The following is a 144,179-nucleotide window of genomic DNA, read 5'->3' on the forward strand; positions in this document are numbered from 1 at the left end:
ATTTTACACACACAGAAGCACTGGCCCTAAGACTTTGAAAGCAATTTTTTTTTTTTTTTTTTTAAATTTTTTTTAAGATGCATTTAATCACAAAATGCACCTCGTTTTAAAGGAAGTAAAGATGTTGTGGAAGTACTCATGCTGCAGTGGTAGCACGGTGCTCCTCCTCTGTATGCTCAGCCCACTATAGCCCAACTCATTTAATGCTCAGAGCTCCCTGCAGCATCCTGGGTTGCCTCTGGCATGTGGGGCATCACTAAGAGGGGAACCCATGTGGTGCACTGGGATGGGACAATGCAGGTTTGTTCCCAAAGGCGAGTGGCAAAGGGCTGGGCCACAGGATCTCTACTGGTGCTGGTGGTCAAATGCTGGATGGTGCACAGCTTTGCCCCTCTCTACCTGAAATGCTCATATTTCAAACAGAGGTAGTAGGTACTTCCCTACCATGCAGAAGCCTTGGAGGGGGTAAGTGAACAAATTTTTCAGAAGGAGCCATGAGGGTACTTAGGAAAACACTCTCAGTGTTATGAAATGCCCCGTGCCTTTCCAGCCAGTGCAGGAAGAAGGCGGGGGGCTGCAGCCCTCCTGCCAGCCACTGATCTGTCTGGTGCAAGTGCTACTGCTCACAGTCAGGCGGCACAGCCACCTCGTCCTCCCCTCTTTGCGTGGTGGCCGTGTCCCTTGTTTATGGTGCTGTATAAACAATGAATAATAGTATCAGTAGGTTGGTTATAAATTAAGCAAACTATATTAAAATTGATTTTGCATCGCAGGGAAAAAGTAAATTATGAGGTGTTACAGTTGCAAACATTTTGTTTTATATGCTACTTCCAAGAAGAAAAATATTATGCCAAATGAAAAAGAGGTGTCGACCAATCAGATCTTCTGATGCCTGTCCCTTCCTCCTGTAGTAATAGTCCCATCATGCTGTTTTACAAGGCAGTAAGCCAGTCACCAAGTGGAGAAACTACCAGACTAAAGTTCTCCTAGTTTATGCCAGGGAGGGAACCAAATTATGGCCTTGTAAAACAGTGTGATAGTGCTATTATTGTGCTTGTGCTATGAACTGCTCAAAATAGAGTTTTGAATAAGTTTTTCAAAATTTTCTCAGGAGCTGTTCAGGAGAGAGAGTCTGTGATGCCAAGTAGTGTAAAGGAGAGCAGGAGTCCTCAGAGTAATATATGTTTGCTCAGGGAATGTGTCTGTGAACCAGGACCTAGTGCAATGCTGCACTTCGTTCCTAGTGGCAGGCTGGACTACTATCAGGCTGGGGCTTGCCAACCTTTCTTGTGGGATTTTCAGCTCTTTCTCATCCTCTGGATCTGGAAACAGACATTTCGTGAGAAAAACTGTTATCTCAGTTTTACCAGGATGAACTAGGGTGTTGAGATCAAGGACAGTTTAACTAACTGTTTTTGAACACTGCTACAAAATGTCCCGCCTTGCCTTTTGTAGTCTGCCCAGGCCTCTCTACACCATTCATGCTGAAAGAAGATATTTTCCTGAAGCACACTGAGATGCTAGTAATCATAAAAGCTTAGATAGCCTTATATGACGTCCCTAGCCCAGCACAAGTGGTTTAGTACAAACCCCAAGAGTGTCTAAAACTAACCAGCAAAGTGGTGACAGCTCAGGGGACTTCTACTTGAAGTTTCTTGGAGTAAAAATGAAATTTCAACCAAAATATCTGCTTCCAGCAGAAAATGTTGGATTTCCATTAGAAAGAATAAAAATGTCTGCCTGACAAACCAAAACATCTGGGTTGACAGGAAATATTCCCATTTTGGAAATGTGGTTGATAGCGTGAGGGATGAAAAGGGGTTGTCTCATGGCCCACGGGATGGGACTCCCCAGCCATGTTTTGTCTCCCATGACACTCTACAGTCACGGATTTTTAGTGCACATATGCCTCAGCAAGAAAGAAGGCTGGGACTCAGGAGGGAGAACATGGCTCACAGATGGAGCCCATGCTCAGCTGAGAAATGCTAGCACTGGCAGGTCAGTGTGCTGCGCACAGCAGCTCACCAGTTACTCAGGGAGAGACCTGCAAATGACATCCAGGTACTGCCTGAAATGCATCAGGCACATGCACTTCTCCAAAGCCTGGAAGCAGGGGACAGGACAGACTGGAGCTGTTTAGGTTATAAGTTAGCACTAATTTATTTCCTTACACTGTGAAACACCTGGCTTGCAAAGGAACTAAAAAAATAAAAAAAAACAAACCACAAAAAAACCCTTGCAATCCTCATCTGTGGAATCTACACTTGCATCCACGACATGTGCTCCTGTAGGCAAGTAAAAACAGACTGGGAGCAGGCTGGCGCTGAAGCAGAGGGTAAGACAGATTTAACTTGTCTAATATTTGTAAATGCACCAGAGAGGAAATCGCATTGCATTTAATGCTAGGCTCTGCTTTTTTGTTGCCTCCAATAAATCAAATTTCCAGATAAAATTACCAATGGACATATGTGAGATTTTAAAAAATTACGTTATTACATAAGGAATCTGGCAGAGCTTCAAACAAAATAAACGATATGCAAGGAAAGCTATTCATTTTAATAGCTTGAATGCATCCATGGATGATGATGATGGGGAAAGCAAAGCTCTGATACTTAGAAGCTCAGTAATACTGTGCAAAAAGAAGGCATAAACAAGGCCTACTCACATTGTCCAAAAAAGGGTAAGAATGAACTAAGAAGCAGGATTTTGTTCAAGGCCTCAGTGTAATTATATATTCTACATCTCTTTCAACACAACACTTTGTTTAAGCATGGGAACGTTCTAGCAGGCTTATAACAATATTTCCATACTGTACATTTATTGTAGGTACTCATTAAGTCAAATTGCTAGCACATGAAGTCATGTGGAAAAAAGAGGGATTTAAGACATAACATTTGCAGGATGCAAACATGAGAAGTGATGACTTTTTCATCAAACTCTGGTTTGCAGTCAAAGCAAAATTCCAATGACTGTGCAGAGGCGAGCTAAAGGAAAGGGGATTACTATCAATTTGGAAATTATTTTACATTCAATTTCTTAGCAAATTACAACTCTTACCAGGCTGGCTGTGACATATTTATGTGTTGCTACTCATACAAAAACAAATAAAAAATATTAGGAAGCTAAGCTTTAAAAGTGTTAAAGAAAAAGAAAAAGAAGCATTACTGCAAACAGTGTTTTAATAATTACCCAAAGTGCTGTTAATCTCACTTTAACAGTGATCCACGTAGAGGCTCCATATAAAAGTTTTCTGCAAAAAAAGTCTAGACCACAATGTAATTAAGCAAAAAGAAATAGTTGAGGTGTGAAGGAAGCTTCAGTGATGTCTTTTTCTCTTGAAGCCACATGCGTGCATGCTACAAATAATACTTTCACCTTGATTCATTCTTTGGTTATGCTACATTCACCTTTCCATGTTAATTTTTGAATTGTTATGTTTCCTGAGTCAGTGTTCATTGCACACTACCACATTTCACAAGTTAACTAGACATAAAACTGCACGCTCTACTGCTCAGTATCTACCTTCTCCTTAGCTGTTTCCGTCCCTGCTTTGCAGATGAATCAGCACCCGAGTCCGGAGAGTGGGCACAGCAGGAAGGCTGGCTCCTGGCCCTGCAAGCAAGCCAGCAGTGCAGCCACTTTATTTGCCATGAGCCTGGCAGCTCCTCTGAGGGGGACTTATTCTGCAGGTCAGCCAGAAATCTGCCTTCTACAAATGCTATTGCTAAATCGGAGACCAACAAAATGAGCTTCAGGTGGGTGAAGAGGAAAGGAAGTGGGGGAAGTATCACTGGATTTGAGGCAGGGGAGGAGGAAAGGGTAACTATGGGGAACTATATATTTATGTGTGTATATACACATATGTACTTTCTGCGGAGGAAGTGAGACTTATGTAACTGATGGAGTTAAAATATTGGCAGCATATCACTCTTGGGGAACAACAGCTGTAGCAACACCAAAAAGAAACAACAGCAGCCACCCTCCTGCATAGCACCTGGGGTGGTCAGTAGTCAGACATTTCTCCTGTTCATCTCATTACAGCGTGACCAAAATATGCAGCTGTAAAAAGGCCCTTTCCACTCCCTGGTGCATATTATTTGTTATTTGGTACAGCAGAAGGGGGAGGCAGTAACAGCTGCAGGAGCAATAGCTAAGCGTGAGGGTGAATTAGAGTTTCTGAGAGGTGAGTCCCTATCTCTGGCAATACTATATTGCCCCAACATGGACAAATGTAGGAGTGAAAGAACTGTATGTTGCAGGGGCAAACGGGTTAAGTATAGAAAGGAAGCCATGCTACTTAGAAGAGAGCAGTTAAAAAGAAATTGGAGACTCCCCACCACTCCCACACTTCTGCTCTGGTAGAACAGGAGCTACTGAAGTCCCTGAGCCAGGGAACCAGCAGGAAACCTCCTACAAGGCACACAAAAAGAAACAAGATATAAAGGACCATGAAGGTCTAGCTGCCTTTCTCTGATCCAAGCAGCATCACAGAAACTGTCACCTGTCTACTCTGGGAAGCTCAGGGGAGAATAGGCAGGCTTGCCCCAGACCCATTGATGTTTTCAGGTCTTTAATGCAGGAAGGGTAACTTGGTGTCCTGCCTTCCTCTGTTTCAGTATGCCTTTTTCTCTTCTCTTCCTAGCCTGCCAAAATTTTTCTACTATTTTAGCAAGAATTTCACACTAAAAAGTTATGATGTATCCCAAAAGTTCAATCACATTTTCCTTGTAAAGTAAAAAATATGTGCTCTTTACCTACTACATTATCAGTGGATTTACTGACTGTGAATAGGGGCAGGGTAATATGCTGATGGATGTGACATGCTCAGGAGACTTGGATTTTATTCTTGTATTTTTTATTAGCCTAGCACCTTAGAAAGCCCAGTCAGATGTTCTGGTGTTGCTCCATGTTCATCCTACCTTCCTCTACTTGTGCAAGAAAGGAGACCTGCTTAGCTACACTGGCCTGGTAAGTGTGTGTATTACTGGGCACACTTCCTTGCTGTTCAGTTCTGAAATCAGCCCTGCTCCAGGTAACCTTCACAAGACGCTTTCCCAGACCATGCTGCAATTTCTCCACCTGTACAATGACTTCTTTGTGAACCACCTCAATGTCTACTGTATCGCAGCTAGGTATTTATAATATTACAGTTGATTTGTTTTCAGATGGAATGACTCCATTTTAGACAGCAGTTCTTCAAAGCATTGATGTATTTTTCCTTTTTATCCCTGGAACATATAAGCATAGTGGATTGCAAATTTAAAAAATCCCAAAGAGTAATTTTATTAGCTGCTGAAATACATTAGTGTTCCTGGACTTTGAACTAGGAATAACGATAATAGCCTGTCCTGAGAGTGGAATTTTTTCCTGACAGGCTTTTTCTGATGTTAGATTAAATTATCTTCATACTGCTTTAGCTTTAGTGGTACATAAATAGCTCTTTCTCAGTCTGCCTTTATGTGAGAGGACAGTAAATACGGCTCACTTTTTGATCTGAGTTACTTATTGCACGGTGACGGTTAGCCAGATGATGACTGTTGTTGGGCAAGCTCAATAAAGAATCCAAGCCTGTGATCTTTCCTGTCGCTTATGAGGCCTAATTTTTTATGGTGGCTGTTATACCTGAAAGGCCTGTTAAGGAATCATGGACTGAGGTTGGAGAAATCACTGATGTCTTTGCCTATGTTTCTTGGTTCTGCCAGTGCTGTGTGTAAAGCCTTTGCGGAGACCACTCACTGTCTGTGGTCACCCAACACTGTACTGGTACTTATGGAGAGCAAAGTGATGGCAACATAGGGCAGATCTTTGTTCACATGCTTCTCTATGCTTGATATCAACCTTTTACTTCTATTGACTTTGAAGCAAGCTCAGATGCTCTTGGTGCACTGAAGAGGCAGTACAAGTTCCTTGCCCCATCTGAGGTGATATACATCACCCTGGTTAAATGTCTGAGCAGTCTGGAAAGAGGCTGTCTGGGTCCATGGGTACTCTGTTGTCTGGGATTGCAACTCTTCTGTATGGCACTTTCACACAGGGGTTTACCCAAACCTCCATATTTAAAACCAAGATGTGATTTTTCTAGTAATGGTGAGAATGAGTTCTGAGTTGCACACTCCACAGCTAAGTGCAGAAAAGACTTTTTATTCCACAGTTATTCAAGTGCTAATTTAAACTTCTTTCCCTCCCTCTCGTGAGGGGTAAGAAGCTGTTCTTCTTAAGCTCAAACATTCAATATTTGCGGACAGAAAATATCAAATGTTCACAGACATTCAGAATTAAATTCAGTTGAAATCTGATCAAATGGCAACAAAGAAAAATACCTTGATCAGTTTTACGGATCTAATTCTTACAGAGATTATAATGACCCAAATACACAAATTCAGAATTAAGAAAAGTCTGTGCATCAACATGTATGAGAAGATTAAATAAGGTTTCTTTAGAAAAGCATTCATTACTCCTGAGGGTACAAATTCCTGTTTTCCTAGACACTTAAACAAAGCTGAACAATCAGGGACTAGAGAAAAAAGCAGAAATAAAAAAGAGAAGAGAAAGAATGACAGCCAGGGTTTTTAAAACCCAACATAATCGTTACTACTTTTAAATGGATTTGAAGGTGTATGTAATCACTGTTACCAGCACTGATCAAAATCAGGATTAACAAGAAGCTATGCTGAAAAATAAACTTTCTTGGAGTACCATATCTGGAAAGCTTAAGAACTTTCTGGTGGCCAGTAAACCATGATTAAGTAATCCTAGCTCTTATGGAAACATCGATAATGCCCATAGGATTTTATACAGGCTTCCTGTGATTTTCATTTCAGAAATTTAGAATTCTCAAGACCAGGGGCTGAGCACTGGTTTCGTGAGCCACCTCTCCACAGCAGCTGGTGGGAAGAAAACTGCCCACTGAGCCAAGACTGCAGTACACCTGCATAGCCCTGTACACCTGCATAGCCCTATCTGCAACAACCTGGACACTTTGGTCAATATTTGGCCTGTCAGCTAGTCAAATGAAAAAACTGTATAGAGACGTGAGGCAGAAATTTGTCATCTGCACATTAAACAGTGTTCAGATACATCAGTAGGTTCCTAGTCCATGTGTCAGTATTGGGGAGCAGCATGGCTGGGTGCAAACTCAAGGAAGTCTTTACACATATGAAGAAACTTTAACATCTGTTTAGTCCTAAGGAAGCTAAAGGAACTACTTGGGAGTGTAAAGTACGGATGAAAGTCCTCCATTATCTAGTGAGAGTGGAATTTCTTGGATGAAACACTGGCCACCGGCCCTTCATCATATTGAAGCAAATAGTGGAGGTTCATGTTCATGTTGATTTTCTTGGGTTTGGGGGTTTTTTAGAGTCATATACTGTTTCTGACTCTTCAGTGTCACATTTTAAATCCTGGTCATATTCATTTTCAGTCTTACAAGACATAGTTTTCCAGCTGGAGATGTTTTTACACGGCCTTATGTTGTACTTAGTGTTCGAAGGCAAGCTAATACTAAATCCTTTGAACATTTACTCTCCCTCTGAATAAAAGACAGTGAAAGTGCAAGTTCTAAATGGTCCCAAATTTGGAACAAGACCTCACTTCTGTAGCTGAGCACCATCTGTGCATCGGTTGCGTGGTGAACAGGAATGGGAAAAGCATACACAAAAATGTCCCTAAAAGCCCTGTATTTCCTCATGTTCTCCAGCTTAACTGGCTGTGGCTCCAGCCTTCCCATCTTCTTGATGGAAGACTTTATTCAAAGCCTGAGGCCGATGGAAATCATTCTGTTGTTCTATCAATGATTTCAGCAGGTGCTGAATCACACATAAAGACTGGGAAGAACAGAGACTTCACCCTTTTTTATATATATATGATTATGCAAAGACTGCATAATTGTTATCAAATTGGTTGGGTCACTGATGCATTTTAAGGTATTTTAAAACTCACTCTTACCTTTTTAGAGTTGCTGATGCATGAATTTATCCAGATCCTCAGAACATTTGGAACGTCTTTCTTAAAGTCTGAAGCAGCTAAATTGCCAAATCAAGTTTTTCTGTGACAATTGTCTGGATTCCCTAACTTAAGTTTGAAAACTGTGGTGCAGCCACGAGCCTTGAACAAAGAATGAAAAAGAAAAAATATGTGACTTTCATTATTATAATCCATTTTTTAACTGTTGATTTGAGGTATTTGAGGTAGTTTCACAAATTTTTGAGGCTTGATCCATTATCATTTAATTTTTGGAACTGGCAAACCCCATAATTTCTTCTCTAAATTTCTGTTGTCTAGTCCTCAAGAGTACTAGTAATGTGTTCCCTAACTACTCATTCTAAACATCATGCTTAGTGTCTTTTCTGCTAATATTAAGTATCCATACCTCTTCACATCTTCTCAAGATGGCTTTCAAACTGGGCACTGAATGCTGCCCTCCTAGCTCTGTCATGTAAGCAGTAGAATCTATAGGTATTTAGCATCTGTGAAAGGGTGTTAATATACATGCAATTCAGAGTACAGTGTTAACCAATGCAGGGAACACTTGCAAAAGAAGAAGGGAAAAAAAAAAAAGATTGAGGAAATATAATAGTTCACAGTAGCTGCCAGACCACAAGCCATTTTATATTGCAAGTCTGTAATGGAGAAATGCTATTACAAGACTCCGAGTGCCACCATCTTCCAGCGTCATACGTGGAATGCAAAGGTTAGGAGCAGCAGATAGTGGAGGGTTACAGATGTACTAAACTGGTTTATTAAACTGTCACAGACTATTTATGCTGGATGCTCAGGGGAAAAAAAATCTAGTATCTAATGTCACAGTGGATGCACTGCTTGCACAGCAGAAATTGGCCAGTTCAGATATTTTTATTTATCAGCCATATATCGTAGCCATTTCAGCACTTCCCAGTAACATAAAGGGCTCTGTTCTCATCTCCCTTATAAAAATTTGCCATAGAAGTAGATGCAGAAACAGCATGCATCTTTTCTGCTCAGTCAGTAATAGATTACATATGGCAAGACAAACAGCTTTTATTTTTGTGACTTTCATTAAAATAATGTGATGCTCAAAAAAAGGCATTCCTGAAGGCCATTAGATAAACAGCAAGTGTTCTAAGTTATTGCCTTGCCAGTGAAATTTAAAGTCTACCAATTTTCTTCGAGAGGCTCTGCAATTTTTGCTTCCATCTGCATGGCTACTGGAAGGGGCATCTGTTTAACATCTCATGCAGAACAGTACCTTTAAAAGAAAATGACCTGTCTACAGCTACGCTTCAGTGTCAGTACAGATATGAGCCCAGCACCTAACATACAATCTCAGCTACATTGCTAGGTGGCCCAGAGTACCCTGCATGAACACATTCCCATGTTTAAAGGGATGTTTCTTTTTCACAGTGATGTAAGTGTTACATTAGCACAGCATCTGCCCATGCTGAGGGCTGAGTTTAGGACAGTCTCGCAGAGACAAACAGAGAAGGAAACTCTTGCCAGTGAGTACATTAACATAGGAGGATTGGTTCAAGTTTATAATGAAGAGGCAGCACACCTGTTCTGTGAGATTTTACACAGTGTTGTAACAGGTAAGTTAAGGAGCAGAAACAAGGCAGCCTAACCTTTCCACGCTCTTGAACTGGTTAGGAAGATTTCAGAGCTGTGGGTATAAAATGCATATGGAACAGAGGAAGGGGGCAAGGGAACTCGGAACAAGAGATTAAGTAATTAGAAAACTATCCAAAAGAGACTCACATGTCTCACCATTATTTTTGGAAAAAAGATTTTGTTAAAGATTTTTTTTTTCATAAATCGAAAATGCTTCAAGTGCAAGCCATGCTTAAACACATAACCATATGGGACAAGAGAGCAACAGCTGCACTCAAGTATTTTCTTAAGAGATGAACATTCATACTCACTCTGTGCTATATCAAAATAACATTTCTGTGTATCAACTTAGTTCACAAGTGCTTTTGAAAGGGAGTCATTGTTTGTCCTTTCCAAAGCCAGTTTTAGCTGGAGCCATCATTGCTCACTCTTCCCTGGTGACGCACAGTGTGCCGGACCCTCATAAGCAGAATAAAATAACCCTTTTCTGGCAGTAAAGAGGGCATTGGCCCCTCAATATTGCCTGAAGAAGGAGAAAGTGAGGAATATGTTCTGCCCAAATTATTTCAATATTTATCCATCCTTGAAATAAACATTCAAGTATAACATGTTAAAAATAAAACATTCAAGATCTTGCTCATAAATACTTTATTTATGGCTTTGAAAATATAAGTTGGAATGTCAAACTGAAATATGTCCTGCACTTACAGTCATAAATTATACAGCACCATAAATTTACTGGACATTTTATAAATACAGATATTTCCCCTGTCCCAAAGAATTTAAATCTAAATCAGGCATGACAAACAGAAGGCATGGCAGAGGACAATAGTTCAAGACAGGAATGATGAGAAAAGAATAAATATTGTCTGAAGTGATGGGTTTAAAGGAGAGAGAGAGGACTAGGTAAAGGTTTCCTTTTAGGTGGAGCAGAGTTTTAATTTTAAAGGCACCTCCGTTCCCCAAAGAAGGGCAAAATACAGCTCTGGAGGTCTTCATTTACATGCTTACTGATTAGTTCGCTTGCTGAGTTTTGAAGGTTTGGTTGAAGCTTGTTTATGTTTTGATTGTTAATAGATTATTATTCTAAGTATGCTTACAGAAGGACACTGAATTTACAAATGACAGCTTTTGGCTTAGTAACAAAGTTAAAAAGCTCAGCCAGAGGTGGCAGAGGGCTTTGTTTTGCTCTGTGTTCCCAACAGGGAGAGCCTGTGCCAAGCGCAGAGAGGAGCCACGACCATGGTGCAGAGCTGACTTCACAGAAAGTACAGACAGAGTCAGCGGCATTTGTGCAAAGCTGGCTACGTGGGAACCTAGCTGGTGGCAGCCACCCAAAGCTAACTCACTGCAATTTCTGGCTAGCAGAAGGAGGTTTGGTATCACTGGACAGTATGTGTATCCCCTAGGAAAGGGGTGCTGGTAGACCTCAATGCGTCTGCAGAGGGCTGCAACTTCCATGGGCCCCTTTTCAACCAAGGAGGCAAGAATGGGATTTTAGCGAGGTGGTGGATGAAGTTTGTGGTGGGATTAAGTGATCCGGACCTCAGAAGTCTGGGCAACAAGTACCTGGCGTTCAAGGCTGAACAAACTCTCTGTGCAGTGCTTTGAAGCAGTCACTAAAAGCACAGAGAATTATCCAACTTTTAATCCCTTTGCAATAATACATTAATTTCTTCTTAACAAATGCTTGGGACTGGTAAAAAGCCAAAGCTACACCTCTGCACCATAGCAGAGGTGTTACAGCTAAGATACCTCATGGGAGACATAGTCTAACTGCAGCAATAAAGCCAACTGCAGTTGCTTTGATGCAGAAGCCTGCTGTGATTTGAGACACCCGCGGATACCTGAAACCCTTGTAAAGGACTTGTGTTTGCTCCGTAGCCATCTGTGACTACAGCCGGTGGTAAGGTGCGATACCCCATTGTACCTAAAATGGTGTTAGACATCTATATTTAAGCAACTGAATTTCTCCCATGCTGTCAAACAAAAGCAAAAGAGGGGTAAAACAAAATGTACTTTAATATATGGAATTGAAACGATACTTCACCTCAGCCATTGTTGCTTGACTACCATGAAGCAGTGACAAATCTAGAGAAATTCCTGAGCTACAAAATATCCTGTTTATCTACCAGCAGCTGAAGTTGCTGAACCTTTTGAAAGGGTCTTTTGTGTCATCATACCCACCTCAGCTTTAGATAAAACCAGCCTCACTTTGTTGTTCTTTTGGCAGTAAGTAGAGTAGTGAAGCGATGAAAGGGATATCAGGTTGCCAGAGGTGTACAGACCAGCCTGAGCCTTGGTGGTCTGACGTGTCTCAGAAAGGTGCTGGACAGACATGGAGCAGGACATGCAATACGACATTGTGTAAGGAGCTCTGGCAAATGATACCTTTTGGCAGCAGAGAAATTGCTCGCCTCTGCTGTCTGACTGCATTTCATAGGCTGCCAGTGAGGTCAAAGCTCTCCCACCACTACTTGTTCTTCCTCCCAGAAGGACAGCTGTACACTGCTGTTAGTGTGTAGCGTGGGTTGGGTGTGCTTGTAGTACAGGGAACACTTACCCCTCTTGATGGCAAGACACGGCCATTGCTGGCTGACTCAATTAGATGTCCTAGTCTGAAAACTGCATGTAACGGGCTCTGTTCACATTGGTGGATACATATGAATGAAAACAGTTTACTTCTACCAAGAAAGATGTGTTGGACAATTTTTTGAGATGTACAGAATTCAGTGATAACTTGTGACTTCCAGTGGGAGACCACAGCCATTTATAGCATATGTGCCTTTTAAAAATTACATTAAGTACATGATTACGAGCACAAACGTGAGCTTCAGTAGTAGATCCAGGCTACCTTCTCTTTCCTGAAGGGACAGAATGTATTTTCACCTGGCTGATGAAATTTCACTGTTGTCCTCAGATGTTAGCTTGTTTAGGTAAAGAGACTCTGCTGAAACCTGTTTTAATGGTTTATATGGGCCTCCATCCTTTCTGTTTAGTTCTAACCAAAGATTAGGATGGACACATTGATCTGTCATTACTGCCCGTTGAGAATGCATACTAGCCAATTTTCTAGAAGTCATGGAGCCAAAGCATCACTGCCTCACAAATACATCTTCGCACAAAACTATGATTTTAATTTTCCTAATTGCTGGATCCAGGTGCTAGTTTCCAAAGAGATGCACCAAGGTGTCCCTGAGCAAATCAAGGAAGAACTGTGCCTTACAGGAAATTCTCATCATGGATTGTACAACAAAATTTAAAAATGTATCAGGGACAGCTAAGTTGCTATTGCAGAGGTATTTCAAAAACTAAAAGTGATGATAAATTGGCTTTGCCTATGACAGTTGGTGTTACCTACAAGTCTAATACTGTTCATACTTTGGAACAAACAGATCAGAAAAGGGCACTGCTCTCTGCTGAAATGGAGTGATGAATCAGATGTCTGATCCGGCAGCAGTGCCATGGAAACTGCCTAGAACTCATCACTTTGGTTTCCCAAACTGAAGAGAAGAAGGAAATTCATATGAAAACTGCTAATATGCTAAATCCTGGTCTATAAACTTGAATATCTGGGTTTAGCACAACAGTGCTGGATGGTATTATCAGGACAGCTCTTGACCTTCTACAGATGGTAGCAAATGAGCTGCTTCCATTAGGCCACAACTGTAACATGATAGGTGCTCCCACTAAGACGAGTTAAAACATCCAGTTTGTCAGTATGAGAAAGCTTTGTAGGAATTGGTTGGCTTCCACAAATTTGTCAGGAAGTGGTTGTAGTATGTAACTTACATTTCTCCATTTTGATTAAACTTTAGTTGCTCAGACTGTAAAAACTATTAAGTTTATATAACACTGCAATTTATATACAGACAATGTTAAACAGTTATACAATATGGACATTATATATCACATAGGCTAATTTAATTTAATTTTAAAGTTCCGTAGAACGAAAACACTAATACTGAAACAAATTTTCTCTGAATACTACCACAGTAATCAAACCCTGTCAGACTTCTGTTTGATGCAACATGTTAGCATTTTGTTCTGTTTTGGAATAAACTTTGTTTCAAACCATTGGAATTTCCTTTAGAACAGAAATCCCAATTCCCAACCATTTTTGTTCCCATTGTTCCTGCACCCCAGATTGCAGGACCCAGAGGTTAAACTTCTTTTTCAGTGCATGTCCCCATTCCACCTCCCTATGCCTGCAAATCCTGCTGTGTAGAGTCTCACAGGCTCTCTTTTTGAGAAACAGCTTCTGCAGACAGCACAGGCACACATCCCACTCTTTGGAGAGCAATTGTATTGTGTTAGGTTCCTGTGCTTAGGGCTTTTTGCAACATAATCTCTTACAGCACTGACATTAACCATCTGATACTGTTTACCCCAAGGACCGGCCCTGTGAACTACATTACCCAGAATCCTTGACAGAGGAATTGATGAGTAGCTAATGAGTGAAGAATAAATCATGCTCAGTCACTGTGATCCTCAAAGTCATGCCCTTTTTCTTGCACAAAAGCTACTGGCCACATGTACACAATCAATGATGGTGACAGCAGGGAAATATGTAAGTCATAAATAGGTTGCACTTAGATTTATCTCAATAACAAGTGAAAAGCTCAGAACCAGTCTTTCTCTCCAGACCCATGGCCCCAGTCATAAGGTGAAAAACTTACTTTTGCTCTGTCCCCATAGAAATATCCAAAAAGTCACAATCATTGAAAAATTCTGGTAAAAAAAAGCCCAAATCCTATAAACAAAACACTCAATGAGATTAACCAAAGTTAATTCCACTAGGATAGTGGGAGGCAGTAGTTAAACACAGACAACTCTCCAGATGCTGAAGCAACACACCCATAATGATTTCATCACAGGCACAGCTGGAAAGATGCCAACTTCCTCACTGCAGCTGGAGCAGGTGACAGCAAATCTCTGGTTCTTCCCTAAGTAGCCACATCACATCACTAACAGCGTGGCATTTGCACCCTCTGCTTCCAGCGCTTTCAGATCAGAGAGCTGCTGCTTTCAATGCTGACAGCAGGCATCCAGTTTCAGAGATGGATCACTATACTTTAAAAAAGCTTTCTTAAAGTTTACGATGGTGGAGACGTCACATAACATTTGGCTTTTGATGTGATACAGTGTAAATGCTGTAATCATATTTATAAGACATGATTGATAACATGCTGTGCATGAACTCCTTCCTTTAAACTCTCCCGTAAAACATATTCTTCTGCTATTTCCAAATCTCAACTACCAAATGATCCAAGTGGAGGAAAAAAAAAAAAAAAAAGTCCAAGCAGGACAAACAGACCCTGAATGACTGTTCAGGAGCAGGAGATGGAAGTTCAGCTCCAAATTTAAGTCTGATGAATTATTATGCTCTTCCTTTAAAAGTCTGTGCAAATGTTTTGGCTTTTTTTTTTTTTAATCTCACTAAACAAACTAGACTCATACCCCATGTAAGATTTACATGAGATCCCAATGAACACTAAGTCCCACAGCAAAACTGTTCACTTGATTACCAGTTCAAGTAATCCTTTTTTTCAGCAGTGTGATGTCACTGATATAGAAAATTACTCCTGACCTCCACTGCTGTACAGGAATCTATGGGACATGCTGTGGAGGAGGCTATGAACTTCTCGAGCTGCTTTGTTGCCTGGTAATACTCTCCTCTTAGCTGCAAACCACAGTAAATCACCCTAAGTGACTGCTAGGTTAATGTAGCCAGCTCTGCTGGCAAGGAATCAGGGAGCACCCTGTTATCATTCTGTCTCCAGAGCTGGGAGGTGATAAACTCTGACATGAGGCAATCACAAACGGTGGCAGGGAGTAGCTCTGTTAGATACTAAAGACTTCCACTGCAGCCTTAGGCACCGCAGCCTTTGTCTGGGGAGGGAACATTTTACAACTGAGTCAATAAGTTGTGTTCACCTTCCTTGCTTGAAATTGCCCTTCAACATCCATACAGGCAAAGTTTGACTGCTGTAGAAGACGATGAATATGACCAGCTCGCACAATAGGAAAGGCTTTAAATTCTTGTAACTAGATTGTGATCAAACAATTAAACCAAGAGTAAAAATGAAAATTTGTCACAGTGAAGGAAGAACACAGTAAAATAAGCCCAAATGGAACAGAAGATCTTAATATGTGTTTGTGTTGCACTAGACTTTCACATGATTCTGATATTAAGGCTACCAAGTAGCATGTATTAAAAAACTCTGGTTGCAAAATAATCAAACTCAATTTCTGTGTCATACAGACATTTTTTGCCGTAGCATGTTTGAATCTACAGCAAGAAATGCCTAAAATATGCTGCAAATCTTTGGGTAAATAGGGCATGAGGTTAAAGCTGAAGCAAAATCATCCTCCCAGAAGTCTGGCATGTGGTAGTCATGCTGGAATCATTTAAGATTATCTTGTGTAGTAGTGGGAGGCACTTTGAATTGTACAAGGACATCCAATCCTGCAGATGTTCAGATAACAAATGTTTTCAAGGCACTTTGAAGATGAAGCACATAAATAGAAGGTTTCATTATTAGATATTAGGAAGAGTAATAAAAATAAATACAGTTCATACTAAAGAACATCTGAAGGCTCTTTTATGAGACACAACATAGGGGTCTTTTCAAAGTAGTGATTTATTTTTTCACATTACTCCTTTTCATTAGCAGAGTCCAGAAATTAATTTGAAAATTTCTGTTTCATTCAATCCAGCAGCATCAAACATTTTTGCCTAAGAAAGACACAACTACTCAGACAGCGTAAAGAAGCTTGTAAAAAGCTACTAGACAGAGAAGTTCACTCAACCTCTAGCAGCACTGATTGGAACCAGAGCCCCAATAAAAATGGATAGACCATATCTGCCCTTACCTTAAACCATCTCAAATACCACACAAAGGAAAGGGGGATAAAGGAGCAAAAGAGCACACTGTAGAAAACCAAAATGAAAGCCATACAGCCAACATCTCAATTTCGAACAGCTGTGCAAAAACATCTGGAAGTTGCAAATCCTGAAGAACCCAGCAGTCCCCTGGTCTCCTGTTTCACCCAAGGACACCATATTTAGTCTCTACGAACTATAGAACAGGAACAAAAAGAAGGCGCACACAGCAACTAGAGATTTGTTGGCTTCATTTACAAATCAATTCATTTTCTGTTTGATGAATGAGAAATGTCCTACAGACTTGGGCTGTGAGAGCAGCATACTGCAGAACTCCTGTTATATGGACAGGGGTTGGAAGGGGACCTTACACCCTGAGGCATACATCCATACGTGTGGTCTTTCAGCCATGTCCCTACAGTTATTGTTAGCCTATACTGCATCTAGACAAACTCTTGTTTTTCCAGTGATGATTATATGTCATGACAATTTTGATGGATGTATCTTCAGGAACGGAAATTCCAGTAAGATCATAGAAGTGCCTTTGATGTAAGGAATATACTGAGTGATAGCCATTAAACATTTATGAGGTTTCCTCTACTGGTAGAAGAGAAAGCTCTGTGGTATTTGATAGACTTAAAGTGAGACATACTGCAAATTTAAGTACTACTTACAAGAAAAGATGAGAAAGCAATTCATACTGTATTAGAAAAATAATGTACTACCTTGCGCATAGTGAGAGGCAATTTTTGTGAATGTTAGTATTATCAGAGAAATCCTTTCACTGAAATACCAGACAGGACATCCTCAGAAAGAAGGATAGGGCAGGGAGTAGTGAGTAGAAACAAAGCAGATGCCAAATAATTGTAAACTGGATCAATAAATGACCACTTACAGAACTGAGAACCAAAGCAGGTAAAAGACAGGACAATCCTACAGAATTCAAAGCCCTTTATTTCCCTTGTGATTCTGGAGGGAGGGTGGTGTGTTTGTCGACAAATAAATAATTTCTCTGATTTAGACATAAAGGATAACTTCATGTAGAAAACCCACAAGCAATTTTCTAGAGAAAAAGAAGCCCAGTAATATAAGGAATATTTTTGGTACCTCCAATTAGGGTCAGAGCTATAAGGATGCTGAGAAGCAAAGGTATTAGGGACAGCAGTATTTTGCATGTGTGGTGCACACATGTAGAACTAAAAATACACAATGAAGTTGCAGATTCAATGCTTTAAAATGAAGACCAGCAGAACTTCCCTCACCCATAAAATCTCCCCTGGGTTCACTTGTGTGTGTGCCTCAGGATATGGTGAGGGCTTACAGACCGAGCTCCCAGTCAGCAAGTCCCGTCTCCAACATTCTGCACATGTCTTCTGCCCAATGTAGAACTTTGAAGACAGAAGTGTTAAGTTGCTTGCAGGTCTCCCTGCTTTCCTTCTTATTATAATAGTTGAGTTCTTCACAAACTGCACTTATAACAAACCTACGAAATGAGGGACTACTATAAAGGATGGGAATTGAAGAACAAACGTCCAAGGGGCCCACCTCTTTTAGGTGCCTAAATTGAAGGTCCTAGGATTATTTTTTTTTTCAGACTTTTTGGCTCCAGCAGGCACCCTACATTTTCCAGACATCACTTCCATTAACTTCCACGACTCTTGTGAGTGTTCTGCAGTTCTGCAAGTGAGACCCCTGCACACAGCAAGCAATATTGCTAAATTTTTGGTGATACGCCGCATGTTAAATGTGTTAGAGAGAGAAAGAATTCAGTTGCCAGTGGCAGCATTTCACTACTCGAGCTCTGCTTGATTCAGTAAATACCTTCCAGTTTCTTCAACAATGAAGGCTGAAAAGATAGGTAACAAAAATATTTCATTAGAGTCCTGTCCCTTCTGCTACTGCATTCAGTGTGCTGAATAGGCCCAGTCAGATTGTTGCTAGAAAGAGTCTCTCATGTAAACTGGAAGTTGCAGTTTTCTCCTACTATTCCAATGACTTTCTTCTCTTTCTTGGAGAATTTCCAAAATCTCACTGAGGAAAAAAGAGTCCAGTCATGAAAGGTGAATTCCATTTTGGAGTTCCCATTGGAAAGGTGAACTCTGTACTGGAGTTCCTATGCAAACCTAAGCAAAGTAGTGGGATGGAGTCTAGAAAATATAAATCCTTGAATGGATCCTTGTATTCCTGTTTCCAGAAAAACAAACAAACAAACTGGTTTAATGGAAATCAGTTTTCTTGGTTTTGACACTGTGTGCAGATGAGTAAGAACAGATGATGGAATATCTTGTGTTCTTGATACAGCAAAATAATGTGGAAAATTTGGTTTGCTTTCAGATACTAAGATTTGCTAATTATAACAAACATCTGAAGGCTATGTATGAATACATTGCTCTGGCCAGTCTTGAAATTATAAAGCACAGTGAAAGCTGTTTAAGTTTCCTGTATTCTAAGTTCACTTAATGCCCTAACATAAAGCAAATGAACTTCAATGGTTGTGAAAGAAGCTAATGGTCCCTTCTGGCTTTAAATTCTATGAATCTATATTAAAAAAAAAATTAAACAGTTACAGAGCCATTACTATTAATAAAATAATTTTTTTCCCTTAGTTGTATAAGAATATCTGGTTACCTCTTTCAAAGACTTTTGATTCAGCATCTTCCCAAGACTATGATGTTGCTTTGAGCATAGAAGACCTGCTATTCATAGGAACAATCATCTGAAAAAACAAATTAGGTACTCTAACTTGTTTTCAACTAAAGAAGGCTTCAAACAGTTGTTTCTGTGTATGAGTCAGTCCTTTCTCCATAATACACTATGGTGTAACCTATGTGGCTATATATTAGACCTTGCCACATCATATCAGACTATGACATATAAAATTACTGTCTCCAGGTCCTTGTCTCTATCGCTACCTCCTGCTTTCACTGGCAAGCAATCAACACTTGCAACTTGACTGACAGCTTGAAATTAATATCGTAACAGCTGGTGCCATAAATGACCACACTTCTGTCATTCTCATAGGCCTTTACATGTACTCCTAGAGCAAGGCAGAATTTGGTTACCTGCAATAAGAGAAAATAATTTCCTACCTGGCAATCCTTATTAGCTGCTAAGTTCCTCTGTCAACACAAACACAGTGACATTCTGCTGATGTGGAAGGCTAAAATGCAAGGACAGGAAAGACCTTCCAGCACATAGTATGCCTCTACTCCATGTGGGAAAATCTACCATGGGCTTCTTGGACTTTCCAGAGGTTTTGATCCAACACCAACACACCTGAAACTGAAGCTCCATTCTTATTTAGACAGGATTTTTTTTTTTTCTTCTTCCTAAGGCCTCAAGCACTCAGGGCCATATTCACTGACAGTGCATGCCTGTTACAGCCTCCAAATTCAAGAGCATGAGTGAACCAAACCAGAGCTTGAGTAGAGAAAGGCAGTGAGATTCAGGACCTAATTCAGGCTCCATTGTAAGCCGCCTGGATATTCCGTACTTCAGCAGATCAGATGAATAACCTTTTGCCACTCTCCACCAAAGAACGTAGCACTCCTACTCTTCACAAGACAGAGTTTTAGCCTCAGCTTTTTACAACTATATGTGAACTTCACTGCAATAACACCCAAGAGATGGACTGGGTTTAAGTTGCTCATAGCATCAAGATTTTTTGCATATTCATCCTCCTAGGTTGTATGTGACAGTCTAGCTGCTCAGTTAGAGGAAGAACAGAGGTTATATCAAGTCCCATTTTAACTCTCATTTAATAAAACAGTGATTACCGTTGTCATGCAGCACCTGCAGAACTGCTACAACATTTTCATCCAGTTCTGTGCTGTCACCTGCAACCCGATGAATCCAAAATACCCTGGCATTGTCTTCCTGAAAGGCTCTCACTGACCTGCATATTTTTAAAATTTGTTCCAATTTTCAGTAGTTTCCTCAAGGTTTGTTCGAACAAACAAGCATTTGCATTTGAGGCTGTTTGCCACAACAAAAGGACACAGTCTCTGAATGTGGTCTTTGTGCTTTCTCTTTGACCTCACTTACTTATTGCACGGATGACATGTTGCTGTTGCAGTTCCCTGGCATCTGTAGTTATTGTCCCCACTAATCCAGTAACTTCTAGTGCACATTTTAGGGCCACGCCAGCCAATCGTTGCTTTTTGATTGCCTCCTTTTGCACACCACACACTAACCAAGCCCGCAAAACAACACTGAAACTCTGCAGCTCTACACAGCTCCATTAATTTTCTTTATTGGATCAGTCAGAATTTCCTTTGTTTCATTTGTTCTCCATTTGGAGACACATTTTTTACTAATAATACATATAAACTACATAGATTCACCATGATCTTTGATAACTGTGCTTATTAAATAATTTGTCTCATGAAGATTAGCTTTACACAGGCTATCTTGTCTGGCTTCTCAAGCAGGACACAGCAAACAGAAGCAGTCATTCAGATGATTTAAAAGTTCTCACCAAATATTTATATGTCACTACATTACGCTTCAGTCTTCTGACCTGATAGCTTTCTGTATGTGCTGAAAAGTTTATGCAAATTTTGATAAATAACTCGATTTGTGGTACTTTGATGACATATCTGCAGAACACAACAGAGAGAGAATGAGAGGAAATCTTTCCACTAGAGACAGGAATGCTCGAGTGGTGTGGGATCTTATGTTTTTCCACACAAGACTGGAAGCCTAGCCCTCCTGAAGTCAAAATGTGTTTTGCTGTAGATTACAGCCACAGATCTTGATTATTAGAGCATTTTGCTTCCTTCAGTGTTTTACTCTGAATTGTTCAACAGAAGCAAAACCCATGACAGATGTGTACATCTAAGGGCACATAGGCCTTACTTGACATTTTGCTGCACTCAGAAATACCTGCCATACATGTTTAAATGGTACAAAGAACTTTGTGAGAGAAACTGGTCAACAAGTATGCCCCCTTAAATGTTAAAATAGCATTTGACATCAGAATGGTCTCTAGATGAGGCTTCTACCTAGATTGAAATCTCCTGACAGTCACTTCAAAGAGAAAAAGAGAACCTAACACAAGGATATTCTACAATTATTGTATCATTAGGAACAGAAGAATTAAAAATTAGTTTGGGCTGGGGTGCAGCAAGCCAACTTCACTCCAAGTGGAAAACTGCCCACAGGGTGGTAATGAAGATATCCTGAGTAGACAAGAGACATTTCAACTGGGAGAGAACTGGCCATCGGGAAATGAAGGAAACAGCCAGGACAGAACTGAGGACCTCCTGGAAGATGTGCATGCTGTTACTGATGGATAAGGGGTACAAATAACTTTGGAACAATAACTCATGCCTTCACAGAGATCTAACAAGATGCCTGTCATGCTCTGACATTACTGAAAGGTACACTTTAAGCATTAAGAATATATGTATTTAATATTTAACAAAGCCACAATATTCCCTGAAGGCGTTTATTGCTTACAGATATTATCTACTCTCTGCAGAAAACTGTCTTCCTTTCTGTTCAGTGTTTTTCTCAGATTTAATATATAAATCCTGAAAAAACAAATAAAGGTGGGGTCTGGGAATTAAGCAGAGAATACAGCAAACCCATTCAGTGAGTAGAGAAGCAGAAAGCAGAAAAAGCCAAGGAAGATGTGCTGTCTTTCAGGAATTTCAAAGCCTTTTTTTTTTTTTTTTTTTTTTTTTCACAATGCACTTACACTTTTCAGTGAACATGACAGAATTCATGAGAAGAATTATCAGCATTTAGGAATTTTTAAATTATGGATAAATGTTATACACACAATGCTGTACTCTTTTTTGCATTTCTATCTCTCTTACCCCTCTGGCACATTTTCCTCAGAGCTTCTCATTTCAGCAGTTGAGAAGCGTTTATTGCCAGGATCTACTACCCTTATTTATTCAAGCAGAAGAAACATACCTTACATCTATTGCCCAGAGAGAAAGAAAATCATGGAAGTGAAAAAACATGTTTCCAAAGAGCTACAAAGCCTCACTACTTAAAGGCCTTGCAAAATAGAAAAGAACTACCTGGCAAGAAGATCGAAGAGCAGGCAGTAATGCTTAAAATCCCTAGGTTACTGCTTCAGCCTGTGTATAAATGATCCCTCTAGAGGCCAGCAGAGTATCAAAAAACACTTACCACCAACTAGACCATAATACCACTGTAGACTCAACACTTACCCAAATTATTAACATTTCAAACTTCATCCAGTTGTCCAAAGGCTGCCGTGTGCTTTGAGACTGAACTGTCCTGCAAATATATCAGGAATGTAAAAATCATGCCATAGTGTTACCTTTATCATGGATCTAAATTCCTTACATGGGCTCATGGATGTTGGAAGTAGAGAGTGCTCACCAAAACAGATATATTGCCTTCATTCACATAGGGAAGATCTGCTCATTTAAGCAGTGTGTTTGAGATCAGTACATACGTAGGAGAAACAGTGTTTATTTTGGTCAGAGACAGAAATAGCACTCTACCACAGTCCGGCACCGATTTGCTGTCTGAACTTTGTGTCTTGGTTTTACCATCTGTAAAATAGATACTGTAATACTTACAGTAATAATTACTGTAATCAATTACATGGAAAAGTCTCATTAAAAAGTGCAATGGGAATACAAAGCAATGAGAGATTTGGCAAATGAAACAGGTATATGCATGCCTTAGTATTTTTTTTATAATGAGTGCGCTGATCTAATGCTTTTGCTTTGAGTGGATCTCACTCTAAAGGCTTGTTCCTGCAGCCCTCACACAGCCAACTGCCACAGAAGTTCGCTTGAGGAAGGCCTCAAGATTCAGCTTTGTGTGTTTTGTCTTGGTGCCAGCAAACATTATCCTTTTAATTAGCAGGTCTATTTCTTTGATAAGTGTTTAAGTGGCTTCACTGCAATTTCATCTCTCCAGTTGTCATCCAGCACCTGGGAGGTAAGGAAAAATGAAGCAAGGACTGGATTTTTCCATAATTTCTACAGAGGGATATTTCTAAGACACTGTATTTGTGTGGGTGGGCAGATGGATGGATGGATAGACAGATGGAAAAGGGAGTTTCCTTTATGGGATTCCAATAATTGGTATGTGGTTTACATTCCATTCCTCTGAAGGACTCTTATTTTAATCGGAAACAGGCTTGGGCTACTAAGCTACCTCTAGTTTTCAAACCATGCCCCTGCTTTCAGCCAGTGACTTTTCTCACATGCATCTTTTCTCTGACACCCACAGGCCCCAAAGAGTAATGTGGTCATTTACCACCAAGAAATCAGCATCAGGCCCTATAATAGGAGTTGGTTCAGAGCTCTCTTCCAGGCAGAAGTTTTCTGATTGCTAGCTTCACAAGCAGAAGCACTTTACAGTGTGGTATTTGAAGCTGGCATTGATTTCTCCAAGAGGGTTTTGGGTTTGGTGGTTTTTTTCCTAGGCTCATCCAACTCTGGGAAAGCCTTGTCTGGACAGCATCGTGGAGGTCTGGCAGCACAGTTTGGTCTTAGTAGCCAGATGCTAATGGAGACAACTGCCAAGAAAAGACCCATATATTTTCAGCAGCTGGATTCGCTGCTGTGCATTAAGCACAAATGAATGAGGGGCTAACACCTTGTCCAGAACTAGTCAGACTAGTCAGAGAAACAACAACACAAGACAAATTTCAGCTTTGGAGCAGGTGAAAATGTGGAGAACGTCAACATCAGCTGCTGTCTTCCAAGGGCAGGGAAAACACATGACTTTCATAGTGCATTGGTATGCTGTTACTCAGCACTCTCTCTGGACCATTTGTGATAGGTCTGTAGTAAACCCTAAAAATTTCTTCAAATCCCACTTTTCCTCATCAGCTAAGTTGTTCCATTGTCCAGATTTGTTTAGTCTTAACTTTTCATTACACATGCCCCAACATATTCATCTTTTCTGGGTCTATGTTGACTAACCTGTCTAGACTGTAACTGCACACACTCTGGAGATTTCCATATCAACCATCCTTGACTGCACAAAGTGCTTCATGTCACAACCTCCTCCAGTGCTCACTCTTCAGGCAGGTCTGTCAAACAGCCCAGTGGAAAATCTGCTGCAGGATGTTACAACCTAAGAAAGGAAGAAAATTTTCGCAGCTCAGGTCTAGGGCAACTGGGTCCACAACAGACCTCTTGCATGTGCCATTTACCTGCCTTGTGCCCCAGTTTCCCCATAGGGAGAGGGTAACTAGGGACAGATGCAGATCCGATATCAAAAGAATGGCTAAGCCTGCCACCTCCTCCCCACATGGAAGGTGTGATGGGGGAGGTCTGTGGCACTGGGCTGTAGACACAGACAATAACTGCACAGTGTCATCAGATCTTTCGGCCTCCATGCATCCTGCAAAGACAACATGCAACATGGCTTTTGCAATTCATCAGTATTTGGCATGCACTAGGCGAGCAAGAATTGCATGAAGGAAGCAAAACCATCAAATGCTTCTTCCTTATTCCTTGTGATTTAACAGCCTCTTGGCAACATTAATTTCTCTGCTGTTCATTCAGAACACGAGACCCTTGGGACCTAATTTAACACTGACACTGGCATGTGAGAAGTATTCGAAGTTGTATTCTGGGTTGCAAAGGTCTCAGCAAAATCCTCCATCTACAACCTGACAATTTCCACAATGCCACAATGAAGAATGTTTAGTTATCTCCCTGCACAAAGGTCTTTAGCCCTGCACTCTGCTAGAACTTGGAGAGGTGTGGGTCCATTCTGTGCTACCCAAGGCAAGGAGATCATTGCTGCATACCTATCACAGGATGCCTTAACTAAATTATGTTACCACACTTCGCCCTGCATTGATTGTCACAGATGCTGATTTGAGGCTTCCAGACTTCTGAGTTTCTCTTTGAAAGAGATTCTTCCATCTTGATTTAGCTCAGAGCAATAATGAAATTAGTCCTGTAAATACATGGGTCAGGCAGTTGGGATATTTGCTACACTGCTAATTTGGAGTAAATCGATCAAGATTGGTGATATTCTGATCACTGAGTACTGGACTGAAAACAGAATTTGAGCACTCAACCAGGGTGAGTTTTTGGCCAAACAGCTTCCAACTAGATGAACAGTAACATTTTGTAAGGCTCCCTGGTGCTGCCCTGTCATTTGGATTTCCCCCAACGTTGCTGGTTTGGTCCATTAGCATCCTGACTGCATTCTGGGAATTTCTATTGTTGTTTTTGTTCTTTTGGTTTTTGCTTGCGTTTTTTTTCCACTATGAAACAAACCATAATTTATTTTGGATGCTGAGATTTAGCACAGAGCTAGCATTTGCTATAATAATGCTTTGCTGCAGGACACCCCTGGTTTTGCAGGGTAGAAACATTTACTTATGTTGGACACCAAAACAGCTTGATATAAGGAGTCTTTGGATTCATCTATTTGGGAGTGACTGTAATGAGTTTGCACCACATTTGATTAAAGGAAGGTGAAATGCTGGATAAACTATGGCAAGCAAACCACAGGGAACTCCTACCAGCACAGTCAGTTCATTTAATCATTTCCTAGTATTCTCCCTGGACTGGTTAGACAGCACCTTCACACACCAAGAGCTGTAATCCAGCCTTTAATGTTAATTAAGGTGTGACTGCTTAAACTTCTGCATTTTTTTCCCCTTCTCTTCTCTTGGCTGGCCACAATTGTTCAAGTGTTATTCTGTTTAAGTATTAAAAAATGCTTAGCTAAATAGGTTAGCTTATTTGCTTTTGCTGATAGTAGCAGTCCACCCACAGAGTCCTTTCAAATCTCTTCAGTGTTTTGGAAACTGGATAAGGGACTTATTCAGTGACGTGCAAGTTCTGCCTGAGCCAGGAATGAAGCGTGCATTTCATGAAATGAGAAGTAACCTCAGACCACACACAGAGTGTAATTTCTGAACTCTGCTTGGGCTCTCTTCCCCTCATCCCCACACACACATACTCCTGCTAAAAAACAAGATGATGACTGACATCCCTAAATCCTTTAAGCATTCTTCTACAGCTAAGAGCAGAGGGAGGTTTTCAGAGCTTAGGTGGCTCATTATTAGCAACAAGCTGATGAAAAAATGGATTACTACAGTATGTGCATACCATGCCAAAGAGAAATAGCAAAAAGCCTATGCCATCTAGACAGTTTTCAAGAGGAGAAACTTCTGATGCAAACATTATTAACGCTATTTTTGCTGCACAGGGAGATGAGGAAAAGCCCTACCCACAATTTTCCTAAAGAATAATGTTGGTTCTGTCACTCATTGTTTAGTTAAACTCACTGAGTGTTTCAAGTATTATTTTCTATTGTAATCCAGAGAAGTAAAACAGACAGATAAGTTTATTGCAGATAAGTTTATTGCATATAAAAAACTCACATCCTTTCCTCTCCCAAGCATACATTGCATGGCTGGTGAGAACACATGACACACAGAATAGGCAAAGGGCAAACTTTTCCACAGCTGTTACTCCATTGTTTCAATATCACCTCCAGAGCTTAATTCTCCACAGACTTACGGCAAGTGAGTGCACTTAAACACTGAGACACTGGCCAAACCCCTGCTCAGCTCTCGTTAAAATTATGCTGGTCTAAAAGAAGTAGTTTCATTGCATTCAGCAAGGTAAGGAGTTCTCCTGAGTTACAATTGTAGCACCTCTGAACTGCCCCTTTAGAGCTTAAAATGAACAATCAAAAGTGTTTACAGACTGACTTCTGTACCTCATTCATTGCTTTGTACCTGACCAGTAATACCATCACACAACTGAGCTATTGACATCTATTCTATCATCCTGGATACTCTCTATCTGCTTATGCATAAAAATGTACATCTATAGTTGTATTATACATGCTACTGTTGTTTCCACCAATAGTTAAGCTTGCTTGACACTTTCCATTGTAGGACCCTGCTTTCATTTGTTTATAACTTTGCCAAACTCTAAGTGCTCGAGCTGAAGTTTTCCATGCTCAGTGTCTGCATCAGGCTGAATTTTTCTGGTAAGTTTCAACTAAAATAGTACAGCTGTTCTGAATATGGGGTTAAAGGGGAGCAATCTCACTTTTCCCCCACATTTTTCTTACAGCCATTTCACTGAGAATCTGTTTTGGGAGAGATATTGGCAGTGGGGAAGGGGTTACCTTACTGGGATCAGACTCTCAGGGTCATGCTGAGTACTAGGCTTCTGAAGACCTGCCAAATTTTGGCCAAGTTATAAAGTCCTAAAAACTATGTTTTATCCATGCTCCATGTAAGTCTGCTGGAGAGCAGTACCATTATTTTCTAACATCCCGCTGAAACAGAGGATGACCTTGACCTCACACACCTTCTCCACGTCCATCACCAGACTGTGTGTGTATTGTTCCCACAGATGAACTGAGCATCCTCCCAATTACAGAAGGATCTATAGGGAAGTTTGGGACTTATAATGGTATTTCTGGTTCTGGTCCCCAGGAGCTGCTGTGACACCACAACTGACAGCGGAGAAATTCTGTCCATTATACCATAAATACCCACTGATGGTGCCCATGCAGTACACTTGAGGAAGCTTATTAGTTTGGAAACAAGCCAAAGAGCTTGGGGTAACAAGAAAGAAATGGAAGAGCAGAGCAGACTCCAAGAGGCAGATACAACATAGCTAGGGCATAAAGGTCCATTGTGTTAAATACACACACTGCCACCAGACTGCGGAATAGAACTAAGAATTCACAAATGCCAGCACTCTTGTTTTCAACCAGTTTCTGTGACATCTACTAGCAGCTACATCCTTTCTTCCTCTAAGTGGCTGGTCCACAGAAGAGATCATAACCTACTGCTTCCTGCTATTAGCCACTCCCATTGGTTAAGTAATGGAAATTATGATTCTAAATGTTGATGATGATCCATGTGGGAATCAATCACATCTGAGTAACAGAATTCCTTTTTCTTTTTGCTTTTACCTTAAAGTTTTCAAGAAGCATATTGTCAAAATTGTGCTAGAAATATTAAAGCTATAAAAACACTCAAAAGTTAGAAAATGCCAGCATTACAAATGATCATGCAAACTGGTGTAAATGCATTACAGTATAGTCTTTAACTATATGCTCACTAACTTTTTTCCAAGCACATCAACCTTCTTCTCTGCCGAGAACCACATTTCTGGAAATATGTCCTTACTTCTTTCAATTTCAGAATTGCAGTTTTTCTCTATGACTGTCCCAGCACAAAGTCAAGAATGAAGACATTTCAGGTGGCACCCCAGATCAGCTTCAGCCTCTGCAGCTGTGAAGAGGCCACAGCTGCACAGTAGCTACCATCTCAACTCATCCAAACCAAGCTATTGGGTAGTTATAATTTTTTCTAGTTAATTCCCACTTCCCTGACTGAACAAAAACAAAAGGTAAAGCCAGACACATATCACAGACTTCATGTCTGTTACCCTGTAATCCTGCAAGGCTAAAAATGGAAGTTCTCTGCTACTAGGAGGAACAGACTCACTGCAGCTTCCCAGCAGGTCTGAACACCCACTTCTCACCTCTGACGGAATGAAACAACAAAAGATAAAATACTGATGTGCTTAAACTACAGTAATTCAATTACAGGGGGTTTTATTGCTCACTCTGAGTTCTAAACATGAAGTCTTCTATTAAGAAGACTCTTGGGATTTCCATGGTGAGGAAAGTCAAATAAAAACGTCTCATTCTACTTTTTAAAATCCCTTTAACTTTCTAAAATTATTTTCTTACCATGATTTTTTTTTTTTTCTCAGACACATCATCCTCAAGACTACCAGGAGACAGCTGCCTCTTCTCATGGTAGAGGCTAAGACTTCATGTATGAGATGAAAAACTAACCACACTGAACCTACCACCATGATCTAAATACCTAGTCCTGCTGAGAAAACATTGCAGCATTGCCAAAAGGCCTAAACCTCTACCTTTCTTGGGGTAAAGGTTGTGGAATAGTTTGGCATGCTGGACATCAGGGTCTTCAGCTGAAAATAGGTTTCACATCTTTAGCTTTTTCAGTCACTAGCTGGATATTCCTCCTTTTACTGATATTCACGAATGTTAGTATGAAGAGTGCCTGAATCAAAGGGTAAATGAAAAGATTAAAAAAACAACTTTAAACACCTTTCCTCATTATTACTGAAGATTTTAACCTTTCCATTACATAAGCAATAGCAACTCCAACTTTCCACTTCGAGTGCCCTCCTACTACTTCTACTCCTTTCACCGAAGTGGAATTTATTAAGAGAATCCCTTCATAGATATCCAAAATTATTTCTAGATAAATACCACAGTCTAGACCAAGTGCATTTTCCTATTTAATTTCTTCTTCCTTGTTCATGCGTGCAGCTTACAAAGAATCAGAGAGATGAATGTCACTGAATTCAGGTATTTGCTATAGATGCAAGCTACGATTCTTCAGTGTTTCCTTAGCAGCCTAGGGTTTCTGAGTTTAAAACAAAGTGCCATCAGATGGCGAATTACCCAATTACAACTATTTGTTAGAACCACAAAATTCTAAACCACAAAATTATTCTACATTCTCAAGGTTCAAACAACAGTATGCCAAGTATGTAGGTAAAACACCTATTATTTGTTTTGCCACAGGCTAAAATATGTATTTCACACAACCATAATTTCTCTCCATGTATGTTAGAAGTCGATTATATTAAATAATCTACAATATAATTGTGATTTATAATTTCATGCATAATATGTGTATAGTAAAAAAATATATATATAGTATATATAAGTATATATATCAGTGTATACATATAATATATTGTCTACCTCTAAAAATTAGGGCATGTAGTAACATAGAGTAATAATGTCCATTACAAGGAACTGAGATTCTGGTTTCGTCAAATACTGCATAGAGTGACATGTCAGAAGCAGAACAGAACCTTAACACTTGATTAAAGGGAAGATATTCGTTGACATTCCCTCCAAGTATAAGACCCTTAAATTAGAAGTAGCATATTGTAATACAGCAATACATATAACCACAACTACAGAACAGTGGGGGGGCAGAAAGAGAAGCAAGAGGAGCCTGAATTACTCTAGCTGTGCTAGAACAGTATCTGCACATAGAAGGACCAAGCCAAGTTCGTATCTGAATCTGATGCAGAGGTGATGAGACCAAAGCAAAGAAGAGAAGTTTTAAGAAAACAAGCCTTTGCAGAGGTACTTGAATTACATTCCCAATTAGACCACAGTACGACTTTGTTTTCTTTGACACTGAATTATAAACCAGAATAACTAAGAACTGTGCTGGAACTTCCATCACAGCCAGAATCATAGAGAGGCCAGTGCTGCCGACAGTTGTGAGCATCCACCTCAAACAATATAAACAGACATCTGGTATTTGTTTTTAAAGTAATTGGCATAGAATGATTTTCAGGGTGATACAGGAGATGATGTTTACATGAGCGTTCACTTGATGGAAACAACTTAGTATCAAAACATAGGGGAAGAAAATCTCTTTAGTATAAACAGTTCTGCTGAAGTAAAACACAGATTCATTCTGAGTTGAGCTGATATTTGTTTAGCATCCGAGCTATCCCCACTGCTTTGCCATTGTCTTTAAAGAGTACAGCATTAGCGACAGTGAATGTTGCTATCAAATATACAACCAATGTTCAGCCACTGGAACATGCTACAATAGACCAGTGCAAATTCTAATGTTTTTACGCTGCGTGTGTACATTTTCAGAAAACAATGCTTTAGCACAGCAGGCCTGCTCATGCTCCAGCTTGTGTAAATTACGTGTGCAATCTCAATTCAGTCATACTGTGTGTAGACACACAGACACAAGGGCATGTTCTGACTACTTGATTCCATCTTCTCAGCTCAAGCAAACTCAAAGAACAATTGAAATAATCTGCCATCAGGTATCATGCATATACAACATACCTACATTCAATTACTTCTTTAATTTCAGAGCACAATATTCATTTGGTCTTTCAAAAAAGGAAATTCAACTTTTTGGATGCCAACTAAACAAAGATTAGGATGCCAAGCAAATCCAAGCAACTCCAATCATCTTGTCTAGATGTACTTTCCTACTCTTTCAGAATTAGCTAGCAGAATCACACACGAAATATAGACTCATTTGGCATCACAAGGACCCTCCTATGATCCACATGTAATCTATAGGAAAAGAGGCATATCTCTTAAATGCTCTGAATCACTGCCTACCTCTCTCATCTGCACATCTAGGCGTCCAGTTCACATAGCAGAAATGGAATTTTCTGTTACCTTAAGCCAATTATCTACTTTTCAGGTGTCTTGATCAGGAAGGTAGATTCTGGCACAAAGTCTACTTAGGCAGTCATTACTTTTTCTGTAGGATGCACCGAGTCAACTGAATTGTGCAATGCGCAAATGCTAGGAGAAAGAGCTTTCAGAAGAATATTACCTCATTTGTTGCATAAGCTGGAAGGTATGCAGTGGATAAAATATGCAGGGCACTGCAGGAACAGAAAAATATTTAGCAGCAAAGACAGTTAAATGCTTCCTTGGAAGAAGAGAATTCTCTCCTCCTTCTGCTGTTAAGATTCCTATAAGCAAGTAACTTAGACTTTATTTTTCATATGCAGTAACTGTATTGACACTTTGATTGTGCTATTACCAATTTCCCTTCCCTCCTATTAATGCTGCTTTAACTCACTGTGCTGAAGCCATGGCACTGCCTTTCAGTGCTCAAAGTCATGACCTGCTAAACCTGAGCAAATACACCCTTTCAAATTGCCTTTAATGTATTCATGAAATGTTTTTATGTATACCCTGACTTTCTCAAACACATTAATTCTCTGAAATTGTTCATTCTCCCTCCCCCAGACCAAATATGAAATCTGTGTACCACATGGCTACTGCCAAATGTAGTTTTAAGCATAGCTCCAGTTTGCAAAACATGCTTAAGACCCAAACTACACTGCAAATCAGACCCAGGACACACACAGTGTTTTTAACTAGGTCTGGTGACAGTTTTGTAAACAGGTTGCTGACAGAGCCGCATTTGTTAGCAGGGTCAGATTTCTTACTATTTCACTGGCAACCTATTTTTTTTTTCCAGTCAAAGAATTTCCATTTAAGGCAATGGGAACTGTTGGCACCCCCTGTTAGTTCAGGGACCCAGAGACAGACCCATAGGAGCCCCATTGATTAAAAGAACAAGGAAACTGCAATAAGGAAGGGTAAAAATGTAGCAAGCCATGTCCAGCTGAAAGTGATGACAAAAAAAGACAAACTTCTCCTGGCCGGTTTATATTGAGATCAGGTGATAACTACCATGAAGTTATTTCCTTACATTAGGAGGCTGTTACAGTTTCCCTGTAACCTGGGCCTCCCTGCAACCATGCAGGAACCAGCACGCAGAAGCTGTATGAACTCCACTCTACCATAATCCTAAACACAGCATTCCCCAAAGACTTCTTTGTTTTTAAAGTCAAACAAAATGATAATCACAATTTCCAAAAAGACAAAACTGATCTCTTTGGTTTTAATATTTGAAGGATATGCCTTCAAATATAGATCCATTTCTCCCTTTCTGAATTTGTTGAGATTGTTTTTTTTAAATCATGCAGACATTTTCTTTGTGACAAAAATATTTTACACACAGATCCCTACGGCACTAAATTGCAGTATTTATGGTTTAGGTGATATTCCCTAGTAAAATACATTAAATTTGCACAGGAAGTTATGAAGTTACATAAATCTTACTTGAAGACATCTTCCTGTAGCTCAGTTCAACTACAGGTAACAAATATATTTCCACAAATATATCATCAGTACTTGGCATACACGTGAATAAAACGTGCAGTTCTATGGAGGTTTTGATTTATTCATCACCTTACAGATGAGAAACAATTTCTTGATTACTTCAGGAAAATGATGACAGCTTCATACTTGGGAATGAAGAAGAATTTCTCTAGAGCCCTGATATCAGCTGAAATCAACAAGGTTATTTGGCCCTTTACAGCCCTCAGATTGAGAAGTTATCAGTCCCTCCTTCTGGCCTAAAGGTCAGTTTTTACCTATGCAACTTCTAACAGATCTTTGTCTCTCCTATTCTTGATGACATCCCACATCAGCACTACACCTATTACACAACATACACCCTTACAGAATTTCCCTATTATCTAACTTCAGTTACCTCTGGTATAGTTTAAGCCGCTTTTTGCTGTGGAAACGAAGGGACCCTTTCTTTATGCACCACTCTTCTTACGCATTTGTAAATGGTCATATTCTTTATTCCACCAAATCTCCTCTTTTTTAGCTATGTACCATTTTGCCTCTCAAAGCAGAATGCTAATCTGTAAAGAAAATAAATACTGATGCCACCAACAAAATGCCTTAATTATGCCCTATTAACATCAACGAGAAAGGTGCAGAGATTCCCTGCCTTAAATTGACTTACTTCAGCCATACATAATTCAAATGTACCAGTAACGCAGTTTATAGCTGCTTCTTTTATTTTCTTAGTTGCAATTTTTTTTTAAACCTGCTCTGACTATGTTAAATTTCAGTTCGTATTTTAAATATCACTGGGTATAATAAAGTGGTAACAGCATAGATTCAGGGTGAGAAAAACAGTTAGGGAACTCGTTTATCTTAAATATGTTAGCTGCTGTAAAGACCAAGGCTTTTACTACTTTATCATGTATGTTAAATACTGAGCTCCTTGTTCCAGCTATTTAAGTCAGATTTCCCAATTAGGTTTTTAGATGGCTTCCACTTACAATAAGCGCGTAATGGTTAACACAGAGACAGAGCAAACCCTACAACAGCTTCCCATGACCTAAACTAGAAGCTGATCCAGATCAAATTTAAGCTTATTTTCCAGTGGGCAGTCATCCAGACCACAAAAACTACCACCATTCACAGACTGCTGCTGTGCAGCTTCAGTGTCCAAGCTTTTAAAATTTCCTAACATTTACCCTTCACATAAAACAATTTATACAGTATACTCAATGTACAGCCTTACATTAATACAGCATTATATTTGAGATTTCAAAGCTTACAAAAATCAAAGATTAGGGTTAAGGTTTCCAGAGCAACATGAAGCCCTGGCCTCTTCTGGTTATGTGTTATGATAAGGTACTCCTTCACATGAGCATTGAGAAACGTGACAGATATTTGGGAAATGAGACACAACATTGCTTATCTTATAACAACTCCTCCAATCTGTGAAAAACAGTTTTAATTTTGAAATTTTATTATAGCCAGCATTTCAGGAGTAAGATGATAACTTGTCAGTATATAGAAACTCCTTACTGCGTACATACTCTATTGCATATTCTCAACAATTGACAAGGTGAATCCCTTTCTGAAATACTGGTAGTATGTTAAGTATTGGAATAAAAATGAGATCCAGCAGCTTTTCATTTTTCCCCCTCCAAATACATGTTATGTTCTCAGAGATTATATATATATATACATATATATATTTATTCATGCTTTGCATCCAAAATGCTAAACAGAACTCTTAGGTCACGTTTCTCCCCATCTTAGGAGGAAGAATTGAGTACGCTCTATTACAGAGTTGGTTGAATGGGGTGCAGGCTGTGTATATTCACAACTGGGTAAAACCCAACATTATTACCATTCTATTTGATAAGACATGAATTTGATATATGCATCAGAGAGAGGAGCTATGGTTGAACCTGATCCCAGTTTTACATATCTTCATCCTGAAAGCTTAGGACTGCAACCCTACATAGCATAGCGAACTGTTGAGTGAAATTAATGTTTAAAACACATAAAAAAAAAATAAAATTATTTGCCCTGAAAGCTGAGTGCAAAGTAATAGTATATAAGTTTGACATTGTGATAAGTGCTGTGATCATAACCAGGCCCATTCCAACTCCAGTGCTGAGGATAAAGTCCAATGTGAAAGACACATGTAAATACACTTGCTTTGGTTAAAACACAGCAGCCAGAATAGGCACACAGCAGCTGTCATGTCAAAGCCAGGGGAACACCCAATATCCAGCGCTACAGACAGAAATCTGTCTACACAGCAGATGTGGGATAAAGCAGGGACTTGGGTTATTTATTTCTTTAATTACTACTGGTCATCTGCATAGATGAAATAATGGAGTGGCTTGTGAGAATAGTCTGATTGGAAACTGAGTGATTGACCGAACCTTCATAATTAAGTGTGACTGATGACTACAGGAGTCTGCCAGGTGGCAATTTTGGATAGTAAATCTCACCCTCTACTCCACTCTCATGAGACCCCACCTGGAGTAATGCACCCAGATCTGGGGTTCCCAGTACAAGACAGACATGGACCTGTTAGAGCTGGCCAAGAGGCCACAAAAATCATCAGAGGGCTGGACTGAGTGAGGCTGTTCAGCCAGAAGGCTCTGGGGAGACCCTATTGCAGCCTTTCAATACCTGAAGGGGGTAGGAAGACTGAAAAAGACTTATCAGGGCTTGCAGTAACAGGACAAGGAGCAATGGTTTTAAAGTGAAAGGGGGTAGATTCAGATTGGACACGAGAAGACACTGGCACAGGTTGCCCAGAAGGGCAATTTCCCCTCCCTGGCAGTGTTCAAGGCCAGGCTGGACGGGGCTTTGAGCAACCTGGGCTAGTGGAAGGTGTCCCTGCCCATGGCAGGGGGGTGGAACTAGATGGTCTTTAAGGTCCCTTCCAACACAAACTATTCCATGATTCTATGGTTCTTGAAATGCGTTCAGGCTGCTAACTCTTGTATCTAGTCTAATTTGTGTAGTTCAGATGTGGTAAGTAAAATCCATTAACTGATTTAGCATAGAAAGAATTGCAATTATGTAAGCATAATATGACTGACAAACCTTCTGACTATAAGCAGAAGCTGAGTTCAAGCTGCAATACACTTAGCAGTAATATTAGCAGACTAACTCAGCAGATTACAGTTAATTTCTTCAAAAAGTTACTTCATTATGATTTTGAGTATGCATGCCTGAGTTTAAAAACATGTGCCCACACAAATGCCCCCTAAATTACTCATAATATTTGTGTTTTAAATAAACAAACAAAAAAAATCAATCAGCAATCTGCACATACATTGCATATCTTCTAAGTGCACATGCAATACAATGCACCGAAAATTTTCAGAATACAATGCTTACAAAATGAAACTTGTTTCATTACTTAAATTGAGTAAGAAATAAGTTTTCCCAGTATAAACTATTTGTTTGGGGTTTTTTTTTCCTATCAGATACACAAATGTATGAAATAAATGGATACAGAGTCTGATTTACTGGATGGCATTAGATTCTTCCTTAAATTCACTAGGGAACAGAGTATATATTCTTTATATTTTAAAAGACACAACCTTTTGTATTTTAAGACTATTCCCTCTTCTTTTCTTGCATAAAAAAGTAACATCAACATATTGTCCAGACCACATAATCTCAAAGACATAACAGAATTCTATAAAAATGGGAGATGAAAGTGTAATGAGATGGAATTTGGTACCTAGCGTCACTTAATATGTGGTAGGTCTGGCACCGAAAAAGAGCAAATGGACAAAAATAGATGATTCTTTACATCATCCAAGGTGAGAAACTCACTGCCAGAGGATACTGAATTAAAACTCCATGGCTTCAAAGAGAGACTGAGCAAAAACACAGGGTGGGGGAGTAATCCATCAAATGCTATTCAACACAAAGACATCACCTCTGTCTCATGAAGTCCCTCAGTTTCTAGTAGTTCAGAAAGCATGTTGGAATATCATTGATAAATCCTGTTAATATCATTAGATTCTGCCAAGATAACTGAGGGCGTCCAAATGTAAGGGAAAAAATTGCTCAGTATTGCTACTGAGTCTAGGAATACGGTAAGAATTCAAGAAAGCAAAGTGCCCTCAGAACGTTTAAAGAAGTTTAATTAAAAATGAATATATCATAGCTTACAATATATAGCACATATGTACTATATGTTACATATGTATATATTCACATCTGTAAAACGTAAATCTGTATCATCATAAACATGAATTCATCACTTTGCCTTTCATTTCATGGAGGTATATTTTGCTGCATACTGCTGAAGTTGCGTATATTTTAATGTTCAACTAAAGTATAGTGCAACTCACATAGAAAACTTTCATTTTGCTACATTACAAGATGTAGCAGTGGATGGTTCATCTGAATCATCCAGACTGTATTTTTTCCACAGAAAATTTTCATTTTTTTTCCAAAGAGAACTTTCAGACGCTTCTCTCTCTTCTGTAACTGCTGGATGAGGTGCTCTTTCACATAGCTTCTCTATGACTGCTATGTCTGTGAGCTTTCTGAGGCTCTCCTGATTCTGCTCATTGAGCATGTCCCAGAAATCTTTTGGTCTCTCCTTTGATTTTTCTACTTGCCCTGAAGGGAATCTCCTTGGTGATTCTATAAGCCCATTTCCATCGTTTCTGAAGAGGTCATTGAGAACAGAGGTATCTCCAAGCAAGTCCACAAAAGACTTTTTCTTACAAGTCTGAGCTTTTCTCTCCCCATTTGCTGACTGAAACAGGGATCTTTTTCTTGGCAGCTGTGTTCCTTCTGAGTCCTGCTGTCCTTCACAACTTTTTACAGGCAGCACCTCAATTATTTCTGATTTACTGCTTAATGAGCCAGATGCCATAAAATCCTTGAATGCCTGACTGTTTCTCTTTTCGATATGTTGAGTAGCAACAGTGGGCGATTGTTTATATTTTGCATCAACACACACATCTTGCAAGTAGGAGTCATTGTGAAGCTGCTCTACTTTATGGCTCTGCTGGCTCTGTGTTTCTGTAGTTCCGCTCAGTAGTAGTCCTTTAGCTGATGAAGATCCAGACTTAGATCTCCCACAATTAACAGTGGATTTTCTTTTTCTGGAGTGTCTTGTATCCACTTCTTTTTCCTCATAGTCATGTGAAGCTTGTGCTGGTATTTCAACTGGGAGGAAAGACTCCATCTCTGGATGCTTGGAAATGTAGAATTCCTTCAACATCTTCTGCCTTGTTTCTGATGTAGCTTTTGCAATATGTTCTGCAAGTTCTTCCACTGATCCCATATTAAAGTGGGATACCATCTCCTCAAATTGTTTCCTGCAATTATCAAGATGGAAGAATGTGTTATTCTGACAACTTTAACTAGAAACAAAAGCGGCTTTTAAGCAATTTGTTCAATTCACTTACTTCACATAGCCCAGAAAGTAATTGCTACAAGTAACTTCCTTATTAGGAGCATTGTTTGTTTTTATTAGCAAAGAGAAGAAAGAATAATGACCTTAGAAGAACTGAAGTGACTTCTGAATCCCAAATTTCAGTGTGATTTCCTCAGGTTATGATCCAGAGACTTACTGTCTAGGTAGCTAAGATATCATACCAAATGACCAGATATCAGAAGGTATTTAGCTACCAAAAGGATGCATATGAATAGACAGTAGAACATTTTTTTGGAAAAAAAAAAAAAAAAAAAAAAGTTGCTCAAACTAATTTTAAAACCCCTTGCTAAATAAGAGCTGGATAAACACATTCACAGGACACAGTGGCTGTCCCCTCCATCCTATCCTGTGAGCTATGGAGTATTTGTTTCTGCTAAGAGGCCAAGCTTTAACTAAAGGAGATCATTCTAATTGAGCTAGCCATAGTCTGGGGTCAGGTAACCTAACTGGAAGGCTGGAGAGGTGGGTTTATGCTCTCTTGTCAGAGGAAGATTATGAAATATGTTACTGTTCCTGCATGTGGGCTCCAACAGGCATGAGATTTAACCCTCTATGGCCTCAAATACTGCTTGACTGGCTAGCTCTGACTATACCCTTTGTGTGTGGTGACTGCGACAGCTTCCCACTCTACCTTACAACTACATCACAAACTGAGGCACCTAATCACCCTCGCTTACTGCACAGCATATCCAGATGTACTAAAGTCTAACTGCAAGCCAGGTGCTAACAAATGAATTCTTCAAGAGTAAATGTGCTTAAGCTTGTTGTTAGATATGGCTTTAGTATCTTGGAATAACATCCTCAGTTGATTAATTGCCTTTGAAAATTTTACTTCAGCAAGTTATTGGTAACTATGATTACAATTTTGAATATTTTGGCATGAAGGGTTCTCCTCTATGTGCCTCTTAAATATTTAGAATTTTCAGTATCTGTAATATTAAGCAAGTCTGGTACTTCAACGATAACCGTTTGGATAGCTGGGGCCAGCTGGCTAATATGACAGACTCTGAACACTGACAGGTATTACCTAGATACCAACTCCCATGTAGTAGTTTAACTGTCTGAAGGCCAAACGGAAAATATATACCAAATCCTAGTTCTACAGGTTTGTGTAGTTAGATACAGCTTTCCACTTTCTATTTCCAGATACCATCTGTCTGTCATTACTGACCTTCTATCTATATGCCAATGGAATTTACGTATTTATAATCGCAATAGCTTGGGGAAAAAGGGAAAAAAGGAAGAGAAAAAAATTGTCCTTCCGAGAATGAGGGAGGAAACAAAACATTAAAAGAAATATTAAAAGATATTGAGCCCCATGTTAAAAAACCTAAACACAAAATCTTTTTTAATAGTCTTTCATTGAAAGTGATGAGTTCTGAGCAAAACCAGTAGGCAGTCAGAAGCTCACCCTATAGAATTTGACTACAGACTTTAAACACTGGTTTGCATTACTGCATGATACACATACCATGAACACTCATGGTGATGACATCTGTACAGCTATGTAATATATGACACATTGAATCAACACAAAGTGATTTGTGGGTTTAATTTTTTCAATTCATATTATATTAATTTTATTATTCATTTCATATCAATTATGGTACTCTGTATAGTATGAGTGGAAGTTTCCCATTAGCTCTGCTCTTTCCATAGAAAATAACCAGTATCTCCTGAGTAGGGTTGAAAAAAAGACAAAAGCAACTGCCCAGAGAGATGTTCATTTCAACCATAAAATTTTACTTCCATCTCACCAAAACAGTCTCACCTGCGGATTCCTTTGGGTGTCTTTCCAACCAAGAAGGTGGTTGAACCTACTCTGTGTACTTGTTTGTTTTTCTGGGTAACAGGATGCATAACATACAGGTGATGTTGGTTACTGTTTGCCAACATTTCTTGCTGTCCCTTAATAAAGTCGTTCTTTGCTGTGTTGGCTTCTGGGTTTTCTTCGTTTTTCTAAAGTAAGACATGGAAATAGTCAAAATAGCTGTGTTTCTTACATAATGATGAGTTCTACTGCACCCAGATGTCACTCAGCACTCAATGGCTTGAATGCTAAGACTGGGATTAACAGCTGCAGTGTACACTACCTACTCAGTCACAAATTTCCAAGGACACTGAAGGCCAGTCTTCATTCTCTAAGAGTAAGGTGGGGTATTTTTCCAAACAGGTTAATTGTGATGTTAAATGAAAGCACTCAAAACACTCAAAGAAAAATTATTAAAAAATCACAACGGTATTCAAAGATACCAAAGTCAAGGTAAAAACATTTTTACCAGTAGTACAGTCTCTAACACACACATATACATGCAATTATTCAGAACTGTAAAGATACTTTTGGAAGAGTTATTTTGGAAGAGTACTCACATGTAAAGGAACAGAAAATAAAAAGTTAGACATTAAGCTTTCATCATAATACTGGTAAGATTAGAACACTGATGTTTCTTAAATGGAGAATGTCAATTTTAAAAGTAATAGAAAAAGCTAAAATTTTAATCAAATTCAAGAAGACTGTGCTACAGATCAAATCATAACGCACTGACAGTCAATGTCTTACACAAAAACATAATCCTATTTACACCTTAGTTATTTTTCAAAAAATTTCACAAATTCTTGTCAAAATTTCTTGTTCACCAAAAAGCAAGGTGAGGTAAATATGAAAATTAAAGAATGTGTTTGAAGAGCAGGGAAAAACAGAAAAAAAAAAGCGTCATTACTTTGGGGAGTGGTTTTGTTTGGGGTCTTTTTTTTGTTTGTTGGTTTGGGTTTTGTTTTTGGTTTTGTTTTTTTAAAATTTAGATTAGGGGAAAGAATAGCTGCTTGGTGATATTCTCAGTCCCCCTACTAACATTAATTCAGAGATGAAAACACAAATTGTGTTCACACCTTGTCATCTGCAGTTCAAAATTTGGTTTTAGATCTACAGTGTTTCTTCCCAATGTGTTTCTATTTGATCCATGTTCACTTCCTTTATTTCCATGGGCTGTTCACAATGTTCTTGAGTTTAGGGTCTCACATCTGTTCTCAATCCATTATTTTGGCAAGTAACCTCAAACTAGCATACAGAGAGAGATGTTAATATTAAAGGACCTAAAGGCATACATTTTCACTTTAAGATAAATGCACAACTCCAAAGATTAAAATTTCACAGACTATTAAAAGTTATACTACACAAAACTGAAACCAAGGCCTCAATTAAGTTAAAACCCTTATTCTCCCAATAATGTCATCTACAGCATAAATATTCTATCTTGTTAATTATGTAAACATTTAAGATGTTTACAAATATATATGCATGGATAATACAGAACTTTACTTGGAAAACGCATGCTAAAAGTAGAAAGCAATGCTACTTTTAAAAGGTATTTATTTTGATGGAATTTTTGCATACAAAATATACATAGTATCCAGTTCTCACTATGATAAGACCTCATGCATTTGTCACTCTGTCAGGAAATCAGGATTGTATAATTTAAGTCAACCCTAACCATGTCAATGCCCATCTTAAAAGTATTTTAAACCCCCATAAATGTGCATCCATCTACCTCTTATTAAGCAAGACCAAAGTATATGAGGCAGCAATACTTTGGTTTACACATTTGTTCGAACACAGAAGATTCAAAATCTATTTGGGAAAAAAGCCAAATGTTGTAAACACACTGAAAGTCATAAAATTGCTTGACTTTGCAGAGAACCAGAATTAATGTAAAAAGTACTGCTAATTGCAAATAAACTCACAAACGGTATATTCAGTTTTGGAAGTACAAAATTTAAGTAATTGACCCAGGTGGCCAAACCCAAAAGAAGAGCAGCAAGATACTACCATATACACACAAAATCTTCATTTCTTTCTACCCAAGTTAGCTGCTCAAACTTTTTTCCTTAAGGTAGAAAAAGTAACTATAAACAAGTTACCCCAAGAGCTGCAGGAGCTAATGCCAGTGAAAGCCCATGGCCACTGTGAGTCACTCCTCAAAAACTTCTCAGCTCTCTGGAGCAAAGCCAGTTGGTTAAACGGCACGCAGTTAGGCTGAAACACAACTGGCTCTGTTGAACTTGTGAACATTTTTGAATGTTTGCCAACTTAAATCCAGTCCCCAACTCCCAAATCCAATAATTTATTTTTAAAAAGTGATAAACATTTTGTCAGTAGAACTAAAACACTTTTTTTCAGTTTTTCTTAAGATGTGTCCATGTTCACTAAAGGTCAAATCTGAAGTTTGTTACTCTGAACAATACATGGATGAGGCTCTAGGTAGAGGTAGATGAAAATATTCCCTGTATCTTTCTATTAGCATTACCATTAAATGAAGCGAAAACTTCAGTCAACATTCCACACTATTCTGCTTTCTTTTGAATATGGCTTCATGTATTACTCTCCTTAATTCTCCCCTCTCATGGCCAACTTCTTTCTGATTCTCTTTCAATGTTTGCCTTCTACTCACCAACTGAAATATATTTCATGATGAAAATTTCCTTTCAACAGCTTTCTATTTTCTGTTCTTCAAGCACTTTCTCTACCAAACTACTGTGTGTGTGTGTGTGTGTGCCCTTTATTTGCTCCTACATGAAATCCCATGTTGACTTTACAGTTACTAGTCTTGTTCACCTGAATTATCACATGCATCATATGTGTAAGACAATCTCACAAAGCAAGACTGAAATTAATACAATTTGATTAAGCTAGGAACCTCTTATGTTCTCTTATAAGATTCTTGTTCTTATACTACTGATACTAGCATATTTTATCTATTTATATCACTGAATGTCAGACCCTTTATGAATTAATAAATGTTATGGCCAAAGGAATGGAATAATAGAGGAAACAAAAATCCTTCAACACAAGAAGTATTCTGTGCATTTGGAAGTGCACATTATCTTTGTTTAGCTTAAAGTACTGTATATCCATTAATATAACTGGGTAAGTATAAGTGTTGCTGAACTTCTTGAAAGAACATTTGAATGATATAAGATCTGACTACAGCATTTCCAAATCATTATTGAAAAACTCAAAGATGTTAGTGATCACCCCATAAACATCTCAGGACTATAAAGAAACAGTGATTCAACATAACAAAATAAAGGAGAATTAAGAAGTCTTTTTTTTTTTTTTTTTGTCAAAAAAACCACCAACTGTTTCGCCAAATAGCAAGTCTGGCTTTGCTTTATCGTTCAGCCACATAACTACTGAAAAATGTTAACCAATTTAACACAGGGAGGAAAAAAGTATGAATTTTAAAAGAATTTTTAGAAGTAGATTGACAGCAATCATGAAAGCAGTTAGTCTTTACTAAATGTTTAACTATATTAAAGACAATATGCATTCACAGTGCATGTTAAGAAATTTCCACTGTACAAAGTGGAAAAGTTTCACTTAAATTGGCCTAGATACTTACTGATCATCTGATAAAATAAGTGTGCCTATACTGAATTATCTGTAACACCATTATACATTTCTGCATTCTTCACATTTTCTCCTTTCTCAAACCAGCACCTTGGCAGTGGGAAAAAAATGCAGCAAAATAATTCCTTTACAGCAAAGATAGAAAAATTTTGATTGAATTACTGAATGTAACATTTTTACTACTTTATTCAACTTTGTGTACTTCCATTTTCTCAATAAAATCTTCACACAAAGTTCAAAGAAATAATTTTTTTACAAAGACATTTCAAAGGTTTAGTTGAAGGCAACGTTTTTTTGGATTCCAAAAATTACATGAGACGTTACACTACAGAAAAAATCCCAGTAAATGGTAAGAAATAAAGTTAATGAAAGTACAGTAAGAAGTAATTGTGAAGTGCTATTGCAAGCAAGGGAAAATAACATATAGAAGTTTTCTTATTCTATCTCCTCTTCATTTACCACACTTACTCTGAAGAGGTTTTCCATATATTCCAATGCGAAAGAGGGATTATTACATAGCTGTGCAGAAAATAGTTTTTCACCTTTCATGTTCCATTTAGTCTATGGCTTTTTCAACATAAACCTGTGATAGGAAGATGTAAGTTATTTTCCTCCATTCCTCCTTCTTTTCTTATATACGTCCCATTCTTGAAAGTATCTATCAAGTTTTGGAGACCAATGATGAGTTTCCATTTCTTGGAGTTATGTATTACATACAGGCTCTAATCATGAGTGCAGCAAAAATGGCAGCATCTGCACATTTAGAGTCCCACACCAGTTCACAGTTAAGGGTAATGTTTTTCAAGAAGAATGAAGGCATGAAGCTCAGCATCAAGGAAAAATTTAAGTGCCATCATGCAGCAGTCACTTCTACTTAGAGATCCCATCTTGAACCTGCAACAGATCTTGGATCTGTTAGCTCTGTGTGACAATCCAACTGTCTCCTGCTACATAATTAGAGAAGTTTTAAAAATAGTACACACCTACCAAAGCAAATTTTTGTCTTTCTTTGACAGTACAAAACTTCAGTATCTATTATTTTTACAACAGGCATAAAGAGGTGGCTCTACACTCTGGGGCAATGAATGCTAATCCATGTATAAGCATCATCAGACATGACTGAGGTGACTGGCCACCTCAAGCCTGTGACTTCCCTCTTCCTCTCTTTAACCCCTTCAAGCAAGGCAAAAGAGAACAATGTTCATCTTTTTAAGTATAGCAAGATGAAAAAGTATGGGAGAGTAAATGAGCAGAGGCTAGGACTAAGATGAGAAGAGAAAAAAGAGAAACATCCAGAAATACTTGCTTTTTAAACTGGCTCACATTTGTGGCAATTCCTCAGCTCACCAGATTTAGAGGAAACTGAACTTCCTTCAAAAGCCTACATCTGAAGTTGAAAACATGTTTGCATAACTATCCCTCAGCCACAGTTGTACAGCTGAGAGAGCATATTTCTCTCTTTTACTGCCTGACTACCCAAAGTATCACTACGGAAAGTATCTTGGCCAGATACTGACTTCCACTCAGCAATAAACCTTTCTGTCTTCCCCACTCACAGCTGAAAACAGTGTTAACAGGCTTTTCTCTTCAGGTATGCATGAAACCACTCCTGCCAGATATCCAGGATACTTTCCACTGCACACTTTCACTGTTTGTTTTTATTTCTAAAACAAACAAGAAAGGCTTTCTCAGATCTCTAGCTGACTTGCAGCCACCTAAATCATACAAAAGCCTGAAACAGTGAATTCAGTAGGACTGTCCTCTTAAAATACATCTTACAAGCTAATAACAAACCCTTATACCATATTCTACTTCATATTTTCCCATTCCCTCAAAACCTGAGAAAGCACATGACTTTCTAGATATTGTGAACTGCAGTGGGTTTCAGATTACTATTATTTTGATCAGGTAATACTTACTACCTTCCAGTGAATTTATCTACCGAGATTACAATTCTGAATTATTTCAGCTAATCTTTTGTCCCTTTGTAATTTTCCTTGTTTTTTTCCCTGAGAGCTTTTCTCATAATATGTATGAATTACTATGACCTGCTTGGTGGTTTAGGCCCTGACAGGACTGGAGACCCCGTTGTCCCTCCCCCACCCTCAGCCGGTCAGGCTGGCAGTGAGGCACAAACCCCGGGTTAAAATAAGGAGAAATTTAATACGTGTGATAATCTGAACAACAACAGTAGCAATGATAGCGACAACAAACAGCAATAACAGTAAGCAAGACAAAAGATACACAGAGAAATACCACAATGGTTATGGAACAAACCCGCCATGAGCTCCCCGCCACCAAAGCCACACAGGAAAAAGCTTCGCACGCTGCGCAGGACCTGACAGGACCTGAGGGACCTGACATCAGCATGGTATGAATAACCCGGCTGGAGATCCCTTCCCCCTCTCTGCTGGGGAAACTTAACCTTATCCTAGCTGAACCAGGACACCTTTCTATATGCTTTTCTTGAACATATGCTATTCCTAGGTATTGTTTTTATTTTATCTATGTTTTCTCTACTTGTCAGCACATATATAAACACCCTGAAATGTTTGATACATGATTGTTCATTTTTGGTCTTGTTTCCTTCTCTCTTCTACACATACACATCCGACAAGAATTTCTTCCTAAATGATTCTGCATGCCAAGGAAGATAAAGTATAATAGCATCCACATAAAACTTCATGAAGTTTCTCTAAAAATGAGGTCCACATGGTTAAGAAGATAAAAGAAATTATCAAATAATGAGAATGTTTCTATTTTCACCTGATTCTTAAATAAACCAAAATCATTTTTCTATTTACAAAGGACACACTGCTGAACAAACTATGTACTTCGGATGGTTGTGGTGAGTTACACATTCTACAGTTTGAAATAAGCCTGAATCTTAGAATATTTTAGAATGACTTCTCATGTGGACATTCATTTACCCATTGAATTTAACTTTCTTAATTGAAAAGCAGTCTCACTTAGACTGAATTTATCTACTGTTCTAACAAAACAGGATTGTAGAACAAGAATTAGAGGTAATTGTATAGCTAATTGTCAGTACCACAGTTGTCAGAAAATGAAGCTAACCTACCTTAAAATTTTAGAATACTCTAGGACAATTGCATTATTCTCAAAATTCGTGAATTAAACAAAGCTACTCAGGATGCTGGCTATGACTGTAAAGGTATCTATTATTCAATAGTATCACAGCAGACCAATAGCTGAAATACTACTCTTCAAGCTAAGAAAACTTTTAGGCTTACTCTGGGTTCAAATTACTATTCAAAAATATTATGCAAATACCAAAAGACCAGTATTTAACTATTCCTGTTGATATAAGTGAAGAAATTTTATCAGACTAATACACAGTTATTTTCCTCTGGTTGTCATATCTAGATTTTCTGCTTGTATAAATTGAGACCAAAGGCATTCCATAAACTAATCTTTTGCTTGGTAGCAGAGAATTGACAATTAGGTCAACTGAGGACAGACTGTTCTCTCAATTTCACATTCACTTCTGTTTCTCTCCAATCAGGTAACAGAGTAAGTATTTCTCACTGGGAGCAGTTTAATTAATTTGTTGACAACTTAAGAAAACTAATTCCTATTAGCTGTATCACTTACTACTTTTTTTTTTTTTTCACCAAAAACTGGATCATAGATCAACATAGTTATTACTACTGTTGAGAATGAGAGGAGATAATCAGCCTGTCTCAGAATTCAAAGCTAAGAGAATTGTTTGTTCCAACAGAAGTCTATGGACTTGCACCTATCATCTTTCACTCTCTCACCCCTTCAGCAAACAGCAGCAAAACCAAAAGCCATGCACATACACCATAATGCAAATACAACTACATGCTTTACAGAATGCAACATATGAACTCACCACACTTAAAAAAAAACAACCAAAAGCCATACCGAAATGGTTAATTTCATTGTAAACTGAAACAGTAAACTCAAAGCAGCATTACAGGCCAATCATTTGGGAACAATTACTTTAAAGGGAATATCATTCCCCGTCTTAGAAGAGCAAGGATAATGGAATGTTATCTCCCAAAAGCCTACTCTTTGTAAACAACTATCTAAACTTGTTTAATCTGAAAGCTGTGCGAACACTGCGATCAGAGTTACTATAACTGATAGAAAAGTCTTTGTTCAAATAATCTACAAAATGTCAATGTAATACAAATAAGATAAAGAGAAGTTCTTAATGACACAACTTTTGTATTTACAGTATTTTCAACAGCACTTAAATCTGCATTGGAGATACAAAGGGCACGTTTCTTCCCAGGCTGACAGCATGCTTAGTTCTCTCATTTACACCACACTGCAATAACATAAAGAGGGGTTTACCATTAATCCAGGTTTTACTACAAAGAATCCCGTTATTTCTCTGTCAAACACTGGCAACAGTGCCAAATGTCTGTCATCCAATTCAGAGGATTAAGTCTTCTTTTATAGTGTAATTCTTGTACGAATTTATAAAAATACAGATATAGTTTCTTACGAGCTGGTCACAGTCTACATTTTGGCCTGAGTTCATGCCACAGAGGTTGAATATGACAGCTGGCAGGAAGCTGAGGGGAGAATACATCCTCCCCCTTTTCAGTCACCACATTTCTGTTGCCATAGTGATTAATCCTCAATTGAATGGCTGTCTTTGTACATTTCTTTTCAGCAAGACTTTAAGTAAACTTAAGTTGAAAACATGCAGTTGACTAAAAAAAGACAGACTACACATATTCAACAGGTACAGTAAAAGGTCTTGTGAGAAACACTTTTCCACATATTAAAAAGTGCAAATTAACTCTAATGTGAGACATCGACATCATCAGTTTTTCAAACTATTTACTTTGTCCTGTTCCTATTGTTGTCTTTTTTTTTGTGAAATTCTAAACCTTCTCCAAAGTCTTCCCCATGCTCCATCCCCCCTCACCAAGATTCCTATTGAAGAAATATGACACAAATTCAGCTTTAGAGGAACTAGAGAAAGCCTATTCCTGACTTCTGATTTGTGTAAAACATTTCACATAGGTTGGTTTTGACAGAGAAATTAATTAGGAAATTAAGGAATTGAGTCATTTAATTCAGTATAGTCTAGAAACATTAGAAAAAGATATTTAATCTTGCCTCTTGGAGGCTTCTACTTCTTATGGTAGCAAAGAAAAAGTTTCACAAATAACAGTCCAAGCTATCCAAAAACCAAAGGGAGTAAAAAGTTCACGCACTGAAAATCAGCCAGGCTGCTTTGGAACCTGGAACCCACCAGGAAAAAAAGGATCAGAAAAGTCAAAACCTCTAAAAATACCAAGCAGATTATTAAAGTCTTAGAGAAGTTGTTAACACTTTTATTTTATCCCCTAATTAATTATGTCAGAATAATTTTAAAGAAAATATCACATGAGTAAGACTTCCGCCCCCCCCGACTGAAATAACTGTAGGTCTGATCTGAAAATTATAGTTTGGCTTTATAAATCCACCATGTCTAGTCTACAGGTTCAATTCTTTTTTTTTTTTTTTTAAGAAGATTTTGTCTGCAATATCCTTCTTTCTGTAGTTACACAAGATTGTTCTTCATTTTGGTTTTCAGCTATCTTCTAACACATAGTGATGGGGTAATAGAGAAACTTCCTCTTGTTTCATGAAAAAAATTAGTTTTTAACCAAGTCTAGTTGCATACATGTGTAAACAGAAGACTTGAATTTAAACTAAAATGCAGAACACATATTGTTCAATGTCATTAAATTGGGCTAAACCCAACAAAATAATGCAGGAAAAATCAAGTTATTTATTCCAGTACATTAATTTTTAATATAATCTTCTTCCCTCACATGTCTACATAAAGACCACAAACCCTTCTCACAAATAATCTTTTGTGAAGTAGCATATCAAGTGTATTTAGTGGTCATACACATATAGAAACAACAAAGAACAGCTCTCAGGAATTTTTACTGGAGTGGATATCTGACACACTAAATAACATGTATTTTCTACCCTCAGATGTTTAGAATACTGAAGCCTGGTATGATCCTCCCTGCAACATGGCATCACAGATCTGACGATAATTTCTGTCTTAACATTTATGTACTGCTTTTGGCTGGAACAGACTTAACTTTCTTCACAGTTACTAGTATGGAGCTATGTTTGGGTTTGTGCTGCAAACAGTGGTCATAACACAGGGATGTTTAAATTACTGCTGAGCAGTGCTTGCACAGAGTCAAGGCCTGTTCTGCTCCTCACACCACCCCACCAGTGAGTAGGCTGGGGGTGCACAAGAAGCTGGGAGGGGACACAGCCAGGACAGCTGACCCCAACTGACCCAAGGGATATCCCAGACCACATGATGTCATGCTCGGCATATAAAGCTGCGGGAAGAAGCAGGAAGTGGCGGGACATTTGGAGTGATGGTGTCTGTCTTCTCAAGTAACCATTGCATGTGATGGAGCCCTGCTTTCTGGGAGATGGCTGAACACCTGCCTGCCAATGGGAAGCAGTCTATGAATTCCTTGTTTTGCTTTGCTTGAATGTGCAGCTTTTGCTTTACCTCTTAAACTGTCCTTATCTCAACGCATACTCTTCTGAATCTATACCCCATCTCAGCAGGGAAAGGGAGTAAATGAGCAGATGTGTGATGCTTAGTTGCCGACTGGGGTTAAATCACAACATCTTATGACTTGCTACAAAAAAATAACTAGAGATAATAGATTGCACACAGAGACACTTGACTGATTTAAGAGACACTTAGGTTCTGGGATGTACAATGAATTTTTAGAAGTACAGAGGAAGTTGAGATGTATTATTAACCTATAATACAGTATAATCTGTATCTCCAAAATCTCAAGAACAGCTGCCTGCCACACTTCTGCATGGAACAAAAATTCCTGGCTTCACTGATTACTGAGGCTCCTGAACACCTCTAATTATTGACACTTCAGTGCCTTCCACAGAAGTAGCACCATCAGAAACATCAACTGTTTGAGGGAAGATTATCATACTGTTCTTATGTCCTTTATTCTCAAAATCTACACTGATCTGATACTGCCAGTTGTGGTCAATGGTAAGAATATGGACAATCTTCAGACACAGGACAATATGCATAGTTCAGGAATTGTTGGTAGTAAGTTAAAATATTTTTATTGTAATTCTAAGTATTCTACATTTAAGGGCTATCAAGTATATAAATGCCATGTCTATCTAAACAAAAATTTGTTAGTCTTTTAAGCAGCTCCCTGATCATACTTGCAAAATAAAGTATAAGCAGATCTCCACTGCTGTAGATGACTATTTATGAAAGGCCCCTCTATAACAAGACAACAGTATGTCTCTTAATTGAAAATGGTACTCCTAACTAACAGGTATAGAATCTTATTCTATTTCTGTGCAATCCCATAGGCTTCTGTGATAAAGGAAACAGATTCCACAAAACACAATTTATTTTTCTTTCTTCAGGATCATGCAACAAAAAAAACCTTTCACATTAGTTTGTATATGACAACAATAGAAGCAAACTATCTTCAAATAGTTATCCATCTTTAATTCATATGCTGGACAGGATTTATTTTGACTAATGATATTCAACCATAATATAGTTTATTCTCTTGCTCATACAATTAATGCATATTTTATACTGTTAATACTACTACTTTTAGATTTTATCTAAAACCTGGAGAACCTGGAGCACAAAGCAAGCAAGAACAAAAGAAATAGTAGCGAGACCTACTTCTCATAAAAAGAAACAGGATTTTGTTCCCTTAAGCATTTCAAGGTACAGAACACCACTAGGTTAAAATAATATGTTTCTGAGAGAAAAGGTAGCTGGAGTGTATGAATACTATCACTGGATAGAAAATACACTTGATTGAAACCTACAGTTAGGTAGGTTAAGAGAGATTTAACTGTGAATTACAATAGTGCTAGCTGTCCAGATCTAATGCAGACCTTCTGAAGTAAAATTAAGGGAAGAAGCTATCACCAGACAAACACCTTTTCTTATCCCAAAGTTCAAATCTTTCACTTTCTATAATCAATTTAAATCCAAGCTTATTTATTCGTTACTCATGTTTTTAAACAAGACGTTACATACCTTCAAAATTCTTCTGAGTAACAAAATTCCCTGCCCTCTGTCCTTTCTACCTTGGCTTTCAAGGATCTTCTTCCCAGGCAACCTCTCTCACTTTGAATGAAGTCTTCACAGGTTTTGCAGTCTGCTCCAGTTTTAAGCAGTTTCTACAGCTCAAGTGACTACATTAGTCTCCATACTTCAGCAATAAAGGAAGGACTAATAAACCTAATTTACACTCCTTTTAGCTACTGCAGGTAGAAAACCAGGAAAAGACATTTTTTTTATATTGCTTTCCCGCAACTTATTTTTGCTGTTACTCATATTCACCTTATTTCCGTAAGTTAACTACATAAAATTTTGTGGGAATTCAGTGAAGAAAAAAATGCAGTTAGGTGACTAGTCAACAGCAAGAAATCAACAAAATGTCAATGTTTTTACAAAACATTGTCTTAATTGATTACTTTCTCTTAATATTTATTAGATTTTGCTTATTACTTATTGCTTATTATGCTTGTCACTCTAGATTCATACGTAAAGCAAGAAGCAAAAATGTTTCACTCTGTCTTCAACCAAGATATGCAGGAAAAGCTGTATTTCCCAACTTACAACTCATCCACTTCAACAGAATACTTTCTTCGCTTTTAAGTATTCTTGCATCCCTTTCCCAGAGATAGTAGTAATTTCTTGAAAAATTTATTTAAAACTTCTTAAGTCAGAAATTATTATAGACAGATTGCAAAGCAAAATTGTTAAGCAGGAAGACAGAGTTGGCATAGATAAACTGAACAGCACAAAAGATATTTCACTTTTGTCCTAAGGAGTCCTATCTATGAAATGAAAATAAGAGATCCTTTTCTGATCACTCCTACTTAGAAATAAGACACTTTGATTAAGCATACTTAAAAAGTGACATACATATTATTGGGGCATTATTCAGGAGCCTTCATGATGCTATCAAATAAAGCTTCAATATAAATACACTGTTAAAAAAACCTTCTAATTAAGAATGTGATCATTGATACCCAGAGCAAACTGAAACAGCTACACAATAGCTTTGAGAAACACTGTTAGATCAATGGTCTAGAAAGTGACAGTGAGAAATTCCAGATGACAAAAACTTTTCCTTCAACAACTATCAATTTACAGTTAACATTCCAATATTTAATAGTATAATTTTATTTACCTAAAATGATGGAAATTTGAAATGTTCAGCTGTATTTTTAATATTACACATCATGGTACTTTAATCTGTTGAAATTTTTTTTATTAAACTTCACTTGAAATCAGCATTCTTTTTATGATAACACCATTAGTTGCGCTGACAGTGAATGTCCTAACTTAAACTGATGGCAAATAAGTGAAGAATGACTAGCAAAGACTGATGGCCAGTAGAGTAACAATGATCATGTTTTTCACAGAACGCTTTTTAAAATAAAATAATGAAGAAAATAGTAGCGGTAATATTTTAAATAGTCCATGTTTCAAAGTTGTCTTATGAAGCTCTGGCAGCTCTTTGTTCAAGCAGAACACAAAAAATTCAAAGCTCCACCTTTAAGAATAGGCAGCCATCTAGGGACTATTTCTAGATTAATGCCACTACATAAAAGAAAAAACAAGAAATCAAAAGGAGAGGCAGCCTTCTCCATAATTATTGATGTTTTTCTTCCTATTTAGATATCCAAGAGAAGTGGTAATACTGTTGCTTTTGAGTGAAAAACAGATACCTTAGAAAAACTGACAAGTTAATCAAGAGAAATTAATTTGTAAAACTTGCAGTGACACACACTCTAAATAATGAGATGTAAGTTACATGAACAACATAAATGAACTCCCACAGACTAGTTTTGAACGTAGGTGGATCAACAGACATTTACTCAAAGTACTCTCTTTAAAGTTTTATTTCATTTATATTTAGTTTCGATAATGTTGTCTGCCATTACCATTACCTTTCTACTGTATTCTTATTTTTGACCAGCTTTTCTGTTAATAAGTGACATTATAATGCAAATGTGTTAGAATTGAAAAGGCCTCACTTTTACTGGTTGGCCTGGTTTGATCCTCCCAGTGTAAATGGCTTAATTAAATACAGTACATCAACAACACTGGAAGAAACTCTTTTAGCCACCACAAATGTTCAACAGCAACATAGTCTTATGGCTACAATTTCTGTAGTGATCAATAACATGTTTGTAAAGACTAAACTGCAGATTCATCAGTTACTTATTCTATGCTTGTGGTTTATCTTAAGTCTAGGAAACTGCAAATGTTTATTACAAGGCAAACAACAAAGTGTCCAGATAATCAGAGTAGATTAAAATCACTATGTAATAAGAACAAAAATAATCTGAAAGCTGTACCTCAATTTATTCCAGATTTGTAGGTATTCCATATGTAGTTGAACAAGATGCATGACCAAGAAAAAGCATAAAACCTATCAGTTGCAGCAAATGAGCATTCCCAGTAAACTCTATTTTTACATTTCAGTTAAGCACAGACAATCTAACTCATTAGAGCAACTGCATGTGTCCACCCCTAAAAAAAATAAAATATGTAAACTGATTTACATTTTACTTTCTATGCTACAGAGATTCCAGCATGTATTGTGGCAACTGGATTTTTGTTAACTGGATCCAGGACAAACTGAAATGTTTTCAAGCCTCAAATCAGAAAAACATGGCACAGAATCCAATTTCAAACACTCAATCTTTAATCTTACCATTTTTCTCACAGAAAAATCCCACAGAGGGTGCTGTGCTGCTTAATTCCTATTTCTTTCAGAGTGGGCCAATGTGAAAACCACCCCAAGAAACAAAACACAAAAGTAATTTATTAGACCTCCACTTGAGCCGCTTCCTCCTCCTTCCACCCTCAGTTGCTTTGATCATTCATGGTGGCCATTAACAGAAAACCAAGTTTGTTAGAGCTTTTTAAGATGAAAAATGAGGATAAAAATAAAAGAGTAAAAACAACGTTTCCCAAACATTTCTCTTTACCTTGGCACTACAGACTGCTACATTAGCAGGGAGCTGGGAAAACTGCTTCAACTCAAATACGTCTCGCACTGCCCACCGGCTCAACCGATTCTCAGCCTTGCTGGATCCAACTACATTCTGATTTGAATGAATATATGCCACTTCTTGAACTCCATCTGATATATTAGGAGAAAGACATAATCAAAGATGTTCATTATTCCAAAACCCTGAGGGTACACAGTTGCACTGAAGAAGGATAGTGTAACAAGCTTCACAACTTTCATGTAAAACTTTTTTTAAATTATGATTTCACTTAGCACCAAGTTTCTCAGCTCTATGAAATTAACAACAATCATTAGACTTATTTGGATTTATCCAGACAGCATAATATTGCTTCCATGTCAGTGTGTTGTTTTTCAGATACACAAAGAATTTTCAAAGAATCTATGATTTAATGGCTGCAATATTATCATTTAAAGTCTCTATAAGTCTCTTAACAGAATCAAATCTTCTACATAGTATTTCGAACTCCAAGATCACAATTTTTTTTATGTACTTAAGATTTTTATTTAACAGCCCTGTCAAGATTTTTATGGTTTACCGTTCAAATATTCAGATTTGTGAATTCTTAATAAATCTTCAATCCTAGCATCTTTCAACAGGCAGTGTTTAGCGAAATATTACGAAGCAGCCCATCACCCCAGAAGGCAGCAAAGGCTAACAGGTAATAAGAGATACAGAAGGACATTACTAAATAATTTAGCAGAGCATTTACTAGTAACTAGTAACAAAATAATGTATAACAGGAAGAACTTAAAACCTACCAACAAGGATAAATTAAACATGTTACTATACTAGTTGAAATAAATCAAAGAAATTAAATTACTCATTACCTAAATATCTGTCCATTGATTCCACTTTTTGCTCTTGATGTTCAAATTCAGTTTCACCTGCAGAAGTTCTGTGCACAGCACAGCTGCTAGACTTCATTTGTGCAACAGAGGTATCTTGAATAGTATGAAGCACTTTAGACCCAAACTGAACTCTGCCTCTCTGGCTTTTACACTTACAGCTTTGCTTTCTGGCATGAATCTTCTCAACTGGCAATTTATCTTCAGATGATAAAAATTCATTTATATTCTGAGAATCACCTTCCTTTCCTTTTCTATTGGGCTCTTTTGCTTGCAGCAGAGATTTAGAAACATTATCTAGTCCATTGGTATGAGTGTGTCTTTCTTTCCATTTTGAAAAGCTGAAAGTTTTTAACTTTCTTGATTCAGAATTATTGGAAATTTCAATATCATCAGACTCATCACTTATGTCACTTGCTCCTTTCAAATCTCTTGTGCTGTTCTTGATGTCTTCAGAAGACATGACTTTGCTGAAATTCAACTCAGTACTATGGAATCCAAATTGCCAACTGTCTTCCTTAAATACAAACCCATCTTTTTCTTTTGCTAACTCTTCACATTTTTCAGATGTTAACCTGTACATTTCAACTTTTTTAGTAAGCATTGGTTGTTGGCATGCTGGAACTTGGGTAGGAAAGATGACATCATCACCCTCTTCAGAACTGCTTTCAGTTTCCATGACTATATCACTTTGCTTTGAAATGCCTCGATCCTGACTTTCTCTGTCCCCTTCCTCCTCAGAACCTGATAAAACAAGACAGTCTGTACCACACACATCTTGCTTATCAGTTCCATCTGGTGACTGATCAACTTTTCCATGCTCCAAAACAGGTATGTGGCTTTGCCATTTCTGAAAACCACTATGCTTGCTATTTATATTTGTTCTTACAGTCTGACCATCAGAGCTTGAATGATGAGAGTTATAATTATTACCCCCTTCTTCGGTAGTTTCAGTTTCTCTCTGCAACAACTTAGAGAATCCACACTGCATTAGGGAAAGCTGTCCCTTTGTTACCATTAAATTATTTGCATTGCAAGGCTTGCTTTTGTTACATTTTTTCACAGACATTTCCAGAATATCATCATCACTAAAGTCATCACAAAAGTCCAATTCTTTTCTCTTTATTTGTGCCTGAATGCTTTGGGGATCTCTATCTTCATTACATTCTGGTTGTTCATACTAAAAAGAAAAATAATTTACAGCAAAGGTATTTAAAACATAAATAGATTATGGAACACACCTAATTCCAAAGCAGTATAAAAAAAAGTGGATTTTCACTGCGTTAATCAAAAAATATACAAAAATAGTACTAAAACACACAAGTGGAAAGCAAATACAAGACAAATCATAAAGAGAAATTATATTAAAGTCTTTGGCAGAATGAAATTTTAGCAGAACAACAATGAAAATATTATTATTATAAATTAACAGAACAATAAAAATATTATAAGTATTTAATTTAAATAATTGTAATTGTAATTATTAAAATATAACATTATTTTAGCAGAAAGATTATATGAGCCAATATATATGCACACTGCTAAAACAATTTATGTCTTCACAACACACTCATATTTTTCTAGTTTATACTAATCTTGTTGCAACTTTTCATCTTTCAAAGGTAGTTTGAAAAGTGACTTCATGATTCAAGCCTTAATACTGTGTAATGATATTCATAAAAAACATAATCTCACTCCAGTAGTCAACCTCTGTGTATATGGGGGCTAGCAGTTTAAAAGAGCTATGAGTAGGTGACATTCTGCTCTAAAATCAGTTGAGGCCTACTGTAATCAAACAGAAGTTATATCCCAAGCAACCTTAAAACACTCTGAAGATACTGAAGTCCAGAATACAGCTTCAAAACTCACTACTGAGACAAGAACTTTGATAATATGTAAAGTCAGAAGGGTGAATACTAAACTTTTGTACATGAAGAGAAGTTTTAAAACTATTAATCTTGATGTATCACCCTCCTTACCAAAAAGCATTTAACATAAGTTTAAAACATTACTGTTTGTCACCAAGTCCAAGGTAAGATCATGACCATACAGTGATGTATTAGCAACATAGGGTTATGACCAACATTATGACATACTGATTTAAATTAACATTGCCCACAGAAATCTCCAAAAAGCATGAGACAGTGACTAATTTTTAGTAGCATTCAGTATGATCTAATCTAATGATATTTTCATGCTTAGAGGCCATATTGTAAACCTAATTTTTAGTTTCCCAAATCACCTGAACACAAGTGTTCAAAGACATTTATAAAAATGCTCCCATTAAAGCCAATCTTTTCAGGAAAAAATAATTCTTGATCCAGAAGGAAACCATTAGATACATCTTAAAAAAAATAAAAATCCAGCACTGAACTGACCACTGATTTGGTGGGAATCAATTGCCTGAGTACATTAACTAAATAGCCCCTGTCTTCCACAGAGGTCCACAAAACCTGAAGCAAGCTTTCAATCCTCTCAACCAACTATACTCCTTTCCACAATTTCCTAACCAAAATCTTCTAAACAACAGTAGATGTAAGATTCTCAACTGACTTCTTCATCAGAAAGCTGTCATGTCATACTATAAGGCTGTCACTCTTAAAGACACTACAGAGCAATGCTTCAGTAAACAATACTGCTCTGTAATAACAGCATATTAGAAATACCTTCATTTGGACTGAGGATATCCAAGTGTTGTAAAGGTCACAGAATACTGTATTACCCAATGTTCAGAATATTCCATTTTAAATACAGAAATAGAGACAGCATGACATTACCTAATGTTCTACAATGTTAAACCAGAGGTAAACAAATCATAAAAGATGACAAGTACAATCTCAGGTAAAAGTATTATCCATCTAGCAACATACTGTCTACATTTGCCACTGTAGTATCAGAAACTAGAGGGACTGGCATGCTCTGGTCCATAGTGCACAAAGACACCTCACCTCTGAGCTGCATGGAGTGTCTTCCTTTAGCCATGTAGCTGCTGTCATGACTCCTGCTTCTACTCGCCCTTCTCTCTAAAACAATCAAGAATGTATGTAATAAACACTGTATGTATTCAAGTAAAAAAAGGCAAACAGAAAAAAATATTTTTCTTTCTTTTTACAGAGGCATAAGCACCAGATGTACAATCAAAGCCCAGACTAAGACTTACATTTTCACAATACACTTACTGCTGTTTGATCTAACACACAGTCTGCAGGCAAAGTAACATACTGCATAAACTGGGAGTATCTTATACATACACTGTTTTAATAATTTCAAACTTTTTTTCGAAAGCAGAATACCTGCTACAATGTTCATATTACATGCCATTTTTAAATTTAATTTAGAGAAGTTCTGACCTTAATATCCCCAAAGTACATGCTCTCACACCACATTACTCTTTTGGCTATGCTACCATTATACTGCTATATCACATTCGCCAGCCTCTAGCAATTCTAGTATAGGCAGAATAACAACATAAAGGATGGAACGAAACCTAGAATAAAGCTGCAATAAATTCTAAGATGCAAGTTAGCCACAGCAAACATGCTGCACAGAAAAAGGTATAATACTGCATATACTTAAAATCAGTTTGCACTCTATGCTATGGCATTGGGCCAACAGTCTTTTTAGAGTAACTAAGAAATTAATCTTAACACGAAGCCTCAGCTATTTAGTGTAATATTTTTAAATACAACATTATAAAGTATATTTTATTGAACAGTTTCTGACATCTCAAAATGTACTATAAAAAGGTTACTATAATCACAAAAAATATTTTCATGATGAGACTTCTGGCTTGAAAGGTGACTACTCTGAGCTAGTGGTGAATAAAAGGTACCTGTGCACAAAGCTGACAATATGTGAAAGTATCACAAAAATAAGTTACAGCATTTTTATTAGGAAAAGAAATCATTAGTAAACTTTTGAAAATTATAACCCAAACTTCTTCCAGGTTTTTTGTTTGATTTAAGGAAATTTATCTGGTCTACATCAAAGTGAGAAATTAGCAGGCCCATTTCATTTAAGTCACTGCATAGACAGGTACTGTTTAAGTTTCACCATTCTGTTTTATGAAGTGTTTCCATTCAAAATTATGACAAATATCTCATGAGGAAAGGAAAAATGTAAAACTAATATCCAAAAGTAAAAGGGTAGGACTTCACACCTCCAGGATGTCTTTGGTAAGACAGGACCCCTGAGTCCTAAGTTTAAAAAGGTTATGGATTCCAAAAAGCTCTCCTTGATGTTCCTTTGATCCTTGCACTGCCTCGAAATACCGCTTGGCATTTTCACTTCCAACCACCACACAGTGAAGTTGCTAAAACAGAACAACACAAGAGATTTCAGAAGTGTTTGCTCCAACAACATGTCAGAATTTCCTGGCATCCACATTATATACACAGCTTTAGTTGGAGCAGGCAGAAATTCCTAAGGGAGGATATTTTGTTTTAATTTCCCTGGCAGATGTTGGTATAATAGATTATGGTATAATAGAACCCGCTTGGTTTTACTGAATTTAAAAAAAAAAAAAGAAAAATCACATCTTTTACTTCATTGCTGTCTAATATCAGATGCCTACTATACATACTACTGTCACTCCTCTATATCTTGACTGCTCATATTTCCACAATACTAAATTCTTACTATTTTTTCATACTCTTTTGCACTGTATGCTTAACTTGGTAAGGACAAAATAAAGCCACAAGATTACTGCTACTGATCTCTGAATATTTTAATCATGCATTCTTGCTAAGTAGACTGAAGAGAAGTGACTTAAAAATCTTCCAAATGAAAAGGAAAGACAAGTAAACCGTTTGTCAGGCAGAATTAAAACACTTTTGAAGTCAGGCAGGATTAGCTGCATTCCAGTGACTGCAAGCTTTCAATACTTATATAATTGGTCTATTTGACTCTAAGTGGAAGAATGTCAAAACCATGGGTTTATGGATACCAGACCTGTAATAGTTTTTGTAACTGTCTCTAAGCAGCTGGTAGTTCTTCAGTTCTAGTAAATTCTAGTTCTAGCACTGAACAGGCATTTTCCTAAACACAACTCTTTAATTATGTAGGCCAGTAACTATACAGTCAAATTCTAGTTTAACGTTAGCTAAGCACAGTTAACATCCTCCTTAAATTATGCATGGTATTGACAAAAGTATACTTTAGGATACATATGTAACTTATTTGGCTTTCTATTATGTTATATTTCAATTTTACTTACATTAGTTTCTTCAATCACATATAAGGAGGTCAGACAACCAAACACCACTAAAAAAATTCAGCAATTATAAAATCAAACAGATCTTCAGTAGGAATACATGACAAACATGCTAAAGCATTTTCAAATAAATTAATGAAAAAGATGGATGAGAACATTTAGCTCTGACAGCACATTTGTATAGTTCAAATGCGACATGTCTGCATGCACTCATGGTTTCTGAATTTACAACATTAGAAAAAAAATGCATTTTCTTCACAATTTACTGAAAATTTCCTAACTGTGCTCAAGCATCAGTAACAAGGAGTGCAATCCAAGTGTAAACAAAAAGAAAAAAATCCCAGATTTACAATTACTCTGTTTACTACTTCTTAGTCAACTTAAAAAAAAACAACATTAAAGACTTCCAAGAAGTTTTATACATGCCTTTTGAAAATCCAAACAGATAATATCTAGGTTTTCTTTATCTACAAGATCACCAATTCCAAAGCCCTCTGTGAAGCATGACTCTCCTCCTTCAGGATTTGTAGTGAATTTTGTTGGTTGTAATATGCTATTGCTCATTTCGTTAGCCTTTCTGAGACCTCTCCTACTGATACTTGCTGTTGCAATGAATCCTCAAAAGTATTTCACACAAGAGAAACTTTGGAACAGGATGCTCTCTAAGCTTTTCCATAAATGTGTATATAAAGAATAAGTCAAGTAGGCTAGAGCAATGCCCATAGATCAGTACAATTCCCACTCCTGATGTGTTAAATTGCCTGGTTACCTGTGAGCACTTCATCTACTACTTTTAATTTCTTAACAAGTTACCTCTTTTTTATTTAGATCATTTTGTCAAAATTAAACAGAACTTCAATGGCTTTTTGGCTTCTACAAAACACTGAATTTAAGTGAGATAAAGTCACTGTCACACTTCTGAAAGTAACATATTAAGCTATACACATTACTGAGAGCAATTCAAGACTTGATGTTCCAGCTGTGAGTTTTGTGTCTGCTCTGTAAAATTAGATGATCTTAGAACTTTTTTCCTATTTGTCACTTACTTAAATCTTAAGAGGATAATGACAATTTTTACAGTACCTACTTCCCACTCCTTCAGCCTCCAAACTCCTCGTTGTACATAACCCAGATACAAGAGGGTGCTTGTCACTGAAGACTCACTACCAGATTTTTCCTATTTATGGCCAAAAATTGTTATGTTAATCAATCAAATTTCATAAAGCTTTCTTTAATATATGGTATCAATTGCCCACTGAAGTGATTTGCTTTGTCTTTTCCATGCAATGCATTCTTCAGGACAACTGTAGCTAACTGATCTTCTTCCTTTCTCCACATGTGTTTAAACCCAACAATGAAAGTAGAAAAAATTTTAAAGTGCAAGTGTTTCAGGTTGCTGGCAACATAATTTACTACCTTCATAACAGCAACCAACTACAAGCTGTTCCCCCCTCCTTTTATAAGTAAGTTTTCACAGACAGGAGAGTAGCAATGCTTTCTTGCTTTTCCTCTGTAGTACCACCATGATTTTTGCCCTACTTTCTCCAACCTTTCATAAAAAAACCCTGTCTGAATCACACTGCTGAAGATACTAGCTACTCTCACAGACATATTTTACAAGTTTTTAAATAAAAGTTATCTGTATAACTTGATTAATGTATATTATGTAATTAAATTGTCAGAAGTTACATGAAAACTTGAATACCAATATAATTGTTTTGTTCTTTGACAATTGCTAAATGATATATCTCTGCTTAATTAGTTAAGGTAACAGCATGTATAATAAAGCCAAGATGAACTCCAATTTTACTATAGGCTAGCTTAGTTTTCAGTCATTGAAACTGCTAAAGAAAGCTTCCATTTTAAATAGCTTGTGAACTTTACCTGTTTATAAACTTGTCTCAAGTACATCATCTCCTCCACAGTTCCCAAGGATATCAGTCTAAAGACTTTAACAGCTTTGTATTGGCCAATCCTATAAGCTCTGCAAGGACAGTGGCATATTAAAATATTTTTAATCAGTAAAAAAAATAAGAGAGCGCTTAGGGGTAGTAAAATAAATAAATAAAAGCATTCCAATAAAATAGGCATACTCTAAATAATTTATGATTTGGTTGTGGGTTTGGTTTTGTTAGTTTTTTAAAAAAAAAAAGTTTTCATTCCCTGTTGTTTTACCCTTTGTTTTCTGTGTTTCTTCTCAGGTCTATCCATCTGAAAAACCTTTCCCTCAATTTGTATCAGAAGGCCTGTCGCCCATCTCTCTTGGAAACACATCTTCCACTATGTTTTCTCAGTTATTTTTTTCCCCTGTCTCCATTTGCTCTTGAACAAGATAGTCCCCTATTTGCATTATCTAGGAGTTAGATCATGGATTGCTTGGGGCATTCTGTTCTTTCTTAACTTATAAAGCACTTTGCAACTTAGATCATCATAGCAACAGTTAATGAACAGACAGTGTTCTATCTAAATGGTAAATTCTGAGAGTTCTAACAGATTATATTCCAAAAATTCAACTGAGGCTGAACACATTTATAGAAAAGTTATCTTACATAGATTCTTTACACAGTCCCTTTCAAGAAGACATTTTTCCGATACACATATTTCTCTAGAACAGGTGTCCATCAACACCTCTTAGAAGTCAGAAAGACCCACAGAATGTAATTACATAATTGGATGGGACTAAAGAAACAAGTTTATTTCTGCTCAGGAAAATATGTAAATCTACTGAGTTTCAAAGTCTTCCAATAGTCTTTACTTCAGCTATTCAAAAGTCTGTCCTGAATTCCTAGGGAAAAATCCTATGTTTAAAAAAAGCCTTGAAAGAAAAATCCAGATTCCTGGAAACACTGCAATGGCATACCATCAGAGATGGAAGTGAGTGCTGAAAAGACACTAATCTCCACAAGGGTGAAGCAGAAAAGAACGTGAAGTGTTTTTCTTCAAGGATTCTGGAATTCAAAACATCACTTGAACTCAGGTCAACTACAATGTACTCTGTCCAGAAAAACAGGAAAAATGCCACTCAGCTACACACACACATTCTAGAGATCACTAACAGTTACAGTAACTACGGTCCTTTTTTTTTTAATGAGTCCAACATAACAGTGTCACAAAAATAAACTGTAAAATAAGAAGTAAAATTCAGAGTTAAAAATTGGAACATCAAAGCTAAAAAATAAGTTAGCTGGACATTTTTTACTGTCTCATGCACAAGTCAACTATGAGGAAAATTTTAGTTGGACGATCAGATTACATAATCAAAGCAGAGTACAACATGAATCAATGTCTGTATTTTGAGAGTATACCTGTCAATAGCTTGAAGATCATTTGCTGGGTTCCACGTAGGATCGAACAGTATAACAACATTGGCACCAACAAAATTAAGACCTAGTCCACCAGCCCTAAAACAAACAAACAAAAAACCAGAAGTGTCTGACACTAAGAAAACCAGAACAATTCTTTTTTTCAGTGTATTAGGTCCATATTGGCATACTCCCCAACATAAAAAAAGAGCACATCAGAGACATTGAAAATAGCGATAATGAAAATAATGGAGTACAGCTTTGTGTTACTGTTGTCCTAGTAATCATTACTGTAAAATGCAGTCTTCTCACCTAAGTAGCGAGATTACAAATCATATGATTAGCTGAGTCATAACCAACTGCTATCACCTTGCTGTAGTAAAAGCCCTGACTGCTACTTCATACTCACTGAGCCCTATACAGGCCAACCCCCTCAATGATTACACTGAAATTCATAACCACTTTTATGCCAGTTAATATTACAGAAGCAGGAAAACTATAGCTTAAATATCATTACACAGCATTGAATTTTACTTCATCTAATCCCAGTACATAGCTTTGACAGTAATACTATGCAGCTTCCACTAAAATGGTCACAGTCTAGTGTAAGTCATATCTATAAGAACTAACAACTGTTTCAAGTCTATTCGTAAAGTATGTAAGTCAACTGTTATAAATACAGTTGGCCACACAGCTGCGTATGAGCAACATTCATACTAGTCATTATAAGAAAAAAAGCCACTAGAAGAAGATTGTCTACTATAGGAGTTAGGAGTCACAGGGGTACATCATCTTGAAACATTCAACAGTTGTAGTGTGCTTTCAGGTAAAGCCTGCAAGTCAGTAAAGCATTTGAGCATATGTTCAACCTGAGGTAGCTAATAACCTGCTGAATCCAACAAAACTGCTCAGTTACTTGGAGTCTGGCATGTGCACAGCTAAATGACTTGATAGGAACAAATGTGAAGGAAATACCACTGCTCATCCAGATACAAAACAAGCAAATATCGAAAATTCTTTTCATCTGGCTCAACCAACATCCTTACAAAAACAGACAAGTTCCTATACAAGCACATACTGAATATTATTATTAACTATTAAAACAATTCTTCACATTAATATATGCAGCACTAATTTCAAGTGTGTTTTTTTTCCTGAATGAGGTACCACAAAACTGAAAAAGTCAATCCCATTTAATATACCAAGCAACATGGTTTTAACAGATTCCTTTATAGTCTGCTTGTTTAAAGCAGTGGGAAAGGTAAAGTTTCCAAGTATAAGAATGGAGACAGAAACCAAAAGCTTATAGAGCCCCACCACTTTTTGGTCTTCATGGAATCCTTGTCAATGTAAATACAGTTGTGGCCTCCTCCTTCAGGTGTGGTGTGGTGTCAGGTTAGTTAAATCTGGAAAGGGAGAGGATGTGGGAACCCACCAACATTAACGCAGGTTTCTGCATGATGAGTGTTCTCAAAGTTTGAAATGCTGAATAAAAATCTTTGTATTTTTCAGAATACCTTACTGTATTTTGGAATTTTTGTGTATTTCTTTTAGTGAAGACAGAATTAAGGCTCTCATCTTACCAAATCAGCCCCGCAGACAGACTGAAACATAATATGTTTTTCCAAATGCTTTCTCATAAAAATTGCTACATTTGGAACCAAAATATGAATTAAACCTCAGTGCAAAGCCTTAGTGCACGTAAAAAAGACTGGCTATAAAAATTAACTAAACAGGATACTTAGCTTTATGAAGATTTTACCTTTCAGTATTTTTAGGTATGCCACAAAAATTCACATATTCCAAAACAGAAAAAGAATGGCTCCTATATCTTTCCTAGACAGAATGAATGCAGTAGTTAGTTTGTGCATTGTAAAGAATATCTTCCATTTTAATTATCATTTTAACTAGCTGTTAGTCATTACTGCAAGATGGTCCATGCAAATTGCTATAACATGGCTCAAATGAAGAGCCCTGCATGAAAGATCTCGTAACGGTTGTTACAAACAACAGTTTTCAAAAGATCATCTTATTTAAAACTGCATGCTACACTAAATAAATGGCTTTTCATATCCTGTCACTGACAACTGAACACCTCAAGGTTTAGAAGTTACAAAACAATATTGCACTAGAAAAGGTTCCATGAAAGTTTTGACTATGTAATTCTATTCACCAAGGTAAGGTTTTTTATAGTTTATCAGTGTTCTGTTTCAGTGAGATCTTGTGACTGAAAATTCTATGAATGTGATTACATGCACTTTAAAAATTACTTGCAATATAGCTGAAGAATTCAAGTTAAATGAAGCCCTGTAAAAGTAAAAAGTAATGGACAGTAATTGAGAATGCTGCAGGTAGAAGTCCATATTCTAACATTTCACGATAAAAAAAAAAAATCTACAAATTTTTGTAACATCACCTCTTCACCTATGCACTTCTCTTTACATAATAAAGAAACTGAGAAGCAGAAATAGATTTCCACTTATAACTATTCTGAAGGAAATAATCTAGAGATAGACTAGTGTGGAAAAACCAGAAAATGATGATTTAGCTTTAAAGGTGGGAATATTTGCTCTTCTTATTTCTCAGGAACATTATGATGGAACAGGACTGTGTAGACTTCAGTGTTGTACACTCAGAGTTCCCCTTCTTCAGGCTAAGCAGCAATGGAGTTGCAAGCTCTGACATTCTCCTAGCATGTCACAGGAACTCCAGCAATTATTTTAATGTTCCAAAGCAAGCCTAAAAATCTCCTTTTCTTCCAAATAATCATACATTTTCTGAGCAACACCAGCACAGGAATGAAGTTTTCTAAACCAGCTTTTACTTCATGAGCCTTAGAAGTTCCAGCAGATGTACACCTGTTTTACCATAGAGCTCAAGGTTAAAATTAATGATCTATACCTAATGGTTTGATGGAATTTACAAGCTCTGAAAGAATCAATCATATTTTCTTTCAATGTCTATAAAATGTATTTATCCATAACCTGTATTAGTTATCACTATCAACAAAAGCATTATAGATAGCTATATGAATATGTTTGACACTAATATTAATGGCAAGACTTGAGGCCAAGTTGTATAGACAGATTTTTCTTTTTTCTTTTTTTACTTTATTAAGGTCCCATTTTTCAAAAAACCTCAACTAAATACAGTAAAGATTCCCAAATGTCTATGGGCTATACATAGGCAATTCCAGGCAGAAACAGCATTCTGTCAGTATTAAAAAAATGGAATGTAACAGGAACATTGTAAATTTAACAGTGAAGTCATCACCACTGTCTGCACTGTAGCTCACTAATTTATAGATTAGATCTTCCTGTTTGAAGTTGTACGTTAACTGTGCCAGTGGTGTTCCACTATTCATGGAATTCATCCTTTGCAGAATGCATTTCTGCAGCCAAAAGACTATGCAAGTATTTTCAATGAAAAAAAAGAATATTTGGCTTTCTGAGCAATGGGACTTTCAGAACACATACAAGTTGACTACACGGATCAGCCAAAAACTTTGCAAGAAAGTACAGACAGAATAGTATGACCCAATTCTGTCAACTTACTATGTGTTGAGAAATAAAGAATATACTGTAAAGTCCTAATACCTGAAATCTGGGTATGACAAAAAATGAAACTGTTGTAGAGTAGAACTAGGACAAATCACTTCGAGTTCCAAAGGATTACAAAATTAAACTTGGTACATTACTGTATATCAATCAAGCAAAAAGATCACTTCTTGTTATCTGTGATAAACTACACAAAGAACTGCACCTTCTGTTTTCTTTAGTAAACACCAGTTATATTGACTGCATTGTTTCTTCCATTTACTCAGTAAAATGAGAAACACTAAAACCAACAGAATCAAGTCTCTTGTCTCAAGCACTACCAGCAGGCATGGCAAGCTCAACAGTCTCTGTATTCACAAGCTCTCATAACAAAGAGGAAAAAGTCTATCTCTGTTTACCTGATATTTATTTTTATTTCTATGTAAATTAATGGAAGAGAACCAAAAAGGTTATAATTATGCAACTGAACTAGACTGATAGAAGGACAAATTAGAGAGTCTTTCCTAATGCTACAGATGCAGTAATAGCCTGCTGTCTTCAGAGACAAGGAACAGGGAGTTATGAAAGTCTTAGTGAAGTTGATGGCTGGATTGCACAGTTGATGGAGATTACAATCAAATGTGCATAACCAACACTATACATCTCTCCACAACCTTGCCCACATGCACCAGAGAGTATCTGAAGACAGTTCTGATATGCACTTGCAATAGTCTTTAAGATTATGTCTGACTTCTAATTAAACAGAGGTAGTGTGGGTCCTCCTGTCTAACTCCAACATACAACTTCCAGTACAGAAGGATAAAAGTGAATATATAGGCAAGAACAGCATGTTTGCATGTTTCATCAAGTTTCACTGAGTTTTCCTTTGGACAGGAAGATGGAAGTTTCTCTTTGTTCCCTTTCTGTCCTTGCCTGGACAAACTTCATCCAAGATAGAACATGGAAGTAACCAGACATAAAAGAAAAAAAAAAAAAAAGGTCATCGTAGTTTCATTAATTTTAGTTAAACATATTGCTCTATTTCAAAATAATTTGCTATCCATCATAAATTGATAAGCAGATCTGATAAATACATTTTAAAAGACAATCCAGGATTCTTTGAAGTATTTTAAATAGACATATATTAATTAACATGGTTAATAAATTACAGTAACACCAAGAGGTAATTTTTCAGTTCAATATAGCAATTCATGTTCACACTCACTTGCTAGTTCTACTAGTACAGTACAAGAAATGGAGTCTGTCTACAATAAAATGAAAGCTTTTTGTGGATAATGACATCATAATAATAATGTTTTAGTAATAATGTTTAAAAATGTTTTCCTCAGTCCTACAGCAGCTGGAAATTTAAAACCAGGATTCAGAAGACCCACTTGTTTCAGATCTTAGAAATCCTCATAAAGCAGAGGAAAGGGGAAAGGAGGTATTTTAAGAATCTTCAGACCACAGCAGTGAGTAAAGACAAAAGAACAATTCACTTTCTCAGAGACATATTCCCTTAAAAGGTCATCAAGCAAAATGCAGAGTAACCTATTTACTAAACACTAGAAAGGCAGAATGAAACACCTACAAGTTAAATTTTCTTACATTGTAGATACAAGACATATGTTAATTTCTTGAATGCTGTTGAACTCTCTCACAATTCTGAGTCTATCTTCTGATTTTGTATTTCCATCAAGTCTTCGGTAATCTAGCCCAGATGCCATACAATATTGTTCCAGCACATCTAGCAACTGGGTGGAAAAATAAAAACAGGTTAAGTGTTTACTATTATCTTTTTAATTAAGCATAATCACAAAGGCCATGTTTCTCATATATTTTCAATAGAGCAAGCATTGAAAATGAGAGTAAATCTTTGCCATTTTGGTATCAACATCCCTGACTATCTTTAGCTGTGATTCCACAGCACGCTACATGATTAATGTTGGTCTGCTGTGGTCTCACTCAGTCCTCCAACCCTGGCTGCCTGTCCCTCTTTTAAGTGATGTTGAATCAGTTCAACACAGTAACTTAAACAGTTTCCTACTGTCTTAGCATTACAATGGCTTGAGAAACAATAAATGAGCACCAGAGCCAGCACAGAGAAACATGCTGGTACACACCATCAGAATTCAGATGGATGGAGTGAAGGAGACTGCAGTACTCAGCAGTCAGTCTGGTCTTGACATTGTGAAGGGCAGCTTAAGACACATGAGCATTTTACTACTACATTTAAATACTAAACCTGCAATCTTCCATAAAGCCACAAAATCATTAATTGTCTAAACTGTCCTTCACACTACTATTTTTTAATACTTTTTACTGCTGTAATTACAAATATTTAATAAAGAAAACCATATTATAGATTGAACCACTCCAAGAAATGCATTACCCTCTAACAAGAAAATCAAGGAGCAAGTCCCTTAAAAGCAAAACGCGCCTACACTTCTTGCTCCAATTAAGCACTGTTTTAACTTCAAACCAACTAGCGTAGTAAGTCTCAGGGTCAAAGCTTCATCACTGCTAATGCTCAAAAGCAAGTAGAGTAGTGGATATTTCAGTACGCTTCTTGAGTATGGCACACTGTCCTCATCATTATTTCCCACAGTACAGACATAAAGGCAATGTGGTTGACAGCTGTCACCTCAGTGCTTTATGCTTCACAATTTACTGCTGCAGTTGACAAAAATCACACAGAGCTCACCTTTGTGGAAAAAGAGAAAAGAAGAACTTTATCCTTGTTTTTTTGGAAGTGATTTAAAAGCTGCTGAAGGACCTGTAAACAAACCACAGAATACAAAGGAAGAGATTTCATCTACAGGTCATCTCACACACCCTTGTGTTTTTAATCTTTAAACGGGCTATACTAATTAATTGATTGTAAAGCCAGATGCATAACAAAAAACGTTATTAACATAATAAATGTGCCAAAGGTAATGGAGATGATGGACACATGCATTTTCCAGTGATCTACATGGAAATCCTGTGGTAAAAAGGCAATCATACCACTAACAGGTAAATTCAGAAGCTATTTCTGTCAGTGCACAGACTGCAACAGAATGTTACTTTTCCCATGCTCTATCTCAGCTTGTGAATTTTTACATTTAACAATTGCACACAGTTCCCCTGAAAACATGAAGGTCTTAAGTTTTTTGTACTGCATCTGAATTCAGAACTTCTTGGAACTTCTCTAATTAAAATAAACAGTGAGATGTATGACCCTCCCCAATCCCACTCTCATCTGTTGCTATGTTTAGAGTAGGATCCAGCTTCCCAGACTCTGCACAGACCTTGAAATGCCAATAATCTGCCCACACACAATGTTCTTCTGGTGGGGAACCAAATAATTCAGAGCCTTGTGTATAATAGCAATACTGTTATTTTCAAAAGAAGCATGTCCGCATCTGGTAGTGGCAGCTCCAGAGTACCATGCAGAAGCAATACACAAAAGGGAAAAGAGGAATCTTCTGTACCATGTCTATAGCTTTCTCCCATGAGGCAATAAATATTTTTAAAATTTTATTTATTCAGTGATAAATACATAATCTGTTAACACTGATTTCACTAAAGGCCTAACAAATCTTTGACAACCAAACAATGATGAATGTTTAGATTAATTTTACAGTTCTGGATAATATGTAGAATATAAAATAGTAATTATATATCAATTATAAGCCCATTTGTATATGTTAGCCAGCCAGTTACATGTGAAAACAAGATCATTTTTGCCTGGTTTCATCGTACAAGAACATGTAAACCTGGAGTTATTTTACTAGGAAAAAATCCACATCAGGTAATTTAACAAAGAGCTAAAGGACTTACATTTGCATTTTACTTAGCCACATAAAGAAAAATAAACAGAAGAAAAACAGTAACATGTTTTTAAAGTAGAAGGAATTTGGCTACTGTATTATCATTATTATTATTAAAGTACAGGTAAAATAATTTCTTATAGGAGAACACACAAATTCACCCAGTTTAAGTAATATGGATCAGTGCCACGTTCATTGACATTTCAAGTATACTGGAGTAAAGAACAGCTCTGGCTAACAGGGAAAGTAATGAATGGTTCTGCAAAGAGAAATAAAATTATACACTTGCACACCAGAGTATTAACTTGAAAGCTGTTAGTCTGCAAGAGAAATACTTGATCATACTCAAGCAAAAGTAATATGCTCTTTGTAAGAGTCCACATGGATTTAAATACACATCTCCCCATTACTACAAATTGTGAGCTGTCTAACTGATGAAATTTCGGCTCTCACATTTGAGAATACCTTTTTTGTATATAGATATCCAAGTTAGCCTACAGTGTTTATAAGCCTTCAAAAACATGTTCAAAACCATGCCTGCCTGGTTTATGTTCAATGGCAGAAGTTGCTATTATCTGCAAGGTGCTCTAATAGACTTCTTCCATTTTCCTACTGAAATAATGGTAATATGCAGGAAAAAAAAAAAAAAAAAAAAATCAATCCAACACATTTATTTCTAAGAGATTTATATTAATTAAGAACAGTATTCCAAAACTCCTCAAATGGATGTCTGTGGAAATACTGTACTTGTAGTTTAAAAAATCCAAGTTATTTCAAGTGCCCAGACATCTAATAGCCCTATTCACTTAGAAAGCATATAGAGTCTCTCTGAGCCAGAATTTTAGCAAACTGTAGAAGTAATCAGACATGGTAGTAAATGAGAATTACTGCAGGCTTTTAAAACTACCCTAATTCATCCTACGTCTTTTCCAAGCAGTCCCCAATACTTCTGTGTGGGCAGTTTGCAATCTTTGGGTTTCAAAAGCAATGGAATCACTCATTCTTACACTTTGCAGGTCCCCTCTGTCTTTCTTCATGATAGAAAAATGGTGGTTTTCACCAAGGCAGCACACTCCCTTCATTTCAGTTCTCACACATTCAACTATTTCAAGTTAAAAATCGAGGCACGAAATTAATCTTGCAATAGAAAGTATAAGCAAAGTCTTCTGAAAACTGTAATTTCTGCAGTCTAATTGCACACAAGGGGAAATTCCACCAAAAAAGCTGAAGCTCAGATCACGTCATTGGGTATTACCCACCTCCCACTGTAACAAGGATGTATAGGTATACTATCAGTACTTATATGTGTACATTTGGATTATAGGGACTGTTTTTTCCAGACGAACAGAAAACCTGGGGTGGCATGTTGTAAATGCTACGGCTTGCAAAACAGAGACATGACTGTAACCACAGCACAAGGTAGGACACAAACACAAATATGACATTCTCACATGTTCCAGTAAGTTTAACTGGTGGCAGTAGGCTTATTCCATATTACAAAGGGCTATGCTTCCCTACGTGTTTTATCTCTGCTTGGTGAGACAACAGATAATACTTTCAGCAGATAGGTTAACCTTTTTAACTCTGCAAAACAGTAACAACTGCTTAGCTAATAAACTTCATGGACAAATTCAAGTCCAGCCTTGCTCCCCCCTCGAATATATTTAATAAACGCCAAAAACTTTTCCTTTGAAAAATACGCTCATTTACAAAAGAATAATCACCTGTTGCTAAAATTTCTGGGTAGTCTGTACTAAATTTTAATTTAAAGGACTAAATAATAGCTATTCAGTCTATACTACCAGATGAAAATGACAAAAGTATTTCAATTAGTTTATATAATAGAATTGAAAACGTGAAGTACTACATGGACAAAGCTATTAAAATACATTTCCTTGTCTGATTTACTTCCAAATCAACGTGTTAAAATATAGAAGGTAGTTTTCAAGCTCTAGTATCTGTTGACTCTCCTGTGATTACTTTCTGATTTTAAGAGGACTTTTTAAATGAAATACTTTCTGAAGGACTCTGCCTCAAGAACATAAAAACCCAAATCATCCCAAACAGCTCTGTTTTAAAATTCAGACTAGAAAACAAAAAAGTTAAGACAATCTTTTCTCACAAAGCAAACCTTCAGAGCAATCAGCAGGAGAAAATAAAAAAGCCACCACAGCACCAGAAACATAGGAAGCAATTTTTTCCATAATAATTATTTTAAAATCAAAATTCATGGACTCAGAACCAACCTTATTTTTCAATGATGGCCACTTGGCCCACTACATAAAACTACTCCTTTCAGGCACAGAGATATTACCACACAGTTCAGAATATTATGTTTATACAAAGATATATTTCATGAACTGACACAAAATTCAAGTTACACTTAAAAAAGAAAGCAGACCAGTTTCTCTTAAAGTAAGCAGTTCTTTCAACAATTCTGAGATAAGTTTTATTCAGTTTTCAATGGATGGAAATAGACACTATAAATTTCTAAAACAAAGCATCATATATACAAAACCAGAGGTCAACAACAGTGGAAAAACATTCTGTAAGCTTACCGGGCTGTCATATATGCAGCATTTGAAAATGCTTCTATTCTATAATCCATAAAGTAAAAAATGAACCTAACAAGCAGAACCCCTCATAATAATACAAGATCATAATTTCTTATGCTGGAAGAAAGATCCATACTGCTTTGAACCTTTGCCTACTACTACTGCAGTGTTGTGTCCAATCTGGCTTTTTTAAAAGGTCTGAGCAATATGTTCTGTGAAAGAATTATAGCACTTTCTTACTTTTCTACAGAAATTTAAAATATTGCACTTCTCATCTCTCGTCTACCAAACGTACTGAAGAAATATTTTTAGATATAAATATTACCTCCAAACACAAGATTGGATTTTAAAATCCAGTTTTCCATAATATACACTGCACTTCTTGAAAAAAATGGAAATTCTCCACACCAAGGCTCTTCTCAAGAATATATGCTTATTCAGGGTTTGGTGGGGTGGGGTGTTTCTTTGTTTTGTTTTGGGTTTGGGTTTTTTTGCAAATACGTACAATCTATATTACAAAGTACCTTGAAATACAAGAATATTGATCTGTATAGACTGATAACAAGCTAAAAGATAAAAAATTTAATGAAAAGCACAATATATCAGGAAAATCTCCAGTGAGATAGAACGAAGATGAGGATTAGATGATTCACTACTGAGGTTTTTTTAATTGGTAATCACTATACTAATAGCTCACTGGTTTTTACCATATATTGCTCATCTCATTCTACTTATGTTTGGGCAAACTACTGGCAGCTCAGAGATTCATTTTTCCAACTATGTAGATCTCATCAGTGTCAAAAGTAAATATTCAGCCTGCCTGCCATCTCATCAGTATCATGCCATCAACACAAGCTCTGTATAATTAAGGATATCACAGCCTCTGCTTTCTTGCCACCTTCATTATGCTCTTACTTCAGCCCTGCAGCAGCACAACCTTCTTCCTTACCATCCAAGGCTATTGCACACAAGCATGGGAAGAGCCTTACTGCTACCAGCCAAGGTTACGCTCAACTCAGAGCCGTGAGAAGACACTGTAGTCTATGTTGTTCCAGAAGCAGCTCAGACTTACAGTCATGGTTTGGAACAGATTCCTCCCAATAGGCAGCTCTGTAAGCTGCAGGATTTAAAGGCACATAAAGTTGGAACCTCTGTCTTAACTCAGGCATTTTTCATTGGCTATGTTTTTCACTACTGTGTCAAAAAACACAGTGAAAATGTTGGAAGGCAGGGCTTGAGCGAAGTATGCATTAGCCCCAAGAGATAAATTTCTACAGAAAGGAAAATTTGTTTCAACCTATAGAAGAGCTTCATAAGCACCACTGAAGATTATGGACTTAGGTTTTACAGATATGTATTAAATATTTACTGGCAGTTAACAACAAAGTTGACTTTCATGAGATAATTAAGTGTATATAACAAAGATAATATGCAGACCTCTCAAAGAAAGATGTTGCCTGCATAACAAATCAATAAAGTGGTAACAACAATTACTGTTACAAAAACATGGCCCTGCCACCTGCTTCCCCACCAGTCCCAATCAGTAACTGTCAATATGCAGGTTTATATAGAGAAAAATATAGTACACACCATTCTGCATAGCTTCTCACCCTCCAGTTACCCTCAAGCTCAGGACTCTGAAACCTAACGTGGTTTTCTTTTTCATTAGCTACGTTAGACATCTTTTCCAGTTACTCATCCTATTCTGCTCTGAAATCAGAGAAAGTCAGTTTGAGGTAAGGAGTTTTACGGGTTTACATTTAACATGTTTATTTTGTCAATCTTTAGCATGGCTCCTCTTAGCTTCATTTGGTGTCCAAAGGGTTAGAAAAGCCAGTAAGGACTCAGGTCATCTTCATCAGTTCCGTGGTACTCATAATTGTGCAGGTCCCTCTCATATTGACCCTAGGATTTTTTTCTGTGCTGGAGAGTTCCTGCCTACCTGCCTTTGTGGTCTTTTCAAGGTCTAACATGCTTTTTGAGAGGAGGGACTGGAACTACCCCCAATATTGAAGGTGCGCACAGATAATTAAGTCTGTAATTATTTTGTTTTGTCATCTTTTACTTTCCCAACTATTACCAGCTGCCACAGATAGTCAGGGAACTATCTGTCATATTATGACCTCCGCCCCCTTGACTGTAAGGGTCATTTCCCTAGTCATTACAAAATATGTGAAGCTGACATCTTACGATATCTTAGCATCACAGATCACTCTTATCCAGTCTTTTCCCAGAGGCACCCTGATGACAGGAGATACCTGCTGTGGTACCAAAACCATAAACTGTATGATTTAAAACCCCACAACTGTCAGGTGTACATTTTCTTACATCTATATACTACAGCAGCAGATGTGCTACCAATACTGATTTTTCTTCTAAAGAATAGGTTTACCTTCATTTTTCCACTGTACTTCGGATCTGAAATTGTTTCAAAGGCTGCATCTTTGCTTAACTGCACAAAATCTGGAAAACTAGAAAATACTTGGCTGCACACCCGTTTGATATGTGCTTCCTGGAAGAAAAGCAGAAAGTTTGAATAGGAGTTAAAAATTAGAGCTACGTTAGGATACCAGTAAGCAATACAAGGAGGTAAACACTTTGAAACAAGTGATCTGCCAACATAACTCAAGCAGAAAGATTATGTGTTTTTATTCAGTTCCCTGCAGAAGTGCTAGATAAAACATCTCCTGTGCGTTTTGGTTTGATTTATTTAAAAAACAAAGAGGATCTTAACCTGAAATCACAGATTCTAGTCACTAGAGTAAGAGATGTCCAAAATGTCTTCTCCTGTGCAAAGACTGCAATGAGACTGACAATTCTGGCCAGTCCTAAGAACTCAGTCAGCCTGAGGTTTGCTTTACTCAACAGCTGTGTGCCAGCACTTCTCTTGACCGCCTGGCATGATAAGCCAATACGGATATTACATAATGTCGCACCAATATGACAAAAACCAATGAGAAATGCATTTAAAAGCATGTTCAAAGGCCACATAAAGCTCCACTGCTACATTTTCATAATTCTGAACTTGAACATGACCACATACTCTGGACAAACAGACTTAAAGTAACACAGATCTCATCTCTCACCTAAGAATAACACGTGATGGACTTTAACACTAAGGATAAGAAACAGTAAAAAATATCAGTTTCTTAGTAGATTTTGGAGGTAATTACGTATGCCATAAAAGACAGTGAGTCTTAAAATACCTGTAATCACATCTGTGAATTTAAATAGCCACTGAAATAACAATATACAACAAAAACTACATAAGCAATATACAAAAAGCCACTAAAAACGTTTGGGTACATACTGCATATAAGGCACTGGACACTAACAGCATCATTTCCTAGAAAGCAAAACTGCTTTAATGGAACAAACCTGCCAAAATTTGCTAGGATTCTCTCATTTCCATTCCTTTGTGGCTTGTGAGAGGAAGTGGTAAGATCCCTAAATCCTTTTGCTCCTTCTTGGATCTTAAGGATCACGTAAAATCATTTTTTAAAATTGACGTTTTTGAGTTTTATAGGTTATTTGCCACAGTAACAAGATAAACTGACGCTGTTCTCTCATCGATCATTTCATATTAAAGCATGTTTCTCATTATTTGAAGAAGCTCAGCTCTCAATATAAAGTACTAGAGAAAAAAAAAAACACATCCCAATTGCCTATCATTTCTTTACTGGCACAAAGACATTCCTCTTACTAAGCACTTGTCATAAATGAAACAGAAATGGCACTATCAGAAATCACTAGAAATTACTCTCGCCCCTGAAGCTCCCCAATGTTTCTAAACCCCTTATTTTCAGATTTGCATCAGCAAAATGAACATACTGTTGTGTAACATCTCTATCTGAAAAGGCTGCATTCTGAATTACTGAATGGAAAATTAATTTTGCAAAATATCTTAATTTCAGTTTGTTAGGACTTAAAAGGGGGCCAGCAGCAATTTTCGTCTGACTTTTCATCCCATTTTCCACAAGTTCATTTTTTTAGATACTTCTGAAACTAACCTGCTGCTTGCTAGTGTTGTCTGTCTGCAGCAGTGCGGCATGATTTGCAACCTTCTGTAAGATGGTCAGGTAACTGAAGCGCAGTGATTTAATTGTTTCACCATAAGCATTTACCTACAAAACCAAAATAATGTTTATGCAAACAAATATTCCTGAAAATAAGGAACAATCTAAAATAAATGCTATTCTTACAAGATTTAATGCATTAGTAATTCTTAGAAGTAATACAATTGACTCCAAAGAGACACATACTATATTTCTAACAAAAATGCAGCAAGGTTTTTTCCTCAGCTTTGTGATCCTATTAATGAAAAACATATTAAAAAGAAAAAAAACCTCATGACTATGTCAGTTTGCTAAATATTTCAGATAGAATTTCTACAGATATCATGCTATTATTAAGATAACCAAGAATTCCTCAGTGGGCAAAAAGACAGTAACTTTACAAATGATTCAATGTAAATCAGACCAGAGCTGTTTGGATGACTTATTACCCTATGACTGCTAACTACTTTACAGCAAAAATGTATAAAGTTTAACAAACATCTCAAGTAACTTAATTCAAACAACTTCAAACATTCTACAATGCAGCAGCAGCAACAGCATCAGCTGTTTTTCTGGTTATGCTTGGTTGATTCAATCAATATTCATTTTCCTTTCCCTTCTCAAGTTACTAAATTTCACAGTTAACTCTGGAATAAAACAGTCCATAAGAGCACTTAAGTATCTGCAGGCCTGCCTACTGCCCTTTGTGAATCAAGTTCAACAGCATTTTACTTTTACTACAAACATCGTGAGAAACAGAAGCCAGCAAATAACTAATGTGAATATCTGTGGCATATTAAATAGGCTGACAGGTGGACTGTTTTTACAGAAAGATGCAGAAGGCTGATTAAGCTACATCATTTGGAAAAAAACCTCCCACCACTACACAAGAATCAAAAGAGGCTAGAAGAAAGATAGGGAGAAGCAAGTATGAGACATATGCCTCTAAATGTTTAAAAGATGTGCTTTATCTGAGCCTACTCAGCGATATGGGCAAAACAGACTAATTGAGTGTTAAAGAAGTCCAGCAAAGATAAAGAAATCTGTCAAGCTCATACCAGTGAAAAAAATTCTGCTTGTGCTCTATGGCTACTGTCGCAGTCCTCCCTTCAATGATGCAAAGCAAAGCACATCTTTAGCAGCGCAGAAAGACATAATCCAACTGCAGTTATAACACAAGCAAAGCCCAGACAACCTGCCGGGTCCAGGATGCCTCTGACTTGCAGCTTCTGCATGGACTGCCTGAGGCACATGGGAGCAGCACGCCTGACACATACTGAACATCCCAATGCAACACCCTTGCCAACATCAACTGTATCACAGGTGCACTTATTAATACAACACATCCTAGAATTTACTGCATAAATAACAACCACCTGTTCAGGGCATGTAAAGCAGCTCTGCTGTAAGCCTGAAGTACCTAACTCCATTATGCTTGTCATGCAGCCAACCATGTTTCCAGTTGGGATTTCCCAAACAGATGGCCTCCGACCACACAACCATTTTAATCAGCAACTCATCGGCAGAGAGTCTCTGAAGAAAACCAGAAAGACTATGTGCTAAAATCCAAACAGCGCAAGTTCTCACTTTGTAACAACAGTTCTTCCTCTTCTGGCCACTGTTGCAGTTACAGGGCTCTCCTGCTTGTAATACTAAGCTTACATCCTCTGTCTTTAGCACAGCCTGGTACACTGCTTTCTGGAATTCGGTCAGGGAACAGTACACGATCTGCCAAAGAGAGAACCCCAAAACCACGATTATACCCAGTATACAATAAAAAGCAAAAGAGCACTGCATCAAAAAACATAAAACACACAACACTGAAAATAAAGCAGAAAACAATATATTTGCTCCAATAGTTACAGGAAATTATTCTGCCACTGAAAGAAAAAATGCAGATCTGGACACCAAAATAGCATGAAAATGTGACTAAAATGTACATATTTTATACACACACACAAACCCCATTTCTACCAAGACTACCAATGTCAAGCTACAAGAACCTCCTGTTAGGTTTCTATAAACCTTTCAGTATGACTTCTGTGGAGGTTTAGGGGGAGGGAAAAGTGAGAGAAATAAACGCATAATTGTAATTACAGGTTCTCCTGTGCTTTGCCAGTTACTTAATTTGCCCTTTATTTCCTCCTTCTAGGCAGTAGCTGTTGTAGAGTACTACCAAAGGCAGGACAAATAAGCAATAAGAATAAGCAATGAGAAGGCAAGGATCTACACAGTGCTATGGCCAAAATTCTTATCCTTCTTAGAGACCATGGGTGGCATCTCCATGACATCTTTAGTCTTAACAGCAGGAGACAGAAATCCCAAGATCATTCCTTAACCTAGGCCACCCACACAGCAGCAGCACCATGCTGAGCTATAATAATACAGCAGTAACTCGAACATATACTCACATTAACAAGAGAATGAATAAAACCTGCTAGATTTAGAAGTGATTGACTGACATTTGTGCTAATCTTTCCTTCAGAAGACAGTTTAGATGACATTATTACGCACTATGGATAAAGAACAAATACCAAATTTTGAAAATAAAAAACAGCTGCAAGCTAATGCAAGCTACTTAGAAGGACAGCACAAATATATTCCATAAAAATGTATCAGAATTCTTAGCTATAGACATAAAGTTTTATCACCTCATATGTTTAAAATAGCATTAGATAAACAGGATTACAGACAACAATCAGCTTTAGGTTTGGGGTTTTTCTTTTATTTAGTGATCAAAATTGAGGGAGTTGAAAAGCATACTGTTCCATGCACAACGTGTCAAGCTGCAAATTCAGAAGTCCTACACAGAATTTCAATTTACATACATTGCATTGGGTTTGCACAGATAAGTACAAAAGTGCACATAAAAGATGTGTAAATCACTAGTCAGAAGTCTAGCTGAGCATTTTCATGCTTGATTAACTCCATTTCAACATGCAATCATAGTAATTATGTGAACAAAGCACACAACTGCATGTGCATTTTCTCCAAGGCTCTGGATTCTTACGTTCCTAAATCCAAAAGAAAACCATGAACTACTACAGGCATGATGAACGAGAGAAAATACAACAAAAAAAAACAAAAAAGAAGAGGTATATTCATTAACACTGTATTTGAAATATGCAGGCACTCTTACTCTGTCTTCCTTTTTGGGCAACTGATCACTGATAAGTGCTTTGGTACGTCTCAGAAACCAGCCAGACATTTTTCTTGCTAGCATCACCATGGCCTTACGACCTGTTGCTAGCTCTCTCTTAGTTGCAGTGTGCCTCTGGCCATGCTCCACTGGATCAGAAAATTTCTTCTTGAAATGTACTCTGGTACCCAAAAGTCCTGGTACAGCCCTATTGAAAGACAAAGTGGGGTAGGGAGTGGGGTTTCTGTGAAGGAGTAACAGTATTTTCTTTACTCCAAGGCAGTCTATCCATTTCCATTGATTAAAAGCATACCACAATTTTTTTCTGATTAACAGCAAGAGATCTTAAATTAACAAGCACTAGAGAAATGAATAAAAATTGTGTATATAACTAGAAACATATACTACTTCCAAACATGCCATTTTTTTCATTTATTTTGTGACCCTCAAATGTTAAGACATTCCCCTTAGAAAAAGGGTTCCCATCTCCAGAAAAACAAAAGCTCAGCTGACCAACAGAACAACAGAAGTCACAAGTATATAGAACCTCTAAACTACAAGGCTGCTACTGTTCAGGAGCCTAAATTAGAAGCTAAGCAGCCATGTTTTCATTTTTTTCTGTTTTTAATAAACCAGGTTATGCAGATATTACAATTAACTAAATAAAATTTTAAGAAACCCAATAGTAAAAAGAATTTAGTAATCACTGGCAGCACTACGCATTGGAACAGTCTATGAACAACATCAGCATAGTTTTAATGCACCAGGTACAACACTAAGCTTGCAGTTAAAGTGTTTCTTTCCTAGTATTTCAATTCAGTCTGTATATCCTTATATTTAAGGTACATTTGCTTTGTTCCTGCTCTGTAAAGCAACCCCAGTAGTTCTTCCATGCTTACATTTACATCTAGGGTTAGTTCAACCTCTCCCTCTCCGTTAGATTTCCTGGACAAGATAGCTGCTTTGCAAATATGTGCATTTGTGCATTTTGAAAAACAGAAAATATTATTAGTTTCATCTTCTAAGTATGTCAGAATGACCTGCACATATTGGACAGAGCAAAGGCACAACATTCTTCAAAGCTGTGTGAAGATTCTTTATCTACTGTACTCCACACAGAAGAAAAAAAAAAGAGGAATGGAAAAGGTAAACATAGGGGAAGAAAAAAAAATTTTTAACTGCTTCCCAAATTCCTCAAAAGCAGCAGATAGGAGGAGCTCCAAATGTATAAATTGACTGCAAAATTCCTACTAGGAGCTTACCTCTGTAGATGTATTGGAATAACATACTTAACATTCTCACAAAACATTGTGTTTTTTGTGGGAGAGAGTTGTGGGGTTTTGTAGGTTTTTTCACACAGATGGGTCCAGATCATCCAACTCTATCCCAGTCCCACTGCATAGTTAACATATAGAGGTGATTAACAACAACAAAAAAGTATTTATTTACCAGTCCATAACACACCAAAGTTCCTTCATATTGTTTTGAAGAATAGTTCCAGTAAGACCTATGCGAACACTGCATTTTAATGACTTCATTGTTTGAGTTATTTGAGCCTTTGGATTCTTGATTCTATGGGCTTCATCCACTATCACAGCAGACCATTCTACACTGCAGATCAACAAGAAATATTGTATTAACTGAAACTATTTATCCAATCATCCCACATACGCATAAAAAGTGAAGTCAGCCACACAAGTAGCTGTGATTATTATAAGACGCTTATTACTTTTTGATTTGTTTTACATTGTATTATACTACTCAGTTTCTTTATATTCTTTATATTGTTTAGTAAATGTAATTGCCATAGTTGAAAATAATGACTAAACTACGTAGCCAAGTAAATGAACTACAGTTAACTGTATCGAATGTCTTCTGTGAAGAAAGCAGCTTTCAATATCTGGAAAAAAAAAAACAACACATCTCATCAGCACTAATTTCACTCATAAGTAAGATTTTGAATCTAGAAGCAGGGACCAAAACACATTTTGCAGCCAGTTCAAGCATAAAACTTGGGAGTTAGAATGACCTGTACACTGTGATAATGATTTAAGTCATCAAATCCCTAGGAAGAGATTTATTAACTTTATGAGATTGCTTTATGTATATGAATGAATATTTCAGAACAACATCATATTCACTATGATGATACTTCAAGCAGCAAAAAGCTAACAGGTTTAGAAGGAAACTTCTCTCCTGAGCAGGCTGCATTTAGTTCACCAATCTGAAGGCTGATCTTGTGGCATTTTTGATGCCTGCTAAATACAGTCATTCATATCTGAGTTCCTTACATTCCTAAAAATCTGCTAAAAACTAGGAGTTTCTGAAAGGAGCTTTAATAGATGAACATATCCATGCTCCTTCCATTTAATCGCTCATTATGCTGATTTACATGCATAACTGAGCCCATATATTATTAGTGATAACTAATTATTTAAGACCAGTTTTTGAGGTCAATCCATCATTTGAGCTAAGCAAGACACACAGTCTCTTCCAAGATCATAGGCCCATCCAGTCACGTGCTCTGCAGAAGCGGTTTAGTCAGTACGTATGCTGAAGACAACAAGAAATGTTTCTATAAGTACGTCAACAGCAAAAGAAAGAAAAGGGAGAGCCTTCATCCCCTGGTAGATTCAGGAGGAAACATGGTAACAAGTGATGAGGAAAAGGCTGAGGTTCTTTGCCTCAGTCTTTAATAACAAGACTAGTTGTACTCAGGGAATCCAGCTCCTCAGCCAGAAGACAGAGACTGGGAGAACGACCCCCCCGCAATCCAGGAGGAGACAGTCAGTGACCTGCTGCATCACACAGACACACACAAGTCTGTGGGACCAGATGGGATACACCCGAGGGTGCTGAAGGAACTGGCTGGGGTGCTCGCCAAGCTGCTTTCCATCATTTACCAGCAGTCCTGGCTGATTGGAAATTGGCTAATGTGACACCCATATATAAGAAGGGTCAGAAGGATGATCCGGGAAATTACAGGCCTGTCCATTTGACTTCAGTGCCCGGGAAGCTGATGGAGCAGCTCAACCTGAGTAACATCACACAACACATGAGGGACAACCAGATGCTCAGGCCCAGTCAGCATGGGTTTATGAAAGGCAGGTCCTGCCTGACAAACCTGATCTCCTTCTACGACAGGAAGACCTGCTTATTATATGAAGGAAAGACTGTGGATGTAGTTTACCTTGACTTTAGTAAGGCCTTTGACACCATTTCCCACAGCATTCTCCTGGCAAAAATGGCTGCTCGAGGCTTGGATGGGCACACATTTTGCTGGGTAAAAAACTGTCTGGATGGCTGGGCCCAGAGAGTTGTAGTGAAGAGAGTTAAATCCAGTCGGTGGCCGGTCATGAGTGGTGTCCCCCAGGGCTCGGTGCTGGGGCCACTCCTGTTTAACATCTTTATTGATGATCTAGACGAGGGGATTGAGTGCACCCTCAGTCAGTTTGCAGAAGACACCAAGTTGGGTGGGAGTGTTGATGTGCTCGAGGGTAGGGAGGCTCTGCAGAGAGACCTGGACAGGCTGGAGCCATGGGCTGAGGCCAACTGGAGGAGCTTCCATAAGGCCAAATGCCGGGGGCTGCCCTTGGGCCACAACAACCCCCAGCAGCGCTACAGGCTTGGGGAGGAGTGGCTGGAGAGCTGCCAGTCAGAGAGGGACCTGGGGGTGCTGATTGACAGCTGGCTGAACAGTTGCCAGCAGTGTGCCCAGGGGGCCAAGAAGGCCAATGGCATCCTGGCTTGTGTCAGCAATAGCGTGGCCAGCAGGGACAGGGAAGGGGTCTGACCCCTGTACTGGGCACTGGTGAGGCTGCCCCTCGATGCCTGTGTTCAGTTTTGGGCCCCTCACTTACAAAAATAGGACATTGAATGACTCGAGCGTGTCCAGAGAAGGGCAACGAAGCTAGTGCAGGGTCTGGAGCACAGGTCGTATGGGGAGTGGCTGAGGGAACTGGGGGTGTTTAGTCTGGAGAAGAGGAGGCTGAGGGGAGACCTCATCACCCTCTACAACTACCTGAAAGGAGGCCGAAGACAACTGGGGATGAGCCTCTTTAACTACGTAACAACCCGTATGACAAGAGGTCATGGCATCAAGTCTGCCAGGGAAGTTTTAGACTAGATGTCAGGAAGTATTTCTTTCCAGAAGGGGTTGTTGGGTGTTGGAATGGGCTGCCCAGGGAGGTGGTGGAGTCCTCACCCCTGGAGGTGTTTAAGAGTCAGTTTGACATAGGGCTGAGGGATATGGTGTAGTTGAGAACTGTCAATGTTAGGTTAATGGTGGGACTGGATTATCTACAAGGTCTTTTCTAACCTTGATGATTCTCTGATTCTGTGAAATGTATTTGCAAGCAGTCAGTCACACATCAGATCTGCTCTGCACATGCACCCACTTCCTGACCTATTCAATGACCAAACCTGTAGAGTTCATCAGAGACACAACAGCAAGAATTACGGTACTGCTAACACAGCTCCTTTACTCTTCTATCTACACTTCTTTTTTGGACCCGAGCACAGAGAGAAATGGAGATCTGATTGTTTTGGTGATGGCTGTCAACACCACTAGGACACTCTCTGGGGCCTGGACCCTTCCCAACACCTAAAATGACAAAATCTGCAGATGCACGGACAACACCAGCTGCTAAGGACAGGCTGCCACTACTAGCTATTTACACAACTTGTACCCTACTTCCAAGATGACATAGGAAAGAGGATCACAAGGATCAGATGAGAGGCTAAGTACTCCTGAACACAGCCAAAGTAAAGGCAAAACTTCTAGTTTGAAAATGCTGACAGCCATGGAGCAAATAAAGTAAGATTTCTGATACAATCTGCTGTCAGAACGACTCTAATTCTGCTAAATCCATTGAGTATTTCAAACTATACACACACACACACACACCTCCGTTCTATCTCAAGAGGTTTTAGGACTCACGAATTTCATCCAGCTGGTGAGAAAACGTAACAAGGAAAATACCTTTTGAACATTTGCTAAAAATTCCAGATTTTTTTCTCCTTACACTGTACTGCAAGACAGAAATACCTTCTGCACATCTTCCAGTTACCATGGGTTTTCAGGCAAGCAATTCATGCAGCTTTTAAAGAACACTTCATGAATGGGTTAACATCAAAAACTAGCTTTACAAAAACTATTCAAACATTTCCTTTTCCCAAGCATGCCACTACAAACATAGTATAGGATCAACTCCACAAAGACAGTTAAATGGGATTCTTCTCTTCAGCACAGTGAGTCATTGGATTTAACACTAAATACATTACATGGAAATAATAAGTACTTTCAAAGAACATTGCAAAATTAGACAGTTCAATTTCTGTGTATAGAAAAATACATTAAAATCATTACCTGTTAAATTCATCCAAGTGCAGGCGAAGTATCTCATATGTTGTAAGGGCAACTTCACATTTACCTTGCTTGATGCGACTCAAGTCATCATCTTTCTTACTGCCGTGTAAGACAGACACCTTAAAGTACCCCCATGTGTCTAACTCATCCTTCCAGTTGTACAGCACTGAAAGAGGGGCCACTATGAGGAAAGTCTGAAAAACAAGCACAAGTTGCAGAATTACTGCAGTAACTACAACAGCACTTTCTCAGTAAGTTGAAATCTTGAGATTTATTTTACTGCTTTGAACAGTTTGAACTGTTTAATTCTGTCACGTCAAAGCATAGTATAGAAATATCTGAAGAGTCAATATAAATTCAAAAGTAATCTGCTTACTGAGAGTATGTAAATAGTACAGATGAAAAATACTGTAATACTAAAAGAAACAAAATATTGCTACGTACTCAAATGATGCTCTAACAACTGCAGTAAGACATGAAGTACTAACACTTTGTTTTGTTGCAGCATCTCTACCTGTATACCATAAAATGTTTTACAGATGGAGAAAACAGATGAAGAGGGTAATCAGCTTCCTACAATCCACAAGTCTAGTCATCATACAACTTCAAAACAGACAGACCTGAGAAGGGTTTAAAAATTTAAGACAGCTCATACAGTTCATTTAATATCATAGAATAGTAACACTGGTGAGGTGGGAAGGGACCTCAGGAAGTTTCTAGTCCAACTTTCTGGTCAAAGCAAGGCAACACTTAATTCAGACCAGGTCAAGGGCTCTCCCAACCCAGGTCTTCAAAACCCTGCAAGGATGGGGGCAGTCCACAACCTCTCTCTGATCTGTTCCAATACCTAACTGTCCTCAAAGTGAAATTCTTGTTCCTTTGTTCCCAGTCAGAAGCATTCCTGGGTTTTTTTAGATGAATTGCTATCCCTTAGCCTCTTCCTCTCTCCCTCTATTTCCTGTGGAAGCTGTATCCATTATTTATGGAACTATTGTCATACAAACCATTCTGTCAGTCAAATAATCCTATTATTCCAGTAAAATAAAAATAGAAATGGAAAACAGAAATTGAATGGGTCCTGTAATGGGTAAAATTAAAACTACCTTCAGATTTCTCATATTCACACAGAACTTGCATATATCTTTATTTGCTGTAACCATAGTCAATTACCTGGAATATCAAGCTTGCTTCTGACATTATGACAGTCATTCAAGAAAATATTAATAATACATTTTGGAAATATATGCATTTGTCTTAGTTATTTAAATATCCTGTTAATATAGACACATACGCTTTTTGTACTTCAGAAACACAACCACACAAACTGTCATTTTCTACTCACTGACATGAGCTTTTCAAAGTATTCTAGCCAGAAATGTCAGCCAGATATTTCCAAATGTTTTGTGTTAGTGCATACCAACAGTATTAACAGATTAGACAATAACAGCTAGATAACACACAACTGTCTGGAAAACTGAAGGCTTCCCTAACACTGCTAGGACAGCCATGAAACCCTAATCTGCCTAAATAGCTGAATTTTAAAAACGAATACACATAAACTCCTAAAGCAAGTAAACAAAGAAATCCATGTATTGCCTTTTACCAAAATCCTTATGATTGTATATCTAAAAGCTGTACCTTCTTGGGATTAGACTTCAATTCTTTTTTCACTGTTCTCAGTAAAAATTCTGGCATATTATTTTCAATATCCTCACGTGTTCCCTTTTTGTGCAAAACTGCAGCCAAAAACGAAATGACCTTGAGAAAGAAAACAATTCTCAGTGATTATGTACAAAAAACACAAACAGGAATTGAGTGAGTTCCACTGAAAATAAACATCTAGGACAAAATCCTGGATAGGATTTAGTAAGGTGGTTTGGGGGAAGGATTGAGACTTTTGTTCAGGATTTTTGTTTGTTTTAAATCAATCTCAGTTTTTAGAATAGGAATCCCTTCCCTTGGACAATTCTGAATTCATGATAATAGCAATTAATTACTCTATTTTACTCTTTCATCCTCTAAGTGGAAAACTCCCAAAAATATAGAAAATACTATGATAGAGCCAGGAAAAACTGGAGACGAGGCATGCCTTGCAATTCTTTTCTATTTTCAGAAGGACACTTGAACCTTAGACGAGAAGACAGAAGCAAGACATACTTGCTTGCTATACTCCCAACACTATTCTGCAAAAGGAAGAAGAGGTTTAAACCAGAGGTTAGATTTTTACTAACACGTAATTTTCTGTATGTTCCATTCCTTCCAGTTCCTGTATTAGCTTCAAAGCCAGTTTCTTCTGGTGTGTTTGGGCTATATTCCCTCAAACCAGTCAAGGCGATTTCCCTTTGATTATGAGAAGACACTTATTATAATGCACCACAGCAAGGACAAACACCCCATCATAGGTTATTCCAAGCTGCTCCCACAGTAATCCAGTACAGCTAGAAGGCACAGTTATCTGGCTAGAACACCCAAATCTGTAAAATCCACTTGGGATAAACAGTATTCATGGGGCTAAGCACCAGCAAGAACCTGATGCATCAAGAGGTGCCCTTCCTCTGAAAACTCAACAGACCCCCTTTATTCAGGGCAGCCAGCTCCAGCCACTTCATTTTGCAACTGCTACACAGCTGCTTATAGCAGGGCAGATGTAAAGCTGTCAGCTGTTGATTTCCACAAAAAAGGAAATGTCCAGAGTTTTCTTCCTATAATGATGTGGGGGGAAAGAGCCAGCCAGGAGTGCAGAAGTACAGGAAAAATACCTGAGTGAAGGGTGATGAGCAGAAGACAGGAAATCCATCACATATTGGGGCATAAGGTGGGAAGGAGTTATGTAGAAGAAAAGAAAAACCAAATATTTTAATATATATATAAACTGAGGCTAAGAAGAACTGCAAGTTTGCATGCTGTTTGACTTTAATTTTTTTAAAATCCTTTTGAGAATAAGAATAAAATTCAATTGAACATAAAATGTCCATGTGTCTTCCAGATCTTCCATTTTTGGAAGAATTATGCATCACAAACTTGTAACAATAGCAAAGGCTGTAAAAGGGCGACTCTGCTGAGAAACCTTTGGCTCTTTAGATAAAGCAGGAAGCAACCTAGGCCTGGATATGAAACTAACTTACTGCAAATCACATTAAGAAACATTATCCTACTTGCCTCCAACCTCAGCTTGAAATGAGAACACCATAGAGTCAGGCTGATTTATGCAAAAATCAGTTCAGAAGAGAACATTAAAATGCAAAATTTTCTAGAAAATTTACCTCATAAATCATCACATAACTCAGAAACAGCCAACTAACAAGCATAAGACAAATTTTCTATAAGACTAAATCAGTTACTTGATGAAGTTCAACTACTATTTTTTCTTTTATGAATACTCTTTCCTAAACAATGAAATCCTGTTTTACTTCATATCCACTGAACTGCCTTTCCCATACTGAACTTGAAGAACATAAATGATGTGTTTTATAAAAAATATGCAAGGTATTCTTCAAAACCTCTACCTGTCTTCTGTAAACATGACACTGATTAAAAAAATAAACATCAGATGTGAATTCTGCACAGGACTATGTGTGATACCACACTGTCACTGTGTGATAAACATGACCAGGTCACTGTTGAATCAGCTCTGAGATTCAAAAAACAAGACAACTCAATTCCAAGCCCCCACCCCCCAGATTACTATTTTATGTAGATGCTTCTGACTATATGAAATCAGATTATTTGCAGTTCTGAGTAGAAACAAAACCTCTATAACAAGCAAGTTCTTAAACTGCCATGGATAAGAAAAACGGCCAAGCTTAGGTAAAACACAAAGTAAACGGATGCAGTTTAGTTTTAATAAACATTTGTTAACAGATCATCAACACCTATACAAATCCATGATACACTTCTAAATGCTCTATCCAGAGAAGTTTTGCCAGTTGTTTACTCACTCCTCTTGACAAGTCTGCTACAGAACAATATACTGAAGGGTGTCCGTCAACATTTTCGTCAATGGAAGGGCAACAGACCTTACAGTCAGTATTTGTCAGTGAAGGAATGAGCTTGTGTTTGACACATGGAGGGAGGAAATAAAGGGGAACAAACACTAGCCACCATAAGACTCAAGCTGCTAACTTGAAATCAGACAGCTTAAAGAGAATTTTCAAACATAAAATCACCATTATTTTAGTAAAATAAAAATATCATTTGGCCCACACTGATTCAAAGCATAATTGAAATATCCAGCTATACTTTGTCCTTTCATCAACCCAAGTTACATTTCCAAGAGAGTGATAAAAATAACATGGAACATCTAAGCACTTTTTCCAGAGATGGGAGTAAATGTGTCTGCTCCTTCTTGCTTCCAGTACAGTTAAACTGTTTGTTCTTAGGAAAAAAGGAAAAAGACATTTAAAGAGCTACAGTCAGGTAAAGACTGTAAGTACTTTTAGGGTACCCCAGTGCAAATCACTCTCACAAAGCACAGGTAACTTCAAAGTAAACTCAGCATAAAATTAATACTAACATTTTAACTACCATAATTATCCATGCTTACACTAAAAGGGGCCACATCCTAGTTTCATGGACTGTCAGGAGTGAGTTTTAAATCAGCAGTGGCTCCTGGACCGAAGTGCTGTCCTGGATGGTCACATCCTGCCTCCTCCAACTTCACACTAGCACAGGAAGGTTAAGTGACACTGAGGTGGCTTTTCTTAAATACGTTATTTTTTAAAAAGATTTACAACTCTCAGAAAACATACTGCCAAAAAAATTATCTATCCCCTCACTGTAATAAACAAAAATAATACCTGTATTGTCTTTCCAAGGCCCATATCATCTCCAAGAATACATCCCCTTTTATTAGCATAGTGTCCATACAGAAATTGGGCTCCTTCCCTTTGATAATCACGCAGGTATCTGTTAATTGTATATGGGATAAAATCACCATTGTCAGATAATTTAAAAGCAACTGCAGGAGATGGAAGATTTCTGTCAGGAAAATAAGGTTTTTCCAGATCACCATCATCAAATATTAAGCTTTTCCAGGGTCCTCTACGGGCTTCGACTCTACAAAGTTTAGTTATTTGTATCTTCCTTTCTTCAAACTCCAAGAATGATACAACAGCAAATAACTTCCCATTCTTGTCCTTTTCAATAGAGGATATAGTTCCTTCATGAAGTTTCCCATTTTCAAGGCAAGGGGCAAGGCATTTGTCACCAATATGCCAATTATCTATAAAAAACCAACAACAAACACACATAGTGATAAAACAGCCAGATGTACAAAGTATTTCTTTTTGTCACACTAATAAAACATTGTATATAAATTTATTTGACAAAATGTATATAACGTAAGACAAAAATTTTCTTGAAGGTAGCACTAGAATCAGGATACCAATTACTGCTTAAAACCAAATCCTGAGCTAGACATAAAATTGTATTTTGCTGAAACACGGCTATTTTATAAATATATGAATCTATATGAAAAATCCAATGTAAAAGCCAAATTCTGACTCATTAAGTTGTTACACAGTGGCTTCACAGAGCCAAACCCTGAAATGCCAATGACTGCAGGTTTTGTGTCCATTTAACAGACCACATGACCTGTTCAAAAAGGCCTTCTATATTAGACACAATTCTAATCTATCTGAATCTAGTACTGCAGTGTTAATAAATTGTTTTATAATTATAATCACATAGGAAAACATCACCTTTCTCACAACAAAGTCTGGAATGGGTATAAAACCCCAACATGTTCAGGAACAACAGATGTGTACTCTAAGAACATACAGTACTGTGCCATTTGCCTACATTGTTCATCAAAGTGGCTAATTACTCAGTAAACTGCTTACAGAGCTGTCAATTCTGGAACTGTTAATATCTGTTCCTCTACAGTGTATCAAATATTAACAACAGAGATGACTGAACTGCTTCATTTTCAACTATTTCATTTTTACATTTCATGCACAAAGATGATTTTCAAGTTGTATGTATGCTGCTAACAGAGAAAGAAGAACATCAGTGTATCAGAACCCAATGTGACAACAGAAAACCCAACAAAATACCTCTATCAAAAAACAAGGCCTTCACACTTCATAGTAAAAAGAGAAAGACCTCGTAAATAATGACTGCACATCAAGTTTTCCAAATCTGAACTGAGGAAGCATTGTCCTTTTGAATTTATGGAAATAATTTCCAACTTTTCCCTGATCAGCCATCCAAAACCAAGAAAGGGACACAAGACTCATTGCAGAATTTTTATTGTTTCTTATCTATTTGTTGGAGTAAGTTCTGCTACTTCTGGGAAAATCATTATCAGTAGCAGTGTGTCGTGGTTGAAACCCAGTTGACAGCCAAACACCACACAGCTGCTCACTCACCCTCCCCCACCCCGGGGAATAGGGAGGAAGTTGGAGAGGTAAGGAGACTCGTAGATTGAGACTAAAAAATAACTGAAGTAAAATAAAATTAAAATAATAATTATAAGAACAGTAATAATAGAAAATACAAACAGGTAATGCACAATACAATTGCTTACCACCTCCTGGCTGATGTCCAGCCCATTCCCAGCTAGCGATCCCAGAGAAGTGAGAATCCCAAAACCACAATCCCAGAAGCCAGAGTAAGCTTCCCAGCCAACCCTCATCTATCTGTTGATATGACATTGTATGATATGGAATATTGCATTGGCCGATTTGGGTCCGTTGCTCTAGCTGTGCTCCCCCCCAGCTTCCTGTGTACCTGCTAACAAGCAGGACATGGGAAGCTGAGAAGTGCTTAGTTTCTTAGCAACAGCTAAAAACGTCAGTGTATTATCAGCATTCTTCTCATAGCAAATCCCAAACTGAATCCAAAACACAGCATTAAGTGCTAAGAAGAAAAAAAAAAAAAAAGCTTTATCCCAGCTGAAACCAGGACACAGTGAGAAGCACCTAAGAATTTTATGGGAACTAACCAGTTGGAGAGAATCTTGCATCAGAGCAAGTATCCACACTTCACACCTATGACCAGTGGTAGTACACCTCTGTGGGCACATCGACCCAGTTATTTTTCAGTCGTAAGGAAAAGAGAAGAGGAAGTCCTGAAGGCAAGAAACTCCACCTTTCCATGTTTATTCTCAGTGCAAAAAACTCATGGAGAAGATAGGTTCTTCTCACCAGTTCCTGAGCTTCTGGAAGTGTATGCTCACAGGATTTTTCTGCACAATGTATTAGTTACATCAACGGTAACTATACTTCATTCTTAAAAATTAATTAAAATACTTACACTGAAATAAAACAAAACCATCCATGTAGCCCACTATTCTGCAAACAGCAGTGGCCACAAATTGACAGGTGACAGGTAACAATAAAAACAGCACAAGCCCTTTTGTTATATAAAATATAAAAATATTTCTTTTTACTTTAGAAAAGTTTTTCAACCTTAAAGTATTCTTTTAGCAATAGAGATTCCCTGAGCCAGGCATGGTTTTTCTGTTTACCAAACCCCAGTGGGTCTCTCTTACAAGTAGCTCCATTCTCCTTTCAACCCATGCAGATTTCTTCCATTCAGGGTCTTCTGACTACAAATTCTGCAGGTCTCCACTCTAATACCTTTCAAGCCTGCTATGATTCCACAAACTAAACTGATGGTCCGTTAGTTCTTATACTAACAAGATCATAAACCACCACCTCTCTGTTTGACTCATCTTGCAGATTTCTTTCAGAATGTCCCTCATCATCCTTACTTGGTAAGTTCAGCCCTATACCCATTGACCTGTACATAAGCTGCTCCACACCTTCAGCCATTCTCTCTGATCTTCTCAGAGACTTGAAGCTCAGATGTTTCTTTTTGAGGCAAAAAGTGAAATACAGACAGTATATTCAACAAATTATATGTAACTAATCTCTTAAAGTTTAAGGCATTTGTATTGTGTCTCACATGCTCAAACTGATGCAAAAAAAATGTGCACATGAACTTCACCTAGTAGCATCTAAGTCTTTGAGCAATTTCTCAAAAACAAAACTGAAAAAAACGAAACCAGCTATATAAAGCACACTGTTAAATATGCAAAACAAAGTTAAAAATAAGAAAGTATTTCCATAATTACTTTCTTTTACAGTAACATCTGAAGTGACGTGGGACATTAAAGACTCTCAAGTTAAAACCATAATTTAAGATGACAGCACCTTTGTTTTTAACTAAGCATTTACTTGAGTTTAATGACTTGTTAGAATTAGAGTTCCAGGTGCAAAGTGGAATAAATTGCATTGAGCAATAGTTTCAGTATTACCAAGCTCCAAATCTGGTGAGAAACAAGGAAGAGAATGAGGAAAAGAGCAAGAAAATAAAAGCAATGGTATTAAGGACACCATTGCTATAAAACCCCAGAAAATAATGTTGTACAAGCCACAGCAAGAATTGCTACTTTAACTAGCCTGATCGACTAACTTCTTGGTTTCTGTACCAGAACCGTAACTTATGTAGCGTGCTGTCTTTAAAAATGAAGAAAATTATCTGGTGTGGCTTCCTAGCATAGCTACAGTGCCATCAATGAAGAAAGGTGATATTTAAGATACCAGCCTGTCTGTACTTACCCCTTTACCAGCAGAAAAAAAATGTGCTGTTACATTATTAACTATGCTAAATCGTGCTGATAATGGCCTACTGTCACACCCTAGCTCCTTCCAACTATTCCTCCACCAAAACAAAAAGCAAACCAATCATGAATACTTTCTAATTATTGAGGTTTGACGACTTAATGTAGCATGCAAAAGTTCTTTTTACACTCCAATAAATGGCTGGAAAAGCAAAATTCAAGGATACTACAAAGTAAATGCACTGCCCTTCTTACATTGTAAAGCTTAATTACAAAGTTGGTAAACAACAGGCCAAAAAACCCAAAAATGTTCTCTTCCAGAGTATGACAAAGCAGAACGTTTTGACTTCACTTAACCAGGTTTCCACTTGTTGCAAGAAACAAGCTCAAAATGTATGCTTCTGATAAACATACTTTAAAGAGCTTTCTCAATATTTCTAAAACATATACACCACCATACTCTTCCATTCAAACACCTCAGCTTTGCTGTTAGGCGAGGCCTCGCAGCACTGTAACAGATACACTCAGGGCAGTGCCAGCTAGCTCCCACGGGCCCGCGGCCCCGCTCCTCCCCACGGCGGATGTGTGGGACTAAACACGGTGGGCTGCCAAGCACCTCGTTACTTCCACACCTGCTCTCATTTTCCACCTGAAGAAACCTGAATAGGCGATGTCGGAACACGGCTCTGTAAGGGTACACGTAAGATGCTTACCTGGGACATCATCGCACATTTTAACTTTTGGCGGTGCAAAGCCCAGCAGAGCCCCTGGACAGAGGCACCCCGGGGCAGGTGGGGACCGGGCGCCAGCAGGGCCTACCGCCCCCGGGGGAAGGGGGCGGAGGGGCAGCTGGCGGTGGTGAGGGGGGGCACGAGCCTGTCTAGGGCCCACAACCCTTCGCTGAAGGCCGCACGCCCCCCGGGCAAGTCACAGGGGAGCAGGGGCTGAAGCAGTCCCGCGGGAGCGGAGCAGCCCCACAGCGGGCACCTTAACAGCGTGCCAGGGAAGGAAACGGCCGCTCGGCCCCCTCCCCGCACCACCGCCGTCCCCGACAGCGGCCGGGCAGCCTCGCCGCCCCTCGCCACCAGGGCGGCACCCGCCGCCGCCCCAAGCCCGTCGGGGTACGGGCAGAAGCGGCCCCGGGTGCGGGAGGCCGGGCCAGAGCGCAGGGGAACTGCGGGCGGAGGGGGCGCAGGGGCAGACGGGACCGGGCAGGTATCGCGAGACGAGGGGCGCGGCGGGACTTTGTTCTTAAAGGAGCCGGCGGTGGGGCCGTAGAGCGGGAAGTATCGCGAGGGTCGCCGGTCGTGTCGCGGGAGGTGGGCGGCGCGGCGCGGGGCGGAGTGGCCTAGGCGGGCTGTCCCGGGGCCGGGCCGCGGCCCGCGGGGGCTGCCAGTAGCCGTGGCGCGGGGGGCGCTTGGCCGGGGGAGGGCCAGGGCGCTGGTGAGGCGCGTCCCCGGGAGGGCCCGGCGCAGGGCTGGGAGTAAGTCGGGTCTGTGCTGCGGGGCCGCGTTGCACGCACCAAATCAAGTGCGCTTTGGCACAGAAACGCACCGAGGTGGAGTGTGGTACGTGTGGTGGTGGTGTACGGATCTGCGACTGGTGGAAAATACCGCGTGGCCCCTGACTCTAGCCCCTGAGCCGATCATAACTACTGCTGGAATAATTTGTTTTCTTGACCCATACTGGCTATACAGTAACAGTTTCCCCCTAATGCTGCCTATCTTCATAGCAAAATCTGTAAAGGAGGGGAGAAAAATGGGGATCTAAAGTTACTTTCTGTGAAGAAACTGCACAGGAAAGAAAGGGAGAACGGCTGGTGCTCTGGAATAGCACAGCCTTGCCCCTGCCATGGTAGAGAGGAGTTGGCTGCAATGAGGCGATTGGAGCCTGGTAATCGAACGTGCAGCAAGGTAACGGCCTTTGGGGCTCAAGTGAGAGAGGCTCCCTTGCTACAACAGTTAGTTCCACCCGTTTTCGGAAGAGCTTGGCTGGTGCGGTAACACTGCAAATTAGAAACCATCACTAACAGACGTTCTTGCTGAAAAAATTCAGCTCACCAAGATATATATGCAGATTGCCTCATATCTCGGTTGCTAGTTAATAGTATGTTACACAAAGGGTAGGACTTCCTAGATCTTTGCCATTACTTTGACAATAAGCATTCACATGACTTTAATAGCACAATATCTGGTGGTTTCTCTTATGTAAGTTAAGCGTATGTGTGTAAATATCGTGCAAGATCTATTTCTAAAGCAACTTTAATTTTTAAATGCAAAAGACCAGTTTGGGATGAATCTCATTGTTTCTAATTATCTTGTAACTTCATTTTACTGACATGTCAAGGAGGGATTATGCATTAGAGAAAAAAAAAAAAAAACAGAACAGGTTCCTTTTGGCATATGCAGTAAAATTGTGTACAATAAAGGTGGATGTTCAGAGTGGCTAATCAAAATTCTGCATCCTACAATATTTTCAGAAACAACACAAGGCAACAAATTTGCTAGTATGTAGGTCTCCATGCTGTTTCAGAACAGCTGCAGCTGACATGCAGGCAGATACCTGCCTGCTCTTAAGAGTAATGAAGACATGCAGCCTGGCGCACAATTAAATTTCTCCTTTTAGTTATCTGCTATTAGCCAGAATTCCAACAGAAGTTAATGAAAGGTGGTTGGTGTTTCATCAGCCAGTTATGTCAGACTAATAGGAAAACAGCAAGCACGAAGGCAGTAATACAATACAGTTGCTACAATAAACTACATGAATATCGGGCCCCATGTATTTTGGGGGAGGTTGTTTAAAAATAAAATGTAGTGTTGTACCAATAAATTACATTGTTTTAAAAACATACATGTAGTCATGCATCAAAGGAATGTGTCAAAAACTATCTATCATAAAACCAAAGCTGAAAACAGGATGGCATTTCAGATTTTAAAAACTGGGCAAAATAAACACAATGTAACTTTACCATGACCTAGGATACTTAATAAACCTCAGCTCTCGGACTGTCTTTGGAAAATTATCAAGAATATAGGCTGTGATTCTAAGGCAAGCTTTTAAACTGGATCATGTTTGAAGAGAAGGGTGTATTTATACCAGAAGGTGTTTTATGAATACTATGTTGCATTTGACTCTTATCAAAATATTTGTGCTTAATAACTCTTTCATGCAGAGTACAGCTGTTATTTTACAGTCACAAATACAGTACTATGACTTCACAATAGAAGGAAATCAGAACCAGATTAAACTCTTGCTTAAACAGTTAACTTTTCTGATAAACAGGCAGTAAAATTCTGTCTACACTCCAAGGATCCCATTCCACTTTTATGACAGTGGTAAAACCTCAGTGGCTTAGCTGGAAACAGAACTGCACCTGAAGATCCCAATGAAGTCACTAGGATGAGTCTCCATTACAGTTAGGTACACCCTTCAGGAGGGACAACAAAGGGAGGAGCACAGCCTTAAAAGGAATGGTTATGTCAACAGGTAGTTTTGCCATTAAAATTTGTCTCACAAATTACAAGAAGTTTCTGCATCTTTACTAGACTTTACAAAAAAGAAAAAAAGCTAGAAAACAAGCTGGCCTGTTGAGATTAGGACTTTTTTTCATGCAGTACCCCCCTATAGGACCAGGCTCATAATGCAAATGTCTTCAGAAGCCAGAGAATTCTTTAGCTCTGTCATGTATTTTTAAAAGTTTTGGAATATGAAAGTCTTATTTCAGGAATCTTTCTAGCACAAGTTAGAAGTTGCTTGCTAGAATGTCAGAAATGTCTCACACCACGTTTCTTCAGGGAAAGATTTGTAAAAGGATTTAATTTAGAAAAGCTGTTGCAATTCCTGAAAAGTTGAATATATCCAAACTTCATATTAAAATTTGAAGTCTGCTCATATTTGTCTTAGTTTAGATTTCATAAGAGTAGTGTTAGGCTCAGATAACAACAAAAATGAACAGGAAAATGTGGATAAACACTTTTAAAATCTGTGCTATATCCCTGAACATTGTGGCCTTTCTGTTCACTCTTTTTTGACAGAGATAAGAGATAAATTAACTGATGTGCATCTAAAAAGAGCAGCTTGGTTACATTTACAGCATCCTCCCATCAGTATGTCTGAAAAAAAAGCGAGCTAGTGATTCTCAGATGCACTCAGCATTTGCAAGTCTAACGGAAACCCATTGAAAGAACAGGCACCTAGAATTTTGGAAAATGCAAGTTGGTTTTTTAATTCTATACTAGAATAAAGAAGAGGTGGTTCAATTCAGTGGTATTAATTAAGCATGCCAGCGTTAAAAGTGCTACAAAGAGGAACTTTGTAATGTGATACACACTGAATTAACATTTTAGAAGGCCTTTTGTTTCTCCAGCAGTTCATTTGCCACAGTATTTTACAATTAACAGTATTCAAGAAGCTCTCAGTTCTTTGGGAAATGAACCTGACTGGGTGCTCTGAAGTGTCTGTACACTGATGCATACCCCAAATGGATCAAAGAAGAGGCATTAGTGCCCCTGTGTGCATCTGAAGGGCTACTGTCTCTTTGGGATCATGGAGATGTGGTGGCATAGCTCACATGACTGAATGCTGTTGTGGGTAGATACGGGCAGTTTGGGAAGGACAGGCCAGGACAGTAACGAGCAGAACTGACTTTTTATATGAGAGAGCAGCAGGGATACCTGGAGCTCTGCCTGGTCTATAGTGACCATAAGATGGTGGAGTCAAGGATTTTGAGAGAAGGGAACAAGGTAAATAGCAGGATCCTAATTCTGGACTTCAGTAGTTCTGACTCATGCCTGGCCAGTCCATTAGCCTTCTACAGTGGAATGACTGGCTTGGTGGACTAGGGGAGAGCAGTGTATGTTGTTTATCGTGGCTTCAGCAAGGCTTTCACTGCTTTCTGCCATAACGTCCTCTATATACAGGCTGATGATGTATGAACTAGATGAATGGGCAGTGAGGGGGATTGAAAACTGGCTGAACTTCAGGGCTTAAAAGATTGTTATCAGCAGCGCAAAGTCCAGCTGAACTCCCATTACTAGTGGAGAATACTGAGTTCCGATGGGTCCAGTACTGGCCGTTACATTACTCAACTGGACATAGGCCTAAGCAGCCTGCTGTAGGAGACGCTACTTTGTGTAGGGGGGGTTGAACTAGATGTTCTCTCTAGCCCTCCAACCTCTGTTATTCTGTGATTCTTTGAAGAATTCTGTAGGACAGAGTTCTTGCTAACCGCTTATGCTGCCTATTATTTAGAAATTAAGAGTTGGAGATACCAGGCAGATTGCTTAGCCAGAATCCAGTTTGTCCTGTAGCTCAGTGCCAAAAGACATGGCACCAATTCTTACCTAGCTTTATGCATATTTCTACTTTTATCTTCCAGTTATTCTTAATGACTTGTAAGATCTTCAAGTCATTCTTCTCTTTTGTATCCTCAGTTGTAAAATAAAAGCCTGAAAATGCTAACTATGTCTAGAAATGCTGCACAACACTTAAATGTGTGCACAACACATAAAAAATAGATAACACCTTGAGAATTTAACTCAATAAATCAGGTATCTCTTGTTAACTTGTTCTCTCTCCAAAAGATTCTGGCCAGGCCTAAATCTTACTAACTCTTAGAAACTAGGGTAGTATAATTCTTATAACCTGCTTGAAAATTGTCCTTTAAAGTTTGTCTGCCAGATGATGTGTTACAAGGCTTGAATAAACCTGAGAGACTGATTCCACAAGTGTTACGAACTATTGATTCATTTCCTTCAAGTGTCTGGTTAAAAGGTGGCTTGAGGAAAAAGTGAAGTTTTGTCCTTAAATAAATATTGTATATAAATGGATCATGTCAGCAACACTCAGATTTCATGATTGCCTGGAGTGGGAACTGGATAATGAGACTTTTCAGCTCCACTGGATTTGTAGCAGGTATTTGTGTAGAGCAGTTCTGAATGTTTCAGAAAAATATGTGAACATTTGAAAGGGTTGTGGACCAGTCTCAGTTATACTTTGGGTCTGGTTAAACCAAATCAGCATAATTGTTCTTCAGAGGATCTTTTATTATGTGTTACACATTTCACTTTACAAATAAAAAATATTTCAGAACTGGAACAGAGCTTTCCATTAGGAGGAGTAGTCATAGAAATGGTTTATGGAGATTACCCGTAAGTGTGGTTTCCATAATCCCTTTTTTCCTTGAGGAGAAAATAAAAAGTATTTGCTTCTTCAGATTTGATTTCATTTTTTTGGGTTTTGATTGACATTAGAGCATGAAGGGAAAGACTTACAAGCAGTGTACACACAGAAAGCAAAAAAGACTAAAACTGGGAAGTTAGAGTTTTTTGGTTTTTATAGCATGGCAAGCTGTCCTCAAGAGAAGCAAGTCATAATTTAAAGCTTCTTATGCACACGAGATGCAAATGTCATCTGGTGTGGGAGACTGGGACATGCAGCTTTCATAAACCACAAAACCTGGAATATACAGACCTTGTAAACAGCCATCTGAGTTAATAATCAGGTCAAACTAGGTGAAGTACCTCTAATCAAATTAAACTGCGGAATCTTTTTGGAAATGTGATGCCAGCTGTGGATTGCAAGGCTGCTATGATGATCCAATGATGATCCAAAAATAAAGAAAAAACTGTATCTAGTTATCCTCTTAAAGATACAACTTTTTTTTTCCTTTCTGACCTGTTTTAAGCAGTTTACCTCATTAATTGTGTGAGTCAGAACTTGATTTGGTATACTTTTGAGGAGACATGCAGAGGTATACACATATACACTCACACCTGCATATATTAATGCATAATAAGCATATTGAAGCAACTCAGAAGCTCCATTAAAAGATACGACTCCTGTTTAAACAAAAATATCCTATTCCAGAAATAGAAGGAAAATACTGGCCTGCTGTTAAACAGGAAAGGTGAATTAGTCACCAACAATGCTCAAAATGCAGAGGTTCTCAACACTTTCTTCACCTCTGGCTTGACCAGCACTGGTTGGGTCCCAGACCTTGGGAGCAAAAATCCAGGTCACCGCAAACACAGGCCCACTGTCAGTGAAGGAGTTGGTATGTGAACTACTACAGGAGCCTGACCCCTACAAATTTATGGGCCCCAGCATTATCCGCTTGAGGGTGTTAAGAGAGCTGGCTGATGTTGTTGCAAGGCCACTCTCCATAATCTTTGAGACATCGTGGAGATTGAGGGACTTGCTAGAAGACTGGAAGAAGGCTAGTGTCACCCCCATCTACAAGAAGGACTTAAAGGATTCAGGAAATTATAGACCCATCAGTCTTACTTCAGTCCCTAGGAAAGTTATGGAATGAATCTGGGGGCTATCACAAGTCACAATGTGATTGGGAACATTGCCCTGGATTCACCTAGGGCAAATCATGCTTGACAAACCTGATTGCCTTCTGTGACACAGTAACCTGCTTGGCTGACGTGGGGCAAGGGGTCTACCTGGATTTCTCCAAGGCTTTTTAATACAGTTCCCCACAGCCTACTCCTAGAGAAACTGATGCATTATGGTCTAGACAGGTGGTCTGTGTGGTGGGTAGGAACTGGCTGACAGGGTGGTGGTAAACAGCTCTTTTTTCAAACTGTCAACCTCTCACAAGTGGGGTCCCCCAGGGATCAATATTGGTCCCAACACTGTTTAATATCTTCACAAGTGATATAGATGATGGGATCAAGTGCACCCTGATGAAGTTTGCTGATGATACCAAGCATGTATTTAAAGGATGGCTACACAGAAGATGGAGCTTCCCTTTTTACAAGGAGTCACATGGAAAGGACAAAGGGTAATGGGTACAAATTACTCCTATGGAGATTCCAACTGGACACAAGAGGAAAACTTTTCACAGTGAGAACAATCAGCTACTGGAATATCTCTCCAGGGAAGTGATGGATTCCCCCACATTGGACTCTTCTAAGATTCAGCTAGACTGGGTGCGGGGCCATCTTGCCTAGGTTGTGCTTTTGCCAGTAAAGCTTATACCAGATGGTCCTTGAGGTCTCTTCCAACCTGGTATTGTATGACTCTATGATTTTATTGCAGTACTGTGAGTAGAATGCAATGCTTTATACAAGTTATTTCCTGTATTTCTTCTTCATGCTATCTATACAACACATCTAGCAAAATAGGGTAGCTTGATGAAGTGTCAGTTTTTAGGGGAATATTATAGCTGTGTACAAGTGGGTTAACATGTAAACTGGAGCTAGGGAAGCTAAACAGGAGGCTTGTCAAACAATTCACTAGTCATTTCTCCTAAAGCATGTAAGAGTGCTGCATCTTCATGTGGAAGGCAGAGATATTTTTGCTCCTGGCAGATCTTTCCCCAACTCTGAAGTCAGTTAACCTCTTTTACCAGGAGGATCAAACTGCTGTTGGTGCCAGAAACCACAAACGTCTGGCACCAGTGTATCGGAGATTATTTCTGTGAATCAGCTCTCAGTGTAACAAAGGTATTAAACGAGTAACCCAAGCACAGAGACATTTCATAATACAATGGAAACTGCACTGCAAAGTATATCTTTGATTCAGACAAATTCTGAGCCCCTGTCCACCATTCACTGTCATGTTAAAAAAAAAAAAAACACCAAACTTTTTATGACAGCAGCAACAGATTACAATAAAACTACTGGTAGACTTTTTCAAGTCTTTGCTTATGAATAATATTGAAGATAAAATTAAAAGAGGAGAAATAACATGTTATGATTTCTAAAGCATCAAAGAAATTATTAAGCCAGTTATATTAAAAGTTAATTTAAAGGAATCATCAAAAGTATGTTATAAATTTAAAAGTAAGTTGCCATGCATGCCTTGTACAACTTAAAGTTGTTATTTTGTAATTTATTATTGTAAAAACTGTTTAATATAACAAAATTATTGTCAGGTATCTGATCACTGTTAGATTTATTCAAAACCATCTATCAGTTTGTACACATACATGTGCATCCATATGCTGTGCCACTGACCAGCAAACAAACTGAAACCCATCCTAGTTTATAATTAAGACTGTCCAAATACAAATATCAACAATTAAAACCTAACAAAACCACAAGATAGCAAACTTGATTCATATGCCATAATAACTAAGACTTACTGTCCTAATCAAACTTATGTAGCTTCATCATCTTTAAGCAAATTCTTGGTTATTTTTAACTGCACTGTTTTCTTATGTTCTGATTCACCTTATCCAATAAATTCTGAGTTGATACCGCATTTTTTCAAGACATAGCATATAGAATAAGTTACTTACAAACCACAGAAAGAAAAAATATAGCTTACAAAAGTAATCACTGTTAAAAACCTACCTGTTTTTTCCAGCTTTAATTTTTATCGAAGACAGGTAGTAGGCTTCATTATAAAAAAATTCTTGAAAACGAAAAACTCAAATACTCAGTCTTACTCTGGGACTGGATCCCAACCTTAATGTTTTTTCTTATTTTAAACAGAACAGGTTTATCTTTTTTCTGGTCATATTTGCTATTAAATTCGTTTTAAAATACTGATTTTGCTAGTGCATTTTAAGGAAGAGACCAGGGCCAAAGGAGAGGAGGATTTATTGGAATTTGGAAAGATACTTACTTCTGTTTCTGAGGGTGATTGCTTGCTGACTTTAAGTGGACTTATAATCAGGTTAGTTGCACTGCCACAGGACAGCACTGAACAACAGACCAACTTTCTTCAGCATGATGCTTTTTGATGCTGACTGCTTCATTCTTCCCACTAAAATCAAAGATTCATGCTTGAAGTATAGTAAGTAAATAAAGCCAAAAGGAAAAAAAAAAAAAAAAAAGCCAGAGAGAAAGACAAAAATATACAGCATTCAGTTGCTTGTGATTTCTGTACAGGCCTACCAGAGTCCTCCCACAACTTTCAAGATTACTGCCAATCTAGAGTTTACCAACTCCTTTTCAAATTCAAATTCAAATTCTGGTCCATCCTAGGATTCTCTCTGTGTGAGTCTTCGTAACTTTAAGGCACAAGTAACTGACTCCTTAGGCCAACTGACAAATTGACAATCCAATGACTTTCACAAAAAAACCCCAAAAAACCAACCAACCAACCAAACAAAACCACAGAAAAAAATAGCAGAAAAAATGTTCCCAAGAGCATTTTTTTCACAGTCAGTTACTTATACTGCATGTCTTTTTTTTTTCTTAAGAGATTAACCTAGGTCTGTATGTGTAGGTGGGAGGGAATAATTCTGTGTTAAGACAGATGTGCTGTTATTATGACTTTCACTGATGTTTATCATCTAACTGCTACAACTACTGGAGCCATAAAAATAAACTGAGTACCAGCAGTCACCATAGAAAACGAGGCAGAAGAGAAATCTTCTAAGCCATATTGTTGAGCTTCTCTGTCTTCTACATGACATGAATAATGTTTGCATTCATTTGCATTTGTATAATGTTTCCTTAGAATACTTTAGGCAAAATATAGAAAGATTTTTAAATCCCAATTAGTAGGTGGCTGTATTCATTTATACTTGTATATATATGAAGTTAATATAGCTAGTACAAAGTAGCACAATCAAGTCAGTTTTCTGCAGAATCTGGAGTGTTCATTTACAACAGAATATTTGTATAGATATACAGAAATAAAAAACTAAGTCCTTAAACTTTTGCTTGGTGCACATTTTCTGATCGATACCATCCTTTCACAAAAAGACAGTAAACCAAATTCTTTTAGCTAGACTTAAGCCTTAGCTTAAATAATTTTCTAAAACAGAATGAGAGTAGTCAGTCCATAATGCTATGACAAATGAAAGCCTAGGTTATTGTGTCATCTCAGACCGCAGAATGCAGAGAGAATTCCACCTTGTTTCTAAAAAGACATGTAATCTCAATTCTTAAAAAAAAAAAAAAAAAAAAAAAAAAAAAAGACTACTATTAACTTTTGTGAGGTAATAGGTTGTTTTGACAATTTCATTATCCAGATTTATGGATGCGTCTTTCAGTTTCACTCAAGATCGAATTCTCCTCAATCACTCTATGGCTCGAGGACTAGTGATTGCTGGAATCCTCCACGGATTACCCCTGATCCTCAAGGACATGAGAGCAATTCCAAATTAACTTCCAGATACATTTATGTAAACTGGGTATCCTGCCTTGGAAAGAATAATCCACTACATTCACATATAAACAGAACCATTAAATATGCAACAGATGTTCCATTTTTTGAAAAGCTCTTGAACTCATTGACAGGCCTTTGGCTAAACTGATGAATTAATTTGTTCAGGGTGGATTTCATAAATCCTCTAATAATTCTTACCCTTACACATCTTGACTTGATTTCTGAGCTCTACAGCATGTGTTTTAAATGTTTTAACCTTTACTACTTTAATCAGGTAACATTTATTTCAGGACTGGATGATGATCGGTCATTGAAAGATACAGTTGACGAGGAAATAAAATCCAATTTGTCTGTTAAACAAACGTCCACATCAGAAATAAGAAATCAGTCTGCATTACTGGATCCCTGAAATGCTTAGTGGTTTTGCTTTCACTCTCCCTTTCAATAATATATATATAGTGCTGAATTACTGAGTATTGTTGGATGCAGTGCTGGTATGCGGAAACCACAGTTACCGTGCTTATGCACAACCTATTTCTTGGGGTGGTTTGAATGTAAGCCTTTGCCTCTATACTGAGATTTATTTCTATCATTTTAAGCTATTTTTCTTTAATTCTTATAGGCTAGATACCGATTTAAACAGCAATGAAATCAATCTGAAGAATAAATTTTGTCTAAAGTGCTTGCTTTGGAGAACTCTTCAACTTTGTTAATGCCTCTGATGTAATGTATTCAATTATATAAAAAAAAATTAAAGGGGGCTTTATTGGCAGATTGCTAGCAAACAAAATTCTAGTGCCAGCCAACTGTCATACCAGCCTGCACTCTATAAACCTTCATGTATTTTCTTACTGTAATGGGACATTCAGAGGTCCCGAAGTCTACAGTCTCAAACATATGATAAGAATATATTACATTCATAATGTTCTTATTTCTGATGAAAACCATAAACAGAGCCAATGGCCATTTTTTGCCTCTTTGCAAATTATATTTGCTCATAAATCTAGGTTTAGCTAGATATAGAAGTGTGAGTACATCAACGCTGACTGTATGTTACTAGTCCCCATCTGTATGAATCCATAGAATTATGAGTGTTGCAATGTGATTTGAGATGCTGACACCCATTCTGTAGTGTTTGATGCTTTTTTGCTCTGATGCATTTGTAAATGAACTCTGGTACATCAAGTAAAATGATGGATTTGTGAATGAATTGCAGGGTTAAACAGAATGTAACAAAACCAGACCTATCCACCTGAATTCAGACTTCAAAATTAAACTGAATTCTAGTTAAAATCCATCTAGGGGGTTTACATTTATTTGAAAGAGGTGTGCATTTAAGGTTTCTTAATCTGGGCCAGTTATATATGTATGGTTTTTATATCTCTAATGTGACAATGCTGTTCCTGAAGCGGAAGAGTTAAAAAATAGTCGAAAAATTAAAATTCTACTACCTTCTTGTGTTTATTATTTTTCCAAGCTATTCTGGAAACAGAAGACTTAACAAAGCTTATTTTTTTATCGTTGATTCACCAGGTTCTTTCTTGACAGTTCCTTCCTAGACCATAATAATCTCAGGTATCAGATGAGTAGCTAACTAGCAGAAGCCAAGCAAAATGTGTATTAACTACCTCCCATCTGCCTCTCCTTTGACAATGCCACTCATATTGATCTCTCTACCCAGATGTCAAATTTAATTCAATTTTAGAAATGTAATTATAACAGAAATTTTTTAGAAACTGGATAAACTGTTTTCAGATATTTTTACAATTTGACAAAATGCTGAACTTCTAACTTGAAATTAGGCTTCTAGCTTGAAATGAGGTTTCTAACTAGAAATTCTAACTTCAAATTAGTCCTGCTTTCAGCAAGAGATTGGATGTATGATCACACAAAACCTCTTCTGGATAGCCTTGTCAAAGATCCTGTGCTTATGTCTTCCTTTAGTTGAAACTGGTCCAGAGATTTGAGGATTACTGTAGGAGACTAGTAGATGATATAATCATGTACTTTGAAAAGTCATATAGAACAGTAAAATACATATGGTGCAATATTCAAGAAAACATCCAAAGACCAGAGTGTGCATAGATGAATATTAGTTCATCCTGTGAACTGCTGTGTAGCTCACACTGGAACAGACAGAATTCATTGTTATTAGAGGTCTTTTAAAGGTTGTGATCTGGGGAAGTCAGTCATAATCTTCCAGTGTACAATTTGTTTTGTATATCGTATTTGGCACTCTGTTACCCCTTCATAAATGATGAGGAATGATTATTCCTGGGAAATGAAGTGCTATCATCATATTCACTAGACAGGATTTCCTGTAGGGTAAATCTAGATTACAGTATTCTTAGGGATCAGGATTGATGCTAATGTGCTCCTCAATTGCAATAAGAAAGGAAACAGATCTTGTGTCTTTGAGTTGCTCGTCAGAAACAAACACAGCCACTAGGGAAGATGCTGCAGGAATTTTCAAATTGTTGTCAGACATTGTAGCTTACAAATGCCAAACAAACTGCAGTATATTATAGAAACAACTATGTGATTACCCAATTCTCCACTTTGCTATATTGCCAACTTTGAAACATACTAGTGCAAAATAGGTGACAGGATAAACCTATAACTGAAAACCAAATATACCATAAACTGCATTAAGTTGTTGCTAATTAATTTACTTCAAATACTTTACTTAATAGTAACAATACCTTCCGTCACAGCGTCTCTGGTACCTAATCAGTAACATTGCAGCATATACTAAGGGCATCAAAGTGTTTCCTAGCTAAGCAATCAAATATGAGGAGGTTGAGTGAAAGACTTGCTCCGGAGAAAAAAGAATTCTCACAGTAGCCACAAATAAAGTGTCCTTTAATTCTTAGTTTTTCATTTCTAAACTCCAGATTTACACTGTTAAACCCAAATTCTAAGATCAAATTTTACTGGTAGTATGTTGTTTTCTACTAAAAAATTGAGTTTTATACAGAAGTCAACGGACCCTAAAGTCATCTGCAAGCTTAGCTGCAGAAGTACAAAGTATACAAATCTGCGGTGACATAGCATTGTTCATGCCAAAAAAATAATCTTACATAAACACAGAAGTCATTCTCCTATATCAAGTAAATGGCCATTTCCATAAGATAACCAAAAAATAGTGTATTGCTTAGTGCTTGACTCTGCACTCTTTGTTTTGGAATGAATGTGCCTCTAAGATAAGAAAGATGGAGTACTGTTTTATGTACCATTTTTGGATGAAAATATGCCACAAAACGTAGCCCCTGTCATTTGACAAAGGCAGTTTCATTTGGCAAAGACAGCTAGTCTGCAGGCATACTGAAAACTTCTCCCAGTATTGTAATATAAGTAGTATAATTTCTAACAATATATTTTTGCTATGAAATTACTGTTTTTATTTATTTAGGTAAACGAGAACAGCTATTCCCAAAAAAATTACTCTATTACCAGTGTGGGTGGTATCTAAATTAGAAGAGTCCTCAAGTATAGCTTATAGTAATTGTACCAGGAAATACGTGCTTCAGCTTGTCTACAGTGACCTAGCTTTAAGTTAGCTAATCTGGATATCCAGTAGCAGTTCAGCCACATTAGAAAACAGTTCATCAAGGGTGGGCTATTGTAATTTTTCCAGTAGGCTTTGCAGCCCGTGTTGTGCTCTTATTTAAATTATACTGATAACTGCACCCAAGCAAGGCCAGTTTAAATGTAGCTTAGGTTATTCAGTATCCAGTCATAGGTGAAACTCATAGATGAGTATGCTAATACCTACCTAGTTTATTGATATTGCTGTGTATTTAATTTCAGTTGCATTGTAGGTGTGGCCTCACAGAATGAGTGAAGGCCCAGGCACGTAGGGAGAAGAGACTTATCAATGTGGCTAGTTCCTACAGAACTCCCATTTTTTCCTGAGGAAAAACAAAAACAAAAACCAACAAACATTTATTCTAATTGAACAATCATACCTGGCTGCCACTTCAAGACATTACCTTAACATTGACGAAGACAATTGCTTAAGACACAGGAACCAAACTTTCAAAAGTGTTCCAGTGACATTACAATCCTGTATTTCACAGAAAGGCTTTTTTCTAACTTTTGAGTAATATAAAACATTTTAGTTAACTAGGATGAAGACATAGGTTGTGATCAAGCTTTTCTTTCTTTTTCACCTGTTTTCCTTCTGACTTCAGGAAGGGTTCTAAGACCAGAGGGGAGCTAGAATTAGAGACCTAGTATGTGGACTGCAGTCTTTCAAAACCAGAAATCTCAGAGCTGAGACACATATCCATATATATATTTGCTGACTTACAAAATTATTTATGTCCAAGCTTCCTACAGATGGAGCTATAATGCAGTTTGTAAGAGCCTGTTTTCTTTCACAGCAGATAAAGGGATGGCATCTCCAGAAGTGGACTTCTTGTTTAGATGTCTTATGTTGTGTTTTCAATTCACTTATCTTTTCCTGGAGTATTTTTCAGAAGAGGTTAGTTTAAAAGGTACAGCTTTTGCTAGGTTGAGTTTTATGGAAAAAAAAAAAAAAAAAAAAAGGCTTTTGACATTGCTGAGCTTAATTTTCTTCCCATTTAATGCTAGTGCATTTGTCTTATTACTTCTTTCAATCCTTTCTTCATATGGCAGTTGATACAGAAGGAGAAAAAAACCTAACATTTTTGAAGGAAACAGACAAAGATATAGGCTCAGTGTCATTCCTGTATCATTCTACTCCTGTTTCATGCCTTCTGCTTTCTGTCTTTTCTGTTATCTGTCTATGTCATAGGCTTTTGGGACCAAAGCCATTTTCTCCACATGTGGAGTTACATCAATAGTATTCTAAAGCCTTTGTTTTAGAAAAAGGACAAACGGCTGCGATTTGATTTTTCTTAGGGCCCTCCAGAGGGTTAATCTTAAATTGTGTCTTTCAGACTTCTCAGGTACTTTATCCCTAAGTATTCATACTTTCCAATCTTCAGTTGTGCCACTTACCTAGCAGACAGCAAGTAAGAAGGTGCCTGGGCTGGCACCATGGACAGAGGCCCCCTATGAAGCAGCTGGAGTTGTAGACTGCATTCCTGACAAATCTTACTCATGTGTGTAAGTAAAAGATTTCCATTATTTAATTAGGTTAATTGAATTATGTGAACTGGTAGATTTTGAGGGTGGATGATTCTTCCCCCAAAACTGGAAAAAAACAACAATTCTTGGTTTATGAAATATCTGTAGTTCGAGAGAATTCCAAATTGGCAACTGGTAGCTGAAAGATTCTGCAGTCATATTCCCTGCCACATAATTTGACAAGAATAATAAACACTATTATGGATCGATAGTCTAATCTTCTAGCATGACACTGGCAGACTTTGCTTTTTTATAGTGGTCTTCTGCCCTCCAAAATACATTTTCGGCTCCCTGCAGTGTTCTCCATTGCTACATCTAATAGATATATACAGTTCTAGCCTTAGGAGGAAACAATCCAGACACACACCTGTGGTGGTGCAATTCTTACCCCTCCCTGCCCTCCTTGTTGGGCTGCTTGGTGCCAGGTGTGATTCCATCCACATTTCCCCAAGCCATACACCAATCTGTGGAGATAAGGACTGATAACCTTGAGGAGCCTGGCTCCTGCCCCTCCCAATTGCTTGGAAAAGGTTATAATGGCCCATCATCTCCTGATGGCCTGACACACCTATGCCTGGGATGTGGTCAGATGGAACAATATCAGGGTTGCATGTTATTCAAATTCTTGTGCAACTGCCAGAAGACACCAGATAGTATTTGACAAAAGTCAATTATCTTGGATCCTATAAACTGCGACCACCAGAGAGACCCTTTGAGCTCTCCTGGATCGCAGCGGGCCTGTGACCAGCATCTCCCCTGAGCTGGGACGCCTCTCAGGTACCAAAACGCTTAAGGTGTCGTCTACTCCAGACAGAAGGCCAGGGCCAAGTCCACCCGCTCAAGTCTCAATTATCGCTCGTTGAGGAATGCCAAGGCATTGTGAGTATTTGCTCTAAACTGGAGAGGGAAATTTTCTTTGAGCTAGCTTCTATTTCACCTGTTTATTGGGGGGGGGTGTGTGTGGGTACGTACCCTTGCCCTTGTTCCTGTGTGCTTGTCCCTTTTGTGTTCATTTTACCGAATCCAAACACCTTTTTTTCTGTATGTATGTGTCTGTTTTGTATATGCGCATGTACATATGTGTATAAATTAAGGTACCGTTAAGTAAGTTAGAGTGAATATTGTCATTTTAGAACCCGAATAAGTCGCTTTTCTTTCTGAGTTATTTTGTATTGACAAATAGTTGTTAGTTATTAATAAATCTAGATTATTTTTCTAAATCATTACCGTGTCAATACTTTCATCCGCGACAACACCCTGTAGCATTTGGGGGCTTCCATTTTTATTTGCCTCGTGAGGAATGGATTGGAGCTGCAAGACATTTCCTGACCCCAGAGAACACTATAATTCAAACACAGCTTCTGGAATTTCAGCGCTGCATTGTAATTAGCCATTCTCACTGACCTGAAAAAAAGAGAATAAGGGGATGTGTGGGGTGTGTGTCCTAAAATTATTGTTATAATCCATTTCATGTTCAACAGTTTGTCACACATCTGTAGCTGCAGACCTCTTGCTACTTCTTAGTCACATACAGCCCTACACCAGCCACACCTGCAAGACTCTTGCAAGTGAGTTCTCAAGACTAGGTAGAGATGAGATGTTCCTCAGCCCTGAAACAAAGTACTGTGTCCTAACACAGTGCCACTTGTCATAGTTTCTTGCATATGAAGGTAGGCTCCTTTTGCTTAGTGTTGGCTTCTGTGAGATTATATTTCATTCATCATATTCAAAATACAACAAAAATCCTCTGCCAGAGGCCCTAGGAATCCATTTTGGGGAATTGCTAATTTTGTCTAAAAATCTAAAGGCTGAGGAGAGATTCAGAAATGGAGAAGATATTCTTGCTAGTCGAGAATGTAGGCATGGAGCCTCCAGAGTAGCAGGGAGAATAACTCCTAGCTGAATTTATGATCCATAGTGGTGGTAATGTTAGGCTGCTATCCCTGAATTTTGTTTTATGGTAAGTGCTTCTGTCTTACTGCAAATGACCTGTTTGTGGCCAACATCTGTTTATCTGGCACTCTCTAACCAATGGAAATGCTCCTTGTCTGGTGAGGTAGACCTCAAAAGTGACACCTGTGACTAAAAGTAGCAAAAATGTTTCTCAGTGACCATATGTGAACCAATTGGGTGTACGGGCCTATTAGTCTCGTGCTCCTGGAGCTAAGTAGAAGAACACAGAAATTATTTTCTGTGGAAAACAAGCTCTTCAAGATTTGGATCACAAAGATCTGAATATCTGAATCCCAAGTGGTACTTGATTGAGGGATTCAGTTGATAGTTATAACTGTACAATGGTGACCTTAGGAAATTTCAGGTACTGAGTAAACAAAACATGTTTCATATATTCCATCCCATATATCATGAGTTAAGCCAGTGTTTCCTTTTGAGTATACACTAAAGTTTGCACTTGTTGCCAGCACCAGTGAGCCTTGTCTGACACATATTATCAAGAATATGAACCAAAGATAATCTGATGGTAAAAAAAAAACGTATTTTACTTCTTGAAAGGCAGCTTGTGTTGATACTGAGCCCTTTTCTATGTAAATGATACTAAATTTTTATCCCCCAGGGACATGGTCTTGCTGTAGAACTGAGGGCATTCTCAAAAAACAAAAATTGATGCTATCTGCCAGCTAAACTGAAAGCTGACCAGAAAAAAAAAAAAAAAGGTTTGTAATGCAACTGAGATGTTTGCTTTAGAGTTCCTTGTATTTTGTTTAAGAAATACTTTTTTTCTGTGTTACAGTAATGCCTGAATATGATAAAGGAGAAACACACCGCCTTTCCTCCTCCTTTCTGCCTGAGACACTATTATTTATTGTTTCAGAATTGTACCTTTCAAGTTCACCAGAAAGCCACACAACCTTAATCTTGTGAGGTCTAGTGAATCAGACTTGGTGGTGAGACTGTAAGCCCTGTCTTGACATTGGACTATGTAGTGGACAGTTTATTTCTGAGTACCTGGAGGAAATGCGTCAAAGATTGTAAGCTCCTATGACAGTAGGGGCAGGCTATACAAAGGGAGCATACTAAACTGGGTAATAGAAGAGTTCAAACATGAGGAGCAGCTTCTGTGTACCTTGTCGTCTTTTTCTTGCTTTGGTTGGGGAAAGGGCTGCAGCCTTCACCAGGATCCTGGTACTGCTATGTGAGTCTCCTATGAGTACTACTTGTAAAGTTTATACTGTGTATAAACTAGCTGGAAGGTTGAGTGCTGTGAAAAAGTAGCCTACCACAAAACTGAAGTAGCTGTCTGAAGGAGAAGGATCAGCTATGCCAGATTCAGCCCCAAGGGTTATTTCCCTCCTTGCTGGCCTCTGAAATTTAGCACATCCTTTGTCCCTGTAATGTATCAAAGGGTTTGTTTGCTCTTTAACTAGAGAGAACTAAAATACTGTCTGTCATCATTTATCCAATTTACCACAGCCTAACTATTACCTTTTGCAGTTCTAACCACTGGAGTCTTTTGTGTCTCAGCTTGCATTTTGTTGCCTAAAGTATTTTGGTTTAACACCTTATCTCTATGTATACAGATCCTAGTATAGAGGGCTTGAAGCTGCTCTGTGCTATTAGAATATAAATTTAAAAGCAGCCTGAGATCTGATAATTGATAACATTTTGTGTTATCATTGATCCAGTTCTTCTTGGCTTCATCAGTAGCTGAGGACAATTCTTATCTAAAGTTTATTGGAAGTCATAGGGCCAACTCCTTCTGATTTCAGTTAGGTGTGTTTCATTAGAAACCTTATCAGGCCCTAGACCCAAACTTTACACACAGTTGCAATCCATTAGCTACATAAGTTTATAAAGATGTGCATTCAAGTGTTAATGATAAAGATTTGTTTTCAGATTAGAAATCTAAGAAATACAGATTGTTTTTGCATCAAATAACTCATCTTTCATATTCTGTGCCATATAGCCTCCAGAAGAATCCAACCTGGCAGCCAAAAGAAATCACTCTACACATGCTTGATATTTAACACCAGCATATGGGAGGGCAACCTAGGTGTCGAGAGGAAGTGGCAACACCCCATTTAGCTAGAGTGCACCATCAGGTCTTATATCTCTTCTCTGCTTCTTGTCAAGCAAGTTCTCAGTTTTGGTTTGAAATGTCTGCTCCTTAATAAATGACTCCACTTGGAAGGTGGAGTGCTGAAGAACAAGCCTAGGCTCAAGAAAAAAGCCTTCCTATCTTCAGTGAGTTGACATGGAGAGCATCCAAGTGCAGGGAGATAAGGAGAAAAGGCTTGAAAGCAGTCCTCCAATGGATCCATGCCACATTAGTCTTGTGAAAGATACTAGATGATAAAGAAACCATGAAAATGGGTGGAAAGGAAAAGAGTGAACTAAAACCAAAAGCTTTATCTGGAACAGAAGGTACCTGTAATCAAAGATGTAGAGGTTGCTCAGACATGAATGTTCCTTCAGTCTTACTCTCCTTTTAGTCTGACATAGAAATGAAAGGATTATTTTTTATATTAACCATATTTTAAACCAACAACCAACCACAATAAAAAAGATTAATAATTGCATAATTCAAGTCTGTCTTAGTTTTTTCCTTCTCTAGATAAAACTGCCTTTGGCACATACATAATTTCCATTTCAGCATATTCTTCTGGTATTTCCTGTTCCTACCTGCTTCTTCAGGGGGAACTTGCACATTTAAAATATTTACTGACTTCAGGCTGTCTCCACAAACTTCAGTGTCTTTTACAATAACAGCTGAACATGCTATCTGTCTCTGAAATGTATTCTCTTCTTGTTTGGATATGGGACCATTAATTCTAGGGAAGAGAAGTGTTTGAACTGTTAGGCACATTATATTCAATTGTAGGATAAACCTATCACATAATGGGCTGCAAAGATAGCATTGTTAGCCACGGAAATCATGGAAGTCTGAAGGCAAGATCTGCTTCCAGGGCGGATGTATAACAGAGGAAAAGAAAGCTTAAACCTGGGTTGTTTTGATATAGCAGTTTTCAGGACCTCTCTTGGGAACACAGGCTAGAGGCAGACATAAACTTCTCTTGAGAAACCCATTCAGTACACTGTATGAACACCAGATCATAGAAAGTAAAGGCTTCATATATATGTTTTTCCTTGACTGTGCTAGAACATCCTTGCTATGACTAAGTATATAGGTCACAAAGTCCAGATTGCATCCAGGTAATTAAATTGAGTAAAATATTCACATAAAGTATCACATAATTAGATACTCTTGACTGGATCTTGGTCAGAAAGCCATAGCAGCCATGCCAACTCTTGCAAAAAGAAAAAAAAAGGTTGTAGGTCCTGTAATTATCATAACTGGTCATAATATACTGTTTCAGTCTCATTTGAAAACTGCGATCTGCAATGGCACAATATTTGCAATATATACACAGGATGTTGTAAATATGAATTTCAATAGGTCATTGCATTCCAAATATGTGTGAGGAGCTGCTTTGATCTGTACAAAATCATTCTTAGGCTAAGAATACACCAAACACTTCATTCACTGTAAAACTTTGTTTGTTTTTTTCTATCTACATTCACAGAATGCTTGAAAAGAAGCTATCCTGTAACTAAGACTGAGTGACTTCATGATATATTATGATTCACAATTACGTCATATATAGGAACCAGCCAACCAACACTAGAGAGCCATTACTTAAATCTCTGGCAATGTTCTATTATTTAAAATATGTGTGTGTAATGGGTGGAAGTAGGAGAGCTTGGCCAAAACTTTTAATAGTAATGTTCCTGGCTCCTCAGAACTTGTTCTTACAATTGCAATACTTCCTGCTACTGTACTTGTCATTACAGTGTTGTCCACCAACAGGAACAAGCATATGATGCATTCAGTTGCATTTAAGAATCAACAGTGACATAATCCTGTGATCTGCAGTGGAGCTGGCACAGCCAATATATAGTAAGTCTTTCAATAAGCAGCAAAATAAACAATCAAAAAGATCTATACAATGGAGTTTTTTTTTTCAACATACATATTAAGCTGGATATGAAAGGTACCAACATCCTGAAGCACTCTTTTACATAATAAACACTGATAATAAAACTTGAGCTGTTAGGGCAAATCAGCACAGTGTTGTCAACAAATGTCAGTATACTTACAGTGCAGTAGAACTGATGTAGGGAGTTCTATGCTGCCAGAGTTTTGGCATATAGTTAGAGATTCCCAGACCACATTTATTTGTTAGTTCTAATTTACAGCAGGATTGGAACAACAAGGAACAATCACAGTATCAGAAAATCTTACCAGATTGTTGCCTTTGTACACCTACCCCGTGAACCCATACTCTTACCTGTTAGAATTTTCCTGTCTATATCTCAGCTGATACCAGGATGAAGGCTCTTTGGTCTAATTACTGCCACATGTCTATCTTTGTACAATTTCCTTGGTACAGTGAAGTATTTGGAATGCTTATTCCTCCATCCCTTCTTGCACATTCTCCCAGTATGTTTGTATTTATGGTATAGATGCAACCTACACAGGTTAAGACAGTTCTTGAAATTATTTGCATCAAAATCTGTGGTCTAAACCATGCACGATGATCTGGTCTTCATTTTCACCTCTGGTAGAACATCTTCTCCCTTTAGAAACAAGGCATCTCATCTTTCTTTTTCTTGAATTAAGCATTCCAAGATTCAGACAACTCTAGCGGGATTTGTCACCCTTACATAAGAGATATACAGTGAGCCCCACGAAATCTTAATTAGCTTTGGAGCAGCTTATACCAATATTAAGCTTCTTGAGGAATTCAAAGGGAGAAGGCTAGCAGTGGCTTTAGTTTCTTTATTGCTTTGAGAATGAGAAGATGAGAGGTTTTTTAATCTGTTACCGTGGGAGTAAAAGCACTGGCTGAATGCCAGGACCTGTGCAAAGGTAGAGCTTGATAGGAGATGATTATTATTTAGCTGCCAAAGCCAGCTTGCCTGAACCTGGGCAGGATAGAAGCATTTGTAGAGTCTATTGGCAGTGAAGAGTCTAATGAAAGTCTAGGCCCAAAAGTGGTGAAAGAATTTGGGGTTGTATTTTGGACCCAGAGTATCCAAGAAGGGACAGAGTTTTATATGACCCTCTAAGGCAGCTCTTCTGGAGGCCAGATGTATAAGCTGAAATGTCAAGAAGAAAAAAGAAGTTCTCACAATGACCTGCCAAAAGTGAGAGTACAATAAAAACATTTATACTGCTCTTCAATGTCATTTTAAAGTGCTGTGCATACCTATCCCAGATGTGGATGAGTGACATTTAATGGGAAGGATCATCAGGATGATGATTTGATTATTCTTTTAACTACATGGATCTGATAAACACAGAAGACATCTAAACCATTGGGTACAGAAATATGCCATGAAGAATTTGTCTGTGTTGTATATGCTGTCTATAATTCCATATGTTCAAATGCACATTCCCAAATTCGTTGTTCTTTACAAACTGATTATATACTTACCTGATCATCCAACAAGATGGGCAAAATAGTCTTCTGTGACTTTTCACACTCACATCTTTCCCATCTATTAAGAACCATACACTGGGAAATAAAAAGATTGCTTTTCAAAATGTTACAGAAGCAAAATTCTCCATTGTTAACTGAATGTACAGTAGAAATATTTATATATGCTTTATATTCACCAAGAATGGTGCTTTTAAGTTTAATTTTTTAAAGTGTTTAATCATTATTAAGCCTAGTGTTTCAGTATTAATCCTAGTGTCTAGTGCTGTAATGGATTGTCATCACAGTCCTCATACTCGTGTCAGATCTCCTGCCTCTTTTAGCAGGAAACTGATGTAAATTCTGTTTTCACCTACGTCAGTGAGTGATGTTACTGGATTGAATTTACTACAATTACCCTTGTTCTGTCTTTTTTAAACTATGTTGTGACACAAAATCTATTAGAAAGGTTTTATTAGCAGGGGTGCAGTTTCCCCGGGGTGGGAGAGTGGACAACTGACTATCTGCTAACAACTGCCCAATGCTCCAGGCAGGATATATTGCTTAAAAAACCCTTAACTCTCCACAGTAAAAGAGCTATGGTTTCAGGTCCAAACACCATTTGAAACAAGGCTATTCCGTCAAAAATTTTAAGAAGTCTCTCTGTCAGAGTCGAGGACTACAATTTGGCTCAGTTTGCATACAAAAATGGCAGGCAAGTCAAGCTTACTCATGGAGTTAAAGTTGAAAGTAAAGCCAAATGCATATCTAAAAAATGTAAATGCATGAGTAATGACATCTAAAAATAAGATATACATTGGGTGGTAATTCAGACTTCCAATATGATGTCTTGCGATTATTTTTACTATTTACACAAAACTTAGTTGGCCATCCTGAACAAGTTTCAGTATTGTCGGAAACATAAACATTTCCTAAGGAAAAATGAAAAAGATATGCGCTATAAAAATACTATAAATAGGTAAGAAGCAAAGCTTATTATGTGCTTTATATAAAATCTAGTGTTATCTAAAGAATAATGAAAACACAAGTCATAGTCTTTCTTTAACTGGTGTAAAAGTTACACATCCTTTTTCTTAGTGTTTACCGAGTGGTTTGAAAGACAGAAGAAATAAATTCTATTGCATTCGGTTATAATAAACATGCATTCATGAAGTATGCATATTTTAAGTGTTGAACCTTTGATTGTAAGTAGTAGAGTGTAGATTTTTAACAGGGAGAGGACAAACTGCTTTATGTTTTGTTTCTCTGCTCAGTGATAATAAGATGGTAGTGAAATGAATATTCATGTAAGTCCGCTAGAGACAATAAACTGTGTAGTACTGCCAGGAATTTTAAAAATAATGATCTACTCAACTACAAATTCCTGAGAAGGTAACAAGACTAGCATGAACGGAGACTAAATTATTGTCCAGGATTCAAGTCATTCCACTAGATACTGATCTAAATATCTATTAACACTCACATGAGGCACTCGGGCCCTCTTTTTCATATCAACAAAGTATTCTTAATTCCAAATTAAATGCCCACAAAAAAATGATCTGGGAACATCTCTCAGAAAAGAGCATCTTAGTATTATTCAGTTTATCTGTCTCCAAAGGGAGGCAGTTATACTCATCTACATTAGTACTGTGAAATTAAATTATTAGCAGTTTATTTTCTTCTCCTAAAGTGGCCTGAAGTCTTTTGACATGAGATATTATTACTCTATTATAATCATGCTTAGTCATCTTCAGCTTATACAACCAAAATTTTAAACTGGAAATCAATACTCAACTCACTTTCATTAACATGAAAGGTTTTCACACTTTTCCAAACTACTGGGCAAGTTTTCCCCTGTCGCTGATGAAGGGGAACTTATCATTCATGACAGTTCAAATTGCAAGGATATGAATTAAATCTGACATTTCTTTCTGCTACAGTGGGAGCTTTTTGTATCACAGACAATGTAAAGGTCACACTAGGCTTTCTTTATTAGCAAAATAGCTCCTTTTGTGTTAAACATTGTCCAGAATCCCCAAAAAGAGGAAGTCAAGGTTAGCCTTAATTCCATACAAAACACACTCATAGACATGTTTAAAAATCCCTAACACTAAAAATCTAATTTCTGGGATTCTATCTGAAAAAATTTTCCACATTACAGACTTTGATGGGGCTAGAGCTATTTCATCAAACACTGAACACGTCATTAAAATATTCAAGTGTTAGGTAAGAAATACAAAACTTTGATTAACTGAGGCCTGCATAAATATTACAGGATGGGGTCCTATCCATAGAAGAATTTTTTTAAAATCACTTAGTTTTTGCATGGTACAAAAGGGAAGTGAAAAGAAGGAATCAGTGGTAAGCACCATGAAAACATAAAAGAAGGTGATTCAAGAAATACATTTGCAACCATTCCAACTCCAGATTTAATTGCAGTCTCACCTTTCCATCCACGTTTTCATTAAAAACTTTTCTTTCTTGCCCTCATGTATGCAGACATGTAGGATGAAAAGAATAAGTGCATATGATTTAATATTTGTGACATAGAGTTCTTGTTTCTAATGCTGAGGAATTTTATTCTCCCCACCTTGTGACGTGTGGGGAAGCTACAGCTCCAGACTGCTGGTTCAATGTAAATAATATTAGCGTGGATTCCTAGGTACTCCAGGCTGCTGAAGGAGCAGCTGAAGGCGTGGGTAGCGTTGTCCAGAAGGGGGCATGACTAGGATGTCCAACAAAGGTGTTGACTTGGAGCCTACTGCCAGCAGAGCTCTCATGAAACAGCAAATACCCCTCCACAGTGATGAATTGCCCCCTCTGGCATAGGAGGGTTGGCTGATGTTAGGAAGTGCAAATTACATCTCCATGTGGCAGCTTGTCTAAATCTGAACCTTTAATTGTAATTAAGTGATGAATACATTCCTTTCATTTTTCTTTTGTTTTGGTGAATTCAGGTCTGATAAAGGTGACAGATTAATTGCACTGGGGAATGAAGTCATTGAAGCTCGTTGAGAAATGGTTCAAAAAAAAATTTTTTTTTTTTCCCCTTGAATTATCTAAAAAAGGCTTCAGCTGCAGGACAGTCTTTCCCTTCTACTGCATCCAGATATCTGTACCACACCTTGAAATGCTATTTGTGTAACACAGTTGGGCACAAGCCGCATGGTTTTTGTTTGTGCTCTATAGGACAAGCATCTTAAACATATTTCAGAATGGTCAGACAGATGTTCACATGGAAATCTCTCCTCCTGATGATTCACAGGATTTCCCTGTTCTTTAAAAAAAGAGATAAAATCTCAGAATATCTACAAAAGCAAATTGAGGTGACTAGCTGTATTGGGTCTGGCTGAACTGGAATCGGTTTTCCCCTATAGCAGCCCTCACGGTGCTGTGGTTTATGCTGGGAGCTGCAGGGTGTTGATAGCACCCTGGTGTTGTGGCTGCTGCTGAGCAGTGCTTACACAGCATCAAGGCTCCTTCTGATATTTTCTCCAGTGGGATGGGGTGGGCAAGATCTTGGGAGGGGACACAGCCAGGACAGCTGACCCAAACCGACCAAAGGGATATTCCATACCATATGACGTCTGCTCAGTATAAAGCTGGGAGAAAGGAGGAAGGGGGTGGGGTCACCCTTGGTCCTCCGAGGCAACTACTACACGTATTGGAGCCCTGTTTCCTGAGAAGGCCCGACATTGCCTCTTCATGGGAAGTAGAGAATAAATCTGTTTGCTTTTGCTTCCGCGCGCGGACTTTTGCTTTGCTTTGCTTATATTAAAACTGCTTTTGTTTCACCCACAAGGGTTCGTTTATCTTCTTTCCCCTCTTTACCCTGTTGAGAAAACAAAGGGAAGGGGGGGGGGGGGAAGTGATAGAGCGACTTGGTGGATACCTGGCATTTAGCCAGAGTCAAACCATCACAGTCTATTCTGGCGCCCAACGTGGGGCAAAACAACGGCAGTTTTATATTAAATGTGCTGTAGCTATAGTAGTTATTAAGCAACAAGCTCTTGTGCTGGTCACGGGCTTGTTTATTGCGCTGCTTATCTTTATTTTGTTAAGCTCGGGAACATGCTGCAAGGAATCGGGAACATCATGAGTGGTTTTATTTTGCAGGCTCCCGAGGTACTTAGTCATCCTTATGTTAGTTCATTGATACTCTTTATTAATGCTGTTCGCCTGTTGTGGGTTGTGTGGAGCTCGGTATGCTCTTGGTGTAAGAGAACGCAAATTTTGAGTGAATCGGTGCCAAAATGTGCTCTGAGGCGGCCTGTCCCTGGGTAGCAGGGAGAGTGGAAGGAGTTGGGCAGATTCCTAGGACGGTTATCACCTCCTGTAGCCTGGGATCTCACCCCTGAACAGGCAAGCAACCCCACAAAATTGACACATCACCTGATAGAGGGGTGTCTTGCCTATCCCAATGAGAATCAGCAACTTCTAGCACTTTACTGGGGCCTGGCCTGTGCTTATCGAGCTGCAGTTCAGCACTCTCAAAGGGCTGTGGTTGACATGGGAACTCAAACAATAACAACAACAGAGATTGCCCCAGTAGTAAAAAAGAAACAATGGACAAGGAGAACAACAGGCCCATACCCTCGATTAATAAGGGAGGAGAAAGAGGAGGAAGAAGCTGGTCCTTCAGCAAAGGTATCAGAAGAGGGAATAACAGAACTGAAACAGGAGGCAGAAACTACCCGGTCCCTGACGTCATCAGAACTGCGAGATCTGCGGAAAGACTACTGCCGCCAGCCGGGTGAGCGGATCGCTGCCTGGCTGCTGCGATGCTGGGATAATGGGGCAGATGCTCAACAGCTAGAAGGTAAGGAAGCCCAACAGCTGGGTTCCCTTGCTAGAAATCGAGGAATTGAAAGGGGAATTGGAAAAGAGACAGCAATTTGCAGTCTGTGGAGACGGCTCCTTTCAAGTGTTAAAGCAAGGTATCCTTTTAAGGAAGATCTTATGGACCACACCCCAGGGAAGTGGGCTACTGCAGATGAAGGTGTCCAGTACCTGAGAGAATTAGCAGTGATGGAAGTCATCTATGGTGATCCAGATAATGATGAAGCCCCTAAAAATCCAGAGGATGTCCCATGCACACGGGCCATGTGGAGGAAGGTGATTAAAGGTGCGCCATCCTCGTATTCTGCCGGCTTGGCCGCAATGTACTACCCAGAAATGGATGCAGGAGAAGGACTAAGATGTACGCCAACTGTGGAGGCAGTCTCTTCCTGGCTTCAGAACTTTGAAGAGAGTCTTGGTACCTCCTCATCTCTACGGGCGAGTGCCCTGGATGTTAGGAGCTCCCCAAGAAATCATTTCTCTTCTGTCCCAGTCAGGGGGAAAGGAAAGCCAAGGCGCATGACACGTGGCGAACTCTGGTTCTTCCTGCGCGACCAGGGGGAGGACATGAGGAAGTGGGATGGTCAACCCACCTTTAAGTTGGAAGCACGTGTACATGAATTGCGAGGAAAGACCCCTGCCAACAAGAAGACATCTAAGAAGGCTGCTAATGTAGCTGGTGTAAAACCACAAGGAAGTAACCAGCGATCTCCCAGATACAGAAAGACTGAGATCACCTCCCTTGATCCTGAAGAAGGAACCTCCGGCCTGGCACGGCAAGAGTCAGACAGTGAGTACTCCGACCAAGAACAGGAATAGAGGGCCCCTGCCTCCAGCCAGGAGGAGGAAAGGGATGATCGGGTGTATTGGACAGTGTGGATTCGATGGCCTGGCACATCAAATCCACAGAAGTACCAGGCTTTAATTGACACCGGGGCACAATGTACACTAATGCCGTCAAGTTATAGAGGGGCAGAACCTATCTGGATCTCAGGAGTGACAGGGGGCTGTCAAGAACTATCAGTATTGGAGGCCGAGGTTAGCTTGACTGGGGACAAGTGGGAAAAACATCCCATTGTAACTGGCCCAGAAGCCCCTTGCATCTTGGGCATTGACTATCTCAAGAGGGGATACTTCAAAGACCCAAAAGGATACCGATGGGCTTTTGGTGTGGCCAGTGTGAATACAGAAAAGGTAAAACAGTTGTCTAATCTGCCTGGCCTCTCAGAAGATCCTTTTGTTGTGGGACTGTTGCAAGTTGAAGAACAACAGGTGCCAATTGCTATGAGGACCGTGCACCGACGGCAGTATCGTACAAACCGAGACTCTCTGGCTCCCATCCAAGAATTGATTCGTCAACTGGAGAACCAAGGTGTCATCAGTAAGACACATTCGCCTTTTAATAGCCCAATATGGCCAGTGCGAAAGTCTGACCGAGGGTGGAGGTTAACAGTAGACTATCGTGGCCTGAATGAAGTGACGCCACCACTGAGTGCTGCTGTACCAGATATGTTAGAGCTCCAGTATGAACTGGAGTCAAAGGCAGCCAAGTGGTACATCACAATCAATATTGCCAATGCATTCTTTTCAATTCCTTTGGCAGAAGAGTGCAGGCCACAGTTTGCTTTCACGTGGAGGGGTGTCCAGTATACCTGGAATCGACTGCCCCAGGGGTGGAAGCACAGCCCCACTATTTGTCATGGACTAATTCAAACTCCACTGGAAAAGGGTGATGCCCCTGAACATCTACAATACATTGATGACATCATTGTGTGGGGCAATGAGGCAGAAGAAGTGTTCAAGAAAGGACAAAGAGTAATTGAGATTCTTCTGAGAGCTGGGTTTGCCATAAAGAAAAGCAAGGTCAAGGGACCAGCATGAGAAATTCAGTTCTTGGGAATAAAATGGCAAGATGGACGCCGTCATGTGCCATTGGATGTTGTCAACAAGATAGCAACTATGTCTCCACCGACCAACAAGAAGGAAACACAAGCTTTCCTAGGACTTGTGGGATTTTGGAGGATGCATATTCCAGGTTACAGTCAGCTTGTGAGCCCTCTCTATCAAGTGACCCGAAAGAAGAACAATTTTCAGTGGGGTCCTGAGCAGCAACAAGCCTTTGAGCACATCAAACAAGAGATAGCTCGAGCGGTAGCTCTTGGGCCTGTTCGGACAGGACCAGCTGTGCAAAATATACTTTACACATCAACTGGGGAGCACGGACTCACATGGAGCCTCTGGCAGAAGATACCAGGTGAAACTCGAGGTCGACCATTAGGATTTTGGAGCCGGGGATATCGAGGATCAGAAGCCCACTACACTCCGACTGAAAAGGAGATACTGGCAGCATATGAGGGGATTCGAGCTGCTTCAGAAGTTGTTGGTACAGAAGCACAGCTCCTCTTGGCACCACGGCTGCCTGTATTACATTGGATGTTCAAAGGAAACATCCCTTCCACACACCATGCAACCAGTGCTACCTGGAGTAAATGGGTCGCGTTAATCACGCAACGGGCTCGACTGGGGAAACCCAACCATCCAGGGATCCTGGAAGAGATCATGGACTGGCCAGAAGGTAGAGATTTTGGAGTGCGGCCTGAGGAGGTGGCTCGTGCCCAAGAGGCACCACCATTTAACGAGTTACCAGAAGATGAGAGGCGTTATGCTCTCTTTACTGATGGATCCTGTCGTGTGGTAGGAAGCCATCGGAAGTGGAAAGCTGCTGTGTGGAGTCCCACAAGACAAGTCGTTGAGGCCACTGAAGGAGAAGGAGAGTCAAGTCAGTTCGCAGAAGTAAAAGCGATCCAACTCGCCCTAAAGATTGCTGAACGGGAAAAGTGGCCAGTATTATATCTCTACACGGACTCCTGGATGGTGGCTAACGCCCTGTGGGGGTGGCTACAGGAGTGGAAGAAGACCAATTGGCAGCGCAGAGGTAAACCCATCTGGGCTGCTGCATTGTGGCAGGACATCGCTGCCCGAGTGGAAAACGTGGCTCTAAAGGTGCGTCATGTAGATGCTCATGTGCCCAAAAGGCGTGCCACTGAAGAACACCAAAACAATGAGCAAGCAGACAAAGCTGCCAAAATTGAAGTAGCTCGGCTGGACCTGGACTGGGAGCGTAAGGGTGAGCTGTTTGTAGCTCGATGGGCCCATGAAACATCAGGGCATCTTGGCAGAGATGCAACGTACAGATGGGCTCGTGATCGAGGGGTGGACCTGACCATGGAGGCCATCTCACAGGTCACTCACGAATGTGAAACATGTGCTGCAATCAAGCGAGTCACACGAGTAAAGTCTCCCTGGAACAGAGGGCGATGGCTGAGTTTTCAATACGGTGAGGCCTGGCAGATTGACTATATTGGACCACTGCCACGAACACGCCAAGGCAAGCGCTACATACTCACCATGGTAGAAGCAACTACGGGTTGGCTAGAAACGTACCCTGTAAATCATGCCACTGCCCGAAATACCATCTTAGGTCTTGAAAGGCAAATTTTATGGCGACATGGTACTCCTGAAAGAATCGAGTCAGACAACGGGACCCATTTTCGAAATAATCTTATAAACTCCTGGGCAAAGAAACACGGCATTGAGTGGGTGTATCACATCCCTTATTACCCACAAGCGTCTGGAAAGATTGAAAGATATAATGGACTGTTGAAGACTATGTTGAGAGCATTGGACAATGGGGGATGGAAGCATTGGGATATAAATTTAGCAGAAGCCACTTGGCTAATTAATACCAGAGGATCTGTTAACCGTCCTGGGCCTGCCCAAACAAACCCCCTTCATACTGTGGGAGGAGATAAGGTCCCTGTATTACACACAGGGAGGTGGCTGGGGAAGGCAGTGTGGATTGCTCCTCCCTTGGGAAAAGGCAAGCCCACTCGTGGGATTGTCTTTGCTCAGGGACCTGGATGTACTTGGTGGGTAATGCGGGAGGATGGGACTACTCAGTGTGTGCCTCAAGAACATTTAACCTTGGGGGGAAAGTAATCTGTGGGATGAGTTGTATGTTGCAGGAAGTGATGGAGGAAGTAGGAACGATGAAGAGTGAACCAGACACGTGCAATGACGACCCAAACCTAGCCGGTGCTGGAGTCCAACGGTCAAGCATACTTCTGTCCTGAGCATCTATCTTGACAGATGGAAGCCAAGACACTGAACATCTGAAGAAGTGAAGAAAGCTTATGGAATAGATAAATGAATATTATGTGGGACCTGGGCATAACGTAAATGGTATGGAATAAGGGGTGGAGACTGTATTGGGTCTGGCTGAACTGGAATCGGTTTTCCCCTACAGCAGCCCTCACGGTGCTGTGGTTTATGCTGGGAGCTGCAGGGTGTTGATAGCACCCTGGTGTTGTGGCTGCTGCTGAGCGGTGCTTACACAGCACCAAGGCTCTTTCTGATATTTTCCCCAGTGGGACGGGGTGGGCAAGATCTTGGGAGGGGACACAGCCAGGACAGCTGACCCAAACCGACCAAAGGGATATTCCATACCATATGACGTCTGCTCAGTATAAAGCTGGGAGAAAGGAGGAAGGGGGTGGGGTCACCCTTGGTCCTCCGAGGCAACTACTACGCGTATTGGAGCCCTGCTCCTGAGAAGGCCCGACATCGCCTCTTCATGGGAAGTAGAGAATAAATCTGTTTGCTTTTGCTTCCGCGCGCGGACTTTTGCTTTGCTTTGCTTATATTAAAACTGCTTTTGTTTCACCCACAAGGGTTAGTTTATCTTCTTTCCCCTCTTTACCCTGTTGAGAAAACAAAGGGAAGGGGGGGGGAAGTGATAGAGCGACTTGGTGGATACCTGGCATTTAGCCAGAGTCAAACCATCACACTAGCAAATATGTACCCATGTTTGTGGGGCTTTACTTGAACCAATAGTTGTGAGTGGTGTGTGGCAGAAAAATCCTCTCTACAGTTACTGGTAGTTTCAGTTGCTTTGCTCTGAAAGCTTGAGAAGATGAGAGTCTGCCAAAGATCTGGTGGCCTTCTTCAGGGCCCTCTCTGAAACAAGAAGATGGCATGCAGACAGGGTGCTTCTTCCCTTTTCTCATCTACCTGACATGAGAGGTGTCATACCCCTCTGCTCCTAAATGGGGCAAGGAGTTTGAGGATCATTAAAAGAAGATGTTGTATCCTAATTGCTAGACTTTTACTTATTATTGCAGCTTTTGGGGGCTTCTCTGCTGCATAAACTAAGCAGAGAAGTAGAGTAAGGACACATAAGCAGATAAATCATGATTTAGAAATTGTTGTGGAACATCTTCTAGTATTACTCCACAGAGGGTGCTTTTCATATCAGAACATGTCAACCATGAGAAACATATTAGAATAAACAAGGGAATATCTAGCAAATTGTACTAGAGCTGATAAATAAAGTGATAGTTGTCTGTATGTGTCCATTTTATTCCATGAGCATAATGTGAAGAGGCAGCTTTGTGCAATGCAGTGGGGTTCTTTGTCACACAAAATAATGGTTTCCAACAAGTTAGTGCTTTGTATAATATGGAATTCTAGTTCAATATATGAAGTTTAGGTAAGTGACAAAGGATCAAATCATTTATGACCAAACATTTCTGCTAATGCGTATTTTCCATGTTATCTACTCCATTACTTTTTTTGAAGCAAGTTGTTTTTATTGGACTATGAGTAGCAAATTCCTACAACTTTATAGCCATGTGACATTGTTGTCACTGCTTTTAGCACAGGAAATGGTACATCTGTTAGTAAAGAGACCAAAAGAACTCTCCCATGAGTCACCAAAAAGCACTTGCCAAAACTAATTAAACTAATGCCAAATATGACAAGTCAGTTTAAGACCTATAAGAATTTACAGTACACTGACTTTGCGGGAAAGGGGTAGAATATGGGGTGAAGGTAGTGGGAGGTTAGGGTAAGGATCTGAAGTATATTTTCACAGAAGTAAAGCTCCCTTGTCTGATTTTTTTGTCAATAATTCATCTACGTATGTTGAGCTAGTCCAAGAACCTCTGCTAAATAGGTGGTTTTGATCTTGATTTCATAAGGAAATTCAGAATGAAATACAAAGGTCTTTTAAGTATTAAGCTAAAGAATACACCAAGAAATGCAATGTACGTTTTGATAATTAAGACCGCAGAACTATTTTTTTTCCCATTAAGTCTGCAAAACCAAAATATTGCATGTCTAGCTAAGACTTGTTTTTTAATTTCAGAAAAGCATGTAAACAGTGTATCAGGAAAGCTGAAATACCAATAATAATCAACCTGATTATGTAATACTTAAGAAAATTACTCCTTTTGAACTAAGTAGTCTACTTTTTGCATGCTTACAGTTTCTGAAATTAGATTTTTTTCCATTTGTATAGCAAATATAATAATTAAAATGCAGCTATAAGAGTATTGTAGAATTATTTAATCTAGATGAGCCATTAGATTTATTTTTTATTCTTAAAAACATTATTGCATGGTTGCAGCTTTTGGACCATGACTCATTGTGGAAGCAATGAGGAACACAAGGAATACAGATGGGTTATCTAGAGAAAAGACCAAGGCCCTATCACATGTGACTTGTTTAACTGAAAAAAGACCCTCACACAAAACTAGCTTGCATCATCTGCCACCTCAAATCTTGTATCAAAAGAGTGTGGAGAATTGAGCCCCTGTTTTCATCTTACCTTGCATTTGTCTCCGATATCAGTCTTAACTGCCAAATTTTGTGCTGCCAGTGCCATGAACTCTTTCCTTTCTCACTTTTCTGTGACAAAAGTATTACTTTTAGTGATATTTTTACTGAGAATTATCCTACCAGGCTAGCATTAACCATAAAAATATCCCTTTGCTCAAAAATATTCTAATCCATTCTTGCATAATTCTATAGACATTTCAGTGATTTATCACTCTCCATCTTTGTTTCAGAATATCTTTGTGTCCTCAGCCTTCCTGTTCATGTTGATATATCTTCCAAATTAACTTGAGTGAGTCCAAACAATTATTATGAACTAGTTTCTTCCTTCTTTCCAACTAATTTAAAGCCAGTGTAGCAGGTCTTACTTGTTTCAATCTAGGAGTCTCTACTTTTGACTCAAATGAGGATTTTGTGATATCCGAAAATGTTCTTTTCAGAAAAAATTTTCCAAGGTCTCCTGATAATTTTCATGAGCTTTTGATCAGTCTTCAACACTACTTGTGATAAATTTCTGATGCAAGTAGGTGGCATTTGCAGGTGTCTCTCTAGCACCCTGAAAAAATTCTCACTAATAGTTAAGTTTTCCATAACTTCTTACTCTGCTGCAGCTCTGTCCTGCTCACAGATTTCCTGTTTTTAAAGTGAATAACTTCTGATAATTTAGGATATTTAGTGTTCCTAAATTAATATCTAATCCCATTATGTGAGACGAAGTATGTCATACTGCTTTCATTAACTAAATTGAAACATGTGTGGCCCAAAGTTCCCTGGCTGGACTCAGTGATCTGATCAAGATCTCCTTAATCTTTTTGGTAGTTCATGATTATTTTTCTCTGATAGAAACTCCTGGTCCTAACATCTCCTGTTTGGATTACTATGGTCATCTTAACCAGGACTAAATGATGACATTCATTTAAAAGATACAGCTGGGTCAAAACATAAAACCTTTCCTATGACATACAAACTACTTAGAAACCTACAATAATACTGCTGTAGATTTAACTATTCACATCCACATTGTTTACTGTATGTAGGTTAGAAATTCCATAATGTCCAAGCTTTAGTTTCTGAAATTGTTCCTTTTTCTAATCCCATAACTTGATGATGCACTTATTCTTCATCCTTTTTTTTCCCAAAGGTATTCCATGTTCACTGATTTTAGGAACATGGGATACAGATCATCCATTCCCTGAATTTCTCATAAAAGGTGTGATAAATGGGTTCAGTTTTTATAGGAATTGGAGTCCCCATGTTAAGGAAAGGATAATCCTGATTACTGGATTTTATTTTTTTAAATAAGAAAAACTATAGGGAAAGAAAATAAAGGAGATAATTACAAATGTTAAAGCTACAATATGAACTGATTCTGCATCTAGTTGCAAATATTGTATTTTTTGGTCAAAGTCAAAGTTAAAAATCTACTGTAGTAAGAGATAGAAAATTATTTAAATAAGAAAATACAGTATTCTATGCAGAAATAAAAGCATACTCTAAATGGAGACTGAGAATAAATGTTATTCTTCTCTGACATAGACAACTTTTGGTTTATGGTTTTTTTATAAATAGAAGAGGACTACAAGATTTCCTTAGAATTTTGTGTAAGGTGTAGATAGCAGAGCAACTTTAGAAGACTGTCTTAGCAATCATACCACATTCATAGCACATACAAAGTTAAAAGTCATGGCTGTCAGGCAAAGTTCTCAGTGACTGGAAAAAGGGATACATACCCATTTTAAAAAAGGATAAAAAGGAAGACCCTGAGAACTATCAACCAGTCAACATTACCTCTGTACCCTGTATCTGTAAGAGAATGGAGCAGATCCTCCTGGAAGCTGTCAAGGCACACGGATGAACATGGTAGTGATTAAAGACAGGTGACATGGCTTCACAGAGGGAGAATCATGCCTGACTGATCTGGTGGCCTTCTAAGATGGAGTGACTGCATTGGTGGATAAGGGAAGAGCAACTGATGTAACTGTCTTTTGTAAGACCCACACAACATCCTTGTCACTAAATTGGAGAGGTATGGGTTTGATGGATGGACAATTTGATGGCTAAGGAATTGGCTAGCCACATCCAAAGAGTTGCAGACAATGACTCAATGTCCAAGTGGAGATCAGTAACAAGTGGTGTCCCTCAGGAGTCTGTAGTGGGCTCAGTATCTTTATTAACAACATAGGCAGTGGGATTGAGTGCACCCTCATCAAGTTTGAGGATGATACCAGGCTGAGTGCTGCAGTTGATACACTTGAGGGATTTGTTGGATGCCATCCAGAGGCACCTTGACAGGCTTGAGGAGTGGGCCAAAGTAAACCTCATGAAGTTCAACAAGGCCAAGTGCAAGGACCTGCACCTGGGTTGGGGAAGTCCCTAGTATTGATACAGACTGGGGATGAATGGATTGAGAGCAGCCCTGTGGAGGACTTGGCAGTACTGGTAGACGAAAAATTATATATGAGCTGGCAATGTGTGCTTGCAGCTTATAAAGCCAACCATACCCTGGGCTGCATCAAAAGCAGCGTGGTCAGTAGGTCAAGGGAAGTGATCCTCCCTTCTACCCCGCTGTGGTGAGATCCCACCCGGAGTACTGCAGCCAGTACTGGGGTCTCCCAGCACAAAAAAGACATGGACTGTTAGACTGGATCCAGAAGAAAGTAGTCAGAGGGCTATAACACTGCTCCTATGAAGAAAGACTGAGAGAATTAGAGTTCTTCTGCTTGGGGAAGGCTCCAGGGAGACCTTATTGTAGCCTTTCAGTACATAAAGAGAGCTTATGAGAAAGACTGAGAAAGACTTTTTACCATGGCCTGTAGTGGCAGGACAAGGGACAACAGTTTTATACTGAAAGAGCATAGATTCAGACTGGACGTGAGGAGGAAATATTTTACGATGAGAGGGATGAGACACAAGAACAGGTTGCCCAGAGCAGCTGTGGCTGCCCCCTCCCTGGCAGTGTTCAAGGCCAGGCTGGACGGGGCTTTGAGCAACCTGGTGTAGTGGAAGGTGTCCCTGCCCGTGGCGGGGGGGTGGACTAGATCTTTGAAGGTCCATTCCAACACAAACTATTCTGTGATTTTATGATACAAATAGAAGTATAGCATAATATAGCAAGTAATTCTACACGTTAAGGCCTCATTAATAAATTAATGCTTGCTACTAACTTTACAAAATATTGGGTAGAAATCGATTGGTAATCCAAAAACTGGAGTAGTATTTGATATGTGATGACTTTCAGGAGTGACATTTTTACTGGGGAGGAAGACAGTACCTTGTGGAATCAAGGACAGCCTAGATGATTTTGTGAATATATGAAAAGCCTAAATGAGGCTCATAAAATTAGGACTAAAGTCAGAGGAAAAACAAGCAATTCCTTTGCAGAGTGAGACACCTCTATTTTAATTCTTTGTTAGTCATAAATTAAGTTGTACTGATTATATCTAGATAAAGATGTTTGTAGGTTTCATATATGTTAACACTTCAAGTGTATACTACTTGTCAAAAAACATAAACACACATGGGTAAAGCTTAGCCTGTTATACCTATAAAATCAGAGGAAGTCCACTGACCAGTGGAGGGTTTTTTGAGCTATATCTTACAACTGAAAGTAGGATTTGGCTCAATGTATTTTTCAAAGGAAAAAAAATTATGTGTGTTAGAAGCCATGTAAGTTTATGTATCATCCCTTTATCTTTCTTCCAAATGAAAGCCTAGTAAATAAAGTGCTATAAAAATGGATAGAATTTTTAAAAAATATAAAAAGCAGAGTGTATTTTTTTACTATCAGCTTTCAAAAAAAATCCCCAAAGAGCATGTTAGAGTGAATTAAATCTCCAGTGAATGCTGTTCTTTGTCACAACAAGAAAACAAAAAAATTACAAAACACCAACCAACTTTCAAAATAAGGTTATGATTTAGCAGAAAAAACTCCCAAAGCTTTTGGTATTGTATTTGTTTATTTGCTTTGGCATTAGCTTAATTTTTTGATTGCGCTTCAGATACTCTGTTTTGCCCATCTATATTTCTTGCTAGTTTGGTGGTGTTTGTATAATAAGAGATCTCTTGAAAACAGGCTTTGGATAAAGCTAAATAATAAACATAACTGTCTGTGAAAACGGGCTATCAGACAAACATTAATCTGATCTATATGCAGTCCAGCACCATGCTTGAAAGTAATACAGAAGTTTAGGGCTTTTTTGCTCCAGTTATTCTGTTTCTCTATTCCAGCCCCATTTAAAGATTCTGAAGTCCTCTATTATGAAACAAACAATACTCCAAAGAAATAGAAACAGTGTAGGACTTCTACAACTGTGATATTACTGTGCCCTGAAGAGAGGTTGAATTCTAGATCTTGTTCCATAAAGATGTTTTTAATTCACCAAATGAAAAGACTGATGTTCCTGGGTAAACAGACCCTTTTGACTAGGTAAACTGAAGTTTTCCTTTAACTTTTTTTCAGTTATGCTTAAATGTTAAAGCTCTTATGCTCTCTTTGGCAGGGATAATGAAGGGATGTAGATCCATAAACAGAAAGAGATGCTTCCTGGAGTTGTCTTTGCAGTGGGGTGGAATCAGAGAAATCACATATGCATCTAACACACTTGTTAAATTCTGCAGTACATCATGCTGAATCATCCTGACAAATCTCCGAAATCCTTCGATTTGACCTTGTCTTTGTTGCTGTGATTATGGAGAGAAAAGCTTTTATACTGCAGGAGACATCCAGGCTCCCCACTTCCCCCTAGGAAAAACATTTTCAAAGTACAATCATGTAGGATGTGTCACCAGCTAGAGAGGAGAAGCAAAAGCCACACCCACGTTCTTTTAAAAGCTTTTTTCCCCCTCACAGAATCTTTGTTTTTAACAATAGTAAAAGAAAATAAAATCTCAATTGAAAACAGAAGTCAGAAGCCTCCCTGCTTTGACCAGCCAGAGGAGGGAACGGAAGAAAAGACAGCCGTTCTCCAAAGCTCCTAATACAAGCACAGCTACAGAGAGCCAGGCTGCAGTCTCTTCCATGCAACTTTTCTTTCTTTGACATGATGCCAGTTGATAAGCTATTGTGTAATTAGAAAAAGTCATGCTGGGTCAGAAATTGTCAGTTCAGAAGAAGCGAAGACGGGGAACACCTAGAATTGATTTGTGAGGAGTGAGGAGGGCTGGAGGTTAGTGAGTTGTTTACTCAAGGAATATTTCGTGTTCTGTCTCATCTGCTGACACATTTTTTGAGGTAGCCCCTTGTGAGAGGTTTGAAACCCCATGGTTATGCTCGGGTCTAAACAGAGCACTACAAGTGCAGCTCTGTGTTTCAAGGAAGAAAAATCTAACTAATTCCAAAGAAACTGTAGTCATCAGCCACTAGGAATTTCCCACCAGAGGTAGAAAAGGGGGCTGGATCATCAAAGTCATGGGAAGATGCAGACATGTTCTGGAAGTCCAGGAAGAGAATAAATGACAGCATGCAAAACAATCAGAACAGACGAAGCACAGGGGTTATACTGAAAGGTACTTGTGTTTCTAAACCTAAATATTTTGCACAGTAACCTGGCTGTATGTTGCTATAAAGTACCTTGTTAATGTGCTGCTATGTTAGTGTTAGAATTTGCCAAGAAAATCTCTCTGTATGCTTCCTTAATTAGGAATCCAATAGGGTATATTTTCCAAGTGTTTTATTTTAGTAATGTAGTTGCAAAGACTTATCTAATACTGGAAATGTGGCACCTGAAAATATTATTTGCTTCTACTGCAAGCTCAGACCGGCACCATATAAAACATTCAATAAGCACTTTCAGGAGGAAAAAGGTACTGCTAAGGTCTTTAGAATACTTACTGTAATCTAATCTCTTGTTTCTGTGTATCTACCTCTAAACTTGAAGAGCAATTTATTTACAGAGACAAGGACACAGGAGAGCAAAAGTAGAACCGAGAGGTACCAAAGAGCTGGGATTATTCAAGGAAGAGAGTGCCAAAGACCTTGAGTTAAGATTTTTTAATGCAACAGGCTTCTTAAAATCCCATTGTGTTGAAGGAATATTGAAATAAGGATGAATAACTTTAACTTTTAAATTTGCTTTGTCTGTAAATTGCAGTGAAACATACATAGACATCTCTAGTTGAAAATAAAACTTTGTTTATGCTAGTTCACAGTTTTAATTAGATGATATGTCTCCTATAAACTTCAGTTCCAAAAAAAAAATAAAAGCCTTTGTTTTTTGGTGGTGTTTGTGAAAGCAAATCTAATTTTGGAATCCTAAAATATTCTGTACCCTTATGTTTAATCGTACTGGCTGATTATATTGCATTAACCCTCCTAAAAGGTAATATGCAGTAATTCATATCCTAAGCTCCAAACCAGAAACTAGAAGAAATACAGTATTTTGAGCCAGTTGCAAAATCAAACTATAAAGTACATACAGGAGGTGTTGGTGGAAACACACTATGTTACGATACTGCAGACCTGGAAGTTGACCTAACATTCTGAAGAGGGACTGAACTATGTAGACCAATTTGAAAATTTGCCCTGTGGATGAGCAAACCAACATTCCTGTTTGTAGCTCAGCATGTATTTTGTGCCTCAGATTTTATGTACTTGCAAGCACCCCAGGAAAGCAAATCTTTGAAAACCAAGAGTATAATTTTGAAGGACAAGCAAAACAGGATTCATTCACATAATACTGAGAGTGCAGAAACGCAACAAAGCTCAAAGTAGAGATCACCAATTAAGATTAAAGAGGGTAATGACAGGCAGTTGACATCACAGCCAGTGTCAAATGTATCAGGGAGCCTGCTTCCCATGAAACAGTGATGCCAAGACAACCGATGACAAAAAATTATTTTTCTCCTCAAATGATGATGTTGCAAAGTGCTGGCCTGAATTGGGCCACTCCTTTTTGTTCTGCACTGGGATGGAAACATTGAAAATGTATTTACAACTGAACTGCAGCTGATTATACAGTGACCTTATACAGAGACGTTTTGTTTAGCAGCAAAGACAAAGTAAGCATGTCGGCCAGGGAGTATAACTGCCTGCTTCCTCTGTCTGTGCATGAAAGGCTGTTGAGTCTCCTTTGGCTACAGGTGAAATAAAGACACATCTGAAATTTGGTGGAATGCCATCAGTGTGAGTGAATATCTCACACGAGAGTCTGCTAGGCTCAGACATGCCATGCTCAGTTTATTCCTGAGGTCATGCTAGCATAAAAATTCTCATGAAACACTTATTTCAAAATTCTTCTTCCATCTTGTCCTCTCTCCTCTTTTCTCTTCCCCTATCCCAATTTTTTGGCATTGGCTAGTGGGAAGCACAGGAGAGAGAAGCTGCTGTGAGTATGGTACCTGTGTTGTATCCACAAAAACACAGGAATGCTTCTTAAAAGATCAGTTCTTCTCATTGTCTTACTGCAGAATACAGTAGACTTACCTTCTGTTCCTCTTCCAAAAGTTGATCTTTTGGGAGAGAGGAAATTCTTTTTTCATCATTAATGGATGCTAAATGAATGACTTTACATTTTTGTACTGTTGAGTTTGCCCTATGACTCCCATCGTCAAACTTGCCTAATTCTTACATCATGTTCTGGTTCTCCTCTGGATGGTTGGCACACTCTACCAAGGGCAACAGACAGTGCTTTTATCTTTACACCTATTAGTGATCTTGGAATAAATTTTTAAAATATATTATAATATATTTTTAAATTTATCCTTGGAATGATTTTCCAGAAAGAATTCCTTTCCACTGAGTGGTTTTATTTTAGCCAAATACTTTCCCTTCCAGCATAACTCATTGTGTTCTCTTATTTAGTTAGTGTTTTCCACCTCTTAAAATTCTTATATTAATCCTTTAGCATTTAATTTCTGATATACCATCATACCAAATGTCTCAGTGAATCTGGAAGAATTAGATCTACCACCTTTTTTATTTTAGAAGTAATGGTTTTCTCATTAAAAGATAAATACGAAGTCTCCTTAAGTATAAACAAATGCTAGTTAAGCTAGACAGTTCTAAATGCAAACAACTGGCTCTGCTTGCTAGTTTTGAAAGTCCCTGATTCTTTAAGTGCTTACTTACAGATTGAACTGCCAAAGTGGTCTCACAGATGACAGGGTTGCTTATAGGGGAATACTTTTGGTGAAGGTTAAGGATGTGTGTAAATTCTTTTCAGTGTCAGGACCAAAATCATGTGGGTGAAACTTCAATGACCCTGACAGAAAAAAAAAAAAAAACAACCAACAAACAAACAAAAAAAAAGAACTACTAAAATGAACAGTTTTAAAGTGCAAGTGAGAACAGAAGAGGCCCATAGAATAAATCTAAGGTGTTAAAAGTGAGACCGATACAAGTTTGGCTCAGGCTCTCTGGGCTTTAAAATCCAGATTTTGGTGTGTAGTATGATGAACAGGATGCTTAGTATGGTCCCTCTGCCATTGCCTGCCCATGAAAGGTGAACCAGAATGCTTGCTTTCAGTTAGAATTCCTACCTGTTTGATGAATTCATCTTACCTGTGCCCATATTTAGGTCCCCTCTAGGTTCTACTTCCATAAATTGCCATAACTAAAGTCTGCACAGACCTATATTTGCAGTCTGTAAAAGAAAATAATGCTCTTCACTACTAAAAATCAGGCATTTCTGGCATAGAAGTATTTCCAACTTTTTCCTAAAAAATGTGTTCCAGAGGGATACATTAGTAATTTCAAGAATCAATCAAGTTTTAAAACATGTTTATAGACGTCTTTGCAATAAAAATTATTTTTGCCTGTCATGTTATCAAAATATAACATATATATAGACCTATTGTTAAACATTAGGGGTTTTATTTATGGACATTATTGTCCTAACTGCTAACGGGTATTAAGCCAGGTTATTAGTACTGGGGCATTGACCTTCATGATGCACAAATGACATAAATCACCTAAAGGTGCCAGGCATGCTTCCAGAAAGGGGTTTTTGAAAGGCTGGAATTAGAATTTTTTTCTGTTCCCTGGATGGACAATTCACCACCTACATGTTTAGCCAGCAGTTATGACAAGCCTTCTGAGTATCCTGCTGTACTAAGGACTTTTTCCCATGAGTGAGTTTTCTTATCTTTTTGCAACATCTGTCATCCATTTAAATAAAATGTCGATTTCCTATGTCATCGATGAAGAAATTTCAGCAAGAAATATAACCTTTTGCTGCATTTGCCCCTGAATCCTTAGAAATTAACTGCAGTAGAAGTTGGATATTACTTAATAAGACAATTACTTCATCGTTTTTGCTGCTAGTGGTGTTGCAAGCACACTTCAAGGGAACTTCTTGTGGGCTTTAACAAATTTTTATGAGCATAAGATTTATGAAGGAGGAACATATTCCTATCTGAACATGAACGTCTGTCTGTTCTCAGGGAAAGCACAGAGGGGTGTAAGTGAATACAGGCTTTTCTTTTCTAAAGATGCTGTCTTTGGCATTGGCAGTGTCTTCTTACTCCATGAGATCAACATCTGAAGATTTTGATAAGCAATCAGAGGAATCGAGTTCTCTTTCCATCCATTTCATTCTGTGACTCGCCCTCTTCAGACTCCCAGATGGAGTACCAGAGGCAACACAGTTTTTATTTTTAAGCTTAGTACCATTCATTAATAATTGAGCTACAAGTACTGGTTGAATTCTTCTAAATTACCACACTACCAAAGAGTTACTTGTTTTAGTCTTTATGTTAAAAATGGCTTGATATTTTTGAAGTTACAGCATCTCTTTGAGATATTTTGCTAAATGCCAGTTTTCTGGTATTAAAACCTAAGCTAAGCTTTGGTTAGTTTGGGTCAGCTATCCAGGTTCTGTCCCCTCCCAACTTTGTGCCTACCCTGGCCTATTTGCTAGGAGGTCAGAGAGGGAAAAAGACAAAGCCTTGATGCCTTCCAAACCACTGCTCAGCAACAACCAAAATGCTGCTGTCTTATCAACAGTTTTAGCCACAAATCCAAAACGTGGCACCTGTGAAGAAAGTTAAATCCATCCCAGCCAGACCCACTACATCTTCACAGAATCACAGAGTCATCTAGGTTGGAAAAGAACTTCAAGATCACCTAGTCCAACCATTAACCTCACACTGGCAATTCCCAACTACACCATATCCCTAGGCACTATGTCGACCCAACTCTTAAACACCTCCAGGGATGGGGACACCACCACTGCCCTGGACAGCCCATTCCAACGCCTAACAACCCCTTCTGGAAAGAAATGCTTCCTAATATCCAGTCTAAACCTTCCCTGGTGCAACTTGAGGCAATTCACTCTTGTCCTGTCGCTTACTACTTGGTTAAAGAGACTCATCCCCAGCTCTCTGCACCCTCCTTTCAGGGAGCTGTAGAGGGCGATGAGGTCTCCCCTCAGCCTCCTCTTCTCCAGACTAAACACCCCCAGTTCCCTCAGCCGCTCCCCATACAACCTGTGCTCCAGACCCTGCACCAGCTTCGTTGCCCTTCTCTGGACACGCTCGAGTCATTCAATGTCCTTTTTGTAGTGAGGGGCCCAAAACTGAACACAGGAATCGAGGGGCGGCCTCACCAGTGCCAAGTACAGGGGTCAGATCCCTTCCCTGTCCCTGCTGGCCACGCTATTGCTGACACAAGCCAGGATGCCATTGGCCTTCTTGTCCCCCTGGGCACACTGCTGGCAACTGTTCAGCCGGCTGTCAATCAGCACCCCCAGGTCCCTCTCTGACTGGCAGCTCTCCAGCCACTCCTCCCCAAGCCTGTAGCGCTGCTGGGGGTTGTTGTGGCCCAAGGGCAGCCCCCGGCATTTGGCCTTATGGAAACTCCTCCAGTTGGCATCAGCCCATGGCTCCAGCCTGTCCAGGTCTCTCTGCAGAGCCTCCCTACCCCCGAGCACATCAACACTCCCACCCAGCCTGGGGTCATCTGCAAACTCACTGAGGGTGCACTCGATCCCCTCGTCTAGATCATCAATAAAGATGTTAAACAGGAGTGGCCCCAACACCGAGCCCTGGGGGACACCACTCGTGACCGGCCACCAACTGGATTTAACTCTGTTCACCACAACTCTCTGGGCCCGGCCATCCAGACAGTTTTTTACCCAGCAAAGCATGTGCCCATCCAAGCCTCGAGCAGCCAGTTTCACCAGGAGAATGCTGTGGGAAACAGTGTCAAAGGCCTTACTGAAGTCAAGGTAGACAACATCCATAGCTTTTCCCTCATGCAGTAGCAGGTTCCTAACTACAGAAGCTTACCTGAAGTGAATAAGTGCAGTAAAAATAATGACAGGTAAGGAAGATGATAGCATAGGAAGAACAGAGCTCTAACTTGTATTTAATTTTGCTATATGCTTTCCTTAACTGCTGAGCCACATTCCTTTAGTGGGAACTAACTCTCTGACTAGAAGTTTTGCCAAACATTTCATGCAACCCCTTTTAAAAAATTGAGTTGAAGTTCCTTAGCCCCAGTTTAAAAAACAATCTGTCCTAGGCTTCCTGCACTGGGAAACAGTGTATAATTCAGTATGAATTCCTGATCTACTTTGAAGCTACCTGCTGGCTCAGCACCATGCAGCTCAGCACAATCCACGGAGCTCTGAGGGAGCAAGCTCTTGAGCTTGCCAGCTCAAGCTGCAAAAGCAGTACATTGCAGGTAATATCACACTCAGTGATGCTGAGACTCCCATCACAAGCACGTAACAGTCAGAAAAGCAAGTAACTTGTTTGCCATTTCTTAAAGCCAGCGCAGTTGTAACTGTATTTTGTAAACTGTCATTTTCAATGAAGAACCCATACAGATTTCCTCTTACTTGCTTGTGCCGTATAACTACCATTGGATAACCAATCAATCAAGACTACTAGCACAAGAAATTTCTCCTTATATACATACTGAAAACAAAGTAGGTCGAGGATAATTTCATAGTTCGTATAAATATCCTCTACTTTTGTCCACCTCTGTGGTGTTTTTACATCTCTGAGGGGGAAAAAGGCAAAAGAATTTTTAAATTTATTTTAATTCATTTAAATAAAAATAGGTCTGAAAGCAGCCAGAGGTCTACCACTCATCCCTAGCTAAGGAGTTCAGAGCTATTGGTGTGCCTGCTGGGTACCTGTCTCCTGGTGCTATGGAGAGGAAAGTGGCACTTTCCTTTCAGCTGAAGTGGTATGGATGTATTAAAAGAGTGTGACGAGGTGGAATAAGTAGAAAAGCTTGAAGATAAGGATTCTGATAGATATGCTTCAGTTACCAGTCTTGCCTACAAGGTGTGACCCTTGTATACACTCAATGATGTTCAAAAAATTCATAAAGCACATTCCAAAGTGAGGGGAAATGGATGGGTCGGCTCACTCACCAACAATGAAATACAGGTGTTCGTAGGGTGGAGTGAAGCTGCTATTTAACAGTGCATGAAATGCTACACAACCTTTTGATCAGGGTGGGAAGAATGCAGTAACAATTTGAAAGCACAGAGGAAATGACACACTATAATTACTGCAAGCAGTAAAATGAGTCTAGTGCCCCACCTCTTGCACAAAGCAGTAAGAATCTTTAACTAAAGCATTTTATTATTTGTTTTTGTCTTCAGAGCAAAAAGCTGAGCAGTATGACATTGAGACGGTAGCTCAGTAGTTACTTGCTGGTTGTAAATGAAGGAGCAATGAATTCCCTGTCATTTTGGTTCCGGACTGGTGACAATACAAATGGAGGCTGTACTCTAGGGAGAAATCTGCTGCCCAAGCTACACTGCCAGGTGCAGCATATCACTTAGATTAAACAGCAGAAGTGACTTTTATTATGCTGCAGGTTCTACAGCTGCAGCTACTATTCATCAGATGTAATGGTGTAGCATAACAGATTACAAACCTGTAATACAAACACAAGTGAATGCTACCTGCTGAACCACTAGCTCCACTTTTCTCCGTATTTTTTTGCACAATGGATGATAGAAAACATCTAACCTTATTCTGCAGAGGGATTGTACTCTGTCATGAAATACAGCTGTAGGCAACTACGTGTGTAAACCACTAATTTGTAATTCATATAACACCAAAATTTTGTCCTTGGCTCCTTGTTGTGTTGTTTTCTATAAACATAAAATATGTCATCTTTAATGTCTTGTTTTACCTTTGTTGGTGAGAAAGCAGAACTATTTTTCAGGACACCCACTGTAAATGTAACAAAAGTATTTTTAATAAATAGTGTGAAAAAAATAAATTGGCATTGAAGTCAATGTGAATCAATAACTTCATATCATATTTGCTCACATTAAATAGAAAAAGTTATTTTGAAACATAGTTAAGCTTGTATATGTCTACAGAAAAAAAATTTAAATCAAAAGTAAGAAAGTTTTGATGGTGCAGTGCCTAGAAAAGGTTACAGGTTACTGTGACAGATTGCTCTGTGTTTTTATTTTCTTTCCACAAGATTGTATTTTTCCATTGAAATACACAAATAGGGTTCTGAGAGATTTATTTACCTCTGTGTGGTGGTTTGACCTTGGCTAAATGCCAGGTACCCACCAAGTCTTCTCAACAGGGCAAAGAGGGGAAAGAAAATAAGATAGACCAACCCTTGT

The 144,179-nt window shown here is 38.5% G+C and overlaps 1 protein-coding gene across 10 annotated transcripts; it reads right to left on the minus strand.

Annotated features, from left to right (window-relative positions):
- Positions 1-37,281: 37,281 nt before the first annotated feature.
- ERCC6L2 (ERCC excision repair 6 like 2) lies at positions 37,282-96,677 on the minus strand. 10 transcript variants are annotated; one of them, XM_074932937.1, is made up of 19 exons: positions 96,211-96,677; positions 91,728-92,152; positions 88,570-88,689; positions 86,932-87,125; positions 83,013-83,174; positions 81,564-81,771; positions 80,012-80,152; positions 78,380-78,493; positions 76,762-76,881; positions 70,707-70,778; positions 69,611-69,756; positions 64,470-64,565; positions 63,049-63,148; positions 60,112-60,264; positions 58,901-58,975; positions 55,935-57,132; positions 55,063-55,217; positions 40,381-40,568; positions 37,282-38,490 (listed from the first exon to the last, which is right to left on the minus strand). In XM_074932937.1, exons 1-19 carry the CDS (start codon positions 96,227-96,229, stop codon positions 37,521-37,523), a joined length of 4,656 nt encoding a protein of 1,551 aa, XP_074789038.1. In that variant the 5' UTR covers positions 96,230-96,677; the 3' UTR covers positions 37,282-37,520. The 10 variants fall into 10 exon arrangements, 8 of the variants coding, with proteins under 8 accessions (XP_074789038.1, XP_074789037.1, XP_074789039.1 ...); XM_074932936.1 differs by lacking the exon at positions 96,211-96,677 and adding an exon at positions 93,458-93,905; XR_012635623.1 differs by lacking the exons at positions 37,282-38,490; positions 96,211-96,677 and adding exons at positions 41,499-41,667; positions 93,458-93,905 and having other exon boundaries at positions 40,380-40,568.
- Positions 96,678-144,179: the final 47,502 nt, after the last annotated feature.

Source organism: Athene noctua, chromosome Z (genome assembly GCF_965140245.1).
Source record: "Athene noctua chromosome Z, bAthNoc1.hap1.1, whole genome shotgun sequence".
In the NCBI taxonomy this organism is placed as follows: Eukaryota; Metazoa; Chordata; class Aves; order Strigiformes; family Strigidae; genus Athene; species Athene noctua.

What these genes read in the sequence shown, in the direction of transcription:
- ERCC6L2 (XM_074932936.1), bottom strand. Translation starts at nt 93,584, where the DNA reads ATGTCATATCAACAGATAGATGAGGGTTGGCTGGGAAGCTTACTCTGG. An exon ending in CACTTGGATGAATTTAACAG is followed by an intron (nt 83,175 to 86,931) that starts GTAATGATTTTA and finishes GTTGATCTGCAG; the next exon opens with TGTAGAATGGTCTGCTGTGA. An exon ending in ATATGTCTTGTATCTACAAT is followed by an intron (nt 64,566 to 69,610) that starts GTAAGAAAATTT and finishes TGTTTGTTTTAG; the next exon opens with GGCTGGTGGACTAGGTCTTA.